The sequence below is a fragment of the Chiloscyllium plagiosum genome, unplaced genomic scaffold (assembly GCF_037043375.1).
Source record: "Chiloscyllium plagiosum isolate Xiang-an unplaced genomic scaffold, Cpla_swu_hap1 HiC_scaffold_13, whole genome shotgun sequence".
Lineage (NCBI taxonomy): Eukaryota > Metazoa > Chordata > Chondrichthyes > Orectolobiformes > Hemiscylliidae > Chiloscyllium > Chiloscyllium plagiosum.
In genome coordinates, this window is record NW_028270151.1 from 2,906,720 (window position 1) to 3,050,898 (window position 144,179).

Genomic DNA, 144,179 nt, shown 5'->3' on the forward strand with positions numbered 1-144,179 from the left:
GATAAGAGGATCATCATTACATTCTTAATTCCAGATTTTATTGAATTCAAACTCCATCATCTGCCATAGCAGGACTTGAACCTGAAGCTCCAGAACATTTGCTGGATCTTTGACTTAACAGTCCAGTGGTAAGACCACATGGCCATCACCTCCCCCATCAGGAAGTACTTTCACTGCAGCATTTCTTGCCTCAGACCTGCTTTTGTAGCCACTGTGCTTATGTGGTGAGTCCAATTGAGTTTCTGGTCAATGGTAACCACAAGGAGTTTGATATTGGGGGATTGATGATAACACCATTGAATTTCAAGGAACAGTGGTTAAATTGTCTCTTACTGGAAATGGCACAAGTGAGGACTGCAGATGCTGGAGGTTCGAGTTGAGAGTGTGGTGCTGGAAAAGCACAGGTCAGGCAGCATCCAAGGAGCAGGAGAACTAACGTTTTGGCCAAAAGCCCTTCATCAGGAATGAGGCTGTGAGCCAAGGGGGTGGTGAAATAAATGGGGGGGGGCTGGTAGCTGAGAGTGCAATAGGTCGATGGAGGTGGGGGTAATGGTGATAGATCGGAGATGAGGGTGGAGCAGATAGGTGGGAAGGAAGATGGACAGGTAGGACAGGTCATGAGGGCAGTGCGGAGTTGGAAGGTTGGAACTGGGATAACACTGGGGGGAGGAGAAATAAGGGAACTGTTGAAATCCACATTGATGCCGTGTGGTTGGAGGGTCCCATGCAGAAGATGAGGCATTCTTCCTCCAGGCGCTGAGTGGTTAGGGAGTGGCGATGGAGGAGGCTAGGACCTGCATGTCCTTGGCAGAGTGGGAGGGGGTGTTGAACCGATGCGGTCTCCTCTACATTGGAAAGACAGGATGCCTACTTGCAGAGCACTTCAAAGAAAATCTCCAGGACACCTGCACCAACCAACCCCACCGCCCCATGGCCAAACACTTCAACTCCCCCTCCCACTCCACCAAGGACATGCAGGTCCTTGGCCTCCTCCATCGTTGCTCCCTCACCACCCGACGTCTGAAAGAAGAACATCTCACCTTCTGCCTTGGGACCCTCCAACCACATGGCATCAATGTGAATTTCAACAGTTCCCTCATTTCCCCTCCCCCCACCATATCCCAGTTCCAACCTTCCAACTCCACACTGCCCTCATGACCTGTCTGACATGTCCATCTTCCTTCCCACCTATCTGCAACAACCTCCCCTTCAACCTGTCACCTTTGCCCCCACCTTCATCTACCTATCGTACTCTCAACTATCTTCCCCCTAGCCCCACCACCCCTCCCATTTATCTCTCCACCTCAGAGGCTCCCAGCCTCATTCTTGATGAAGGGCTTTTGCCCGAACTGTCAATTCTCCTGCTCCTTGTACGCTGCCTGACCTGCTGTCCTTTTCCAGCACCACGCTCTCGACTCTTACTGGAGATGGTCATGCCTGCCATTTGTGTGGCATAAACATTACTTGCAACTTTACTTTCATTATCTGAGGAGTCATGAATGGTGCTGAACATTGTGCAATCATCAGCAAACATCCCAACTTCAGACCTTATGATGGAGAGAAAGACATTGATGAAGCAGCTGAAGAGGGTTGAGTCTAGGACACTACCCTGAGGAGATGTCCTGGAATGGAAATGACTGACTCCAACTACAACAATCTTGCCCTGTGCCAGGTATGACTCCAAACAGTGAAGAGTTTGCCTCCTGCTACCCATTGATTCTAGTTTTATTTGGGATGTTTGATGCCACACTCAGTAAATGGCTGTCACTCTCACCTGACCAAGGAATCCAGCTCTTTTGTCCATGTTTGAACTGAGGCTGTAACAAGGTCAGGAGCTGAGTGACCCTGTTGTGCTGTGCATTTATCCTAATCTAAGATCATCCAAACCTACACAATGGTCAATTTATTGCCGTCCATGTGCTTGTCCAGCAGTCACTTAAATGTCCCTAATGTCTCTGACTCTACTCCCACCACTGGCAGTGCATTCCACACATCCATCGCTCTCTGCGTAAAGAACCTACCTCTGACATCTCCCCTATACCTTCGTCCAATCACCTTAAAATTATGACTTCTCCTGACAGCCATTTCTGCCCTGGGAAAAACTCTCTGGCTATCTACTTTATCGATGCCTCTCATTCCCTTGTACACCTCTATCAAGTCACCTCTCCTTTTTTCTCTCCAGTGTGAAAAGCCTGAGCTCACTCAACTTCTCTTCATAAGACATGCCCTCCAATCCAGGCAGCATCCTGGTAAATCTCCTCTGCACCCGCTCTAAAGCATCTACATCCTTCCGATAATGAGGCGACTAGAATTGGACGCAATATTCCAAGTGGGCGAAAGCGAGGACTGCAGATGCTGGAAATTAGTCAAGGTTAGAGTGGTGCTGGAAAAGCACAGCAGGTCAGGAAATTTCCTGAAGGGCTTTTGCCTGAAACGTTGATTTTCCTGCTCCTCAGATGCTGCCTGACCTGCTGTGCATTTCCAGCACCACTCTCATCTTGACAATATCCCAAGTATAGTCTAACCAGGGTTTTATAGAGTTGCAGCAAGACCTCGTGACTCTTAAACTCAATTCCCCTGTTAATTTAGGGTGTAGGTTTGCTTGCTGAGCTGTAGGTTTGATATCCAGACGTTTCATTGCCTGGCAAGGTAACATCATCAGTGGCGACCTCCAAGTGAAGCGAAGCTGTTGTCTCCTGCTTTCTATTTATATCTTTCTCCTGGATGGGGTTCCTGGGGTTTGTGGTGATGTCATTTCCTGTTCGTTTTCTGAGGAGTTGATAGATGGCATCTAGATCTATGTATTTGCTTATGGCGTTGTGGTTGGAGTGCCAGGCCTCTAGGAATTCTCTGGCATGTCTTTGCTTAGCCTGTCCCAGGATAGATGTGTTGTCCTCGTCGAAATGGTGGATTCTTTCCTCCGTGTGTAGGGCTACGACGGAGAGAGGGTCGTGTCTTTTTGTGGCTAGCTGGTGTTCGTGTATCCTGGTGGCTAACTTTCTTCCTGTTTGTCCTACGTAGTGTTTCTGGCAGTCCTTGCATGGGAATTTTGTAGACAACATTGGTTTTGTCCATGGGATATACTGGGTGCTAATGTAACCCTGTTAATGTAAGCCGAAACACCATATGCCTTCTTTACAACCCTATCAACTCGGGTGGCAAAATTGAGGGATCTATGCAAGTGGACCCCAAGATCCGGCTGTTCTCCCACACTGTCAAGAATCCTGTCTTTAACCCTGTATTCAGCATTCAAGTTCAACTTTCCAAAATGAATCATTTATCCAGGTTGAACTCCATCTGCCACTTCTCAGCCCAGCTCTGTATCCTGTCAGTATCTTGTTGTAGCCTGCCACAGCCCTCGACACTATCTACAACACCACCGATCGTTGTGTCATCGGCAAACTTACTGACCCACCCTTTCACTTCTTCATCCAAGTCATTTATAAAAATCACAAAGAGCAGAGGCCCAAGAACAATTGGGTGGCATGGTGGAACAGTGGTTAGCACTGCTGCCTCACACCACCAAAGACCCGGGTTCAATTCTCACCTCAGGTGACTGTGTGGAGTTTGCACATTCTCCCCGTGTCTGCATGAGATTCCTCCGGGTGCTCCGGTTTCTTCCCACAGTCCAAAAATGTGCAGGTTAGGTGAATTGGCCATGCTCAATTGCCCGTAGTGTTAGGTGAAGGGGTAAATGTAGGGGAATGGGTGGGTTGCGCTTCAACAGGTCAGTATGGATTTGTTGGGCTGAAGGGCCTGTTTCCACACTATAAGTAATCTAATCTAAACAGAGGCCTGCGGGACACCACTGGTCATTGACGTCCAGGGGAAATACTTTCCATCTATTATCACTTGCTGCCTTTTGGCCAGCCAATTCTGGATCCAGGGAGCCAAATCTCCCTGTATCCCATACCTCCTAACTTTCTGAATGAGCTTACCATGGGGAACCTTATCAAATGCCTTACTGAAATCCATTTACACCACATCCACTGCTTGACCTTTGTTAACTTGTCTTGTCACATCCTTAAAGAACTCAATAAGGCTCGTTAGGCATGACCTGCCCCTCACAAAGCCATGCTGACTATCTTTAATCAAACTATGTTTTTCCAAATAGTCATAAATCCTATCTCAGAATCCTTTCCAGTACCTTGCTTATCACAGACATAAGACTGACTGGTCTGTAATTCCCAGGGATTTTCATAATCCCTTTCTTGAACACCATTTGCCTCCCTCCAATCATCCGCTACTACTCCAGTGGAGAGTGAGAATGCAAAGATTATCGCCAGAGGCGCAGCAATCTCATTCCTTGCTTCCCGTAGTAACCTTGGATATATCTGGTCTGGCTCTAGGGACTTATCTATCTTGATGTTTCCCACAATTTCCAGCACATCCACTTTCTTAATATCAATCTGTTCAAGCCCATCAACCTGGTCCACAGTGTTCTCACTATCAACAAGGTCCCTCTCTCTTGTGAATACTGAAGCAAATAACTCATTTAGGGCCTCCCCTACCTCTTCAGACTCCAGGCACAATTCCTTCCACTATCCCTGATCGGCCATACCCTCTCTCTGACCATTCTTTTAGTCCTCATGTAAGTGTAGAACGCCTTTGCTTTTCCCTAATCCTTCTCACTAAAGCTTTTTCATGCACCTCCTCGCTGTCCTCAGCCCATTTTTGAGTTCTTTCCTAGCTATCCTATGATCCTCTAAAGCTGTGCCAGTTCCTTGCTTCCTCAACCTTAAGTAAGCTTCCTTCTTCCTCATCAAGAAGCTCCTCTTCTCTTGTCATCCAAGGCTCCTTCATCGTACCATTCCTTGCCTGTCTCAGTGGGATAAAGTTATCCAAAACTCGCAACAAGTGCTCCTTAAACAGCCTCCATATTTCTGTTGTGCATGTCCCTTAGAACAATTGTTTCCAGTTTATACTCCACAGCTCCGGTCTAACAGCACTATAACTTCCCCTCCCACAATTAAATACCTTCTCATACTGTCTGCTCCTATCCCTCTCTATGGCTATGGTAAAGATGAGGCAGTTGCGGTCAGTCACCAAAATGGTATCCCACCAAGAAATCTGACACCTTGCCTGGCACCAATTCCAATATGGCCTCCCCCCAGTCTCCTTTGATGCTGCCTGACCTGCTGCACTTTTCCAACAACACATTTTTAAGCTCCCCCCTAGTCAGCCTATCTGCATATTGAGTCAGGAAACCTTCCTGGATACAACTGACAAAATTGGCTCTATCCAGACCATCTGCACTAAGGAGGTTCCAATCAATATTGGGGAAGTTGAAGTCACCCATAACAACAACTGTTACATCTGCACCTTTCCAAGATCTGCTGTTCAATCTGTTCTTCCATCTCTCTGCTGCTACTGGGGGATCTGTAGAAAAGGCAAAAGTGAGGACTGCAGATGCTGGAAACCAGAGTTCAGATTAGTGTGGTGCTGGAAAAGCACAGCAAGTCAGGCAGCATCCGAGGAGCAGGAAAATCGACATTTTGGGCAAAACGCCCTTCATCAGGAATGGAGGCGGCTGGGGGGAAGCTGGGCAGAAGGTAGCAAAGAATACAATAGGTGAATGGGGGTGGGGATGGAGGTGATAGGTCAGAGAGGAGGGTGGAGTAGATATGTGGGAAGGGAGATTGGCAGGTAGGACAGTTCATGAGGACAGTGCTGCACTGGAAGATTGGAACTGGGGTAAGGTGGGGAGAGGGGAAATGAGGAAACTGGTAAAGTCCACTGTAGAAGTCCATACGTAGAAAACACCAAATAAAGTGACTGCTCCTTTCCTGTTACTGCCTTCCACCTATATTGATTCAGTCGACCAACCCTCCATTGTTGCATGCCATGTGATGACAAGGTCTGGTGTGAGGGGTTTGGGTAAAGAAATGGTTGGTGGTGTTCAGGCTGTAAAATTATTGAAGGCTCCAGGATCCCCAAATAGAAAAGGAGATGCTGTTCATCCAGCTTGTGTTGTGCTTCTCTGGAGCATTGCAGCAAGTCAGAATAGGTGATGGCTTAATGGTATTATTGCTCAGCTATTAATTCAGAAACTCAGCTAATGTTCTGGGGGTGTGCGTTCAAATCCTGCCACCGCAGATGGTGAAACTTGAATTCAATGTTTTTTTTAAAAGTCTGAACTTAAGAATCTACTAACAACCGTGAAATTATTGCCGATTGTTGGAAAAACTCATCTGGCTCACTAACATCCTTCAGGGAAGGAAATCTGCCATCCTCACCTGGTCTGTCCCGCATGTGACTCCAGACCCACAGCAATGGGGTTGACTCTCAGTTGCCCTCTGGAATGGCCTAGCAAGCTACTCAGTTGTACCCATCGCTATAAAGTCTCAAAGAAATGAAACCAGACAGATCATCTGGCATCGACCCAAGACTGTAAAAGACAATGGCAAAAACAGCCCTGTCCACCTGCAGGGTCCTCCTCACTAACATCTGGGGTTAGCGCCAACATTGGGAGAGCTAGCTCACAGACTAGTCAAGCAACAGCCTGACATAATCATACTCTCAGAATGTCCCAGACCTCACCATCCGCATCCCTGGATATGTCCTGTCCCACCAGCACGACAGACACGGCAGAGTTGGCAACACACTGTTATACAGTCAAGAGGGAATTGCCCTGGGAGTCTTCAACGTTGACCCCAGACCTTATGAAGACTCGTGACATGAGCAAGGAAACCAACTCCTGATTACCACGTACTGTCCTCCCTTCACTGATGAACCAGTACTCCTCCATGTTGAACAACACTTGGAGGAAGGTACTGAGGATGGCAAGAGTACAAAACGTATTTTGGGTGGGGGATTTCAATGTCCATGTTATAATGCAAAGGTGTTACATTTTGGTACAAGGACAGGACTTACAGTTAAAGGTAGGATCCTGGGGAGTGTTGTAGAACAGAGAGACACCTGGGGCTCAGGTATGTAGTTCACTGACAGTTGTGTCACAGGTAGATAGAATGGTAAAGACATTTGGCACGCTAGCCTTCATTGCTCAGACGACTGAGTATAGACGTTGGAACGTCATGTTGAAGTTGTGCAGGGTATTGGTGAGGCTACTTTTAGAATACTGTATACTGTTCTGGTTGAAAGTGAGTACTGCAGATACTGGTGATCAGAGTCAGTGTGGTGCTGGAAAACTACAGCAGGTCAGGCAGCATCTGAGGAGCAGGCGAATAGACGTTTCAGGCGAAAGCCCTTCATCAGGAATGAGGCTGGGAGTCTCGGGGATTGAAAGATAAATGGGAGAGGGGTGGGGCTGGGGGGGAAAGTAGCTAAGAGTGCCATTGGTGGATGAAGGTAGGGGTAATGGTGATAGGTCAGAGAGGAGGGTGGAGCGGATAGGTGGGAAGGAAGGTGGACAGATTGGACAGATCATGAGGGCGGTGCTGAGCTGGAAGGTTGGAATGGGGTTGGGGTGGGGGGAGAGGAGAAAATGAGGAAACTGGTGAAGTCCACACTGATGCCATGGGGTTGGAGGGTCCTGAGACAGAAGATGAGGCATTCTTCCTCCAGGCGTCGGGTGGTGAGGGAGCGGCAGTGGGGGAGGCCCAGGACCTACATGCCCTCGGCAGAGTGTGAGGGGGAGTTGAAGTGTTCGACCACGGGGCGGTGGGGTTGGTTCATGCAGGTCCTGGGCCTCCTCTACCGGCAAACCCTTACCACCTGACTTTCTTCCATCTTCCTTCCCACCTATCCACTTCACCCTCCTCTCCGACCTATCACCTTTACCCCCAACTCCATCCACCTATTGCACACTCAGCTACCTTCTCCCCAGCCCCACCCCCCTCCCATGTACCTCTCCACCCCAGAGGCTCCCAGCCTCATTCCTGATGAAGGGCTTTTGCCCGAAACGTCTATTTTCCTGCTCCTCGGATGTTGTCTGACCTGCTGTACCTTTCCAGCACCATACTGTTGTGATCGCCCTGCCATGGGAAGGATATTATTAAATTGGAGAGGATGCAGAAAAGATCTCCAAGGATGCTACCAGGACCAGAGGGCTGAGTTATAAGGAGATGCTGGATAAGCAAGGACCTTTCTCACTGAAGCATAGGAGGCCGAGGGGTGACTTTATAGAAGTTTATAAAATCATGAGGGGCATAGATAAGGTGAATACCAAAGAATCTTCCCCAAGGACTGGGGAGTTCAAAACTAGAGAGCATAACTTTAAGGTGATAGGAGAAAGATTTAAAAGGGATCTGAGGGGCAACATTTTTCACACAATGGGTTGTTCATTGGTGGAATGAAGTGCCAGAGGAAATGGTAGACGTGGATACAGTTACAACATTTAAAAGACATCGCACATGAATAGGAAAAGTTTAGAGGGATTTGGGCCAAATGCAGGCAAATGGGACTAGTTTGGGAACTTTGGTCAGCATGGATAAGTTCAACTCAAGGGTTGGTTTCTGTGCTGTACAACTCTGTGAGCACAACTGTTTATCTTAAATTGGTTAAGAGTAGCTAGTAGAACACTCAAAGGTGTTCAGCATGTGCAATCCAATTACATCTAACAGTTGATGTTTTGTTTTGAGCTTTGTAAGTGCAGGCTGGTGTTTTTTTTTCTCTTTCACTCTCTCTTCACAGAAAGAGCGGGAGCACCAGGGGAAAGTGACGACGACCAGAGGGGCAGCCGGGAAGGAAAGCAATGAGTATTTATACTCACCCTTCGAAGCCATCGGTCATTTCCAGTGCGAGCAGCAGCGAAGGTAAGACCGTCTGGTTTTAAAAGTACTTACCGGTAGCGGGCAGCGGTGTTTTTTTTTTCTCTTTCACTCTCTCTTCACAGAAAGAGCGGGAGCACCAGGGGGAAGTGACGACGACTAGAGGGGCAGCCGAGACCCGGAAGCAGTTAGTGTAAGCTTACCTGGGTAGGTTTTTCCCCCTTTAAAAGCGCGAAGGAGAGGAACCCGAGGCACTACACGGGTAGTGCCTCCCACCCGCCCTCCTCCTCTAACCTAATAATAACATCTGTTGTGGTAAGTAGGTAAGTGCTGAATTTTGCTTGTTGTATTCTTTAGACCCAGTTTTTTTTAAATAAAAGTTAGCTTTAGAGGGATGGCAGTGAAGGCAGTGCAATGTTCCTCCTGCAACATGTATGAGGTGAGGGATGCCATCGACGTCCCTGCCGATTACACTTGCAGGAAGTGCACCCATCTCCAGCTCCTCCAAGACCGTGTTAGGGAACTGGAGCTGGAGTTGGATGAACTTCGGATCATTCGGGAGGCAGAGGGGGTCATAGATCAGAGTTATAGGGAAGTAGTAACTCCAAAGATGGCAGATAGATGGGTGACAGTGAGGGGGACTGGGAGGAAGCAGCCAGTGCAGGGACCCCCTGCGGCCGTTCCCCTCAAGAACAAGTATACCGTTTTGGATACTTGTGGGGGGGATGACTTACCAGGGGTAAGTAACGGGGCTCAGGTCTCTGGCACGGAGCCTGTCCCCGTTACTCAGAAGGGAAGGGTGAAGAAGAGCAGAGTAGTAGTAATTGGGGACTCGATAGTTCGGGGCACAGATAGGCGGTTTTGTGGGAACGAGAGAGACTCACGTTTGGTATGTTGCCTCCCAGGTGCAAGGGTACGTGATGTCTCTGATCGTGTTTTCCGGGTCCTGGAGGGGGAGGGGGAGCAGCCCGAAGTTGTGGTCCATATTGGCACCAACGACATAGGTAGGAGGAGTGCCGAGGATGTTAGACAGGCTTTCAGGGAGCTAGGTTGGAAGCTCAGAGTTAGAACGAACAGAGTTGTTGTCTCTGGTTTGTTACCCGTGCCACGTGATAGAGATTCGAGGAATAGGGAAAGAGAACACTTAAATGCGTGGCTACAGGGATGGTGCAGGAGGGAGGGATTCCGGTATTTGGATAACTGGGGTTCTTTCTGGGGACGGTGGGACCTCTATAAACAGGATGGTCTACACCTGAACCTGAGGGGCACCAGTATCCTTGGGGGGAAGGTTTGCTAGTGCTCTTGGGGGGGGTTTAAACTAACTCTGCAGGGGCATGGGAACCCAGATTGTAGCTTCAGGGTGCAGGGCCTGGAGTGTAGGGAGGTTAGGAACATGGCATCAATTTCCAAGGAGGGTGCCTGTGAACAGGAAAGTGGCTTGAAGTGTGTATACTTCAATGCAAGAAGTATACGAAATAAGGTAGGTGAACTTGCAGCGTGGGTTGGTACCTGGGACTTCGATGTTGTGGCTATTACGGAGACATGGCTAGAACAGGGACAGGATTGGCTGTTACAGGTTCCAGGATTTAAATGTTTTAGTAGGGTCAGAGGTGGGGGTAAAAGAGGGGGAGGTGTGGCATTGCTTGTCAAAGATAGTATTACAGTGGTGGAAAGGACGATGGATGAGGACTTGCCATCTGAGGTAGTTTGGGCTGAGGTTAGGAATAGGAAAGGTGAGGTCACCCTGTTAGGAGTCTTTTACAGGCCTCCTAATAGTCCTAGAATCATTGAAGAAAGGATAGGGAAGGTGATTCAGGAGATGAGTGACAGTAATAGGGTGGTTGTTATGGGGGACTTTAACTTTCCTGATATTGATTGGGAAAGCTATAGCTCAAGTTCGTTAGATGGGTCAGTGTTTGTTCAATGTGTGCAGGAGAGTTTCCTGACACAATATGTAGACAGGCCAACAAGAGGTGAGGCCATACTGGATTTGGTTCTGGGTAACGAACCAGGCCAGGTGTTAGAATTAGAGGTAGGTGAGCACTTTGGGGATAGTGACCATAATTCGGTGAGTTTTACTCTCGTGATGGAGAGGGATAAGTGTGTACTACAGGGCAAGAGTTATAGCTGGGGTCAGGGAAATTATGATGCGGTGAGGCATGACTTAGGATGTGTGGCTTGGAAAAGTAGACTCCAAGGCAAGAGTGTAAATGATATGTGGAGCTTGTTCAAGGAGCAACTATTGAGTGTCCTTGATAATTATGTACCTGTCAGGCAGGGAGGAAAGGGTCGTGCGAGGGAGCCGTAGTTTAATAAGGAATTGGAATCCCTTGTTAAATGGAAGAGGGCGGCCTATCTCAAGATGAGACGTGAAGGTTCAATTGGGGCGATTGAGAGTTATAGGGTAGCCAGGAAGGACCTGAAGAGAGAGCTAAGAGCAGCAAGGAGGGGACATGAAAGGTCCTTAGTCAGTAGGATTAGGGAAAACCCTAAGGCTTTCTATAGGTATGTTAGGAATAAAAGAATGACTAGGGTAGGAATAGGTCCAGTCAAGGATAGTAGTGGGAAGTTGCGTGTGGAGGCGGAAGAGATTGGGGAGACACTGAATGAATACTTTTCTTCAGTATTTACTCAGGAACAGGGCATTGTCGTCGATGTGAATACTGAGTCACAAATAAGTAGAATGGATGGCTTTGAGGTATGTAGAGAAGAGGTGTTGGAAATCCTGGAAAAGGTGAAAATAGATAAGTCCCCTGGGCCTGATGGCATTTATCCTAGGATTCTCTGGGAAGCAAGGGAGGAGATTGCAGAGCCATTGGCCTTGATTTTTATGTCCTCGTTGTCTACAGGAGCAGTGCCAGAAGACTGGAGGATAGCAAATGTGGTTCCCTTGTTCAAAAAGGGGAGTAGGGATAACCCTAGTAACTATAGGCCGGTGAGTCTCACTTCTGTTGTGGGCAAAGTCTTAGAGAGAATTGTAAGGGATAGGATTTATGCACATCTGGATAGGAATAATGTGATCAAGGATAGTCAGCATGGTTTTGTGAAGGGCAGGTCGTGCCTCACAAACCTTATTGAATTCTTTGAAAAGGTGACGAAGGAGGTTGATGAGGGGAAAGCGGTAGATGTGGTATATATGGATTTTAGTAAGGCGCTTGATAAGGTTCCCCATGGTAGGCTACTGCAGAAAATACGGAGATATGGCATTGAGGGTGAGTTGGAGGTTTGGATTAGGAATTGGCTGAATGGAAGAAGACAGAGGGTAGTAGTTGATGGCAAAGTTTCTTCATGGAGTGCCATCACTAGCGGTGTTCCGCAAGGATCTGTTTTGGGACCATTGCTGTTTGTCATTTTTATAAATGACCTGGAAGAGGGGTTAGAAGGTTGGGTGAGCAAGTTTGCGGATGATACGAAAGTCGGAGGAGTTGTTGACAGTGAGGAAGGATGTGGCAGGTTACAGCAGGATATAGAGAAGCTGCAGAGCTGGGCAGAAAGGTGGCAAATGGAATTCAATGTAGCTAAGTGTGAGGTGATTCACTTTGGGAGGAATAACAAAAAGATGGGGTACTGGGCTAATGGTCGGATACTTGGTATTGTGGATGAGCAGAGGGATCTTGGTGTCCATGTACACAGATCTCTGAAAGTTGCCACCCAGGTAAATAGTGCGGTGAGGAAGGCATATGGCGTACTGGCTTTTATTGGTAGAGGAATTGAGTTCCGGAGTCCTGAGGTCATGATGCAGTTGTATAAGACTCTGGTGCGGCCGCATCTGGAATATTGTGTGCAGTTTTGGTCGCCATACTATAGGAAGGATGTGGAGGCACTGGAACGGGTGCAGAGGAGGTTTACCAGGATGTTGCCTGGTATGGAAGGAAGATCGTATGAGGAAAGACTGAGGCACTTGGGGCTGTTTTCATTAGAGAAAAGAAGGTTTAGGGGTGACTTGATTGAGGTGTACAAGATGATTAGGGGGTTAGATAGGGTTGACAGCGTGAACCTTTTCCCGCGTATGGAGTCGGGTATTACAAGGGGGCATAGCTTTAAATTAAGGGGGGGTAGATATAGGACTGAAGTTAGGGGTAGGTTCTTCACTCAGCGAGTCGTGAGTTCATGGAATGCCCTGCCAGTAGCAGTGGTGGACTCTCCCTCTTTATGGGCATTTAAGCGGGCATTGGATAGGTATATGGAGGATAGTGGGTTAGTATAGGTTAGGTGGGCTTGGATCGGCGCAACATCGAGGGCCAAAGGGCCTGTACTGCGCTGTATTCTTCTATGTTCTATGTTCTATGAATATGGTCTGCATCCTGCCTAGTATGAACAGCTGAAAGAATATGCTGCTTGATTTGATCAGCCAGTCATCGGGATATATAGCTTATGCACTTGGCATCACTCTGGCTCAATTTGTACATGACATTGCTCAATTGGTGGCAAGTCCTTTTGAGCTGATGTCAGCATCCTGTAAGTGGGGAGAAAAGACTGGCAGTCACTGCGTTGCAACAATAAAATCTTACTCTAATTCTAACAGCAAAAAATAGCTTGCTCAAAATATCTTCAAATGTTTTAGTTTTTTTTATTTCCAGAATAATTCAAAGACGGCTGGACAGCTTTTAGATTAAAGAAGTGATCATTGGCCCATTTCCACATGCCAATTTTATGCTTATAAGACAAATTTGAAAATCATCCCCATTATTTGATTAGAATAAAGTGAACTTTGTCCTGCAACTAAACAGGCACACCTACCCAATCTTAGTACCCAATTCAAATCCTGATGCACGAATTAGAAGCTTTTTTTTTGTCAGAACTTATTCCTCAGCCACATATTATTAACACAAGGCATGCTTCCTGATGCTGTTCCATCTCATTGTCGCTTGAATCAAATTGCTTACCTTAACCCTTTGCTGAAACTCCACTTCCACACATTTCAAATCCCAAATTACCACTGCTATTTGGAATGCATCTGAATGTTAATTCAGACATAAAAGTTAACAATCTTCAAATATATTTCCCTTTGTGCTACTGGAAGCAACTACGTTTTGTAACTTGTGACAAATTCATGAATAAGACTCCAAGGAGCATTTACGATGTCTAAGGAAATGCATTTTAGAGATCTAAAGATATAATCTATCATTTAATCAAACCACCAGTGGAACAAATACAATCATTTCCTAATTTATTACTTACAGGGATGAGGAGTCAGTCTCCAGAAATTACAACCACAATATTGTCCATTCTGGGGCAGGTTATGTAAGTATATGCTTATATATACACAAAGAAAAGGAAGACTAAATTTGATTGTTTTTGACAACGGTTTCAAATTCCATCGACATTCAAGTACCATGTACAGTAATGTCAGCATCTCCTTTCGGCAATGTATCTCACCTAGAGTGGAAAAGTATAAAATTATTGTTAAATCAACCCAAGACAAGAGGGCTGCATTACTAGTACAATAGCCATAATGATGAACAGAACCATTCACCAAAGCCTGCACTTCAGGATTATGCCATGTATAAACAGCTTTCATCCAAGAACAGAAATATAGTCCATTCATACTGCGTATATTCACAAGTTTTAAACAAAAAATTCCCTGTTTATAACAGAACTGGAAATTTATCTCAGACACATTAGTAATGCGTGTGCACCAGAAAAAAAATTACATTTCAGTTCAAAAAAGTATCAATATAAAGGAAGCAAAAATGTTAAATATTATTATGTATTTTCCAAACATTAGCAACTTTTAAAAATCAATACTTCTATACTTAATAATTTACAGTGAAAACCTTAAATGTTTCAGCAGCACGTGAAAGTCCAGGTTAAATGTTTGTGTATTCCAGTCCAGGTTAGGCATCTGAATTGCATTGATGGCAGTCTTTCCCATTTGCTTATAGAGATTGTTGAAGTAGAGTGTGCTGATGAAGGAACAGAGGCAGATTCGCTGTAGCACATGTGTGCACACACTGTGTGCTCCACAGACATATACATGGCGAACATGCAATCCAGTCAGAAAACTAATGTCCTGAGGTTTCTTGCAGCAAGTTGGAGTGATTGTGATTTGTTGTACCATTCTTTATGTGAAAGAGTGTGAGGTCCTGGTTGTACTGTACAAATTATTGAAACTCTAAGTGCTCATCAAGTCCATGAAAGGCTTGCTGAGGGTTAAGAAGATGTCATTCTGAAATAAAAACAGAAACACAATTCAAATTAGGATGTTTCCATAGCTTAAAATCATTAAACAATATGCAACACAGAAAAAGAATACATATATATAATATATATATATAAAAACGAAAGCAAAACACTGCATGTAATGGAAATAATTATAGAAAATGCTGAAATACTCAACAGCTCAGTCAACATCTGAGGAGAGCGAAATATTTCAGATCAACAGCCAATCATCTGATGCTGACTGATGTGCTGAGTATTTCCAGACTTCTTGCTTTTATATCTATGGACATTTGGCCCATCTTGTTTATGCTGATCCAAAAAACCAGTTGCTGTTTCTAATCCCATCTTCCTGCATATGGCCCACAGTCCTACACATTATAGCACTTAAGGTGTTAATAATATGTGGCTGAGGAATAAGTTCTGACAAAAAAATAGTTTCTAATTTGTGCATCAGGATGTGAATTGGGTACGGAGATTGGGTAGGTTTTCCTGTTTAGTTGCAGGACAAAGTTCACTTTATTTTAATTTATAAGGGGTTTAGGGTCTCTGCCACTGCCCTAAACTCAACTCAGGCGGCAAATTCCAAACACCCACCATCCCCTGTACAGAAATGTTTTTTCCTCAGATCCCCTCTAATCGTTCTGCTACTTAGCTTGAATCTATGACATCTGTTTCTGAAATCTTCTGCCAAGGATAACAGGATCCTTTTGGCTGCTCTATTTCTAGCTCTCATGGTTTTGTAAACTTCAATCATTAGATTAGATTACTTACAGTGTGGAAACAAGCCCTTTGGCCGAACAAGTTCACACCGACCTGCCGAAGTGCAACCCACCCATACATTTACCCCTTCACCTAACACCATAGGCAATTTAGCATGGCCAATTCACCTGAGCTGCACATCTTTGGACTGTGGGAGGAAACCCACACAGACAGGGGGAGAATGTGCAAACTCCACACAGTCAGTCGCCTGAGGCAGGAACTGAACCCGGGTCTCTGGCGCAGTGAGGCAGCAGTGCTAACCACTGTGCCACCGTGTCGCCCACATGTCACCCCTCAGCCATCTCTGTTCCAAGGTAAACAACCCCAACCTCTCCAATCCCTCCTCGGAGCTACAAGCCTCCAACCCTGGCAACATTCCAGTCAATCTTCCCTGCACTCTCTCCAGAGTAATTACATCTTCCCTATAATGTGCTAACCAGAACTGCACACAATGCTCCATTTGTGACCTCACCAGTGTCTTTTACAATTTTATCTTTATATCCCTACTTTGATACTCGATTCCTCTGCCAATGAAAAGCATTCCATATGCCTTCTTTACAACCTTATCGAAATGCTACCTTTAGGAACCTGTGCACTTGCACATTAAGATCTCTCACTTTATCTACTCCTCTCAGTATATTCCCATTTTTGTGTGTTCCTTTTCACTGTTTGACCTCCCTGAATGGATTCCCTCACTAGCCTTATCCATCATCCTTGTCACTTCTTCAAAGAATTCAATCAACTTTGTAAGGCATAATCCCGCTCCACCCCCACCCCCCACCTTAACAAAGCTGTGCTGTCTGTTCCTGACTAGTCCATGCCTTTGTTGGTGACAGTTTATTCGATTGCTCAGGACTGATTCTAACAATTTGCCCACCACCAAAGGAAGACAAACTGGCCTATAATTGTTTGGCATTTCTCTCTGTACTCCTTTTAAACAATGAAACCATATTTGCATTCCTGCAGCACCTCACCTGCATCTGGTGAAGGCTGGAAAATAATCCTCAGAGAATCTGCTGTTTCCTCCCTGATCCACCTCCAACATCCTAGGGAACAATCCATCTGGCCCAGGGACTTATCCACTTTCAAAAATTCCAACTCCTGTAACACTTCCTCTCTCGTTAGGATTATTTTGTCCACTATTTCACACTGCTCCTCTTGGATTACTATATCCACATCATCCCTTTCCTTGTGAATACAGAGACAAAGAATTCATTTAAAATTCTTCCCATACCCTCTGCATCTTCACATATGTTCCCTTCTTCATCTTAGATAGATCCCACTTTTTCCTTAGCTATTCTTTGCTCCATATATGCTGATTAAACATCTTTAGGTTTTCCTTTATCTTGCTTGCTAACATTTTTGATTTCTTCGATTTCCTTCGTTCTTTTTTAACTTGATCACTGCACTTTCCACACTCCTCTAGACTGTCTACAGTGTTAATTATTTTGTGAATATCACAAGTTTTCTTTCTCTGTTTCTGTGTAATCTTCCTCTGTATGTTTCTTGACAACCATGGGAGTCTAGATTTAGCAGTACCATTCTTATTTTCAGAGGGGACATATCTGACTTGTGCCATAAGGATCTCGCCTTTTCGCGCTTCCCACTGGTTTATCCTTTAGCAGTCCTGTCTGGTTGACCTCAGTTGAATCACTTGCATGCTATACAGACAGATCATATCATACAAAGTACATCAGGGTACATAGAGTGCTGAATATGTGTTACAACTGCAGACAGATCAGAATGAACATTTGACAGGTCAGTTGAAAAGTCTAATAACTGCAAGGAAGAAGCTGTTCTTGAATCTGTTCATACGTGTATTCAAACCTGTAAATTTTATGCCTGATGGAAAAGAGTGGACGAGAGTATAACCGGGTGCATGGGGTCCTTGATTACGTTAGTTGCTTTCCCGAAGCAGCGGGAAGTATAGATGGAGTCAATGGAAGAAAGGTTGGTTTACACGATGAACTGGATTGTTTTCACAATTCTGTAGTTTCTTGTGGTCTACAAGAATTACTTTTTATTTTTGCAAAATTTCCATTCCCCAATTTTAAACTTTTACTCCTGACTTATCTCTGCCCTTTTTCATAATAACACTAAATCTAACTGAATTATCACTATCCCTGACATGGTCACTCACTATCACTTAATCCATTTTCTAAAACTAATCTCAGAATTGCATCTCCTCTCACTGGGCTTGTCACACATTATTTAACAAACTTCTTCTGGACACAGTATCTGAATTTTTCATCCTTAATGCCTCTTATATTGTTTGAAATCCAGTTGATATTGAGATTATTACTATTATTGCCTTTTTATTCCTACAGGCAAAAATTTGTCTGCATATGTGTTCCTCTACCTTCCATGGTATTCTCATCATCACAGATGCTCCAGTGAGTCCATTCACAGCTCCCCCTCTAAAAAGCAATTAGCCAGTAGCTACAGCTCGACATACTTTGTGCACATCTAGTCGAAAGGGACGTGGGAAGCTTCCCTTAGTTCCCACATTGTGCAAGAAGAGCACACCATGGGTCTGAGGTCTCCTGTCATTACTACTCTCTAAATTAAACTAGTTCCTCTCCTTAAGAGAATTAATTAGGTAAGGCACCTTCCTTCATTTCCAACACTTTATTGTAATTGAAAGTCCCTACTTAAACAGTCAAACAATCATTGTAGACCACAGGAAACAACTTGACAAACAAAGAAAGATTACTGAATTTGCTTAGCACCTACATTTCATGCTTTTCTATATCCTCAATATATAAATCAATTCATTAACCCTTTTAGCTACAATGTGCTATACTTGCAAGAGGAGTTAACCTACATGCTTCTTTATCCCAAAAATGTGGGTTTCACTTAACGTACATTCTAAGTCAGTGCATGGGATTAAACAGGTGATACGGCCATGTTGTTAAGAAAATGCATGTCAATTTAAGGCAGATCAAGACAGCAGACTGTGTATGGCTTTGCAAATGCTGTGGCCACCAGGAAAACGAATAACAAAGAAGCTAATTTCAGGCGTGAAATTGTAACATTTGCTAACTAATCAAATAACTAATTCAGTGAGGAATTCAGTGACAGTGGGGAACTGATGTGAGAATGGAATTAGAAATCCTCCGTGAAAAAAACTCCTATGGCCAAATGTGTCACCATAACAGATAGTGTCAAAACGTGTGGTGCTGGAAACGTACAGTGTGTCAGGCAACATCAGAGGAACAGCAGAATTGACGTTTCGGGCATAAGCCCTGATCTTCAAGACTGTGCATCAGAACCATTAGAGCAGCACCAGATATCCCTTGTGTATGTAAACAGTTAAGTAGGCAAAACCAACCAAAGTCCAGCTAAAGTTTCACACTAACAGAAGAAGGGCTTATGCCCGAAACGTCAATTCTCCTGTTCCCTGGATGCTGCCTGACCTGCTGCGCTTTTCCAGCAACACGTTTTCAGCTTTCACACTAACAGCCAACTAATGCAGCTGTTTAATGAAATGAAAATGGCTAGAGTTGGGGCAGGAAATCAGAGAGGGGACCAAAAGACCTAGATCCCAAAATGTCCAATTTCCAGCAATTCAATGATATAAACATGAGTACCCATTAGTTCACATCAGAAACATGGATAAAACTCCCAGTGCTGGTGGTGGAAGCAGAGTTATTAGGGACATTTAAACAACTGCTGGGCATGCACATAGCAGTGTCTGGCAGCCAAAATGTGGAATGGATAGGTTCAAAAACATGACAGGACACAAGATTCACAATGGCCATGGCCTGCATTCATAATGGAATCAAATTAGAGCCCATGATAATTTTCAAACATCAAATAACAACAACCATCAAGTTTCAAGCAGGGAACTTTGTGATATCCATAACAACTGTTGGATGGGTGAAGGTGAAGTAAAGTTATGGATTGATCATGTTTGGAATAAATGCCCAGGTTAACGGCTCTTAAGTGTGCAACTGATGATACCGAGGGCTGGCTGCAATGCAATAATATGCATACTGAAATTATACAGGATGTCTAAAGTCTATAGTTCAACACGTGCCTCAACAAACCAAACCATCGCAGATCACTTTCACTTCACATTAATTGCCATGTGGGGAATGTTGGAGTGGGTGCACACGCGCACACAGCTTCCAAGGAATGTGTCCAAAGGGTGACATAAATGCCACAATCTGCAATATGTGTAATAATGGGTTGCAAAATGGATTTAATAAGTGCTGATTACAAACAGCGTAAACTGCAGACAGTCATCAACAAGTACCCTAAGCTACAGAATTGATCTGAGGAGTTATTTGCACTGGATCCCATCAGCCTAAACAAATGAAGTTCTCAACAAGGTAGAAAGTGTAGGCATTCTTTATTTCATGGCTCCAATATTTTGAATAATGTACCTGGATCTGGACCAAATGTGTTTGCTCACAAGAGGATGACGCAAACTCAGAGACAGGATCAGACCAAATGCACATCATGTTTCATTGAGCCACTGCAATGAACAGAGCCTGCACTACTTGGACACTTGTGTTACCCAAAGTGCTGACCTAAGTTGGGATCTTTCAACTGGTACAGTACTCAATGTTTTTGTGCGTAGTTCCTCCTTCCAGATTCACAAGAATCGCACTGAAGTGAGGAAATTAAGTTACTCCCACTTGAAAAATATTAGTGGTTGAAGAATACTCTCATGTGAGTTTTGTCAAAAGTGAAAAAGCTGGACCATCTTACCAACAACTAAACCAGAGTAAACCTTTGCCATCACTCCTTATTCTAAACAACATTACCTGGTTTAAGGATAAATGGTGGCGTTTATAAACACAGAACAGAAAAGTACAGCACAGAACAGGCCCTTCGACCCACGATGTTGTGCCGAGGATTATTCCTAATCTAAAATAAAATAACCTAACCTATGCACCCCTTAATTCACTGCTGTCCATGTGCATGTCCAGCAGTTGCTTAAATGTCCCCAATGATTCCACTTCCATCACCAGCACTGGCAACGCATTCCACGCATTCACAACTCTCTGTGTAAAGAACCTACCTCTGACTTCTCCTCTATACCTTCCTCCTAATATCTTAAAACTGTGACCCGTCATGCCAGTCAATCCTGCCCTGGGGAAAAGTGTCTGGCTATTTACTCTATCCATGCCTCTCGTTACCTTGTACACCTCGATCACCTCTCTTCCTCCTTCTCTCCAAGCTTAGTCAACCTTTCTTCATAAGACAAGCCCTCCTGTCCAAGCAGCATCCTGGTAAACCTTCTTTGCACCCTCTCCAAAGCCCCTGCATCTTTCCTATGGTAGGGCGACCAGAATTGGACACAATATTCCAAGTGTAGTCTCACCAGGGTCTTGTAGAGCTGCAGCAAAACCTCGCGGCTCTTAAACTCGATCCCTTGTTAAACACCATATGCTTTCTTAACAATCCCATCCACCTGCGTTGCAACTTTGAGGGATCTATGCACTTGAACACCAAGATCCCTCTGTCCCTCCACACTGCCAAGAATCCTGTCTTTAATCCTATAGTCAGCATTCAAGTTCAACCTTCCAAAATGCATCACTTTGCATTTATCCAGGTTGAACTCCATCTGCCATTTCTCAGCCCAGCTCTGCATCCTGTCTATGTCGCGCTGCAGCCTGCAGTAGCCCTTGATACTATCAACTGCACCTCCAACCTTTGTGTCATCGGCAAATTTACTAACCCGCCCCTCAACCTCCTCATCCAAATCATTTATAAAAACTACAAAGAGCAGAGGCCCAAGAACAGAGCCCTGTGGGACCCCACTCAACACTGACCTCCAGGCAGAATACTTTCCATCTGCAACCACTCTCTGCCTTCTGTCAGCCAGCCAATTCTGAATCCAGATAGCCAAATCTCCCTGTATCCCATACTTCCTGACTTTATGAATGAACCTACCACAGGTAACCTTATCAAATGCCTTGCTGAAGTCCACATACACCACATCCACTGCTCGACCTTCGTTGACCTGTCTTGTCACCTCCTCGAAGAACTCAGTAAGATTTGTGAGGCATGACTTGCCCCTCACAAAGCCAAGCTGACGGCCTTTAATCACGCTATGCTTTGCCAAATAGTCATAAATCCTATCCCTCAGAACTCTTTCGAAAACTTTGCTGACCACAGACATAAGACTGACTGGTCTGTAATTGCCAGGGATTTCCCTATTCCCAGTCTTGAAAAGAGGAACAATATTTGCTTCCCTCCAATCTGCCAGTATGACTCCTGTGGAGAGTGAGGAAGCAAAGATCTTCGCCAGCGGCCTAGCAACCTCCTTTCTCTTGGGGGTCTACTCGAGACTGATTTATACATTCTATGCATGTGTTGTTTCAAAAATTGTCAAGGTGTCTACATTGTACTATGAAATGGTTTATCAAATAAATCAGAAATGATTACAAAATATCTGCAATATGTGAGCATGTATGCAGAATGCAAGATTTTATTTTACAGGAAAAGCCAAAAGAACTGATGCTGTAAATCAGAAACAAAAATAGAAGTTGCTGGAAAAGCTCAGCAGGGGTCCGGCAGTATCTGTGAAGAGAAATCAAAGTTAACATTTCAGCTGCAGTGACCCTTCCTCAGAACAGGACCCTGAGGTAGGGTCAAAGAACCTGAAACGTTAACATTATTGCCAGACTTGCTGGACTTTTCCAGCAACTTCTGTTTTTGTACATTTTAAAGAAAGCTGCAGCACCACAGTTTGCAACCATTATAGGCTGGCCAGCACAAGGAGGTCATATTGTTTAAGTAACATTTCTCACTCAAACCTGAAAAGAGAACAAAGTTTTAATAAGCTCAGTGGGAATAAATTTCCTCAGGTGTCTAAAGCTCTGCCACTGCAGGTTTGGAAAAACATGCAAAACCGGAGTTCCCATCAAAACTATAGTGGCACAAGGGAAGAGGTCGAGAACAAATTTAGCCTTTTGCTTTCATCCCATGTTAAAAATGAGATATTTTTAACATCTAATTGCAATTAACTCTTCTCTGGATGCATTAACTGAACAAGCACTCTTTAGAGACGATTAACTCCTAAATCGGCTTATTGAATCGGTGTATTAATTTACAAATTCTTGTTTGTGTTAATGTGTCTGATCAAAAAACAACCTTGATCTTCGCAGACCATAAAGAAAGTTTATTGTATACTGTACACTCATTTCAATTTAATGAGGGAACAGCCATTCTCTGGTTCATTGCTCAGAGTACTGCCTCTGCTAGAGTAAACCTGTCTGTTTTAAATTCCAGGTCGGCTTAGCAACTAACTGTCAGTCATCATCCTAGTAGTGCATTCTCTATGACAACCAGCTGACAGATCAGAGTCCATCACCCACCAACCAACACCCTCTCCTCATGCAGCCAAAATGTGGTTCGATTTACATTGGTATTTTTGTCTGGTTTCAGCAATGTTTTGAACAGTGAAATTACTAATTAACACCTTTGTTACTGTATACAAGTCAACTCGCACCTGGAGGAAATCCCCGTGTCTGCGTGGGATTCCTCCGGGTGCTCCGGTTTCCTCCCACAATCCAAAGGTGTGCAGGTTAGGTGAATTGGCCATGCTAAATTGCCCATAGTGTTAGGTGAAGGGGGTAAATGTAGGAGAATGGGTCTGGGTGGGTTGCGCTTCGGCGGGTCAGTGTGGACTTGTTGGGCCGAAGGGCCTGTTTCCACACTAAGTAATCTAATCTAATCTGAAATCTGAAACTCCATTTTCTGGTTTGAAAAAACAAAATATTCAACAGTGAATTTAAACACACACACACACACACACACACAATGAATTTAAATCAATTGCTAAATGTTGATAATGTTTGATTCATGAATTCCTAGTGCTAGAAATTATGGAGATAATGAAAGGAAAGTGAAAATTTCTTCTGTGGCTTAGCTGATCACACTTCCATTTGAGAGTCAGAAGGACATGGGTTCAAGTTCCATTCCAGGAAATGAGCACACTAACAAGGCACCCACTCCAGTGCGATACCATGGGAGTGTTACACTGTCAAAATGCAGTCTTTGCAACAGAATCAAAAACAGAAACTGCTCAAAAAACTCAGCACGTCTGGCAGTAACTGTGGGGAGAAAGCAGAGTTAACGTTATGAGTCCAGTGACTCTTCTTCTGACAAGGTTGGAGGATGGCACGGGGAGACAGAGGTTGAGCAGCCAGGTGGAGATCGAGCTTGGAAGCATGGGTGGGGGATGAGGAAGGAAGCACACATGTGGTGAGTGGGTGGGGGGGGTGGGGGGAGAAGAGCATGGAGACAGTACGCAAAGGCGAGGGGGCAGGCACAAATGGAGGTGGGGGAGGGAGAGACGGGGGAGAGGAGAGAGTGAGTTGTGGTGTAAGAGAGGCACGAAGGGGGGTGGAGTGAAGGGGGTAGAGAGAGTGGGGGATGGAGTGGGGTGAGGGATGGGTGGAGAGAGGGGGAGAGAGGGGTGGAGAGGCGAGCAGGGTTTGGGAGGGTGGGGGGGGAAAGGGTGAAGAGACAGAGAGGCGGGGAGAGAGAGGGGGGAGCAGATATCTAGTCCATGCCAATTAGATATCCTAAACTGATTTTGTCCCCGATTGTCAGCATTTGGCCCAAATCCCTCTAAATCCTTTCTATTCAGTATCTATCCATTTGCTTTTTAAATGCTGTAATTGTACCAGCCTCCACCGATTCCTCTGGCAGCTCATTCCACCTTCTGGTGTAAAAAAGTTGCCCATCAGGTCCCTTTTAAATCTTTTCCCTACCTTAAACCAATGCTCTCAAGTTTAGATTCCCCTACTCTATCCATGTCCCCCATGATTTTATAAATCTCTAGAAGATCACCCCTCAGACACTGATACTCCAGCCCCATCTTACTCAGCATTTCCCTATAGCTCAAAGGCTCCAACCCTGGCAACGTTCTTGCAATGTTTTTCTGAACTCATTCAAGTTTAACATCTTTCCTGTAACAAAGAGACAGGATTGAATGCAGTATTTGCTAAGTGGCCTCACCAATGTCCTGTACAGTCGCAACATGATATCCTAACTTCTACACTCAATGCATTGACCAATAAAGACAAGCGTGCCAAATGCCTTCTTCACCTCCCTGTATACTCGCGCCCCCACTTTCAAGTAACAATGCATCTGTACCCCTTGATCTCTTCGTTTAGCAACATTCCCCAGGCTCTACCATTAACTGTATAAAGTCCTGCCTTAATTTGCCTTACAAAAACACTTCAGAAAATCAGATCACAGTGCTGTGTTCCTCCTCCCAGTTTACAAGCAGAGCTGAAACAGGAGGATTAGATTTGATTAGATTAGATTATTTACAGTGTGGAAACAGGCCCTTCGGCCCAACCAGTCCACACCAACCCTCCGAAGAGCAACCCACCCAGATCCATTCCCTTACATTTACCCCTTCACCTAACACTATGAGCAATTTAGCATGGCCAATTCACCTGACCTGCACATTTTTGGACTGTGGGAGGAAACCGGAGCTCCCAGAGGGGACCCACGCAGACACTGGGAGAATGTGCTAACTCCACACAGACAATTGCCTGAGGCCGGAATTGAACCCGGGTCTCTGGCGCTGTGAGGCAGCAGTGCTAACCACTTTTAAAGCCTACTGCATCTGGTATTCCCAGGTGGTCTCCCATCCAAGTACTAACCAGGCCTGAGTCTGCTTAGCTTCCGAGATCAGACCAGATCGGGCGTTTTCAGACTGGTATGGCTGTAGGCTGATCTTTGATGAAAATAAATACAATGCTGGTTCAAGGCAGCAGAAGACTATCTCGGACTGCTTGAAATCGGTGGACTGGACCATATTCAAATACTCAGTGGAAAATCCAGATGAGTATACCACCATAGTCAGGGATTTCATTTGCAAATGTATGGAGGGCTGTGCACCAAGTCAATCCTGGTGTTCGCCAACAGGAAACCTTGGAAGAACCAGGAAATCCACTCCTTACTGAAGGCCAGGGAGCATTCAAATCAGACGACCCAGACCTATTCAGAAAATCCAGATATGACCTCCGCAAAGCCAGTAGGGATGCTAAGAGGCAGTAATGGACCAAGTTAGGGCCCCAAACCAACCATACAGACATCTGCCGACTGTGGCAAGGTCTGAGTAATTTAATGGGATGCAAAATGAAGCAGAGCAAGATAACGAACAAAGACTCATCCCTCCCTGACACACTCAATGCTTTGTATGTTCAGTTGGAGCAGAATGCCAGCGGTGCGGCGCCACCTGCCCCCTCGGTCACCGTTGCAGATGCCAGGTCCGTCTTCCTGGGAGCAAGGCCAAGGAAAACGCTGGGCCAGGACAGAGTCCCAGCCAAACACTCAGACCTTGCACGGACCAAGTGGCAGAGATATCCACCCACCTCTTCAATCTCTCCCCCCAACAAGCTGAAGTCCCCACCTGCTTCAAGACGACCACCATCATTCCCGTACCAAAGAAAAAGCATGCAACATGTGCCTTACTGACAATCGCCCAGTGGCTCAGTCCTCCATAATCATGCAGTGCTTTGAGAGGCTGCACACGGCCATGTTTGTGGATTTTGGGGAGAAAGTTGAAGCACAATGGGGTTGAGGGATAATGAGTGGGGAGGCTATGAGGAAGGAGACACTAGATGAGATGAGGTTGATGACAGTCATGGACACAATGGCTTAATGCTTGTCAGTGGGACAATAGGAAGAGGTGTCCGAGAGCTGGCACTCAGCCTCAGCAATGTAAAGGTGAGTCTGGCAGGCAGCAGCAGCATCATTTTTGTCAGCAGGCTTGATGACAAGATCAGGATTGAATCTCAGAGCACAGAGTGCATTCAGTTCAGCGGGAGATAGGTCTGAATGGGTGAGATGGGGCCAGAGAAATTCATGCAACTGATATCACATCACCAGTTCTCAACGAAATTAAAGCACTGTTTTAATAAGCAGGCCTCAACTGGGACTTTGGATTCATGTCACACTACAGGTGACCCCATTACACTATACACCGTCTCTCTCTCTCTCTCACACACACATACAGACCCATGAGCGCACTTTTTCACAGGTATATATGCATAGAATCATAGAGATGTACAGCACGGAGACAGACCCTCTTGTCCAACTCATCCATGCTGACCAAATATCCCAAACTAATCAAGTCTCATTTGCCAGCACCCAGCCCATATCCCTCCAAACCCTTTCTACATGCACCCATCCAGATATCTTTTAAATGTTGCAACTGTACTAGTCTCCACTACTTCCTCTGGCAGCTCATTCCACACCCACACCACACTGTGTGGGAAAAAGTTGCCCCTTAGGTCCCCCGTTTATATCTTTCCCCTCTCACCCTAAATCTATGCCCTCTATTTATCCTATCCATGCCCCTCATGATATTGTAAACCTCTATTAGGTCACCCCTCATCCTCTGACTCTCCAGGGAAAACAGCCCCAGCCTGTTCAGCCTCTCCCTATAGCTCAAATCCTCCAATCCTGGTAACATCCTTGTGAATCTTTTCTGAACTCTTTCAAGTTTCACAACATAATTCTGATAGGAAGGAGATGAGAATTGCACACAATATTCCAACAGTGGCCTGACCAATGTCCTGTACAGCCGCAACATGACCTCCCAACTCCTGTACTCAATACTCTGACCAATAAAGGAATGCATACTAAATGCCTTCTTCACTATCCTATCTACCTGCAACTCCACTTTCAAGAAGCTATGAACCTGCACTCCAAGGTGTCTTTGTTCAGCAACATTTTCTAGGACCTTACCATTAAGTGTACTCTATGACACTCACGCACAGTGTCTATTAAGCATAGACTCTCTCTCTCCTCTCACATGCATATGCACGTAAGTGGGGGTGAATTTGCATTTGCAGATACATTCTAGTTTCTTCAAAAAGCATACAATCTGTAGGAAGTTAGTATATTTTATATTCCATGTGATATTTTATAAATTACTACTTTGGAAATAGAACCAATCTGGCTCAAGATTGGAATAGAGACAGACTCTAACCTCACATCTTTAATGCATTGACTGAGCTGAGATGCCACTTTCTAAAAAGTTATCTCTAGAATGCGATTTGAAAGAAGTTTTGCGATTTACATATTAATAAATCGAAACCTGCAACCCATTCTAAAATATGGAAGACTTAACAGCAATCTACATTTGTTTAATATATCATATCGGTTGTATGACACTATGATCTTTTACTCTAAATTCTGTGTCCTATGATTCTAATCTACTAGCTGCCTGATGAAGGAGCAGTGCTCCAAAGGCTTGTACAGTACGTCCAAATAAACCTGTTGGACTATAATCTGGTGTTGTGCGATTTCTAAACTTTGTCCACCCCAGGCAACACCGGCACCTCCACATCATTGATAAACAGGTCAATCATTTCCCGGTGTCTTAGCCAATATTTATGAATCAGCATTATAACAACATCCTCAGGTAATTACAATATTATTGTTTGATGAAGCTTATGTACACTATGGATACAGTCTCTTTTACATTAAACTTCTATACATCAAACTTCTTAATTAAGTGCAAAGGTCTTTGATACCATTGATGGTTATGAAAGGCTGTAGACACAAAAATCTGTTTAATCTGACTACAACTTCAAGACTTACTCCACAGCTGCTGTTCCTATACCTAACAGCATGGAACTGGCTAAATATAGTGGAAGTTGTTTTTGTGTTTTTGTATAGTGGTAGAAATACCTGGCAGAATCACAAAAGTTAACAATTTTACAAAAGCATGTGAAATGTCCCAAATTTTCTGTCTTTTACACCAAGGTTGGCAAACAGGAAAGACTATTTAATACAAATAAATACATTCTGGCTACAGGTAAACAATTGTAAACTGCTGACATTAGTTAAAACTCTAACCCAATTATAAAATTCCCCTACACATACACACAGACTGACACCCAAAAAACATGAGTTTAAAGGGTGTAAAAAAAATAGTGGGAATGGTCTCTGTCCATAGAATCCAGCGAGATGATCCCTTTGGCTTGTCAGGATCTGCTGATGCTCGGTTTTTCTTCTCCAAATACTTTCACTTGCTTGCAGGGAGCACTGCTTCATACTTAAAAAGCAAAAGACTATCGGTTAACAGTCACAGATTATGACAAATGAAGAAAAGAAATAAAAGAGACTTTTCTTGGGCTTGAGGTGTATCTTTTACTGCAGAGCGTAGAACACTCCTTTCTTTCTTTGTGGAAGGCTGATCGTTCCTGCCTAATCAATCACAGCCAAAAGCTATTCAGCCATTTGGGAGCTAACCACATTGCTGTTGGCTGGCAGAAAGCCTTTATTATCGACAACTGGTCACCATTCCCCACACCAGTCAGCTACTTGTTGCCAACTGAACCTCCATTCAAACAGATTGTCCACAACTAGACTTTCCTTACTGTTCAAACAGCCCTGTATGCCTCATTTACAATAGCTGTCAGGTTGCTTGCTTTTAAAAAGATACTACAGGGTTATTAAGTTACGCTAAAACTATTTCACAAAGGAAATGGTCCAACAGGCTTAATTGGAAGCACTAGCTTTCAGAGCGCTGCTCCTTCATCAGGTGGTTGTAAAGGAGCAGTGCTTCCAATTAAACCTGTTGGACTATAACCTGATGTGTGATTTTTAACTTTGTACACCCCAGTCCAATACTGGCACCCTCATATCATGGCAAAGGAAATGCAAAGACTTCAAGATGTTAGAAAAAAATTTAGGTGGAGGCAGTCGCGAACTTTCCTGCCCCGTTTTTAATTCTGTTTTTCTATTTCATACACGTTTACTATTGGGTTAGTTGTACCAGCAGGCGGTGAAACTCAAAGTGCAGAGCCCCTCTCAAAGCTTACTCTGTAATATAAACGAGCCTGTAGAATGAAAGAGTTTAACCAGAGTCAATAGTCTTTTTAGCAACAAAATCAGGTTGTGTCATTTTAATAATGTACCCAATTACATGTAATTATAGTACTCAGGAAGGAAAGCAAATTAAATGGCAGTCAGATGCAATTTCTCAGGACGACCCAAGGCAGTGTATTTACTCAAGTCTGCATTTCCAGAAGCACCTGACAACCATTATGTTTCACTGTAGCAACAGTTTTTTCAATATACAAACTGTCAAATACATTAGAAATAATGAGGAGAAAATAGACATGGACATCTCCATGAGGCCAAACAACATATATGCTGTCTCTTGCTAATATTGAACAAATCGTCCTTTTTCCACCACAGCAACTTTATAATAAATTCAAAATAGTTAATGACACAAAGGAACAATTGGACAATTGAAGTGGTTTACACAAAGAAATTGAAGCAAAAAAACTAGAAAGAGATCACCAAGTGAGCCACAATGCTATTTAAACTGGTAAGAACAGAGTGTACTATTTTGACACTAGAAATTTAAAGATAAGAAGGAATAAATTAGATTACTTACAGTGTGGAAACAGGCCCTTCGGCTCAACAAGTCCACACCGACCTGCCGAAGCGCACCCAATCAGACCCATCCCCCTACATTTACCCCTTCACCTAGCACTACGGACAATTTAGCATGGTCAATTCACCTTACTTGCACATTTTTGGACTATGGGAGGAAATCGGAGCACCCGGAGGAAACCCACGCAGACATGGGGAGAACGTGCAAACTCCACACAGTCGCCTGAGGCGGGAATTGAACCCGGGTCTCTGGCGCTGTGAGGCGTGGCACTGTGCCACCGTGCCACCCACTAATAAATCAATCATGTGAATAAATCAATAATACTGTATGGTGCTACCCTGATGATTAGATGTGCTTTATAAGCTTTTCCTCAAAACACTATGTACTTAATTTGTATAAACGTTAGTACAATTCCTCTTAATTCTCCGAGGCAACCCCTTGGGATCGAGAATGACTTGCTTCTACTCTGGTGTTGTGGATCCTGAGGTGACTGAGTAGTCCAATATCATATCTGCATACCCAGCCACAGGTGGGTGGAGCAGGCCACATTTGCTGAACCAGTGAGTGGAATGATCAGGTTTTTGTGTGCTCCTTCCAATTTGTGCATATGCTTGTCTAACTTGCCACAGGAGAACTATGCAGATCCAATGAACTGAGACTTTTAACATAGTAATGCTCTACATCGACACTACATGCAACTATGCCCAAACAATACCACGTAAACTTGGTTCATAGAGATTTTTGCTTTTAGGCACAATGAGAAACAATGCACTGGAGGGACTAATGTTCCTGAAAGAAGATAAATCACAAGGACAGGATTAATTGTAGGCTGCTCCAGGAAGCCAGAGAAGAGCAAATGCTCTAAGAATCCCCACTAGATACAGGTGAGGTACCAGAGGATCAGAGGTCTGTAAATGTTGTAAGCGTAATCAATAAGTGTGTAAGGGATAAGCCAAATAATTACAGGTTTTCAAAATGCTTGCTGAAAACTACATAAATTTAAAAATGTATACTTACAATTATTCCATGATGTCTAATTATGGTTGCCAACCGTCTAGAATTGCTGGAAATTTACTGGAATTGGCATCAATCACCCAGTAGTCAAAGAAAGCAGTCCCGAAGATTTTGTAAACAATATCTTAAGCGTACCTGTCACATAATTCATACTGCTGAGCCACAGCTGGACCAACCAATTATCAGAGCAACATCTCCCATTACTTGCTGGGCGAGAGGAAGGTTTGTGGCAATGGTCCACAGGAGTTGGTACCAGGATCCTTTCTTTTCCAGATGTACATTAATGAAATATAGCTTGTTGTGTGCTTGCAGAAGATTGAAAATTTGCAAACAAAAGACAAAGAACTATAGATGCTGGAAATCTGAAACAAAACCACAAATCAGATAAACTCAACATGTCTGACAGAAAGCAGAGGCAATATTTCAGGTCCAGTGCTCTTTATCAGACTCCTCTTCTTCAGTGTTGCAAGCTGTCTTTAAAGTACTCAAAGAGTTAGATGTGCTAAAGGGGCCATAAGATGTCTTTGGCAAACAGAATTAAAGGAAATTCCATGGTGCATATATACGGTAGTAAAGGAAAGAGTAGGGAAGAGGACCATTCAAGGACAAAGGAGGGAATTTTTGCAGAGAGCGAAGGAAGTGGCAGTGGTCCTTAATGAATATGCTCTATGTTCATGTACTTCGCATCAATCTTCACAAAGGACAAAGACACGGTGGTGATGATGGGTATGTTGACATTCTGGGTGTGTCCATATAAAACAAGTTTGTCAGGTTGGGATTTTGAAAATCATTAAGGTAGACAGGTCCCCAGAACCTGATGTGATCTAATCCAGAATGCTTAAGGGGGTGAGTGAGGAAATTTCTGGAGTCTTGTACAAAATCTTGGTATCCTTTCAGTCACAGGAGATGTCCCAGAGGACTGGAGAAATAGCCAACATTGTCCTTTGGTTTAAGAAGGACAACAGAGATGATCTGGGAAATTACAGGCTGGTGAGCCTTGCATCTGTGGTAGGGAAATTATTGGAGAAGATTATTAGGGACTGGATTTACTCATGTGGGAAAATATGGGCTTATTAGCTGTAGGCAGCATAGCTTTGTGCAGGGTCGATCATGTCTCTCAAAATTGATTGGAGTTTTTTAGGAAGTGACAAAGATGATTGAGGAGGGCAGAGCAACGGACATTGTCTATATGGACTTTAGCAAAGTTTTTGACATGCTGGTGTAAAAGGTGAAGTCACATGGGATTTGCAGTGATCTGATAAGATGGATACAGGGCTGGTTTGGTCTTAGAAGACAGAGTAACAGCGGAAGGATGTTTTTCTGACTGGAAATCTGTGACCAATAGTGTTCCACAGGGATCAGTGCTGGAATCCCTGTTGTTTTAATATGTACATAAATGATTTGGTGGGGAATGTAAGTAGGCTGATTAATAAGTGTGTAAATGACACAACAACTGCGGGAGCTGTGGATACGAGGAGGATTACCAAAGGATACAGGCGGATATAGATAGGTTAGAGACTTGGGCGGAGCCATAACAGATAGAACTGAAACTGGACAAATGCGAGGTGATGAATCTTTGAAGGGCTAGAACAGGAGGAATGCATACTGTAAATGACATTAGCATCAATATACAGAAGGATCTAGGTGTACAGGTCCACAGGCCCCTCAAAGTGGCAACACAAGTGGATAAAGTGGTTAAGACAGTGTACGGCATTGACTTCATTGGTTGGAGCACAGTACATTAGAGTACATTAATTTGCAAGTTATACTGCAGCTGTACAGAATTTCAGTTAGGCCACATTTGGTATACAGTGTACAGTTCTGGTTGTCACACTACCAAAAGGATGTCAAGGCTTTTGAGAGGGTACAGAAAAGGTTTATTAAGATGTCACTTGACTTGGAGGGCATTAACTATGAGCAGCAACTGGATAAACTTGGTTTATTTTCACTTGAATTTCAGAGGCTGAGGGGCAACCAGATACAAGTTTGCAAAATTATGAGAGGCATGGTAGAAACGTCAATTACTAGAGGGATAGAGGGTTACGGTAAAAGGGGGTAAGTTTAAAGGTGATGAGAGAGGCAGATTTTGTTTTTACACAGAGAGTGGTAAGTGCCTGGAATGTACTGACAGAGGTGGTGGTGGAGGGGGATACAATAGCAACATTTAAGAGGCATCCTAATAGATACATAAATAGGCAGGGAATAGAAGCATACTGATTACATTGAATGAATTTATTGTCACGTGTACTGAGGCACAGTGAAAAGTTTTGTCTTGCGAGCAATACAGGCAGATCACAGAGTTAAATAGCATAGATAAGTAAGTAATAGGTAAATAGCGGCAAAACAAAAACACAGGTACAGGCTAGAGACAAAAGGTTTTTCCCCTAGAAAGGTGACATGTGTCAGCACAGGCCTGCTCCTGTGCTGTACTGTTCTTTGTTCTCTAATTGCTCTTTGTCAAGTCCCTCTCTAGGTATGGAGGTAAAGATAACCCAGCAGGGAACCTGAGAGCCTCACATTCAGCAGAGACAGGGGTGTATTAGGTCCAGGGTGGAAATGAAGGGGGTAGAGAGAGGTGAAGTTCAGGACAGCACCAGGACATCTCAGGAACTGGGGAGGGTCACTGGACCTGAAATGTTATCTTTGATTTCTCTTCGCAGATGCTGCCAGACCTGCTGAGCTTTTCCAACAATTTCTGTTTTCTTTCTGATTTACAGCATCTGTAGGTCTTTTGGTTGCTATTCCCATAGAATCTGCTGTGCCTGGAATCCCACAAGATCCTGATGTGCAACTTCAGATAGTTATTCGGATGACAATCTGGGATATCTCGGCACAAGTGCCTAATAATAATCATTTTATGAAAACATTTGTTTCCCAGAGATACAGCTTGTAACAGTATGTCTTGAACCACTGACAAAAGTAGTGAAATTAAGAACACATTAATGCATAACAGTGACCAATCCCATCAATTTTTTTTAAAATTCACTAATGGAATGGCGACTGCTGTTCACCAAGACAGCAATTATTGCCTGTCTCTGGCTGCCCGTGAGAAGGTAGTGATTAATGAACTGTCTAGTCCATTTGTTTTCAGTAGACTCACTTGGGGAGGGATTTCCAGGATTTTGACCCAAAAACAGTGAAGGAATGGCAATATATTTCCAAGTCAGGACGGTGAGTAGCTTGTAGGGGATCTTGCAGGTGGCCGTTTTCTCATCTATCTGCTGCTCTTGTTCTTCTAGATGAAAATGGTCATGGATTTGGAAGATGCCATCTAAGGATTCTTGGCAAATTTATGCAATGTATCTTAGTCCATAGCAGTACAACACTAGGTTATAATCCAACAGGTTTATTTGGAAGCACTAGCTTTTGAAGTGCTGTTGATTGAAGGACAATAAACCTGTTGGACTATAACCTGTTGTTATGTGATTTTTAACTTTGTACACCCCAGTCCAACACTGGCACCTCCAAATCGTGTGTACGATCTAGACTGTGTTAGTGATGGAGGGAATGGATGCTTGTGGATGCGATGGCAATCGAGAAGGCTGCTTGGTCCTGGATGGTGTCAAACTTCTTGAGTGTTGCTGGAGCGGACCCATCCAGGCAAGTGGGGAGTACTCTGATTTGGGCCTTGTAGATGATAGAGAGGCTTTGGGGAGTCAGGTGGTGAATCTGGTATTCCTAGCTGCTGGTATGTTCTTGTAGCCACTATATTTATAATGGCTAGTCCTGTTCAGTTTCTGGTCAGTGGTAACTCCCAGGATGTTGATAGCTATGGATTCAGCTATGGTAATGCCTGGCATTTAAATGGAGCGAATGTTAGTTGTCATGAATGAGGAACTCAGTCAGCAATAACTGTAGTTAGAAGAAGGACTATTTATCATATTTACATCTGACAGTATCTTCTAAATCGGAGACTCTACCAGACCACCAGACTTTCATCGCAGGCCAGAAAGTTTGACCTCGGTGGTGGCCAATCACCAGAATCAATATGAAGAGAAAAAGATTAAATGGAGTCATTGATTAATCAAGATAGTCGGCATGGTTTAGTTACATGAATGTCATATCTTATGAAACTAAGCAGGTCTGGCAGCATCTGTGGAAAGAAAGCAGAATTAATGTTTTGGGTCCAGTGACCCTTTCTCAGACTCTGCTTTCTCTTGGCATGTCACAAGGTCCCATCTAACAAAGGGTTTAAAAAAATTAAAGCCCATAAAATGTAAAGTTACCATAATCCATAGGGGTGTTCTCTCATTAGAAACACAGAGGATGGGTGGTGGTTTAACCTGAGGGTCACTACACCTCAGGTGAGGAGCAAGGCTGAAAAAGCAATGTATTCATGGTAACCTCACCTGCGCCAGTACAGAAATTGAACCCATAGTGTTGGCAAACGAGCCATCCAGCTAACTGAACTCATGATGATTGAGGCAGAAACCATCAACTAATTAGAATTAGAATATAACATTAGAATTAGGTTTATTATTCAGGTGTACTCAAATACAAGAATACAGTAAAAAGTTTACAATGTCACCCCACAAAGCTTCCACAAAGTAGCTGGGCACAAACCTTTGACACAAAACAGAGAAATAAAGGAAAAAAGAAGTTACATTCATAGTATGAGTTAGAACAAAAAGAAATAAAGTTAAAAAGATAAAAAAGTCTTTCTATAAAGGACCTGGAATAGATCACCACAGGGGGCTTCCATACATGGTTTGACTGGGCTGGCAAGCTGCTGCCTGCCCTCACTGGTCCCAGTCCAACAACCTTTCCCGTTCCACTTGGGCCTCCTGCCACTGGCTGTTCCAACCTGGACCTGTACCAGGCACAGTGAAACCTGCAAGGTTACAGATCACATGCTGGAAAGTTTTACTTAGAATGGGCAAAGAGTCTACTCAACCAGCACTGTCATCATGGGCTGAATGGTCTCTTTCTGTGCTAGAACATTTTTTTATGGTGTGGTGGTAATTTTCCTTGTTGAAACTTTTGAAATTGTGGCTCAATCAATAAATAATTATGAAATACCAAGTTCTTAAAAATATGCATTATACTAGGGAAAACCCGTTAAGAATCAGGATTTCTACAATTCTCTGATTACAAACTATACATACATTCCTCTAAACTGTTGTTAAAGGATTAAAGATTTTGGTGATGGAATAAGACCAAGGGAAAATGGGACTAGTTTTGAACAGTAAGATATAGTTTGTGGAAGCTTAGAAAGAAGACTTTGAAGACTGGAGGTGACAAAATCATATGAAATGACTGCTAGGATCATTTTGGCTTCAACTTTAAAAATTATGGAAGCAGGAAGGTGCATTTGGGTGGAAAGAATTTAAATATCTTGTGGGACCTCAGATGTGCATTTTTGTTTGCTTTGAATCGTCAAGTTCTCTTGCTTTTCCTGTACTGGATTCACGAAAAACATATGACCAAGTTGACCACTGTGGAATATTTAAAACACAATAGCTATTGGAATATTTCGGCCCATATGTCTAATACTAATGCTTTTATGAAAACATATGTTTCCCAGAAATACAGTATTCTATATCCTTACAACAGTATGTCTTGAATCATGGACAAAGCCAATGAATACAAAAACAGATGAATGTAGAATCCTAACAATTAGGAACTCATTCAGTCAGCAATATGTGCAGTTAAAACCAGACTATTTGTCATATTTACATCTGTTGTAAACATAGAATATCTTTTTAAATCAATAAAATACACTGAGACTACTGGAATTTCATAGAAAAAGAACAGGTCAGCAAGCTTGTGCCTATATTAGTACTCTTAACAGAACATCATCTTTAATCTGATTTCCTATGTCTTTTAGCCTCTTCAAGTATTTAATTATAACTGCAGTCCAGTGACTTGTCACATCCTATACTAGTTTTCACCATCTCTGGGAAATGCAATGGCTGGACTGTTATTTCCGAGGAGCTCCCTGACTGAATGTTTAAAAGACAATGCCAGTTAAACAAAACAATGATGTCAGTGCAAATATAATTTTCTATTTGTACACAGCAACAGAAACAAAACATTCTAATTGGTCAGCAAACACATGCAAGTACAATATTCCAATGAGAAGCTAACAGTAACTTATGTTTTTAGTCACCTCTTGAATGTGGGGCAGATGCAGAAGCTGCAGGAGAAACTCAGCAGGTCTGACAGCATTAGGGAGAGAAAGCAAAGTCAACATTTTGGATCCAGTGGCTCGTCAACAGAATGCAATCCAATAAAGGGTCACTGGACTCAAAGATGTCAGACCTGCTGAGTTTCTCCTGCAATATCTGTTTTCTTTTCAGATTTCTAAGCATCCACAATTTTTTGTTTTATTCTTGAATGCAGGAATTGATTTGAAAACTTATGAACTACCACAGGCCTCTACACCCATCTACAGTTTTTATTCAAAGAGATTTTCATAGTTTCTAAATGTTAAAAATGTAATTCTAAAAGAAAACCATGAGGTTGTTCTCTACTGCTGAAATAATGATGAGACAAAGAATGCAGACAATATTTTCACAAACAAGGGAACCTTAATGAAGTTAGATTTAACAGCGAGGCCCTGCCTCCAAGCCGGAACCTCCCAGTTCAAGTACCCCTCGTGGAAAGGGTTCCTAATGTGGGCACTTGTAAATCCCTCCAGTATGTCTATAAACAGCATATCATGCCTCCTGCATTCCTCTTTCCAAGAAGCAATTTCCTTTCAGAATCTAATATACAGCATTCTTATATACACAAGAGTTAAAAGACAATAAATTAAGATAGTGCTTTGCAGAATACAATCTAAATTCAAGCTTTAAAGTGGTTTATATAGAAAATGTGTAAAATTATCATTATGGAATACTTTGAATTGCACTTAAAATAGAAAGGGGAGAAATTGCTCGTAAACTTTTAGCTCACGAATAAAAACGAGTACTTATGATGCTGGAGCAATAACTATTATGTTTACATGTAAAAATCCTTCTCAACTTTAAGAAAGCTGACAGTAAAATAAGTAACTCGCGAAGACTTGCATCTGTAATGCAATTTACTTGACTTTCAAACAGTAAGACTGACATTTTTACATGTCATTAACTCGCGGTATGTATGTCACATATGGTTGACAGCACAGTATATAGGATATTTCCCAGCCTCCTCACAATGTAAACCTACACTTTGCTGCCATGTTTGTACAAAAACATGACATTACTTGATAGAAGCAAGCAGGATATACTGAGCCAAATCACCATCTACTGATTGAATTCTGCTGCCTTGTTTTCACCAAAATATGGATTTAGAAAGGAAACTTTTTCCTTAAGAACACAGGTTCACAATATTCTTTGATTGAGCCTTCCTTCCCTGAATCATGCCTCACACACCCCTCTTTCTAAGAAACAGCTGTCTTTCATAATTAATGTTAGCGTCAAAACAACTGATACTTCAGCAGTTTTGTCACTTTAGCTGCTTTAATTCTGTTCACTTCCATTGTTAGGCTTTAAGCCCATTCACAGGATTAGAACTCATTAGCTGACAGATTCCTCAGATCTGTTGCTGCTTTGCTATGATTATTTTATTGGAAGTGCAGAATAAACCTTGTTTATGCCGAAGGAAAACAACTCTTTTGATCAACCAAATTAATTACATTTAAACTGAAAATAACTACGCTTCAAATGTTTATAAATTTTGAAGACAGCAGTGAGGGAACAGCCTCAGAATTGAGTCCACCTATAGCAATAATGCAAATTGTTGGCATTTACTGTTAAGTCAGTTAAAGTTGATGTCACCCTCGCACTCGTTAATCACCTTACTGCAGTGGAAATGATGCCCAGGAATTAAGATGCCTACTGGTCATCAAAAAGTTACAATTAAACCCTATTTAAAATAAGTGCTGTAATGTGTCAGCATTTGAAATTTTCATTTGCACAGAAGTATGATTTGGAATTCTTCCCAATACTATTTGTGTGCACTTATTACTTCTGAAAGCGAGCCTGTGCTTATGAACTAAACCATTTTAATTTGCTTTTAAATCTACTTTTCAATACTGAAGGAGGACTTGTTTGCAGATGCTGGAATCTGCACTGAAAATAACACATGTTGGAGATCACAGAAAGTCAGGCAGCATACACGAACAGAGAGCAAACTAACGTTGAGACTAGATGACTCTTCATCAGAGCTGACAAAGAGTCATCTAACCTCAAACCACCTGAAGAAAATCACAGAACACCAGATTATAGTTCAACAGGTTTATTTGCTTCCAAATTTTGTCCAGATTTTTAAACTTTGTCCACTCCAGTCCAACACCAGCTCCTCCAAAACCTGAGAAAGAAGCAGCGGTCCGAAAGCTAGTGATTCCAAATAAACCTGTTGGACTATAACCTGGTGTTGTGAGATTTTTAACTATGGAAAATGCTCAGCAGGTCTGGCAGCATCTGTGAAGAGAAATCAGAATTAACATTTCAGATCAGGGTCACCGGTCTGGAAATATTAACTCCGATTTCTCTTCATAGATGCTGCAGACCGACTAAGCTTTCCCAGCCACTTCTGTTTTTGTTCCTTTTACCAAGCAGCTGATTACAGAGCTGTTAAGCAAAATCAGGTGTTAATATTGATCACATTATTCAGCACTGACATTCAGTGCCTGGGATATCAAACAAATGTGAGTGCGAACAGACTATGCAACTACTTATATAAACATGGTACCCCTTATCTGATTAATCATCAAATCAAACAAATGTGGTCTGCTCTCTAACAGCCTGCCAGACTCTGTTCTCAGCTGGTGGTCTCCAAAGAACAGTCTTCATTTCATTCCTTCAAGTGTCGGAGACAAGATAAAAGTAATCATGTGTATCAGGCTGCTGAGCCAACTGTTCCAGCATTAAGGTATACTTCAGAAATAGCATACTCAATGTAATGTGTCTAAAAGTATCTCCAAACTGGAAGAAAACAACATTTTTACCCATTCATATGGCTTTGTAAAATGATTGTCCACTTCATCATGCAAGGTAAAATACACAAAGAAAAAAAATCATTTGATGCTAACAGTAATCCAATTTTTCAGTTTTAATTTGCTTTTAAAGCTACTTTTCAATACGGACCCTTTTAGCTGAATGGCCTACTCCTGCACCTATTGTCTACTGACTGCAGATCATTGTTTTTCAAGAGACTTGTTCTCCAAGGGCTAAGAAATGTTACAGAATGAATAAAGTTAAAAATCACACAACACCAGGTTATAGCCCAACAAGTTTATTTGAAAGCACTAGCTTTCAGAAAGCCGCTCCACACAACCACCTGATGAAGGAGCAGAGCTACGAAAGCTAGTGCTTCCAAATAAACCTTATGGACTATAACCTGGTGTTGTGTGATCTTTAACTTTGTCCACCCCAGTTCAACACCGGCTCCTCCACAGAATGAATAAAAGTATTCATTTTCACTATTACCAAATTGCTGATTGCAGAGCTGTTAATCAAAATCAAGTATTAACATTGATCAGGTTATTCACCAATGACAGTCAGTACCTAGGATATCTAGCAAATGCTAATGCGAACAGAGTATACAGATACCAGTATAAGCACCACCTTATCTGATCAATCATCAAATTAAACAACGTGGGTTTGCACTCTGACAGACTGCTAGACTTTATCCTCAGCTGGCAGTCTCCAAAAAACAGTGTTCATTTCAATCCTTCAAGGGTCAAGAGCAAAATATAGAATCACAGATGATGATAAAACGATGCCATGAATCATTCAATGTGGGATGTAATGAATGACTGAAGTTGCTGAAGCATATTGGAATTCTGAACAAGTCCAGATGCATGAACATCCCGGTACTTATGTGCGACATCTGATTGCCGGCTTTACCTTATTCATAATTGTTACGCGAATCAGAGTCAAAAAATTATACAGCATGGAAACAGACTCTTCAGTTCAACTAGCCCATGTTGACAATGTTCCCAAAACAAACTAGTCCTGCTTGCCCGCTTTTGGTCCATCTCCCTCTAAACCTATCCTATTCATGTATTTATCCAAAATGTCTTTTAAACATTATAACTGTACTTGTATCCACCACTTCCTCTGGCAATTCATGCCACATATTAACCACAGTGTTAAAAAAAAAGTCACCTTTCTTGCCCTTTTTAAATCCTTTTCCTCTCTCCTTAAAAATATGCTCCCTAGTTTTGAACTCCCCACCCCAGGGAAAAGATCTTCGCTATTCACCTTATCTATGCCTGTCATGATTTTATAAACCTCTGAAAGGTCACCTCTCAGCATCCTACACTCCAGTGAAAGAAGACCCAGCCAATTCAACCTCTCTTTATAACTCAAATTCCCCATTCCTGGCAACAACCTGGTAAATCTCTTCTGAAGCTTCTCCAGTTTAATAGTATTCTTCCTATCGCAGGGCAACAGTACTGTACAGGAGACCTCACCAATACCCTGTACAACCTCAACCTTTCGCCCAACTTCTATATTCAAAGGACTGAGCGATAAAGGCAAGCATGCTGAATGCACTGCCTTCAACAGTTTAAGGGCATTTAAATGGTCATTGGATAAACATATGGATGAAAATAGAACAGTGTAGGATAGATAGGCTTCAGATTGGTTTTATAGGTCAGTCCGACATCGAGGGCTGAAGGGCCTGCATTGCACCGTAATGTTCTATGTTCTAAATGCCTACCTAATCTCCCTGTCTACCTGTGATGCAGATATCAAAAGAATTATGTACCTGAATCTCAGGTCTCTCTGCCCTACAACTAACTGCATAAGTCCCACAATAGTGGGATCAGATAGCTAAAGCCACCAAGATTTGCACTGCTTGCACAATATTAACCATGGCTTTTTACAAGGATTTAATTAAGGACTCTACATTAACAGCTGTTAACCCTGTTCAAAAGCACAAGTTGTAAGTCAGCTGGAGTGTTCATCCCCTCTCACCTTGTCAATGTTCTTACCTCCTGGCAAGTAATATTATCTCTGCGCTCACCCAACCTCCACCAACAATGTTCATGCCCTCCCAGCTTAAATTTGAATCCCCCTCCACCACCCTCCAGACAAGCATTCAACCTTCATCACGAAGCTGCTACACCTAACTGACGGACCTTCTGGAATCTCCAGTATAGTTAACATCAGAAGAGTCAGGCATTGTTTGGAACTGGTGAGGGGTGGTAAGCTTGGAAATATTCAGGGAGACAGATGGGGTTGGATCTTTAAGGGTTAGGAGAATGGGGGATAAGAAAGATGTCACTACCAACAGTGGGGCTCAAGGGAGATGGATGAGCCTTGGTGGGGCTCAGGAAAGGATTGCGAGCTGTGGGAAGTGAAGCCATGGGGGAACCTTGGCATGGATTGAGGGACAATGGTAAGGTCAGTGAGACTCGAGACAGGAGTTTGAGCCCTGATGGGACTCGTGGGGTAGGTGAGTCTTGACAGGGCTTGGGTTATGAGGTGGGTGAGGTTAAGTCTTGGCAGGACTTGAGGGAGGATGGAGTCCTTGGTGGGGCTCAATACAGGAATTGGGGGCATCCTTGGCAGGGCTTGAAGGAGGGGTTAGCTTTGGTGGGCCCTGACTGAAGAGGGAGCATTGAGAGAGGTGAGAAAGTAGGTGAGTATTAATTGTGTAGAGGAGGGGTGAATGTTCTCGGGGCTGAGCATAGTTAGAGGGTGAGGTTGTCCAGTCTTTGTTCAAAACTTCGTACAAAGTGAAATAAGTTAATAGACTTATTCACGGGCTCAATTTAAGCCTTGGATAACTGACCATGTGGAGTTTGCACATTCTCCCCGTGTCTGCGTGGGTTTCCTCCAGGTGCTCCGGTTTCTTCCCACAGTCCAAAGCTGTGCAGGTTAGGTGGATTGGCCACACTAAAGTATGGGGACAGGTTTGGGGAGTTGGATGCTCTTCAGAGGGTCAGTGCAGACTCAATGGGCTGATCGGCCTCTTTCTGCACTGTATGGATTCTTTGATTTTAAGTTGACGATAAAAACAAAAGGAATATGGTTTCACAAATTACACTCACCACTTGGTCTCTTGATACTGGTCATCCTTACATCCCTAACACAGCTGGAAGATCTGAGCCTCAGAATTTCTACTAAAAGACAATGACTGGATCTTGGGATCACTAACAAACATCATCCTGCGAACAAAATAAATTATTCAGACCCAGAATAGGAAACTATAGTAGACTCAAGTTCACTTTAGTCTGTTTTAACAGGCACTGCTCACCAAAGATGAGTGTGATACATCGTCTCAGATTTAAAACATCCCATGACAAGTTTTGTGTGAACAACAAACTTGAAATAAAGTTCTGACTACAATTTAATTCTGATTCTAATTTTATGACTGATTCACAGTTATGTAAAATTTCAACACTCTTAAAAGGTGGAGCCTGCAAACTCTATGGAGACTTACTCAATTTTCTCCAGAATCCCTAAAATGAGGAAGCAAGCATAACAAAGAATCTAAGTGAAACTGTATAACATACCTTTTCATAGTTAACAAATCATGACACCATCAAGGACAAAACGGCTTACATGAGTGGAACCCCATTTACTAATTTCCACATCCATTCCCTTCATCAATGGATGAGCAGTGACAGAACAGTGTACACTCCCTACAGAATACTGTGCAAGAACTCACCAAGACTGCTTCGACAACACCGTCCAAATCCATGATCATTACTACCTAGAAGGAGAAGGGCAGCTCATGTATGGGAATATCACATTTGCAAGTTACCTCCAAGCCACACACCATCTTGACTTTGAATTGCAATGTCATTACTTCATTGTTGCTGAATCAAAATTTGGGAACTCTTCCTAAACGCAGTGTGGGTACATTTACATAGCAAGGACTGCAGCATTTCAGGCAGGTGGTTCATCATCACCATCCCAAGGGCATTTAGGGATTGGCAATAAATGCTGGCTTTGCCAGCGATGCCCACATCCCATGAATAAATATAGTAAAAGGACAATGCAAGTGATTGCAATTACTCCAGTGAAACTGCAGCAGTTTGAGCAATATTTCCAGTTGACATCAATCAGCAAGTCAAAGTGACCACATCATCATATTAAGATTTCTGCAGATGTCAAGGCAGCCTTGAAAATTCACTTTTATGCGGTCTAGGGAATACTCTACAACAGTCTGCTTTCACAAATCTTTTTGCAGATTCAAAAGAACTATTCAGAATATGGGAGTTTCATATACTGCCACCTTTAAATGATACAGAAGTATTACATGTATCTCCTCTCCTCAATCATCAGGATGCAAAATTTACAAATAGGGGTAGAGATTATTGCACAATGTCATAACACTCAAAATTCCTGAACCCGAGGATAAAAACTTTCAAAATTCAATCCATCCTGAATCTGACACAGAGATTGGAAGTGAAGAGAAAATATGCCTAGTAATTCTACATGGCAATCAACTTTAAACCAAGATCTTTCACCATATGTAGTAATAAAATAAAAGCAATCTCTTCACAGGGGATCCAATAAGGTGTCAAGCTACATGTGAATTCACTGTCTATTAACTAGATGTAAAACATGTCAAATTTAAATGTATCCCCATCTTTTACCCAAAAAGTATACAGCACTGGAAAATTGACAGAAATGGGCATGTGGATTTCATTTAATATCAGATGTTATCTTGTATTGATCAGATGAAAAAAGTCCATAGCATAGACTATTTATCATCTGACACACTGTATTTGTGACAGTGAAGGGTTTATTTCCAAAATGTGCAATGAGGTTACTGAATTAAACTGTAGTGTTGCAGTAAAAAATGTGTCCTTTTTTTTCAGTATGGTATCTACAACACAAACTGTTCTCTTGAAGGACTTCATTCAAGAAAAAAGCAATAAAACCTGATTAAGACTACTGCAAATATTAGAAACACAAATTGCCTCCAACTTAATTGAAGGCTAAAATTAGACTACTTCAATTTTCATATTATCAGAGAGCCCCTAAATTACTATACAACTTGTTTAAATGCAGAAACACAGAACATTACAGCGCAGTACAGGCCCATCGGCCCTCGATGTTGTGCCACCCTGTCATACTAATCTGAAGCCCATCCCATCTACACTATTCCATGTACGTCCATATGCCTGTCCAATGACGACTTAAATGCACTTAAGCTTGGTGAATCTACTACCGTTGCAGGTAAAGCATTCCATGCCCTTACTACTCTCTGAGGAAAGAAACTACCTCTGACATCTGTCTTACACCTATCACCCCTCACTTTAAAGTTGTGTCCCCTCGTGTTTGCCGTTCCCATACTTGGAAAAAGGCTGTCCCTGTCCACCCTATCTAACCCTCTGATTATCTTGTATGTTTCTATTAAGTCACCTCTCAACCTTCTTCTCTCGAACGAGAACAACCTCAAGGCCCTCAGCCTTTCCTCATAAGACATTCCTTCCATACCAGGCAACATCCTAGGAAACCTCCTCTGCACCCTTTCCAAAGCTTCCACATCCTTCTTATAATGCAGTGACCAGAACTGTACACAATACTCCAAGTGAGCCCGTACCAGAACTTTGTACAGCTGCAGCATAACCTCCTGGTTCCGGAACTCAATCCCTCTATTAATAAAGGCCAAAACACTGTATATGCCTTCTTAACAACCCTGTCAATCTGGGTGGCAACGTTCAGGGATCTGTGTACATGGACACAGAGATCTCTCTGCTCATCTGCACTCCCAAGAATCTTACCATTAGCCCAGTACTTTGCATTCTGATTACTCCGTCCAAAGTGTATCACCTCACACTTGTCCACATTAAACTCCATTTGCCACCTCTCAGCCCATCCTATGTATGTCTCTCTGCAACCTACTACATCCTTCGTCACTATCCACAACTCTACCGACCTTAGTGTCGTCTGCAAATTTACTAACCCACCCTTCTAAGCCCTCATCCAGGTCATTTATAAAAATGACAAACAGCAGTGGACCCAACACCAACCCTTGCGGTACGCCGCTAGCAACTGGACACCAAGATGAACATGTTCCATCAACTACAACCCTCCATTTTCGTTCAGCAAGCCAATTACTGATCCAAACTGCTATGTCTCCCACAATCCCATTCTTCCGCATTTTGTATAATAACCTACTGTGAGGGACCTTATCGAATGCCTTGTTGAAATCCATATACACCACATCAAACGGTTTACTCTCATCTACCTGTTTGGTCACTTTGTCAAAAAACTCAATGAGATTTGTTAGGCACGACCTACCCTTCACAAAACCGTGCTGACTGTCCCTGATCAGATTATTCTTTTCCAGATGATTATAAATCCTATTTCTTATAACCTTTTCCAACAACTGAAGTGAGACTCACTGGTCTGTAATTACCAGGGTTGTCTCCACTACCCTTTTTGAACAAGGGAACCACATTTACTACCCTCCAGTCCTCAGGCACTATTCCTGTAAACAATGATGATTTGAAGATCAATGGCCAAAGGCTCGGCAATCTCTTCCCTTGCTTCCCAGAGGATCCTAGGATAGATCCCATCCAGCCCAGACTTATCTATTTTCACACTCTGCAGTATTTCTAATACCTCTTCCTTGTGAACCTCAATCTCTTCTAGTCTAGATGCAAGTATCTCTGTATCTTCCTCGCCAACATTTTCATTTTCTATAGTGAACACTATAGGAGCAACAGTACAAATGGATTCAATTCTACTTTATCGCATGGCAATCCAGATGATGAAAGACTTCCAGACCCAACCTTAAAAGAGTCAGAGCATATTCAAAATACTAATATAAACCAGCAGACCAGAAAGCAACTGAGAAGTGTACGAGGTAACAAGTGAAGAAATAATTCACTAAATATGGGAGAACAAACAAGCACATATTTGAGATACATTGCAATATACTTAAAGTAAATGACGTCATATCAATCCTAAAAAGTTCTCAAATTTGTTTTACAGTGCATTTGTGTCTTTTTTAACTTCAATACAATGAGCAACTCAAATCCACACCAGAAATGCACTGGCAAAGAGTCACTGGACTGAAATGTTAACTGATTTCTCTCCACAGATCCTGCCAGACCTGCTGAGTTTTACCAGCAATTTCTGTTTTTGTTCCAGAAATGAATGTATTAACCTATACTCAACTGTGTCTCTGCTACAGAGGTTGTACAGATATCCTTAGAAATAAGACAAAAATTAGCCAGAGCTCTTTTCATCGCAGTCCAAAGACTCTTCCTGGAATTGGATTTTTAGAGGGGGAAGAGTGTACCAAGCCTAGCCGTGATGCATAATGTGGCACAATTGCAGGGACAATCAATACTACAATTCACACAGGAACGGATAGAGTTAACCATCTGTAACAAGTAACAACATTAATGCCATAAATATTTTGTGAATGAGAATTAATAATCAGCAATAATGGACAGAAATGTTGGACTTTGATACCATCATGTTGATTATTCTGGAAAATCAGTCATTTGAACAGAAAGCTAGGGGTGATGGTGGGTGGGGTGTAAATCAATGATCTATTAAAACATATACAGAAAATGTCCCAGAAAAAAAAGTGCACGTGCTCGCACAAGCGGCTACATGCATGTGTGTCAGCACTGATGTGGGGAGGCATATTGATTTTTTTTAAGTGGATTGGTTGGGCTGTGAGTACACACACATACACAATATACATGAGTTGGCCCATGCACATGTCAGTGATTTTCTGGTTAGTGGCACTGCACCAGGTTTTTCAGTAGAACCTCCTGGTCACATTAAAAAGAACCACATGACAAACTGCAAAAGTCAAAAATGTTCACTGTAAAATAAGCATATTCATAATTTAGAAATAATTTTGACTTTACAACACTAATTAATCAATTGAAGAAAGTATTAAACTTTGGAACGTACAGTTAAAAATCTAATGTTACAAGATTGAATTTAGTCAGCACAGATGGAACATAGATTAGTCTTTACCGTGACTTAGAAAGATTTACTTTCCCATGATGTTTGTGAAGATAGAATCTTCTGTTCTTTCGTTGACTGGGTAATTGAGCAGCTTGGGGGCTGGCTAAATGGAGGTGGTGTTTATTTGCATTTTGCCAATGCCACCCCCCAACCCCCACCCCACATGATCAGGACTTGGGACTAATCTTAGTACTCCAGCCCGATTTCTGAACCAGAGAAGTTTTTACCAGTTAGTCATTCAGGTTGCTTTTTTTTTCCATTCAGATTTAATAAATTAAAACTTCACCATCTCTCAGGGTGGGAACTGAACCTATGACAGCACAGATTTAACCTGGGTCTCAGGTTTACTAGTCCCAATGACATTACCACAATGCATCATCTCCCTTCTGCTCACTGCTGCTTCGCATTCTTTAATTGTGGAGAAAGTGCAACTGCAGATGCTGGAGATCAGAGTCAACAGTGTGTTGCTGAAAAAGCACAGCAGGTCAGGCAGCATCCGAGGAGCAGGAGAATCGACGTTTGGAGCATATGCCCTTCATCAGGAATGAGGGTAGTGGTGGGGGGGCCTGAGAGAGAAATGCGAGGGGGTGGTATCTGGGAATGCAATAGGTGGATGAAGGTGGGGGTGGCGATGATGATAGGTCGGAGTGGAGGGTGGAGTGGAGGGTGGTGTGGATAGGCGGGAAGGAAGATGGACAAGTAGGAAATCAAGAGGGTGCTGCCGAGTTAGAGGGTTGGATTTGGGATAAGGGAAATGAGGAAACTGCTGAAATCAACATTGATCGTGTGTGGTTGGAGGGTCCCAAGATGGAAGATGAGGCGTTCTTCCTCCAGGCATCAGTTGGCTTACGTTTGGCGGTTGAGGAGGCCCAGGACTTGCATGTCCTTGGTGAAGAGGGAGGGGGTGTTAAAGTGTTCAATCACAGTGCAGTGGATTTGATTGATGCATGTGTCCCAGAGATGTTCTCTGAAACATTCCGCAAGTTGGTGTCCTGTCTCCCCAATGTAGAGGAGACCACATGAAGAGCATCAGTCACAGTAGATGATGTGTGTGGAGGTACAGGTAAATCTCTGTCGGATGTGGAAGGATCTTTTGGGGCCTTGGACGGACGTGAGGTGGGGGGGGGGGGGGGGTGAGTATGGGTGCAGGGTTCGCACTTCCTGCAGTGGCAGGGGAAGCTGCCAGGAGTGAGTTGAGGGCTGGTGGAGGGCATGGATATGACAAGGGAGTCGCGGAGGGAATGGTCTCTGTGGAACACAGATCCTTTAATGATCACTTTTAAAATTAATTTCAGCACTCACTTAAATTATCTTTTTTTTGTATTGGATATTTTCTCCTGAAGTTTATGTTTACTGTCATGGGAACCTGATTGTTCTCAAATTTGCTCCGCCCCATTTCCCCAAACGAACTAAACATCTGGACCATCCTTTAACCTGATGTAAAAAGGGCTGGACAATGCTATAGACAAACAGCCGTGCAGACCACAATTAAATCTCATTTAAACCACATTAACAATATAAAATTGCTCAATTCTAGTCTGAAATCACAATACACAAGACTTCAGTTATCTCAATTTTAGCAAGGAACCCAATATAAAGCTTTCTTCTCACAAGTGGATTCCCCAAGCTTAAATGGCATTTTCACATTGGAAGGTGTCAACCCCAATTTCATTACACTAGTTATCGACATGTTGTTTATATCTTGACAGACATCATTCTCAATGTAATACAAAATACAATGCTGAAATCCATCTAAAGTTATTTGCAGAAGCTTTGTTGAAGATAAAAGATTTTGGCTGTTAAAATTTATTAATTTAACCAGCTCTATTACAATCCTGACAGTTCTCTGTCTGGTAGGTATATCTGATTCACCTACACTAAAACAATTCCTAAAGAAACTGCTACTATAGCATATAGCTAACAGCAAGGTAGCATGCAACATCATTCACCAGTGTTATTCTGTTATGCCAACGTGGTTGTCACCAGCCAATTCCTCTAGTGTGCAAGTGGTTTGAGACATCTGTCTACTTTAGGTAGTCTCAAGAAATTGCATCACTGCATGTTACTGTCTGCTTATCCCTGTTGGACGGCAGCGTGAGAGTATATTAGGAGCTATGAAGTGACAACGTAGTTCTTGCGGATGAATGACATTCCAGTCAGCACTGATGATTCACTAATGTCCTTTAGGGAAGGATCCTGCCTTCCTTACCTGGTCTGGCTGACATGCAACTTCAGACCACAGCAATGTGATTGACTCTTAACTACCTTCTAGTTTATCAGAGCCATTTCACTCAGGTGAAGGAATAATAGGGATGGGCAATAAATGCTGGATCACCCTGACACACCCACATCCCATATATGAATAATAAAAGTACCATGGATGTTGGAGACTTGAAATAGAAACAAAATGCTGGAGAAACTCAATAGTCTGGCAAAATCTATGGAGTCAGAAATTAAGTTAACATTCTGTCTCTGGTATCGAAGTTGAAATGCCAAATGTTTTTCTCCACACATGCTGATCTAAGACTTGAAGTGTTCACTTTGCTACTGTCTATACAGATGGTATTGGACCTGCTGAGTTTCTCCAGCACTTGGTTGTTAAATCATGCAGCAATAATTATTCCTCCCTTAACTCCAATGAAAAACCTTCCATCAAAATCTCTTCTTTACAATAAAATACATAAAGTAATGAAAAAAAATTAAAGGTGTGAAAACTGGAACATGTTAGGTCAATAAATCACAAACCTACACTATAACACAAACATCAGCCTCTGATTTAATATCCATAGTTTCAGTTACTCTGAATGAGGTAGGCGTTACCTCAATTCTTACGGATTCAATATTTTAAGTCTCCAGTGTCAAGTAGACTGTACAGATTTTGTATAAATAAAAGTATTCAATATTCAACTCTAATCATCTAATGGTTATACCAGAGACCTTTCAAAGACTGAAAATGATTTTAAAAAGAATACTGACCCAAACTGGGTGCTGTGATCACGTGCCGACATATTGGGGCAAGTCTAAGGAACCTGTACGGAATATACAAAACCAGATGCATTAAATTAACATTTTTTTCAAGACAGATGTTAAATCGGTGAGGTGTTAAGAAATTTAGATCTGGCTTTACTCTTTAACTCTCAAATGTATGATTGTTTTTCAATATGACCTGACTGAGGAACATACATACATGTTAAAAAATCAACATAGAGCATAACCGCACAGCACAGGTCCTTCAGCCCTCAATGTTGTGCCGACCTGTGGAACCAATGTGAAACCTATCTAACCTACAGTATTCCATTTTCATCCATATGTCTATTCAATAACCATTTAAATGCCCTTAAAGTTGGTGAGTCTATTATGTTGCAGGCAGTGCGTTCCAAGCCCTATCACTCTCTGCATAAAGAACCTGCCTCTGACTTCTGTCTTAAATCTACCACCCCTCAATTTGTAGTTATGCCTCCTCGTACATGCTGACGTCATCATCCTAGGAAAAAGACTTTCACTGTCTACCCTATCTAATTCTCTGATCATCTTGTATGTCTCTATCAAATCCCCTCTTCGCCACCTTCTTTCGTATGTCCCCTCATGCTAGCCATCACCATCCAAGGAAAAAGGCTCTCACTGTCCACCCTATCTAACCCTCTGATTATCTTATATGTGTCAATTAAGTCACCTCTCAACCTTCATCTAACGAAAACAGCCTCACGTCCCTCAGCCTTTCCTCATAAGGCCTTCCCTCCACATCAGGCAACATCCTGGTAAATCTCCTCTGAACCATCTCCAAAGCTTCCACATCCTTCTTATAATGTGGTGGCCAGAACTGTACACAATACTCCAAGTGCGATCGCACCAGAGTTTTGTACAGCTGCAGCATGACCTGACACCAAAACCTGATCCCTCTACCAATAAAAGCAAACACACCGTATGCCTTCTTAACAACCTTACCAACCTGGATAGCAACTTTCAGGGATCTATGCACATGGACACAGATCTCTCTGCTCATCTACACTGCCAAGAATCTTACCATTAACCCAGTACTCTGCATTCGCGGTACTCCTATCAAAGTGGATCACCTCACACTTTTCCGCATTAAACTCCATTTGCCACCTCTCAGCCCAGCTCTGCAGCTTATCCATGTCCCTCTGTAACCTACAACATCCTTCAGCATTACCTACAACTCCACCGATCTTAGTGTCAACCATATATTTACTAACACATCCTTCTACGCCCTCATCCAGGTCATTTATGAAAATGACAAACAGCAGTGGCCCCAAAACAGATCCTTGCGGTACCCCACTCGTAACTGAACTCCAGGATGAATATTTCCCATCAACCACCACTCTCTATCTTCTTACATCTTGCCAATTTGTGATCCAAACTGCTAAATCACGCTCAATCCCATGCCTCAGTATTTTGTGCAATAGTCTACTGTGGGGAACCTTATCAAACGCCTTACTGAAATCCACAGTTCAACAGTTTCTCAGCAGCAGTAGAAGTGGTTAAAACGTAAGTGGAAAAACTTAGAAGACGTTCTGTATTTCTCTCAACCTCAAAAACCAGGGTCTGTTGAAAAAGCAACTTGGGACAATAACCATCCACTAAAAACAAAACTTATAAACTTGTCATTGCTCAAGAAATAAGACAAAAGCTATAAAGAGTCAGAATTTGGGTTTAAAGTCTAACATTTCAAGGACTCTCCCCTACTATCGTGCCAGTATCGATACCATACACCCACCTTTTTAAGCTTATTTCCTCTGATTGTTTGTGCCTGCTGTCTGTTTTAGGGTTGGAAATAAAATTCTTTTTTTCACACAAGAAAATGTTTCATTAGTCTTTTTCATTTTTATCTGGTTAATTAGGTTTTAATTGAAGTGTATAGCTACATGCTTAAATATATTTACTGCAACAGACCAAAAGAGGATTCAAGTGAAAGGATCCTAACCTACTTCCTCATTCAGTTGTTACAATAATTACTTTATCACATTAAGAGACTTGGGAGGCAAAAATATACCTTGAAGTTTTTGCTATGGTTAGAAAAAAAATGGTGCCTGGGGGTATCATGGCAGAGGAGAAAGTGAGGACTGCAGATACTGGAGATCAGAGTCGAGAGTGTGTTGCTAGGAAAGCACAGCAGATCAGGCAGCATCCGAGAAGCAGGAAATCGACGTTTCAGGTATAAGCCCTTCATCAGGAAGGGGGCACATACAATACCAGTCAGGGCAGCAGTCAATCTATCTTGGTTACTCTATAACAGATGAGGCACATTAATTTGTCTGATCAGTATATTGTTCAAACTTGTATTAAGTTTTGAAAATATCTGATAGAAATTTCTCCCTTTGTTGTGCTTGGTAGTCATACAACGTTGGATAGCTAAATTAACTTCCAGTTGATGTTTGGTTTAATTTAATGACAACTTGTCAACAGTAACACAACTCAAAGTGCCGACAGACGCAGTTACTTTTGAAAGCCAGCACTAACTGAACAAAAATACGTGAAAATAGCAAGAAGTGAATTCAGCAAAAAAGAATTAATATGCTAATTTTGTCCCTATTTGACTTACAGAAAGGATTATTAATGAGTCACTTACACAGAGAAAAACAAATCTGAAAAGCCATTATGAATTATTTCAAGAAATATTGCAGGAGAGTTAAGAGAAAATCAATCACATAAAAATGTTTTAAATGTAAACACTATGCAAGTTGCTAAACACAGAACATGCCAAAAATCTAAATTTCAATAATTTCGAGTCAGCATTGTTTTATTTGCGTGTGTAAACAAGAACTAGGTCTGAAGGCCACAATTTAACACTTTACGTTGTTTTACTTTAGTCTTTTAGTTGTCAAATCGTTGGTCTGTCTGTAAATTAACCAGAAGATGGACGACATTCTGAAGGTGGGCTTCCCACACCCCAAGGATATATGGTGGAGCCAGCTTACCCTGTTATAAACTTTCAGGTGATACATCTTTTAATTTGTATTAAGTGAGACTTCCAAGTGGAAGTCAAATTCAAGAGCTGTCAGACAACTAGGTGCTGGAGTTCTGTACAGCAGGAACAACAGGATTTATGTCCATTGTTGGTAATACAGGTTGGCCAAGAAAGTGGTCTTCAGCAATGGACCCAATTAGATTCTGGGAGTCTGATGGGAATTAGTTCTGTTCAAAAACCATAACTTAAATTCCTATCTTACTCTACTAATACTCAAGTTTTTTGGTAAGTGTTAAAGTCTGTCAACATGACAAAGTAAGTAGATTTCAAAGAATCACAGAGGATCATCTGGGGTCTCCCTCAATCCAAAGCAACATAAATGCAAAATTAGTTAATCCAACACAAATCAAATTTATTTTCTAGAAAATGTCACAGCTATTTACCTGACACACGTAATTTTATGAAATTAACCTTTGTCCAGTGCTCCTCAGTAAGATTCTACAGCTTAAAACTGTCAAGCCCACTACGACATTTTCAGTCAAGATAAGCTGACCCAAGAGTTATGTGAGATATTTTCTAATTAACCGAATCAGAGATGCTATCATATCTCCAGAGAGATGGGAGCTGAATCCTCCAGGTATGGATCCTACAACAGCCCATCCAAGAATGTGTTACACTACTTATCTACTGGAGAGTCCTGTGACAGTATTAGATGCATCAACATTATCAGCACTAGCTTTCCTCGCATGGAGAAATAGTTGGAACTTTGTTTCAGTAATAAAGTTTAGAAACAAAATTAGAGTTAAAAAAAAGTTAATGAGGAGCTCACTGGAGGACTGCATTTTTGAAAAGTTTCAAGTTGAATGTATAAAGCACATGGAGGCATTTTTCTGCACTAAGTCTGTACAATGGCCTTAATTTGCATGCATACCGTACTCTCTACCCTGCAACTGCCAACATTTCACCTCCAATCTTTATCCTCCTTGTCCCTAATTGACACAGAAACATATACCATCACATTTATCAGTATGGTAGAAGAATAATATGACTTCCAAAAACAGGTACATGGAAGAACTTCCATAGATTATGGCATGGTTATCAATGAAACATTTGATCCACTGGAGGTACAGTTGAATGACTGTTAACTATGTCAAGTTCAATGGATATTAAATGTGCCCATGAAAAAAACAATGACAAAATTATCAGGTCCCTCTTCAACATACCACACTTTTTTTCTTTAAGCCTATGTTATATGGACTCTTGAATTTTTTTAAGGCAGTTTTGTATTCTGTTGTGCAATTGATATTAAATTGATCATTTATAAACTTGACTCAAATGTTTATCATCCACAAAGTAACTTACCAGCAGCTTCTCCTTTTCAATATCTATCCTCAAACTGAATATTGGTACACCTGTAGTTTCCACTCTGAGCTATTTGCCACTTCAGAGAACTGAATCATAAGCTAAACTATAGAATTAACTCATGCACACATACCACTTTAAATTTCCTAATCTTCAGAAAAGACAAACAGCTGAAGTAGAAATGGGTCTTGTTTGGTTATATTAGAACAAAGGAAAACAGTGCAAAGGTTGTCTGGATTTAATAGATATATTCAAAGGCAGCTACAGTTGGCACAATTAATTTTTATGCTTCTCTATAAAAGGGTGATTAACAGCATTACCAATAAAATCTTTTTACATTACAGAAAATCTTTTTTGCTTTTAAAGGCGAGGGAAGTAGAGAAGTTGCAAACTTCAAGGCTTATTACTGCAGCAAGGGAAACCCCAGAAGATTTTTTTTCTGATTGCTGGTGGCAGTCCCAGAAGGAAAACCACCTGAATAGTTGGGAAAGTATTGAAAGACTACACAAAAAAAACCTAAATAAAAATGATGGCTTGAATTTACTTCATAGAATCTTAGAACTGTGTTCCAACTCTAATTGTGTTGCACTTCACTCACTGCTATAAATTTGGGATCAGTTTATCATAAGCATAAGGTTCAATGAACAGTAGTGCTAAGTTAGACTTCATGCTGTGTCAGACAGAAGGGTCAGATATAGCAAGCAACCACTACCATGGTGCATGAACTGAATGAGTGCTGAAATAATGTTACACCATCTCCTCACCACTGGGTTATTTGCAGTGAAAGATCATGAAAACAGAGACATTAAAATTGGCAGGAACCAAAGAAAACAAACATACCAATAGCGATAAGATTGTATTTCTAAAAAGTACAAGATGCTATATAGAAAATTTCTCGATTCCACACCAAAAATTATATGTTTATTTAATGCAGCAAATAGTTCAACAAACAGCAACAAACTATCAACTTAAAGCAAAAATAATATTGGGGCATGTAATTGAACTTATATATTCACAGATAATTATATCAACAAGTTATTTTTAAACAAAGTTTCAATTTGACAGGTTAAAATTCAGGGGCATGGACATGTTGAAGTAAATTTTCAACTTACTGTCAACACCAGCTAAGATTGAACTGTGGTACTAGCCTGATGAAGTGGATACGTGCATTGAAACCGAAATAGCATGCTATAGGCAGAGCTAAGCAATCTGTGGGGACTCTGCCATTTCACCAATGTCACTAGACAAGCAATCCAGAACATTTGCAAAATATTCTGGGGACATGGGTTTAAATCCCTCCAAGGCAAATGGTGACATTTCAATTCAGTTAAAAAAAAAACTTAGAATTAAAAAGCTCACTTAAAGGTGAATACGTAACCACTAGATTGTTGTGAAAAGCCCATCTAGTTCATTTCATTTCGGGAAAGAACTGTGTAATCCTTACCCGGCCTGGCCTACTTGTGACCCCAGCCACACAACCATATTGTGCCATTGGGGATCAGCAATAAATGCAGCAAAGTCCTCATCGCCTAAAACGAGCAAAAAAGAAAATTCAGAGCTAAGCTCTGTGGTCCTACCACATGCACTCCTGAAAGGTGATTGATAAATAAAAAAACAGGGGTTGCTTTAGAAACATGGCAACTCTGAACACTGGTGAAACATACAGTTGTGCAGACACTTCAGCTTCGTCTGAAGTGATCTTCCAGCAGAACAGCTGAATGGATGGTACACCTCAGCCTGTTCCTGAGGTCTCCACCACCATAAATGCCAGTCTTCAACCATTGCTATTCACACCACATGCTGTCAAGAAGCAGTTAAGCACACTGGACATAGCAAAGGATTGTAGGGCCCGACAGCTATAACACGGAGGACTCGTGCTCCATGTCTCTAGTAACCATGCCTTCAGCCATGTGACACCAGCAGAGCTATGACAATGTCATCTATCCAACAATGTAGAAAACAACTCTGTCCTGTCAGGATTCAAAATACACGGGAGCAGTGGGCAAAAGCTGCAAAGCTAAGAAAATTCAATCAAGGGAACAACCAACCAGAGAAGGAGTGCCCCGCAGGAATCAGTAAAGAGCTGCACACACCTTAAAGCAGTGGTGGATTCTTTCTGCATTTGCTGTGGATAGGATCACAGTGCTACAAAGGGGAAAGAAGGGCTGCAAAAAGGTGTGACTCATTTTAAACCTTTCAACAAAGGAATACTCAGCCAGCTGAGAACTAGAAAAACAAAAGACACTGCGTTGATGAATTTTCGCCAACTAAATGTGGTGGAGTACAGTTTAAAGGCAGCAAAAATACAGCAGCTATGCAATTCAAGAAGATTGCTTACCATCACTTTCCCAAGGACAATTAGGGATAGCAATAAATTCCAGTGTTGCCAGTAACACCCACATTACTTGAACAAACCAATACATATACGCAAATATATTTACAATAATTTTTCCCTCAACCAATTTCTTTCTGACCATAATTAAAGCAAAAGGCAATGTTTAGTGGATGTGCTCTAAACAAGCCATACCTCCATGTTACAGCCAAAGGGGTGTAGACAGTGGGTGTTAAGATGATAGAAATGGCGTTTGGTTTTAGTCTTAACAAAGGGGGCATTACCAGTATGCATGAGGTCTTCTGGAAAAAAATGCATCATGAAATATTTTATGGAGTTATTATACACTCACTGCTTGATGAGAATAATAGTTTCTGCTGTCAGGAAACTATGAAGAACATGAATTTGAAACAAAGATATTTTATGGCCATAACTACAAGCAGATTTTAAACCAATTCATGTCTTCTATAACTGACTTTCCACTACAGAACTGGATCAGTATGGAGTGTCAACTTTAAAGTATGCCACATAGACTACAATTACAAAGTAAAGACAAATGCTTTGATGCAAACAAAATACTTTTAACTTAGAGTATGAACCCAAGAAGTAGTCTAATAACCTCCATTTTCTCCCCTAAAACTGAACAAATCTGAGAGGTCTGCAGAAATGCTAAAATGTAAAAGATTAGTTCAAAAAAAGTTTATTCTTACCTCGGCTTATTGTGCCCTCATGACATCTCAAGGTGCTTCAAATTAGGTTAAACAGAAATGGCTATTCAGAGGGCCATGTAACATCTCTCCCTCAAGTATTTAGAACATTTAAGGGTGGTTATGCCAGAAACAATGTTGAGGACAGTGCAGAAGTAAATGAGAGCATGTTAAGTGGTAACCCGCAGTGTCGGTATTCCAAGTACTAGGGCAGGCAAGAGCATGGCAGAAAGCAGAGCAAGTCTGGGTTAAACTGCAATTTATTTCCATGTAAGATTTAAGGTAAATGAACTCAGGGCATGGATGGGTACATGGGACTGAGTTATTACAGCTAATACAGAAACATGGCTGAGGGAGGGCCAGGACTGACAGCTCAACGCTCCAGAGTACAGGTGCTATAAGGAAGGAGAGAAAGCCAGTCAAGGTGGCTGGGGGGGGGGGCATCGAAGCTGTCCTGAGAGAGGACATTCTTGAGGCTTCATTCACTGCATCTATATGGATAGAACTGAGAAATAAAAAGGGGTGATCACTTTATTAGCACTGTACTACAGGCCCCCAGTAATAGTCAGTGAGAGATTAAGGGAGCAAATATAAAAGGAAATCACTGACAGCTGCAAGCTTAATGGGGTTGTAATAGTCAGAGATTTTAACTTTTCTAACATCAACTGGGACTGCTTTGGTATTCAGGGCTTAGATGGAGAGAAGTTTGTTCAGTGTTTCAGGAAGCATTTCTAATGCTGAATGTAGATGACTCTACTAGAAGGGCAAAACTTGTCTTCCTCTTGGGAGATAATGCAGGGCAAGGGACGGAAGTGGGGGGTGGGCATTTTGCAACCAGTGACAATTCCAATACTTTTAAAATAGCTATGGAAAAGAACAGATCTGACCCAGAAATTAAAGCTCTCAATTGAGGCAAGGCTAATTTTGATGGTCTTACACAGGAACTTTCAAAAGTTGATTGGAGGAGGCTGCTTGCTTGCAGGCAAAGAAATGTCTGGTAAGTGGGAGGCTTTCAAAACAGAGTTAATGAGGGTTCAGGGCTAGAATGTTCCTGTTAGAGTGAAGGGAAAGGTTGGCAGGAGTAGGGAACCCTGGATGACTAGAGTTATGGAGGCCCTGATCAACAAACAGAAAGAGGCACAGGACATTTATTGGCAGCTGGGATCAAGTGAACTCCTTGAGGAGTATAGAGTATGTCAGAGTACACCATAAGAGAGAAATCAGGAGGGCTAAAAGGGGACACGAGATGGCTTTGGCAGATGAGGTAAAGAAGAATCCAAAAGGACTCTACAAGTATATGAAGGGCAAAAGAGTAATTAGGGAGAGAATAGGGCCCCTTAAAGATGAACATGGTCGTCTATGTGCAGAGCCACAAGAGATGCGCGAGATCCTAAATGAATATTTCTTTGTCAGTATTTACTGTTGAGAAAGGCATGGATGCTAGGAAACTTGGGGAAATAAATAACAATGTCTTCAGGAAAGTCCATGTTACAAAAGAGGAGCTGCTGGAAATCTTAAAATACATTAAGGTAGGTAAATCTCCAGGATCTGATAAAAGCGGATCCCAGGACTTTGTGGGAAGTGAGTGCGGAAATTGAAGAGTCCCAAGCAGAAATATTTGTATTATCAACAGCCATAGGTGAATTGCCCAAAGACTAAAAGGGTGGCTAATATTATGCCATTATGTAAAAATGGCTGCAGGGAAATGTCTGCGAACTACAGACAGGTGAGCCTAACGTCTGTGATGCATAAGTTGTTACAGGGGATTCTGACAGACAGGATCTACAGGTATTTGGAGAGGCAAGGACTCATTTGGGATAGTCAGCATGGCTTTGCGTGTGGGAAATATGTCTCTCAAATCTGATTGAGGTTTTTGAAATGGTGACCAAGAAAGTAGATGAAGGCAGTGCGGCAGCTTTTTACATAGATTATAGTAAAGCCTTTGACAAGATACCGCAAGGTGGATTGTTGAGTAAGATTAAACATCATGGCATGCAGGGAAAGCTGGCAAATTGGATACAAAATTGGCTTAATGGTAGTAAAGAGAGTGGCTTTTCAAACTGGAGGCCTGTGAGCAGCGGTGCGCCATAGGGATCAGTGCTGCATCCACTGTTATTCATCATTTATATAAATAATTTTAAAGTCAGCACAGTTTTGTGTGGGGTAGACCATGTCTTACTAACTAATGTTTCAAGGTGGTGATAAAGGTGATCGATGAGGGTAGAGCAGTGAATATTGTCTACATGGATTTTAGTTAGGCTTTTGGCAAGGTCTCTCATGGTAGCCTCATTCAGAAGATTAAGATGCATGGAATCCATGGTGACTTGGCCACGTGGATTCAGAATTGACTTGCCCATAGAAAGTAGAGGATGCTTTTCGGGCTGGAAGTCTATAACTAGTGGTGTTCTGCAGGGACCTGTACCGCTGCTCGTGACAAGATATAAAAAAGATGGGTGCGTTATTAAGTTTGCAGACTGCACAAAGATCAGTGAAGTTGTGGATAGTGCAGCAGGCTGTCAAAAGATACATCAGGGTATAGATCAGTTGCAGATATGGGCAGCGAAATGGCAGATAGAGTCTAACCCATGTAAGTGTGAGGTGCTGCACTTTAGATCAAATGTTGAGGAAACGTATACAGTTAATGGCAGGACCCTGAACAGCATTGATATACGGAGGGATCTTGAGGTTCAGGATGCTGCCTGGATTAGAGAGTATGAAGTATAACAAGAGGCTAGGAAAACTTGGGTTATTTTCTCCGGATCTGCAGAGGCCGAGGGGAAACTTGATAGAAGTCTATATAATTATGAGATGCATACAGTCAGAATTGTTTTTCTCAGATTTGTAATGTTTCATACTCAGGAGCATGCATTTAAGGTGAGAAGGGCAAGTGTTTTTTCACAGAGTGTACGAGTCTGGAAGGTGCTGCCAGAAGTGGTTGTGGAGGGAGACACGATTAGGGGCATTTAAGGACCTTTTAGATAAGCACACAAATTTGCAAGGAATAGAGGGATATGAACCAAGGGCAGGTAGAAGGTCTTCCTTTAATTTTACGTTATGTTTAGCACAACATTGTGGGCCGATGGGCCCGTTCCTGTGCTGTACAGTTCTATGTTCTATGATTTGAATGAGAATTTAAGAGGTATGGTTAGTAAGTTTGCAGATGACACCAAGATTGGTGGCATAGTGCAAGTGAAGATGATTATCTGGGAACACAGCGAGATCTTGATCAACAGAGCCAGTGGGCTGAAGAAGGCAGATCGAGTTTAATTTAGATACATGCAAGGTGTTGCGTCTTGGTAGGTTAAACCAGGGCAGGACTTACACAGTCAATGACAGGGCCATGGGGAGTCATAGAGATGTACAGCATGGAAACAGACCCTTCGGTCCAACTCGTCCATACCAACCTGATATCCTAATGGCACAGTGGTTAGCACTGCTGCCTCACAGCGCCAGAGACCCGGGTTCAATTCCCACCTCGGGCAACTGACTGTGTGGAGTTTGCACATTCTCCGTGTCTGCGTGGGTTTCCTCCGGGTGCTCAGGTTTCCTCCCACAGTCCAAAAATGTGCAGGTCAGGTGAATTGGCCATGCTAAATTGCCCATAGTGTTAGGTGCAGGGGTAAATGTAGGGGAATGGGTCTGGGTGGGTTGCGCTTCGGCGGGTCAGTGTGGACTTATTGGGCCGAAGGACCTGTTTCCACACTGTAAGTAATATAATCTAATCTAGTCCCATTTGTGTTACAAAACAAAGATCTTGGGTACACATTCATAGCCCCTTGAAAGTGGAGTCACAGGTTGATAGGATGGTGAAGGTGGCATTCGGCATGATTGCTTTAATTGGTCAGAGCATGCAGTGTAAGAGTCAAGACATCTTGTTACAGTTGTACAAGCCACATTTGCAGTACTGCATGCAGTTTTGGTTGCCCTGCTACAGAAACAGTATTACACTAAACTAGGCTGGGACATGCTTTCCTGGAGTGTAGGAGACTGAAGGGTGACCTAACAGATATACAAAATCATATAGCAAAAGCAAGGACTACAGACACTGGAAACCAGAGTTTAGATCACAGTGGTGCTGGAAAAGCACAGCAGATCAGGAGCATCCGAGGAGCTGGAAAATCGACATTTCGGGCAAAAGCACTTTATCAGGTTCCTGATGAAGGGCTTTTGCCCGAAACGTTGATTTTCCTGCTCGTCGGATGCTGCCTGACTTGCTGTGCTTTTCCAGCACCACTCTGATCTAAACTATACAAAATCATGACAGACATAGATAATGTAAATAGCCAACAGCTTTTCCCAATGGTAGGAGAGGCTAAAACTAGAGGACATATGTTCAAGGGGAGGGGGGGGGGGGGGGGGGGGGGGGGGGGGGGGGGGGGGAGAAGAGACACAAAACAGTCCAGAGGGGCAATTTTTCACACAGAGAGTGGTGAGTGTCTGGAACAGACTATCAGAGGTAGTGGTGGAGGCAAGTTTTTTTTTGTCAGTTAAGAAACATTTGGCAGGTACATATTTGGGATAGGGATGGAGGGATATGAACCAACCACAGACAAATGGGACTAGATACATTGTGAAAACAGGGTGGCATTGACAAGTTTGGCCAAAGGGTCCGTTTCCATGTTGTAAACCTCTATTAATTAATATGATGAAGCTCTAGAAAAGACAATTTGAGAAATATATTTCATTCATTTATTAGTGTCTGTGCGTTATATCTTAAACGTTCCCAATGCACTCTGCGGATGTGAAGCCACAGAAATTTTGCAGAAGAAATTTCTTCAACGTTAGGTATTAGAAAAACTAAGTTCTATGTTGGGCCATTTTAACCGCATTAGCTTTAACTAAGGCACTGTTTTGCTCATGACAAATGACGTGTGGAAGGGGAAGGTGCCAGGAGGGGAGGGGAGGCTAGGTTGGTGGGGGGCATGAACCTGACAAGAGAGTCACAGTGGGAATGGTCTTTCCAGAAGCCACCGCAAGAATTGCAAAACCTGCGCCACAACTCCCCACTCACCTCCGTCCAAGGCCCCAAAGGAGCCTTCCACATCCATCACAGATTTACCTGCATTTCCACACATCATTTACTGTATCCGTTACTCCCGAAGCAGTCTCCTCTACACTGGGGAGACAGGAAGCCTACTTGCAGAATGCTTCAGAGTACATCTCAGGGACACAGGCACAAAGTAACCCCACCACCCCATGGTCGAATATTTTAACTCCCACTCTGCCAAGAACATGCAGGTCCTGGGCCTCCTCCATCGCCAAATCCCCACCACTCGACGTCTGGAGGAGGAATGCCTCATCTACTGCCTTGGGCCCCTTCAACCCCATGGCATCAATGTGGGCTTCAACAGTTTCCTCATTTCCCCTCCCCCCATCCGCTCCACCCTCCCCTTCGACCTATCACCATTACCCCCATCTTCCTCTACTTATCGCACTCTCAGCTACTTTACACCCCCATTTATCTCTCTATCCTCTCAGCTCACAAGCCTCATTCCTGATGAAGGACTTATGCCCGAAAAGTCAATTCTCCTGCTCCTCGGATGCTACCTGACCTGCTGTGCTTTTCCAGCACCACACTCTTGAGTTTAAAGTATGCCCCAGGATACTGAAAGCCAATTGAGTTTGAATTTATTGTTTTTGCCAACCTTGAACCAATGAGAAGATCTGATATAGAGGGTATTAAAAAAAAGCAGGCATTTTGAAAGTCAGAGTAACTGCCATTCAAAAAACACTCTCTATCAAAGGTTTTTTTTCATATGAAACACCTTCACAGTAAAAAAGAAAGACAATGACCCAGAGAGATCTTCAGCTGAAAGAAGGAAGATACCAGAGACTACAGCCGCTGTATGGTTTTGAAATTAAGCTGATGTAATTTTAATAACCTTTTTTATTGAAACATATATTGTTATAGATTTGGAGGCAGATAATAAGCTGTTAAGCGAAAGGAGGCTTAGAGTTGTAAATAGTTGTTGTTTAATGTTCACTTTTAGAGTTAGGAGAATAATTATTTTCTTTAAATAGTGGAATTCGGGAGTTCTCAGTCACTCATTTTAACAGATTATGAGATGAGGGGAGGTGAGCTTTTCTGGGTGTGCAGTTTAATTAAGACAAGGGTCACCACCGTATCATAACAATACAATGATCCTCTGAGCTGCATATGGACACAATTGGAGTTGTTATCTTTCACAACAGAAGCCAATAACTTGAGAGAAATTTTTCCCAATGATCAAGATAAGGGACACACAAGATTTCACTTTCAGACTTTTATTGCAATAAACAAACGAAAATAAATATTGATTCAACATTACTTAGACAAACAATAAATTAAACTATAGAAAAAAATTTCATATTTAAATTACCACTATGCAAGACCTATGCCATGTTTGTAATTGTACAGGCAGTCCCAGATTGCAAACAGGTTCCATCCTTGAGTCTGTTCGCAAGTTGGAATATAATGCAGAATAATATAAACTAGCCACTCTTAAATGCAGGAAATGTTCATATGTCCATGTTTAAAATTAAGCACTGCTAGGAGTGCATTTGTCAGCACAAGGGTTCGTAAATTGGTTATTCATAAAGCGATGTACCAGTCTCCATTGATTGTAGTCTCCTCCTATAACAGGATGCAGGTCATTTTGCTATAATATGCATTTTGTTAATACGAATTTGCTGTAACACGATTGATAAATTGGGAACACTGCTTCTAAAGCATGAACTTTTTAAAACGTGTGTTAATTATAATGCAATTACATTGCCAACACTAAGTGCTGTTTCTAAAGCACAGTTTTTCTATAATATGGGGTTGCACAAGAACACAACTCCAGTGTAGAAGAACTACCTGTATCTTCCTCCTGCTGTAGCAGGATGAATGCTTCAGTGTCTTTCTAAACAAAAGACATTTGCTTTCAGTGTCTTTTTAAACAAATGGTATTTATTTAACCCTTTGAGCATATTCAAGTGGACTTAGAACATTGAAAAATACAGCACAGAACAGGCCCTTTGGCCCATGATGTTGTGCCGAGGTTTAATCCTAATGTGGAATACAGTAACTGAACCTACGCACCCGTCAACTCACTGCTATCCATGTGCATGTGCAGCAGTCACTAAAGCGTCCCCAATGAACCCAGATTGTAGCTTCAGGGTGCAGGGCCTGGAGTGTAAGGAGGTTAGGAACATGGCATCAATTTGCAAGGAGGGTGCCTGTGAACAGGAAAGTGGCTTGAAGTGTGTATACTTCAATGCAAGAAGTATACGAAATAAGGTAGGTGAACTTGCAGCGTGGGTTGGTACCTGGGACTTCGATGTTGTGGCTATTACAGAGACATGGCTAGAACAGGGACAGGATTGGCTGTTGCAGGTTCCAGGATTTAAATGTTTTAGTAGGGTCAGAGGTGGGGGTAAAAGAGGGGGAGGTGTGGCATTGCTTGTCAAAGATAGTATTACAGTGGTGGAAAGGACGATGGATGAGGACTTGCCATCTGAGGTAGTTTGGGCTGAGGTTAGGAATAGGAAAGGTGAGGTCACCCTTTTAGGAGTCTTTTACAGGCCTCCTAATAGTCCTAGAATCATTGAAGAAAGGATAGGGAAGGTGATTCAGGAGATGAGTGACAGTAATAGGGTGGTTGTTATGGGGGACTTTAAACTTTCCTGATATTGATTGGGAAAGCTATAGCTCAAGTTCGTTAGATGGGTCAGTGTTTGTTCAATGTGTGCAGGAGAGTTTCCTGACACAATATGTAGACAGGCCAACAAGAGGTGAGGCCATACTGGATTTGGTTCTGGGTAACGAACCAGGCCAGGTGTTAGAATTAGAGGTAGGTGAGCACTTTGGGGATAGTGACCATAATTCGGTGATTTTAACTCTCGTGATGGAGAGGGATAAGTGTGTACTACAGGGCAAGAGTTATAGCTGGGGTCAGGGAAATTATGATGCGGTGAGGCATGACTTAGGATGTGTGGCTTGGAAAAGTAGACTCCAAGGCAAGAGTGTAAATGATATGTGGAGCTTGTTCAAGGAGCAACTATTGAGTGTCCTTGATAATTATGTACCTGTCAGGCAGGGAGGAAAGGGTCGTGCGAGGGAGCCGTGGTTTAATAAGGAATTGGAATCCCTTGTTAAATGTAAGAGGGCGGCCTATCTTAAGATGAGACGTGAAGGTTCAATTGGGGCGATTGAGAGTTATAGGGTAGCCAGGAAGGACCTGAAGAGAGAGCTAAGAGCAGCAAGGAGGGGACATGAAAGGTCCTTAGTCGGTAGGATTAGGGAAAACCCTAAGGCTTTCTATAGGTATGTTAGGAATAAAAGAATGACTAGGGTAGGAATAGGTCCAGTCAAGGATAGTAGTGGGAAGTTGCGTGTGGAGGCGGAAGAGATTGGGGAGACACTGAATGAATACTTTTCTTCAGTATTTACTCAGGAACAGGGCATTGTCGTTGATGCGAATACTGAGTCACAAATAAGTAGAATGGATGGCTTTGAGGTATGTAGAGAAGAGGTGTTGGAAATCCTGGAAAAGGTGAAAATAGATAAGTCCCCTGGGCCTGATGGCATTTATCCTAGGATTCTCTGGGAAGCAAGGGAGGAGATTGCAGAGCCATTGGCCTTGATTTTTATGTCCTCTTTGTCTACAGGAGTAGTGCCAGAAGACTGGAGGATAGCAAATGTGGTTCCCTTGTTCAAAAAGGGGAGTAGGGATAACCCTAGTAACTATAGGCCGGTGAGTCTCACTTCTGTTGTGGGCAAAGTCTTAGAGAGAATTGTAAGGGATAGGATTTATGCACATCTGGATAGGAATAATGTGATCAAGGATAGTCAGCATGGTTTTGTGAAGGGCAGGTCGTGCCTCACAAACCTTATTGAATTCTTTGAAAAGGTGACGAAGGAGGTTGATGAGGGGAAAGCGGTAGATGTGGTATATATGGATTTTAGTAAGGCGTTTGATAAGGTTCCCCATGGTAGGCTACTGCAGAAAATACGGAGATATGGCATTGAGGGTGAGTTGGAGGTTTGGATTAGGAATTGGCTGGGTGGAAGAAGACAGAGGGTAGTAGTTGATGGCAAAGTTTCTTCATGGAGTGCTGTCACTAGCGGTGTTCCGCAAGGATCTGTTTTGGGACCATTGCTGTTTGTCATTTTTATAAATGACCTGGAAGAGGGGTTAGAAGGTTGGGTGAGCAAGTTTGCGGATGATACGAAAGTCGGAGGAGTTGTTGACAGTGAGGAAGGATGTGGCAGGTTACAGCAGGATATAGAGAAGCTGCAGAGCTGGGCAGAAAGGTGGCAAATGGAATTCAATGTAGCTAAGTGTGAGGTGATTCACTTTGGGAAGAATAACAAAAAGATGGGGTACTGGGCTAATGGTCGGATACTTGGTAGTGTGGATGAGCAGAGGGATCTTGGTGTCCATGTACACAGATCTCTGAAAGTTGCCACCCAGGTAAATAGTGCGGTGAGGAAGGCATATGGCCTACTGGCTTTTATTGGTAGAGGAATTGAGTTCCGGAGTCCTGAGGTCATGATGCAGTTGTATAAGACTCTGGTGCGGCCGCATCTGGAATATTGTGTGCAGTTTTGGTCGCCATACTATAGGAAGGACGTGGAGGCACTGGAACGGGTGCAGAGGAGGTTTACCAGGATGTTGCCTGGTATGGAAGGAAGATCGTATGAGGAAAGACTGAGACACTTGGGGCTGTTTTCATTAGAGAAAAGAAGGTTTAGGGGTGACTTGATTGAGGTGTACAAGATGATTAGGGGGTTAGATAGGGTTGACAGTGTGAACCTTTTCCCGCGTATGGAGTCGGGTATTACAAGGGGGCATAGCTTTAAATTAAGGGGGGGTAGATATAGGACTGAAGTTAGGGGTAGGTTCTTCACTCAGCGAGTCGTAAGTTCATGGAATGCCCTGCCAGTAGCAGTGGTGCACTCTCCCTCTTTATGGGCATTTAAGCGGGCATTGGATAGGTATATGGAGGATAGTGGGTTAGTATAGGTTAGGTGGGCTTGGATCGGCGCAACATCGAGGGCCAAAGGGCCTGTACTGCGCTGTATTCTTCTATGTTCTATGACTCTGCTTCCACCACCACAGCTGGCAACGCATTCCATTAATTCACAACTTTGTGCGTAAAGAACCTACCTCTGATGTCTCCTTTATACCTTCCTCCTAATATCTTCAAACTATTACTCCTCATACCAGTCAATCCTGCCCTGGAGAAATGTCTCTGGCCATTGACTCTATCTATTCCACTCATTACCTTGTATACCTCGATCTAGTCTCCTCTCATCCTCCTTCTCTCCAGAGAGAAAAGTCCAAGCTTATTCAACCTTTCTTCATAAGGCAAGCCCTCCAGTCCAGGGAGCATCCTGGTAAACCTTCTTTGCACCCTCTCCAAAGCCTCTGTATCTTTCCTATAGTAGGGTGACCAGAACTGGACACAGTATTCCAAGTGTGGTCTCACCAGGGACTTGTAGAGCTGCAGCAAAACCTCACAGCTCTTAAACTCGATCCCCCTGCTAATGAAAGCCAAAACACCCATAAGCTTTCTTAACAACCCATCCACTTGAGTGGCAACTTTGAGGGATCTATGTACTTACATACCCAGATCCCTCTGTTCCTCCACACTGCCAAGAATCCTGTCTTTAATCCTATATTCAGCATTCGCGTTTGACCTTCCAAAATGCATCACTTCGTATTTATCCAGGTTGAACTCCATCTGCCATTTCTCAGCCCAGCTTTGCATCCTGTCTATATCACGCTGCAGCCTGCAATAGCCTCTATACTATTGACGACACCTCCAACATTTGTGTCATCTGCAAATTTACTAACCCACCCCTCAACCTCCGCATCCAAGTCATTTATAAAAACTTCTAGTTGCAAGGTATCCTCTGATAAATCCTTTATCTTTAACTCTCAACAAATCTGTTTTTTGAGCCAGACAGCGATCCATTCTGGGTGGTAAACCCAAAAACTGTCTTCTACTTTTCTACTTCTGCCTGTGTAACGGACAAGATGCACCCCCACCCCCCCACCCAAATTATTGTAAGGAGATAGTCTAGATCCTAACTTCTATATTTATCTAAAGGCATGTGTAAGGTGCTGTGTTCCAGATGTCATTTGATTGGTCTACCAGTAGACTTTAATAAAAAAACACACTATTCTTACAACAGTTAAAATACAAAAGAAAAATTGGCAGAATTTTAAATCTATTGAAATACATAACAAGATAATCTATTACTTAACCATTAATCATCAACTGTTTCAATGTCAGCAGCATCCCACACACACTTAGGCAAAAATGCAATTCAGTAAATATTATGGGTTCTCATGAACTTTCTCTCCCCAATCTAGAAGAAAGATTCTGCACCTTTTGATTTTTTAAGAGGAAGCCTCACTGTCTAACAGTTCACCTTAGCAGCCAGAAACTCAAGGTTTTAGCTCAGCAGTCTGTAGAAATCCTATCAACTAAGTGAAAGCAGAACTAAAAGCTTTCCTGGGTCTGTGTAAACCCTGACCCCAACCACTCATGATTCTTTTGTTTCTTAAAATAAACACCCAGGTATAAATCTAAGCTGCTTGCTAACTGCCTGTCTACAGGAGACAGTTCAGAACCAGTGTCAATACCTCCCTGCAAGAGTAATAGCACAGAACACATCTCTTAAAAGGCACAGTAGCATCACACCCAGCATACCAGCACTTCCTGTGGGTCTCTTTCCCCCCAAATGTCTATTTGACTAACTCAAGAAATTTGTATGCAGCAGGTCCAGCTTTCTTCTCCTTTGTGTCATGGTGTTAAAATTTTTAACCTTACTTTAAGCTTTGATTGGTGTTTCTATCTCCAAATCACACAGATCACAAAGTTACACATACTCCAACAACTTAAGAATTCAGATACCCTTCCGGATCCTCTTTCTTATCCTGTTCCTTCCAACCCCATCCCTTCCTGCAATCTCACCTTTTGGCTGTATCCTTTGACTTTCTGAACAGTGAGGAAGCATGTGGCAGGTTACAGCAGGATACAGAGAAGCTGCAGAGCTGGGCAGAAAGGTGGCAGATGGAATTCAATGTAGCTAAGTGCGAGGTGATTCACTTTGGGAAGAATAACAAAAAGATGGGGTACTGGGCTAATGGTCGGATACTTGGTAGTGTGGATGAGCAGAGGGATCTTGGTGTCCATGTACACAGATCTCTGAAAGTTGCCACCCAGGTAAATAGTGCGGTGAGGAAGGCATATGGCGTACTGGCTTTTATTGGTAGAGGAATTGAGTTCCGGAGTCCTGAGGTCATGATGCAGTTGTATAAGACTCTGGTACGGCCGCATCTGGAATATTGTGTGCAGTTTTGGTCGCCATACTATAGGAAGGATGTGGAGGCATTGGAACGGGTGCAGAGGAGGTTTACCAGGATGTTGCCTGGTATGGAAGGAAAATCGTATGAGGAAAGACTGAGGCACTTGGGGCTGTTTTCACTAGAGAAAAGAAGGTTTAGGGGTGACTTGATTGAGGTGTACAAGATGATTAGGGGGTTAGATAGGGTCGACAGTATGAACCTTTTCCCGCGTATTGAGTCGGGTATTACAAGGGGGCATAGCTTTAAATTAAGGGGGGCTAGATATCGGACTGATGTTAGGGGAAGGTTCTTCACTCAGCGAGTCGTTAGTTCATGGAATGCCCTGCCAGTAACAGTGGTGGACTCTCCCTCTTTATGGGCATTTAAGCGGGCATTGGATAGGTATATGGAGGATAGTGGGTTAGTGTAGTTTAGGTGGGCTTGGATCGGCGCAACATCGAGGGCCCAAGGGCCTGTACTGCGCTGTATTCTTCTATGTTCTATGTTCTATGAACTACAATGAATGATTTGTATGCAGTAAAGGACTCTGTTTTACCTTTTCCTCCCTCACTTTAATAAATTGAGGTAAGGATGATGCTGAACTCTTCTTTCATCACCTTGTTTCTGTGCCATATCTTAGGGCAGGAATCCTCTCCCCAGTCCACAGAGTCTCCTAGTAGTCTCCAATACTTTTCCTCAACCTGGAAGCCTCCCTGACCTTTTCGTCACTTGAGCTTTTCATCAAGAATTGCTAGCATGCCACTGACCACCTCCATTTCTCTGCTCCCCCAACCCCTGAAATTTATCTTCCTTTGAAACTGCTGCACACTATTCTCAGGTTTAATCTGAACTTAGTTATGAATCATTTCTCAAAAAAGTGCTGTTCTCATCCATTGCCCAATTTCTATCTTGCAGAGATAGCAAAAGCAATGCCTTTGTCGACTTTTGGAAATATATCTCTGTTCCTTCACTGTCACTGGATCAAAATCCTGAATGTCCTCCCTAAAGGTATTTTGGTCCATCAACAGCATGTGGATGACAGCAGTTCAAGAAAGCACCTCACCATCACTGAAGCATAGGTGATAAAATGCTGGCCAGCCAGTAATGTCCATATCCCATGAGCGAATTAAAAAAAGGGTGCTAACTCTCAGACATTGCTTCTTATCTTCCCCTGACATGATCATCCACTAAATATCAAGCCATTGTTTAAAGGACTGTCACTGGCCTTATCTCCTCTGGACAGCTTCCCACCTTCTAGCTTACCAACCTGTTTAGTCCACTTCTATCTCCTTCCCAAAATCTACAAACAGGACGACCCCTGCAGACCCATCAGTTCAGCCTGTTCCTACCCAACTGAATTAATTTGTTTCGATCTTGATTCTATTTTCTTCCCCTTATCCAATTTTCCCACCTACATTCACAATTCATCTCAAGTCTTAGAGTATTTCAATCATTTCCAGTTACCTGATCCTAACAGCCTCCCTGTCACTATGGATGTCCAATCCCTCTTCATCCCCACCAGGATGGGGCAAGATGTCTCTGCTTCTGCACTGAATAGAGCACTAACCAGTACAATCCATCATCATGCTCCTCCACCAGGCTGAACTTGTTATTTCACTGAACAATTTCTTCTTTAACTTGACTAACTTCCCTCAAACATCAGATGCTGCCATGGGTACCTGTATGCCCTTTGAGATGTTTGGGAAAGTTCCTTGCTCCAATCAGATCCAGACCCCTTCCAGTACATGGACAATTAGATTAGATTACTTACAGTGTGGAAACAGGCCCTTTGGTCCAACAAGTCCACACCTACTCACCGAAGCACAACCCACCCATACATCTACATTTACCCCTTCATCTAACACTACGGGCAATTTAGCATGGCCAATTCACCTGACCTGCATATCTTTGGACTGTGGGAGGAAACCGGAGCACCCGGAGGAAACCCACGCTGACACGGGGAGAATATGCAAACTCCACACAGTCAGTCGCCTGAGGCGAGAATTGAACCCAGGTGTCTGGCGCTGTGAGGCAGCAGTGCTAACCACTGTGCCGCCCACTGTATGTGTCCTTTCCTGCTCTTTGACAGAGCTAAAATCATTAATAAATTTTGCTTCTAGTTTCAACCTCTCTCCCACCTTTATCCACTACATCTCCCTTTCCAAGACTTCTCTGCTCTATTTCTGAGGTTAGATTGTCCAATAATATTCGTTACAAACCCAAGTATTCCCACAGAAATCTTCACTGAACTTTCTCAAATTCTCTAATGATTCCATTCTGTTGTCATAGTTTCTCCATTTATAGTCCACCAATTCTGATGATGCCAACTTCCTTAGGGATATTTCCAAGATAAGTTCTGTTTCCTCAACCAAAGACAAAGATACTCACCCACTGTGGTGCACAAGACCTTAACTGTGTCCGACACACTTCCCCACACTTCATTGTCACACTACTTCCTTCATCCCAGAAGCACACCAGGGTTCCCCTTGTCCTTACATTCCATCCCACGAGCCTCAGCATTCAAAGCACTAGCTTTTGCCATTTCCACCAGCTTCAAAATTATGACTCCATCAAACATATTACACTCCCTTTATATCAGCATTCAAAATGGTCTCAATAGAGTTCTAACAAAAGGTCACTAGCCTTGAAACATTAACTTGGTTCTTCTCTTTACCAGGCTTGCTGTCTTTCTACAGCACCATCTGCTTTTGTTTCAAAAGGGTCAGTTCCCTCTGTGACACTATGGCCCACTTCTATCAACCCAACATCTCATCCTCCTCCCATGGCAATTGCAAAGAGTCTATCATTTGTCCTACAACCTCTTCCCTTATCAGTGTCCAAGAATGAAGCTATTTAATTGCACTTCTTTCAATCTAGGTTATTACATTTGTTCCTAACAAATACAGTCTCCTCTATATTAGGGTAACCAAATGCAAATTGGACAATCATTTTGCACAACACCTTCTTCCAGTCACTTGCCATTTTCATTCACCACCTTGTTCTAATACTCAGATTTCAATATAGCTTGAAGAATAATACCTCATTTTCGATGTAGACACTTTACAGCCTTCTGGCCTCCAATCAAGTTCAACAACTTCAGACCATGAACTAGGTCCACCATTTTGTCTCCCCTGCACTGTTTTCAGTGTCTTCTGCCATACAAAATGGAACCACTGTTGACCACATCTTCCGATGGCCCATCAGTTTTACATTTAAAAGGAGTATTTTTATTTACCAAACTTGTTTGTACAGTCTTGCTTACTTAGAGGCAAAAAACCCCCTGCAGATACTGGAATCCAAAAGTAGGTAAGCAGGAGGTTGGAAGAACACAGCAAGCCAGGCTACATCAGGAGGAGGAGAAGTCAATGTTTCGGGTGGAAACCTTCAGACACTTTCGGATGTAACGTTTCGACTTGTCCACCTTCTGATACTGCCTGGCTTTCTGTGTTCTTCCAGCCTCCTGCCTGTCAGCCAGTCTTGTTTACTGGCACGTTGAACATTATTGGCACTTCATCCATATTTTCAATGCAACACAACTGATATGCATTTTTCTCTCAACACTGGATAATAATTAGTGGAATTTGATGATCGTATCATCATGCTCATGTCCCAGCAAAAGTTTTGTTTCCAGACAAGGTACCAAATTGTTCTTTTCCATGAATCTTTTGCACAACCTGGCACCAGCCTTGAAGTCTGAAATATTGTTTCTTCACTGAGGCACAGAATCAGCTGGGGAGGTGGTAGTACTATGACCAGACAAATAATCCAAGAAGCTAGGTTAATGTTCTGGGGAGAGGGTAAATAGACAAGGTCTTTTCCCTGGGGTGGGGGAGTCCAGAACCAGAGGGCATAGGTTTACAGTGAGAAGAGAAACGTTTAAAAGGGACCGAAGGGGCAGCTTTTCCATGCCATAAAGAGAGAGAGTGTGTGTGTGTGTGTGCATGCGCGTGTGGCTGGGCTGGTCTGGTCTGATCCATTACAACTCAAAAATTCCATCAGAAGTTTTCTAAGCTCTAAATCTCTTGTACCCTTTGCTCTGTAGTAGATTCACTGACTGAAGACTGCACGCATAACCTCACCTAGATAAATTTGATATTGCTAATAAGTTGAAAAGCACAATTAAAACAAATCATATCCAATTTAAGCATACAGAACAACCTCGATTATCCAAACGAGACGGGCGAGGTGTATTTTGCTCGGATAACAGATAATGTTTTTATGTGATCTTGTTCGGATAATCTGAAATTCGGATAATTGATGTTTGAATAATCAAGGTTGTTCTGTATTTGAAGATTTGATAACTAGGCATGAATAACAAACAATTTATCAAGCTTCAGGAAATCAACACATTCTGACTCTGCTTTATGTCAACTTAGCAAGCCCAAAAATGATTGGTGTGCATTTACATTTTGGTCAGCAATCAGCTTCAAACAGATTATTAACTGCTGAAAAACAGTTCCTGCTGAGTACAGGAGTTGGAAGGTCATGTTGCGGCTGTACAGGACATTGGTTAGGCCACTGTTGGAATATTGCATGCAATTCTAGTCTCCTTCCTATCAGAAGGATGTTGTGAAACTTGAAAGGGTGCAGAAAAGATTTACAAGGATGTTGCCAGGGTTGGAGGATTTGAGTTACAGGGAGAGGTTGAACAGGCTGGGGCTGTTTGAGGAGCGTTGGAGGCAGAGGGGTGATCTCATGGAGATATATCAAATCATGAGGGGCATGGGTAGGCTAAATAGACAAAGTCTCTCTCTGGGGTGGGGGAGTCCAGAACTAGAGGGCATAGGTTTAGGATGAGAGGGGAAAGATATAAAAGAGACCTAAGGGGCAATTTTTTCACGCAGAGAATAGTACGTGTATGAAATGAGCTGCCAGAGGAAGTGGTGGAGGCTGGTACAATTGCAACATTTAAAAGACATCTGGATGGGTATAGGAATAGAAAGGGTTTGGAGGGATATGGGCCAAGAGCTGGCAAGTGGGACTAGATTAGGTTGGGATATCTGGTCAGCATGGACAAGTTGGACTGAAGGGTCGGTTTCCGTACCGTACAACTGTATGACTGTATGACTCTATTTCCCTTGCCAAGATACAAACAAATCACACAAATCATGTGAAAAACTTCTATTTCAAGACTTCAAAGGGCTTAGAGCCACCTACAGATGACACCATTGCATCAACATAACAACGCTGTATGCTCCCTATACAATAAGGGATAAAAAGGCTCAAGTTCAAATACAGTGTGCAACCACGGAGATTGCGAAATAATAATATCTGACTTGCAGAATCATCTTTTGCTAGAGAAATATTTGATTAAAAAGCTCTAAATAGAAAAAAAACCACTTCATTACAAATACTAAGTTAAATAATATGAAAGGTTTCTGAAAGAACTGATAACAGGAAGGATTCTTTGCGTCAAGAACTGGAGTTATCATCTTGGGAGTCTGCAGTTGAACTTACGTCACTGTGCTAACATGGAAGACAGTTCAGCACGTGGTCAGTTCAGTCAAGTCCAACAAGAAGGCATTAAGTGAGAACTGGCATAAAGTGTCATAATGATGTAAGCAGTTTGTCTTCCCATTAGAGCAAGGCTATTGCTCAGAATTATCATTCTCTGATAAAAATAGGTTATTTGAGGCCGTACAACACCCAAATAGTACATGGTATTTTAATACACAAATCATTTCATTTAGCATTATTATACCATTGCACACAGACTAAAAATGGAAATAAGTGTAGGTGTTTCTTTAAAAAAATCCCAGCTGTTATAAAATCCATGACCTCGATTTTAAGGACATTACATTCTAGTCATAATGGCCCACAGCCACTATACCTATACAAGCCAAACACATGTGATCCAGAAGGTTATTTACAGATAAAACACAAGGACTGAGGTTCTGTGAAACCAATTATCATTGAGTAGGGCAATTCTTCAAAGAATAAAGATAGAATTACTTAAAGAACTCCAAAATTGCTTTGTTTGTTTAAATATATGATTTTAAAGTGTTTCTCTGTTCTGTATTTTATATTCATTATAATTTTACCAGACAATGCAGCCGACAGCAGCCCTTTGTTAGGGAACAATTGACTAACCAGATGATAAAAAAGGTACCATTGGTTGTTATTTATTTAAGTCAAATTAAAATAGGAGGAAAATGCCTTGTTAATGAGTGTTGTACAAGGATGAGTACTTTAGTTGTTGAGACCAACAGGAATCTTCTAAAAGCAGGGTTACCTTTTGATGTTCCCAATGTATCAGATTTTTTTTTCATTCTCACTAATTTCTAAGATGATGCAGTTACGCAGTAACATTATCTTTTGTATTTGTTGATTTTTTAAAATGTCTTTTTCCCTTAGAGAGAAAACATTGCTCAAATACCAAATAATATATACCCACATACATATTATTACATTTTATAATTTGAAATGTAAGAACAGGATGTTTTCGGTTAAATTAAAATAAACCTCTGATCATTTATTTCTGAACTGGGACCATGGAAAAAGCTGAACCAATGCAATTGATGTTGAAAGATTCAAATTTAGAATGATGAAGTAAAACATAAACTTGTAATTGAGAATCTGAAGTAATTAGGGACTGAAATGAATTACAAACATTTCCTCTGGTAAAATACCAATTACAGTGCTTTCAGCTTCACACAGACCAATTGCACACCTCCCAAAACCAATAAACACACCTATTCCTCTTCCAAATCCCCCTCCCCAAAATCAGCAGCGATATGATCCTCTCCACTGACCACATGTGCAGTCACTGGCTGATACCTGGGATTCAGCAGCATCCCACTGGATAGAAGTGGGTACTGCAGATGCTGGAGATTAGAGTGGTGCTGGAGAAGCACAGCAGGTCAGGCATTTGCCCGAATTGACATTTCGGGCAAAAACCCTTCATCCGGAATAAGACAGGGGGCCTCGGGGGAGGAGAGATAAGTGAGGGAGTTGGGGAGGGGGGTAGGGCTGGGGAGAGGGTAGCTGAGAGTGCAATAGGTGGATGAAGGTGATAGGTTGGAGGGGAGGGTGCAACGGATAGGTGGGAAGGAAAATTGACAGGTGGGATAGGCCATGACGATGGTGCTGAGCTGGAAGGTTGGAACTGGGGGGGGGGGGGGGATGAGGAAACTGGTGAAATCCACATTGATGCCATAGGGTTGAAGTGTCCCAAGGCAGAAGAGGAGGCGTTCTTCCTCCAGCGTCAGGTGGTGAGGAAGCGGCAGTGGAGGAGGCCCAGGACCTGCATGTCCTCGGCAGAGTGGGAGGGGGAGTTGAAATGTTCAGCCACGGGGCGGTGGGGTTGATTGGTGCGGGTGTCTCGGAGATGTTCCCTAAAGTGCTCTGCGAGAAGGTGTCCGGTCTCCCCAATGTAAAGGGGACCGCTTGAGGAGCAACGGTACATAAATGACGTGTGTGGAAGTGCAGGTGAAACTCTGAGGGATGTGGAAGGCTACTTTGGGCCTTGATGGAGGTGAGAGGGGAGGTGTGGGCACAGGTTTTGCAATTTTTGCGGTGGCAGAGGAAGATGCCAGGAGAGGATGGTGGGTTGTTGGGGGCGTGGACTTGACTAGGTAGCCATGGAGGGAACAATCTTTACGGAAAGTGGATTGGGGTGGGGAGGGAAATATATCCCTGGTGGTCCGTTTGTAGGTGGCGGAAATGGCAGAGGATGATGCGGTTTATGCGAAGGTTGGTGGGATGGAAGGTGAGGACTGGGGGGTTCTGTCCTTGTTGTGGTTGGAGGGGTGGGGTTCAGGGCAGAGGTGCAGGACGTGGATGAGATGCGTTGGAGGGCATCTTCAACCACGTGGAAAGGGAAATTTTGGTCTTTAAGGAAGGCCATCTGGTGTGTTCTGTGGAACTGGTCCTCCTGGGAGTAGATACGGCGGAGGAATTAGGAATAAGGAATGGCATTTTTGCAGGAGGCAGGTTGGAAGGAGGTGTAATCCAGGTAGCTGTGGGGAGTCGGTGGGTTTGTAAAAAATGTCAGTGTTGAGTCGGTCATCGTTGTTGGAGATGGAGAAGTCCAGGAAGAGGAGGGAGGTGTTAGAGATTGTCCAAGTGAACTAAGGGTCAGGGTGGAATGTGTTGGTGCAGTTGATGAACTGTTCAACCTCCTCGTGAGAGTACGAGGTGGCGCTGATGCAGTCATCAATGTAGCGGAGGAAGAGGTGGGGATAGTGCCAGTGTAACTCTGGAAGATGGGTGAATCACAACACCATCACTCCCAGACCAGCCAAATGTTGGGCCCTGCACGGTATTCCTGGCTGAGATTCAAACCTAGCGAACCGCACCCTGAACGTGGGCTTGGCCCCAAATGGCAGACATCTTGCTCAAGGTAAGTGATGGCTGCCCTGGTCAATTACGGCCTACAAGTTGCCAACATACTACCCTGAATAGCTCCTCCAATCTCAGTACCCAGACTGCCACCAACAGTCCTCCAAATCAGCAATTTTTGTCTCTTGAGCAGGAAGAGGAGAGAGGGAACCCATGACTGGACAGTATCGGTTAATAAGAATCTGATTCCAGATGCTGCTCCTTATAGGTTCTGTCTCCTACACGTTATGGTCATTCCAGTGATTAAATTTTCCACCTGTGTTTTGGGAGCTTTTGAGGGTGAAATTGTATTGCCTACATAGTTCTGAGCATTCCTGTCACAACACGTCTTAGCATACAGCATTAAAGAGCACCTGGTTTCATCAGTAACCAGTATTGAATGGTAACCCGATTAATGTGTATCTCATCCATTCTTTTTGGGAGTTGCAAAAAATTGTTTCATTACAAAATTACAGCGTGATCACCACTTTTGTGATCAGAAATAATACTTTTGATGATATTAGATTTAAAATGACATTCACACTTATTTCTAGCAATTTAAAAAAATTTAAAAATGCAGAAATATGTCAAATGTAGTGATATGAAAGCTAATATGGAGCTTCTTGAAACAAATGAACCAATTTCTCACTAATATGCAAAATTAAAAATCTCTGGGCAGTTAGAAAGACAGCTGTTAGAACAGTTACTGAATATAGTAACAAGCTATTGATTCACCAGTGAGTATTTGGGGAAAAATATAAAATGAAAGATGCAAATTTAACTTGCAGAAATCTTCACATATCATTCACACCATTTAAACAATATACTCTAGACACTCAGAATTCTAAACAACTGCAGGTTTCATTTTGTTGTCATGGAAGTTTCGCTTTCTGGTTTACTTTGAACCAAATGAGAAATTTCTCTTGCCTCAACAGTTGATTTTCCACATAGTTTCAACAAATGGTGCTACTTGACTTTTTCCACTTGCCTCATAATCCACCTACATTCTCCAATCGTTTTCTCCTACTGCATCACATACTAACCCACCCCTCCAAGTCCCCAGTGTGTTTGTACTGGCCAGATACCAGCACTTAATTCACTGCCAAGCAAGGCTGGGAATCAAGTTGAAACAAGGACAGCAGCAACTGACTCCAGCAAGAGCTCTGTGAAATCAGCAGATCCTGCGTTCGAAGAGTTTCAAACCAATGGCTAGTGCAACAAACAAAAAAATCGAAAATGTGGTTTGAATTAATCAGATGTAATTTGTTTCTACACAACGTCTTTTTGACTCCAGAATCCTGCATTCACGTACAATTTGAAATGCTATTATGTACAGAACTCTGATCTGTTTTGAATTCTGGGGTGGCGGAAAGAAAATAAAAACAGGAAAAGAACAGAAACAGTGAGGAGGATTTTCAGCAACGAACATCTTTGGCAAGTTTACTTCCCACTGAGCCCCAGACACTGTAGGAGGGCGCACAAATTTTAACAGCTAGACTTCAATTAAAAGCCATCAGACCACTTCCTGCATGTGAAGAGGGTGCAGTATGGCTGCTAGCCGGAAGTCTTCAGCAATCCTCAGCTATTTGCTAACTTCCAGGCTAATGATGGGAAAGAGGTGGTGGTTTTGGAATCAGTTTCCAAAATAGGCAAGTTCAAATTCTCTTTGGAGAGACCAAGAACACACCAACTCCTCCAGCCACAAAAAACATTTGAAACTTAATGGAAGAGCCACCTCAGTCTTCAGAACAACTTCAAAACAACTCTACCAAGCCGAAATGTCCAGGCAGCATATTACCAGCCCCAACCACTTCCATGCTCAAATCCTGATACTTATTAGCATAAAAGCTTCACATCTGATTAGATTAGATTCCCTACAGTGTGGAAACAGGCCCCTAAGCCCAACCAGTCCACACCGACCCGCCGAAGAGTAACTCACCCAGACCCATTTCCCTCTGACTAATGCACCTAACACTGTGGGCAATTTAGCATGGCCAATTCACCTGACCTGCATATCTTTGGACTGTGGGAGGAAATCAGAGCACCCGGAGGAAACCCACGCAGACACAGGGAGAATGTGCAAACTCCACAGAGACAGTGGCCCAAGGCTGGAATCGAACCTGGGACCCTGTTGCTGTGAGGCAGCAGTGCTAACCACTGAACCACCGTACCACCCCCAAAGATTAGATTCCCTACAGTGTGGAAACAGGCCCTTCGGTCCACCAAGTACACACCGACCCTCCAAAGAGTAACCCACCCAGACCCATTCCCCTACCCTATATTTGCCTTTGACTAATGCACCGAACACTATGGGCAATTTAGCATGGCCAATTCACCTAACCTGCACATCTTTGGTCTGTGGGAGGAAACACACACAGACATGGGGAGAATGTGCAAACTCCACACAGACAATAACCCGAGGCAGGGATCGAACCTCGGTCTCTGGCGCTGTGAGGCTGCAGTGCTAACCACTGAGCCACCATGCCTCAAGTGTCCCAATCAAGGAGCCAGTCGAGCCCCACCTGCTCCAGAGGTGTGTCATAGCATCTTTTAACAGGTTGATTAGAAAATAGTTTAACAGCCTATTTTCTGATTCCCACCAGGCAGGTAAGGTGACAATTAATCTTGCAGGGTGAGCAACTGCAAGTTGCTACACAAAAGCAAGAACGCATGGCCATTAGAAAATCCTTACAAATACTTCAATCAATTATAATAACAGGCGGCCAAACAGCCAGGCAAGTAAGCTGACAGTGAGCAAAATCTATTGATTCCACACAGGAATGCCATCAAAAAAGTATCCACTGCTTTTCTTCTCACACTCACTAACGTAGATTTTGAAACAGTTATTCAGATACAATTCGACATTGCATTGCTGGACAGACCAATTAAAGTCTGTCACTTTAGATGGTGACTCTTCCCTTGCATCCTTACTACCACCATGCAGAAAAATCTCAAATTCCTTGGGAGGGTCTGAAATGCATTGGATGAAAGTATCTCATTTCTGTATACAACCCACACAATTTTTAAGATGAAATAGCACACATTAGAGACTCTAAGTACATCTGCACAGTAACAAATGCAAGTAAGTTCATTTGTACTTCTTTTACAAATCAAACATTTTTTTAAACTCTTCATACATTCACCAAGGTGTCTCTGAAACATTAACATAGTTTCTATTCCTGTTTAGCACCACTTGGGATTTTTTTCCTCTCTCCAAAACTGTACCACCTTAAAATCCCAATTAAAAGAACAAGGGAGAAAACACACAAAATGAGATGCCAACATTTGTCATCAGGAGTATTGACAAACAAAAAGATGGACAAGTTATGGAAATAAATTTGTATCAGAATTAGGCGAACTGTTAGCAAATTACAAACACACCTTATTTGCTAATAAAGGTTTCATTCATGAAAGCCAATTTATGCACTGCCTCAGTACAGATAGTGACATTAAAAGTAAACAATATTTAATAGAACTTTGAATGAATAACACAAAATAAAGATTTACACCAATCTTAACTGTATATCTGGTTAATTGATCAGGAGTTCTAATGCAGGCATAAAACATTCAAATTGTCAATCCATACATAGAAATTTCTTCTGCAGAAATTCTGAAACAAGCATCTGTATGCATTCTTACAAGTTTACAGTCTTGCAATGTTAAAACTTCAAATGTCCTGCTTTACACATTTTACTGGGTATTGCAATACTAGGCACTAACTCCCCACATACGTTCAGCACACCACCCACGCCCTTCACCTCCTCCAAGACTTCCGTTTCCCTGGCCCCCAACGCCTCATCTTTACCATGGATATCTAATCCCTCTACACCTCCATCCGCCATGACCAGGGCCTCCAAGCCCTCCGTTTTTTCCTCTCCAGACGTCCCCAACAGTACCCTTCCACAGACACTCTCATTCATTTGGCCGAACTGGTCCTCACCCTTAACAATTTCTCTTTCAATTCCTCCCACTTCCTCCAGACCAAAGGGGTAGCCATGGGCACCCGCATGGGCCCCATCTATGCATGTCTCTTTGTTGGCTACGTAGAACAGTCCATCTTCCGTAATTACACCGGCACCACTCCCCACCTCTTCCTCCGCTACATTGATGACTGCATTGGCACCACCTCGTGCTCCCGTGAGGAGGTTGAGCAATTCATCAACTTCACCAACACATTCCACCCTGACCTTAAATTTACCTGGACCATTTCAGACACATCCCTCCCCTTCCTGGACCTCTCCATCTCCATTAATGACGACCGACTTGACACTGACATTTTTTACAAACCCACCGACTCCCACAGCTACCAGGATTACACGTCTTCCCACCCTATCTCTTGCAAAAATGCCATCCCGTATTCCCAATTCCTCCGCCTCCGCCGTATCTGCTCCCAGGAGGACCAGTTCCACCATAGAACACACCAGATGGCCTCCTTCTTTAGAGACCGCAATTTCCCTTCCCACGTGGTTAAAGATGCCCTCCAACGCATCTCGTCCACATTCCGCACCTCCGCCCTCAGACCCCACCCCTCCAACCGTAACAAGGACAGAACGCCCCTGGTGCTCACCTTCCACCCTACAAACCTCCGCATAAACCAAATCATCCGCCGACATTTCCGCCACCTCCAAACAGACCCCACCACCAGGGATATATTTCCCTCCCCACCCCTTTCCGCCTTCCGCAAAGACCGTTCCCTCCGTGACTACCTGGTCAGGTCCACGCCCCCCTACAACCCACCCTCCCATCCTGGCACCCTCCCCTGCCACCGCAGCAACTGTAAAACCTGTGCCCACACCTCCTCCCTCACCTCTATCCAAGGCCCTAAAGGAGCCTTCCACATCCAAAGTTTTACCTGCACATCCACTAATATCATTTATTGTATCCGTTGCTCCCGATGCGGTCTCCTCTACATTGGGGAGACTGGGCGCCTCCTCGCAGAGCGCTTTAGGCAACATCTCTGAGACACCCGCACCAATCAACCAAACCGCCCCGTGGCCCAACATTTCAACTCCCCCTCCCACTCTGTCGAGGACATGGAGGTCCTGGGCCTCCTTCACCGCCACTCCCTCACCATCAGACGCCTGGAGGAAGAATGCCTCATCTTCCGCCTCGGAACACTTCAACCCCAGGGCATCTATGTGGACTTCAACAGCTTCCTCATTTCCCCTTCCCCCACCTCATCCTAGTTTCAAACTCCCAGCTCCGCACTGTCCCCTTGACTTATCCAGACTTGTCCGACCTGCCTAGCTCCTTTTCCACCTATCCACTCCACCCTCTCCTCCCTGACCTATCACCTTCATTCCTCCCCCACTCACCCATTGTACTCTGTGCTACTCTCTCCCCACCCCCACCCTCCCCTAGCTTGTCTCTCCACGCTTCAGGCTCTCTGCCTTTATTTCTGATGAAGGGCTTTTGCCTGAAACGTCGATTTCGCTGCTCGTTGGATGCTGCCTGAACTGCTGTGCTCTTCCAGCACCACTGATCCAGAATCTGGTTTCCAGCATCTGCAGTTATTGTTTTTAACTCCTGCAAAGAGTCTGAGTTTACAATACCAGGTTGCATGAATAGGGCGAAGTATCCCTGGGGTGGTGAGTCCAGAACTAGAGGGCATACGTTTAGGGTGAGAGGAGAAAGATTTAAAGGTGACCTAAGGGGCAACTTTTTCACGCAGAAGGTGGTGAGTATCTGGAATTAGCTGCCAGAGGAAGTGGAGGAGGCTGGTACATTTACATCATTTAAAAGCCATCTGGATGGATATATGAATAGGATGGGTTTAGAGGGATATGGTTAAAAACAAGGACTGCAGATGCTGGAAACCAGACTCTAGATTAGAGTGGTGCTGGAAAAGCACAGCAGGTCAGACAGCCTCCGAGGAGCAGAAAAATCAGGAAGAGAGGCAGTGTGCCTGCAGAGTGGAGAAATAAATGAGAGGGGGGGTGGGGGTGGGGATAAAGTAGCAGAGAGAAAAAAAAAGTGAATGGCGGGGGGGGGGGGGAAGATAGCAAAGAGTACAATGGGTGAATGGGGGTGGGGATGAAAGTGATAGGTCAGAGAGGAGGGTGGAGTGGATAGGTGGAAAGGAAGATAGGCAGGTAGGACAGGTCATGAGGGCAGTGCTGAGCTGGAAGGTTGGAGCTGGGGTGAGGTGGGGGAAGGGGAAATGTGGAAACTGTTGAAGTCCACATTGATGCCCTGGGGTTGAAGTGTTCCGAGGTGGAAGATGAGGCGTTCTTCCTCCAGGCGTCTGGTGGTGAGGGAGCGGCGGTGGAGGCGGCCCAGGACCTCCATGTTCTTGGCAGAGTGGGAGGGGGAGTTGAAATGTTGGGCCATAGGGCGGTGGGGTTGATTCGTGCGGGTGTCCCAGAGATGTTCCCTAAAGCGCTCTGCTAGGAAGTGTCCAATCTGCCCAATGTAGAGGAGACTGCATCGGGAGCAACGGATACAATAAATGATATTGGTGGATGTGCAGGTAAAACTTTGATGGATATGGAAGACTCATGTGGGGCCTTGGATGGAGGTGAGGGAGGTGGTGTGGGCACAGGTTTTGCAATTCTTGTGGTAGCAGGGGAGGGTGCCAGGATGGGAAGGTGAGTTGTTGGGGGGCGTGGACCTGACCAGGTAGTCACGGAGGGAATGGTCTTTGCGGAAGGCGGAAAGGGGTGGGGAGGGAAATATATCCCTGGTGGTGGGGTCTGTTTGGAGGTGGCGGATATGTTGTCGGATGATGTGGTTTATGCGAAGATTAGTAGGGTGAAAGGTGAGTAGCAGGGGGCTTCTGTCCTTGTTACGGTTGGAGGGGTGGGGTTTGAGGGTGGAGGGGCGGGATGTAGACAAGATGCATTGGAGGGCATCTTTAACCACATGGGAAGGGAAATTGCGGTCTCTAAAGAAGGAGGCCATCTGGTGTGTTCTGTGGTGGAACTAGTCCTCCTGGGAGCAGATACGGCGGAGGCGGAGGAATTGGGAATACGGGATGGCATTTTTGCAGGAGGTAGGATGGGAAGAGGTGTAATCCAGGTAGCTGTGGGAGTCGGTGGGTTTGTAAAAAATGTCAGTGTCAAGTCAGTCGTCATTAATGGAGATGGAGAGGTCCAGGAAGGGGAGGGAGGTGTCAGTGATGGTCCAAGTGAATTTAAGGTCAGGGTGGAATGTGTTGGTGAATTGCTCAACCTCCTCGCAAGAGCACAAGGTGGCGCCAATGCAGTCATCAATGTAGCGGAGGAAGAGGTGGGGAGTGGTGCCGGTGTAATTACGGAAGATGGACTGTTCTACGTAGCCAACAAAGAGACATGCATAGATGGGGCCCATGCGGGTGCCCATGGCTACCCCTTTGGTCTGGAGGAAGTGGGAGGATTTGAAAGAGAAATTGTTAAGGGTGAGGACCAGTTCAGCCAAACGAATGAGTATGTCGGTGGAAGGGTACTGTTGGGGACGTCGGGAGAGGAAGAAACGGAGGGCTTGGAGGCCCTGGTCATAGCGGATGGAGGTGTAGAGGGATTGGATATCCATGGTGAAGATGAGGCGTTGGGGGCCGGGGAAACGGAAGTCTTGGAGGAGGTGGAGGATATCTGGTGTCTCGAACATATGTGGGGAGTTCCTGGACTAGGGGGGATAGGACAGTGTCAAGGTAGGTGGAGATGTGTTCGGTGGGGCAGGAGCATGCTGAGGCAATGGGTCGGCCAGGGTGGTCAGGCTTCTGGATCTTGGGAAGGAGGTAGAACCGGGCAGTGCGGGGTTCCCGGACTATGAGGTTGGAAGATCTCCTGAGGTGATGAGGTTCTAGGAGATGACGGTATGGTGATGGGGGGGTGGGGACATGTTCAAGGGGGCGGTAGTAGGAGGTGTCTTCAAGTTGGTGCCTGGCTTCAGCGGTGTAGAGGTCAGTGCGCCAGACTACCACTGCGCCTCCTTTATCCGCTGGCTTGATGATGAGGTTGGAATTGGAGCAAAGGGATTGGAGAGCTGCGCGTTATGAGGGTGAGAGGTTGGAGTGGGGGAGGGGGGTAGACAGGTTGAGGCGGTTAATGTCTCAGCAGCAGTTGGAAATGAAGAGGTCGAGGGCAGGTAATAGGCCAGACGGGGTGTCCAGGTGGATGGAATGTGTTGGAGGTGGGCAAAAGGGTCTTCGGAAGGTGGGCGGGAGTCCTGATTGTGAAAGTAAGCTCGGAGGCGGAGGCGGCGGAAGTAGTGTTCAATGTCACAGCGTGTATTAAATTCATTGATGCGTAGACGGAGGGGGATAAAGGTGAGGCCTTTGCTAAGGACTGATCGTTCGTCCTCAGTGAGGGGGAGGTCAGGGGGAAATGGTGAAAACTCGGCAGGGCTGGGAGCTAGGACCTGGTGTAGGTATGGAGCTGGGAGTGGGGGTGGAGCCTGTAACTGGCTCTTAGAGGGATATGGGCCAAGTGCTGGCAAATGGGGCTAGATTAATTTAGGATATCTGGTTAGCATGGACGAGTTAGACTGAAGGATGTGTTTTCATGCTGTACATCTCCATGACTCTAGCACCTCTAACCTACAAAAATGACTCAAAGTACACAGAGTGTAGTAAAATTAAATGTTTACAGACCAAAGAAAAGCTTTCAAGTAGTGGGCATTAGGGGGGAGGGGATTATAAAGAAAGATGTACAGCACATGATTAAATTTTCCAGAGCAGGAGCTCAATTCATGAGGCAATTATGCTGCAATGGTCAAGTACAGGGAGGCTAAAAGAAGAAGGGCTTATGCCCGAAACGTCGATTCTCCTGTTCCCTGGATGCTGCCTGACCTGCTGCGCTGTTCCAGCAACACATTTTCAGCTAAAATGCACAGAATGCCAAGGTCAGAATTATGAACAGTTTTGGGGAGATTAACAAGCTGGAGGTGGTGAGAGAGAGTGGGAGGACTAAAGCAAAAAGACAATTTAAAAATGAGGATGAGAATTTTAAGGCATTGGTGGACAATTACAGAAACATGGGAACTTAGAAAACAGAAGTAGTAGGCCATTCAGCCCTTTGAGCCTGCTCTGCCATTCAGTGTGATCATGGTTGAAAATCCACCTCAATAACCTGTTCACACTTTCTCCCACATCCTTACATCTTTGTGGTTCTAAGTGCTACATCTAATTCCTTCTTGAATACAATGTTTTGGCCTTAACTTCTTTGTGGTAGCAAGTTCCACAGGCTCACCACTCTGGGTGAAGAAATTTCTCCTCAATAGTCCTAAAGGTTTATTCCATATCCTCATACTGTGACTCCTGGTTCTAGACTCCCTAGTTATCAGGTACATCCTTCCTCTGTACAGTTCTGTTATAATATTATAGGTTTCTAAAAGATCCACACTCATTCTTCTGAACGCCAACAAATATAATCCTAACCAATTCAACTTCTCCTTATATGTGAGCCCTGGCATCCCAGGAATCAGTCGAGTTATCCTTCCCTCTAGAGGCAGAACATCCTACCTTAGGATGAGGAGACCAAAATTACACACAATATTCTAGGTCTCACAAGGCCCTGTATAACTGCAACAAGATATTCCTGCCTCTCAACTTGAATCCTCTCGCTATGAAAGGCCAAGATATCACTTGCCTTCTTTATCACCTGCTGCGTCTGCATCTTTACTTTCAATGACTGGTGTATGAGGACACCCAGGGCACATTGTGCAATCCCCTCTCAATCTATCACCATTCACACAATAATCTACCTTCCTTTTTTTTGCTACCAAAGTGGATAACCTCACATTTATTCACATTATACCGCATCTGCCATGCATTTGCCTAATCTCACATTATGGCCAAATCACAAAGCTTCGCTGCATTCTCCTCATGGCTCACCCTCCTACTGGCCAGCTTTGTGTCCCCTGCAAACTGGGAGATATTACATTTCGTTCTCTCATCTAAATCATTAATACATATTGTGATTAGCTGGGGTCCTAGCACTGGTCCCTGCAAAACCCATTCGGAAAAAAAAGATGCACATTGAAGTACAGGGACGTAGATTACATTCTAAATGAGGAAAGGCTTCAGAAATCTGAAGCACAAAGGAACTTGGGAGTCCTGGTTCAGGATTCTCTTAAGGTTAACATGCAGAAAGCTGTGGAGATGAAATCACTGGTATATTTCACATAGAGATACATAGGCTCTTCCTCAGTAGGGTAATCAAATCTTATGGGAGAAGATAGGAGAATGGGATTATCAAACAAAGTCATGATCAGATGGCAGAGTAGACTCAATGGGCTGAATGGCCCAATTCTTCTCCTACAGACCCTTTTTTCCTGCTCATTGTTTCCTATCTGTCAGTCAATGTTCTATCCATTTCAATACACTACTCTTATCCCAAGTGCTTTAAGCTTATACATCAATCTCTGACTGATCTGTACTCTGTAATTATCTGTCCTCTTCGGTTCAAGATAATTTTATAACCTACGAATAAAACAATAACCAAATAGAGATTTGAAATTAACTGAGCCAGAATTTACTGCATCTTGTGGGACAGAGTTCCATATTTTGCATAAAGAAGCAGTACTGAACTTTTCTCCTGAATGGCGTGGTTCCAATTTTCCTCTTTTGTTCTGGACGTCCCATACCAACAGACTAAGTTTTCTTCTATCAAGTCTATCAATTCTTTTCAAAGTCGTAAAAGCCTCAAACAACGAATCTAGAATTTGAAGTGCAGTACATTGACCTCACTCTCCTGAAAGAGTATGCAATGCCAAGCATAAAGTGAAGATTGCCTCACTGCAAAACTACATTAACCACCTTAATCTATAACAAAGCTCAAAATACAAAAGATGGTTACATTAATTCTCAAGATGTATAGAATTAATCTATGACATTCACAAAAAACACTCAAACAGAAAATTAATTCAAACTAGCTATATGTGTTGACCTGTGCAGTCCATGGATCAGGTACCATAACACTGAATCAATAGTGACTGACTTTGGATCAAAAACAGATGTAAAATACCAACTTAAACCAAACATTTCCAGAGCTCTCAGGAATTACAGTACTGAAAATTCTCTCTTGATGCTTTACATAATCAAAAAAAGCATTACAAAGTTATTCTTTACAATATTAATTTGGACATTGATACATATATGGATGTGTCAGAGACGTAAACACACAGGTCTATTTCCTAAGCTTTCCTCATTTCACAATAAAAAACCAAGGATAAACATTAAGTCACTTGATCCCAGGAATGCGTGCCCTGATCACATTGTGCAGCCCAGTTTCTACTACAGAATCCATCATCAACATTTAAAAACTACTCCTTAGTCAATACTCCTCTCAAATACTTTTTTTGATCTCAATTTGGTGGTCAGAGGATATGGAATAAGGTGGCCCTTCACCTCCAGGTTAAGCAAAGAATTATCTGATCAGATCAGGATGGGCAGGCAGCCACCGTTAATGAAGGGTACCCCACAGGGGCCCTACCTCATAAACACATGTGCAAAACCTGCTTTAGAAGACACAATAACATTCCTCCCAGCCAGTTTCAGACCCTCAGGCTAAAAGCAGCAAACAATCATTCAGTTTCTTCTCCCCAGACACATTCCTGATCCAGTTCAAAGGCTCCATGAGTCACTTCCCCCATCACATACAATGAAGCACCTGCTTCAAGAAAAAGACCTTCCTGCAGATACATGCTTGCTGTCAAGATTTTGATGTTGGAAAAATGTTTGAAACCAACTGCAAAAAGTCCCAGCATTATCAACAAACTTCTCTCCTGCACCATTCTCAACTGTAAACTTCTTTCTGACAATCTACTCCAAGAATTCCATGGAGAAACTACTCGAAACAGGCTTTGGGACAAAAAAAAGCTATTAATGAAAACAGCTGCTTTGTTTGAATGAGGCCAGAATAAGGTCTTGTAAAATGAAAAAAAATGGCTGGAACTCAACAGACAAATACTATGTACAGTGAAGATATCACCCCAAGATTTTTCAGTTTAAAAGGTTATTAATTTTCTTATCTCTGTTCAACAGTTATACAGGTTCCCCATCATGGCACCTCCTGAAAAACCGTGTTGCTCTTTAACTTTGGGGTTGCTGCATGTAAAACTGACGGTATAGGCAAGATAAGGAAGCATAAATTCAAGGAAACGGCAAACAGAAAATACAGTGAATTAAGCCAAGTGCTAACCTAAAGACAAATAACAATAGAACAGCTACCTGATGAAAGCGCAGCGCTCCGAAATCTAGTATTTCAAATAAACCAGTTAGACTATAACATGGTGTTGTGTGATTCTTAACTTTGCCCACCCCTGTGCAACACCGGCACCTCCACATCAAGTCTGGAATTCTAATTGCTCAGCAAATGCTGTGGTGCCAGTTCAACCCCCTTCCACCCCACATTGAAAATTTTCATTCCATTGTCAAAGTGACTTTTCAGAAGTGCTCAGGACTGATTTCTTCGGTTCTCAACATAAGATGCAAGTTTTTCAGAAGGTTATTCAGTTAAAAATCAAGATGCTCTAGTTACACTTTACAGGTTGTCAAAACTTGCTAGTCAGGAACTGATCTGTTGCAAGTTTGAATATTTTCAGAAATTTAGTTGGCAGTAGAACATTGGAATTTCCAACTCACAGCCTTATCAACTTCTACTGGAATAACTTCCTTGCTGTAAGTCTTCACTGAATACGCCTTTCCTTTCCAGCCCTGTCTCCATTTTTGGATAGATACATTTTTCTTCCTGTAACACCTAACTGTATGCCTTTTCATTCAAATCCAAATGATGTAGAGGCCTTTTTTCCACTTTTAGAACTTTTACAAGCATATATCTTTTCATAAAATATTTATTGGTTTTGGGGACAATTTAAGTAAGGGCCTAAATGAAAACAGAAGTAAATGTCTGAAGTTTTTTCTGAAACAGCATCTGGAAGCAGATTCATCTCCCTCCCTGACAAAAATGTCTAATTAATCCCTGACCCTCGCAATGTTCATTTATTGTGGAACAAAGAAAAAATAGGCTGATGTAACACAGCTGGAAACATTTTTCTACAAAAGGAAATGCCAGTTAAAGATCCTTTGGAGAGCAGAATATAGAAAAAAAATTCTCTGACAGCTACATTTCACACCCTTTATATTCTTCTTCAAGCATCTTCAAATGGACTTCGAATTTCCCTCTTCCCATTTAGTTCACAATTTCCCACAGTCTTGATGGTTTTGTTATTTAGATGATGACCTTGATTACTGCTGGAATCTCAATTTAAATTATTTAGGTCAAGCTCGACACAATTTACGAACAAAACGGCAGTCCCCTGTGTTACAGTGAATGCTTTCTCAATACAGGACTCCATAAAAAAAACATTACAAATAAGCAAATCAATTTCAACAGCAAACATGCACAGTGTACAGTTACTAACACATCACAAAAGATGCAATTACGTTAATCTTGAAAAGTTTAAAATTTATTTTACGATGGTTCATTGTTTAGCAGTACTGACTCACAGCACTACGGACCCAGGTTTGATTCCACCGTCTGGTGACTGTATGGAGTTTGCACATTCTCCCCACATCTGCATGGTTTTTCTCCAGGTGCTCTGATTTCCTCCCACAGTCCAAAGGTGTGCAAGTTAGGGGGATGAATTGGCCATGCTAAAATTGCCCATGGTGTCCAGATATATGTAGGCTAGATGGATTAGCCATGGGAAATGCTGGGTTACAGGGATAGGGTAGGGGAAGTGTGTCTGGTTGGGCTGCTCTTCAGAGAGTTGATATGGACTTGATGGGACAAATGGCTTGCTCCACACTGTTGGAATTCTACGAATTGGAAAGCTGTGTGTTTACACTTGTACAGAGATTTAAGCAACTAAACATTATCGTCAAGTATAATCTTATTTGCCAAAAAAAATTTAATACATATTTAGAAGTTGTGAACTTTGTGTTTTGGGGGGGGTTGCTGGTGGAACAGAGGAGGAAGGAAGACAGGAATTAAAAAAGACCACTATTGTGAAGATACTATACTATTACACAAAGAGTACTCCTGTTACATGCAGTAACCACTCCTTAAATTCAACTCCCTCCTTCAAATTAAAGTCACGTCCTCAAAGAATTTGGATAATTTTAGGAATGCAGATTTGCCTATCAAATAGCATACTTTGGTTTGTTAAGATAAAATATCCAAGGAACAATAATAACGAAAGGGGGAAAAAAAGTCTAACAAAGACATTTTCCTCATCTAAAAATATTTTGTGAACAAAACAAAATTATATCCTAGTGCTCCATGAAGATAGAAGATGGAGATTTGACAAGACAGATGTTAGCAGACTTATAACAACAAACAAGCACACACATGTGCACAAACACACATTATGTATAGAAACATGAGATTTCTTTATTAACAAAATGGAGGAGCATGCTGCTTTTGCAATTAAGGACGACAACTTCCTCCAGCATGAAGCAAAGACCACATGTTAAAAGGGAAGTACGGACCAGCAATGCAACGGGTAGGGCACAGGCAATATCAGTGAAAGAAGCTCTTTGGAATGTTATAGCGCATACCAGTATGTAAAATACACTGACTTCAATAAATAAAAGTTCTGTGAACAAAACAGATGTTCTTTAAACAACTAGTTTTCAGGTTGATATTAATAGGTAAGAATAAATAAGAGTTATTTTCCTTTTAAATTTTCTAACAATAAATTGCTATCGCTGTCAACCTCATTGTGGTTTTAAACAAGCTATCAATGAGCTACACACTTATAGGATGGTGTAATCTCATCAGAACTGAAGCTTTACTCAACATTATAACTAATTCTGAGAAGGCTGCTAATTCCTGGAATATTTGAAAATACCCAAAACCCTCATACTGGTACCTTGCTCGATTCTGTCAAAAATAATCAGTTGTAATGAGGTGGTATTCTTTACAGAAATGACTTAATTCACATGGTCTTTAACCTAGAACACATATTAAAAACAAAAACTATACAGTAGTCACACATCTGACCTTAAAAGAAACTCAAAGAGCAATATGTGGGGTCCTCTGTTTCAGTTACTCAATTCTTCATTATGTGAATCTAGTTACATTACCTATCTAGTTTGAATGTTTGAAAAATTCTTCCACACACAGTATTTCCCTTCTAAAACTGGTACATATTAATTAAAGCTTATATATATTTATGCCTCTCACCCCAAAGATCATTTAAGATTTTGATTATACTCAATGTCTTCCGAATGTCGAAACTTATGAATAAAGCTGTGGAAAAAACAATAAATTCTGTGTCCTATAATCCTGCCCCACGAGCTACCTGATGAAGGTGCAGCACTCCGAAAACTTGTACTTCCAAATAAACCTGTTGGACTATAACCTGGTGTTGTGTAATTTTGAGGGGCTTTTGCCCGAAACGTTGATTTTCCTGCTCCTCAGAAACTGCCTGACCTACTGTGCTTTTCCAGCACTACTCTAATCTAGACTCTGATCTCCAGCATCTGCAGTCCTCACTTTTGCCTAATTTTTAAACTTTGTCTACCCCACATCATTCTGTGATGCAAAGCAATCACAGTTTCCATATTTAATGGTGCTGGTCTGTTCATTTACATTGGGCTCTTACACAGACTACATATTAAATGCGTTATATTCCTTCCCTTATAAACCCTAAAAAAACTTGAGTTTTTACCTGCTCTAGGGATAAGATATTATGGAATATCTCAAACCTATTCTTCTTTCAGCAAACCGATTATGCACTCAAACTGCACTGTCTGAGCAGAATGGTTGAAGAAAATCCATAGTTTCTGTCCTTAACAGACAAAATGCTGAGCAACTGACTGGATAACATGAACTATTCATATACAGCAAACCTTTACAATATGATATACACTTGGAGGGATTATCCCCAATCTGAAAAGTCATATTATTATATTTGTAAGAGACTATTTCCTGCTTATTACCTCAGATGAAATAGGATACCAATGGATTGAAATTTACTGATTTGCTCCTCCCTGCAATTTTGCCTTATCAAGAGTTCCATACACACAAAACTGATTCCCTCGTACAAAGCTTCCATTCAATTCTGTCTGTACATAACAAACATGCACTAAGCAGTTCACTCTTTCTCCCCAGCATCTCTTCACACTGGCTGCATGACCATGTGCTGAAAATTTCCTCCAGATCTTCTTTTTCACAAATGTCAATCTCCCTCATTAAAAAGTCTGTAATTCACATATTACCAGAGTTGCATTTTGATTCCAAAACCATCTTTTGAAATGTTTCCAAAAGATATGGTTTACTCTGCAAAAACTTCAACTTCAACTGTGTCCCGATTCAGGCTTTCAATGATACATTCTTGAAGGGTCTCATCCTTCACATCGTTGCATCAGAGAAATGCATGGTTCAGGAAACTTTCCTTAATTCACATTTGCTGAGCAAACAAACGATTTATTTTGCTACAGTGCTGTTGCTTCAGTTGTCAAAAAGGTTAAGTGACGTGTGTTTGTGGTGAAGTAACAGTCTGCCAAGCCATGAAGGCAGCTCAGTGGCTCCACAGATTTCTTCGAAATATTCAATAAATGTTACAGACATTTCACTATTTTTATAAGCATGATAGAAGGAAATCTACAAGGCTCCACTGTGTTCTTGCCAAGTCACAGGGAGTGACGATTGGAACTACCAGATCTTAGCTCCTCACAAACTCTGTAGTGCTGATCATTGTAGCTGAAATGATAAGCCGAGCACATTGGCCCTTCACGTAATTCTCTGCCCCTTTATGTGAGGGGCTCGAAAACAGCACCTTTCATTTGAACTGACCAATTCAAAATCAACTTTGCTGAGTACAAAGAATTCCACGAACAGACTGAATTTGAAAATGCAGATTTACAATTGCAAAACAATTCCTGCAACCAAAACATCCAATTCAGGAAGCTCAAATTTCTCTTACTTAATTCAGAAGGCACAAATTGCACCATTAACAAAAGTTCAAATCTTAACTCTTGCAAGCGATGTATGCTACAGCATTGACATATATAGAATCACTGTATTGTTCATTCATATGAACAAAGCCCAACATAATACAAAAAGTAAACAATCTTCAAGAGCAATTTTCTTTCGATAGACCATGTATTTATATAATGCAAATATGATCCAACAGTTAGTTTCATGCCTGTGAAACAAAGATGACAAACATCCATCAAGGAAGCAACCTTTCATCTGTGCTGTCTGCAGCCCATTTTGGGCATTTCATGGAAGGGCAAAATCACAAATATGGCAACATTCTTAAAGGCAAAACTTCCAAGTATGTTAGCACTTGTTAAGCAGATGCAACTTTGATGACTCAGGCATATCTGCAGTATGGAAAACTGTTTCATACCAAAGGATTTTCTGTACTGCAGAGTAGTCACAACCTGAAACTCTGCTTCAAGTATGACATGAAAGCACTAAACATCAAATCTTGCACCAGAGAGACAAATGTTGATAACAGAGGAAAACAGTGACATCAGTTGTGGACTGACACACCACAATGATAATCAATGGCTAAAACAGCTTGCCATCAACACTGAAATAAAATCCAAGATACCCAATAACCATTTCACTTGGAGAACATGTGAAGAAACTGCCTCTCACTGATTGGACTATTCAGACGTAAGCAAAAGTGCACCACATGAAGCTAACCAATTCCCAAAGCATTTAATTTGTTGCATATCCATTCATCTTACATAGATGGAAGGATGCCGATGGCAACGATGGAACGTAACCCACAAATGAGCTAGCCCATTTAGAGGAACAGCTGATATGTCGATTTTCAGAGGGGTTGGACAAGGGATAGTGTTAAAGGGTAAACTTACTGAATTTGTAAATAAAGTTTCAAGTTTAGATGTAACTAACTATATGAAAATTCACTTCACATATTCTTCAATGAAGATCCTGAATTCAAATTGAAAGACTTTTCTAAAATAAAGAAGCTAAAATTCTATTGTAAACCTTTGCTTTCAGCCCTTAGGTTAAGAGTACAGAAATGCATTTCAAAACATGATATTTTGAACACCAGGCAAAGCATTTTAAAAATTGCTCACAAAGCAAAATGTCAGCATTTAGTGCTGTGCCCTTACCTTCCCTTTCTGTTGGCTTCACAATTTCATCAGGTTTCTGGAAAGTGATGCTTGCATATGAATTCAGATCATCACCACCACCAGAGGTATTTCCATGAGGTTGATGAGGGGTTACATGCTGAGAGGAGGTCCAACCTTTGTTTTTAAAATCGTTTACCAAGTCCAAATCAATGTAATTCATAACATTTTCACAATCATTCTGCACTGTGGCATCATTTGGTTGCTCTTTGGCACCTGCAACAAGGGAATCACCTGGCTTGTTAAGCCACACATTTTCAAAGGACACTGAACTATGGCGTTTAACGTGATCAACATAAGATAGGGTCATGCCAGTCACATTGGCTGTGGAAGTAAAAGTCTCCGAACTGTGTCGTCTTCTTCCTTGGGGATCAACACGGATAACTTTGGCACCTTGGTTTCGATTAGGGACAAGATTAAGCACAGTGAAGGCACTCCTCCCGGAAATCTGATCCATCGTAGGACCAGCCACGACATCAGAAACAGTGGTCAATGAGCTCTCTTCTCCCCGAGGTAGAACGGAAATGGAAGATGTTATACCTCCACCAACTGTCATCTCTTTATAGTTACTCACTGCTGATTCCAGCAAGTCTGTACAGGTGTTAACTAGCTGCATACTAACATAATCACAGCTTGCCTGCCCTCTATCTTTTCTGCAAGTGCTGGTTGTGCAGGCAGTTGCAGAGTTGGTGATATCCACTGTGGGTTTTGATACATAACCAAACTTGGATGAGTCCATTCTTGAATTCATATTCATGTATTCAGACACAGGTGGTCTTTGTCGAACAGAATGCATGCCTCCAACTGAAGAGGGCTCAACAAGTGACAATGAACTAGAAGAAAAGGTTTTGTCACTAAATTCAATATTTACATACTCGCCTGGGCTTTTTGGCTCTGGAGGAAGGGGATGCTCACGTGTTCTGGGCAATGTACTTGCCTTAGTGTTATCAAGTGACAGTCTAGTGGGTCGTACAAGTTTACCTTTCATCGGTACATACAATTCCTTTTTAGTAGAGCTAACTGTGTGATGTCCACCATCTTGACCTCCTAAACTGTCGCTGCTCGTAGATGAGGAAGAATCCTCGCAATACAAAAGACGGCCTGAATTGACAGCAATCCGTAAAGGGGACTCATCATTCTTTCTATGTACATGTTTAAAGGAACGAGGCAGTGAGAAGTAAGAACAGACAGGTTTATGAGGTTCTTCAACTGGATTGAAGAAGCAGTCTGGTGGAGTGCTTGTTGTTGAGCAACTTGCAGGAGACATATTTATGTAATCACTGCATGATAATTTCCCATCGTTACTCTCAACAGAAAGCTTAGAGTTGCCCCCATTAGTCCATATTTTCCCATAGTTCACATTTTCTGGTGAGCAACTGCCACTCGGTGACATCATCATGTAACCATCTTTACGAGAATGTTGACGTGGATTGATGATTTGCTGTGGGGCAGAAACACTTTTTGGGCTCATTGGCATGTAGTCATTTTTATTGGGTACAGGTGCTACTCCAGGTGACATTGGCATATAACCATCATCCATTTGGCTGTAACGTCTACCTTCTCCTAACTGGAGATCCAAACATTCCTCGGGGTACGAGTGAGTAGGCACAAAAGCAGAATTTTTACTGGATGACAAACGACCACCGGGGTAAGATGGTGTCATCTCTGTGTACTCCGCAAAGGAGGTGGTGGAAGTTTGAGAAGAGGTCTTTTGGTGCATCACTGTAGGTGGTGAAGTACCTGATGAATGTGCCCGTTTCCTAAACCCTTTGTCGGAGTCTGCATCCTCAGCTTTTGTTGGAGTCCACCTTTGACCACCCCTGTTTTGGCAACTTGGACCAAGGCTCGAATGTTTCCCCATGTAAATGTAGTTGTTTAACTCCTGCTCCTCCCTTGCAGGAGGAGTGTGCCCCAAGGAATCGGGGGTGACACTCCTGAAGGAATTCCTGAAATCACATGGGCTGGATCCATACTCATCGGAGGAAATGAAGCCCCCATCGCTGGGCGAGCCCGAGATGGAGGCACTGGATCGTCTCGGGAAGAGGCTGTCCGAGGTGGACCCGTGGCCACTGGTGCTGCTGGAGGACAAGCTGACGGGGCTGGTGGCCGAAGGGGAGCAGTGGGCGGACGGCATGGGGATGGACCTGCTGTGGTTGAGAGGGGGGTGCAGCCTGCAGCCACCCCGGTGTCGGTGAGAGTGCGTCCGCCCGGTGCTCGGGCTGACCGGGCTGCCGTCCACTGACGCCGGCCTGGACATGGTGCCCTCGCCGTCGCTGGAGGCTCGCACCCGGAACGAGCTGTGCTTGCCGGCCGGCGAGGTGGCGGAGGCGGTGACGCTCTCGGTCCGGGAGCGGCGGCTCAGGCCCACCTGGCTGGGCGGTGGGTTATTGAGGTGCCGCCGGAGGGGCACCGAGATGGGGTTGGAGCTGGACGCCGACTGGCTCTTGCTGCGCGGCCGGAACTCCTCGCTCATGGCCTTCATGGCCTCCAGGATGGTCTCGTGCATGTTCTGGGCCACCACCGAGTCATCGACCTGCATCCAGAACTCTCCGGGCCCGGTCACCGCCGACCTGCCCACCTCAATGAAGAAGAAATTCTCCGAGTGCCCGCACCGCCTGATGTTCATCAGCTGCAGCACCACGGCGGCTGCCTCCGAGTTGAGTTTGACCAGGCTGATGGTCTTGTTGGTCAGGCACAGCCGGTATATACCCACCAGGTTCTTACTGTGACCCAGACCTTTGGGCTTCAGCACCACCTGCCAGACCTCCTTAAAGGCGGGCCCTGGGCTCGCTTCCCCGGTACCGTCCTCAGGAGATACCGGGGCCCCGGCGGTGTCCCTGTCAGCCCGCTCCTCAGGGACCTTGGCCCGGTTATGGAGCTCCAGCAGGGCCCGGTACCAGCTCTCCTGGTCACCCTCACAGTCGGCGGCCACCGCGAAGTACTCGTCCCGGGTGTACAGGGCGACCAGGTACTTGTTCTTGGAGTCCGCCCTCTTGTTGATGTTGAAGCAGCTCTCCAGCTGCACGGAGCGTTTCGGCGCGCCCGCCTTCTGCCTCCATTTCTTCTCGTTCTCGTAGTACTCGAGGCGGGCCGGGCCCAGCTCGCTGGCCGCCCTCAGCACGAAGAAGCGCCGGTGCATGCTCTTGGGTTTCCTCAGGTAACCCGCCTTCCTCACATCGGACAGCGGCTCCGCGGGCGGGCCGGCCGCCTCGGGCACGGGCACCGACACCGGCACCGGCGGCGTCGCCATCGTGTCAGGGCCGCCCGCTCACCCCCGGGTCACCCTCACCCCCGGACCCCCCTCACCCGCCCGCTCACCCCGGGTCACCCCCGAGCCTCCGCCCGCTCACCTCCGGACCCCCCTCACCCCCGGACCCCCCTCACCCGCCCGCTCACCCCCGGGTCACCCCCGGACCCCCCCTCACCCGCCCGCTCACCCCCGGACCCCCCCTCACCCGCCCGCTCACCCCCGGGTCACCCCCGGACCCCCCTCACCCGCCCGCTCACCCCCGGGTCACCCCCGAGCCTCCGCCCGGGACTAAAACAGAAATAGCTGATTATTTATTTAAAGGCGGCAGCTGGCTCCCCCCCCCTTTAATATTAAAGACCAAACACAAACCCCCCTCCCCCCCGGGGTCTGGTCTGGGGGGGGTGGTGAGGGTGAGAGGGGGGGTTGGGGAGGGGGTGTTGGGGGTGAGAGGTGAGGGGGTGGGGGTGACTGTCCCCGAGTTCCCCTCCCCACTATTATTAATTATTTCTCGGTGTGAAAATCCGCACGTTCCCCCCCCCCCGCGCGCGCCGCCGGGAACCGGGAGACGGGGAGCGCGCGGTGTTTCAGGATAAAACTCACACACTCCCCCCACCCTCACCCTCACCGCCCCTATCCCCCACCCCCCTTATCCCCCACCCCCCTTATCCCCCACCCCCCTCAGCCCCTATCCCCCCTCTCTCCCTCTCCCCTCACTCACTCCCTCCCTCTGTCCCTCCGCCTTCTCCTCTCCACCTTCCACACTCACTCACTCCCTCCCTCTGCACGGGGCGCGCTCCCGAGACCGCCGCCGCCCCCGCGGACCGACGGCCCGCTCCCTTCTCCGCGCTCCCGGGACTGGTGTCGGAGGGTGTGCCCGCGCTCCCTCTGTCCTCCAGCCCGCGCGCACGTCCCCTTGGCGAGCGCGCGCGCCGGACCCGTTCCCCGTCCCCGGGCCGGTCATTGGCCGAGGAGTCGCTTGTTTACGTTCTATTTCGGAATGCAGTCCCCTCCCCCCCCACATGCACGCGCGCCCCCCCCCCCCCCCCCCCAGGGCTGAGGTGTCAATCCTTCCCCACCCCCCCAGCCTCACCCCCCAGCCCCAGCCCCAGCCGTGGCCCCTCCTGATGGTATAAAGGGTGAGGGAGGTGCAGCCGCCACTCCTCATGACTCAGGGACCCAGGGACACGACAGCTCTCTGCTGTTGGACTTTCATTTCTCTTCAACACATCTCCTTCCAAATGCATCCCTTGCAAATAAACCATATGTAGCCGAACAGCGACAATCACTGTCACAACATGCCTAACATTTAAAAAGGATAGGTCTGCGCGGCTTCTGTGTGTAATGAATAGGTGGTTACAGCTTTCCTGGGTGTAGCGGAATGTTTAAGATCACACTGCAGTTTGAATTGATGCAGTTTCAGCTCCTCACTGCTGTCACTGTACTTCTGATAATGTGTCCACTGAGACTGCTTCAGGAAAGCAGCGGTGCAACTCTGTGATGCAGAACTGCGGGTTTAACATTCAAATCCCAACCTCCGCATTTTTCTCTGCATTGCACGTACCCCAGGTGTCATCACGATGTTCCTGCCAGTTGCAAAGGAAAACAACACGTTACCTGTATTAAACAATTCCGCACATTTCACACGCTCAGGTGTCAGTGCAGCAGTTGGATGGAACGGGAAGCCGTAAGGAAAGGCAATGTGTGGTGTGGGGTAGGGGGGCTTCCACGTTTACAACTCATTACATTCCAACACTTCCCTTGCTTGGGGGAGGAAACTGAATTGCACAAAATAATTTATTCAGAGCTGCGTTACAATCGAAAAACATGAACAGATTGATGTAGGAAGCAGCGACCTCAGCACGTTCAGTCAATCCGTGAATCATTGCAAGCAACATTTGTGCTTAAAGGCAGGAGTCCCTGGATTATTCCGTTTGATTGCCAGTGAGTGGAGGAACCTTGCTTACCTCTAGCCGGAAAGCAGAAAAGTAAGCCTGATATGTTAAACTTTCTGAAATATTGATGCAAATTGTCTGTTTTAGATCAGTAGCTTTCCAATCCCCGCCTTCAACCCCACACCCCGCCCGCCGCCGCCACCACCATATCATTCCAATCAAATCCAGATTCAACACTAAAACAATGAGTAGAAAGTAATAAATTGTAAGCGAGTTTCTATGTGGCTTCTTTGAAAGTGATGCAGCCGTGTTGCAGCGTCTGAGGTGGAACATTACCACTGTTCTACTGCCACCTGCTGTGTGGCCCTCCAGACCCAGAAGGAGACAGGCTCCGAATACCTTTCAATGTGTCAAATGTTACGGTTAAAATATCCTGACTTATGAAAATATTTCTATTCGATTCGAATTCACCACTTTCTCCGAATGACTGCTCGTCGAAAAATAAAGTCTTGTTAGTACACTACGTATGGGCTTCAATTCCTCAAGTCCTAACATTACTTTTGTTTGAATTGTTTAAACAGTTGAGTATTTCGCAATGGAAGGGCATGTGCGCAGAAAATTCTATCGGGTCGCTTTAAAATTTCAGTGACACTCGTTACATTCGTAACAGAAGGTTCTCCGTTCCCCCCCCCCCCTGCCTCGGATGGCACATAATGGCTGCTGCAGCCCGATAATGGATCAAAGTCACTCTCTGAGCAATTTTCATATCATATCTAAAACAAAAACAGAGATTGTTGGAAAAGCTCAGCAGGTCTGGGAACATCTGTGGAGAGAAATCAGACCCAAAACATCAACTATGATTTCTCTCCACAGATGCTGCCAGGCCTGCTGAGCTTTTCCAGCAAGTTCTGTTTTTGTTTCTGATTTACAGCGTCTGCTGGTCTTTCGGTTTTTATTTAGTATTAACATCATTTCTAACCTGATTTTAAACTCCAATTCCACCAGCTTTGTACTTGAATGCTACAATATCATATTTTGAAAAATAATTCCTCCTGGTGCCCCGGTTTCCTCCCACAATCCAAAATGTACAGGTCAGGTGAATTTACCATGCTAAATTGCCCATAGTGTTAGGTGCATTAGTCAGAGGGAAATGGGTCTGGGTGGGTTACTCTTCGGAGGGTCGATATGAACTGGTTGGGCTGAAGGGCCTGTCTCCACACTGTAGGGAATCTTAAAAAAAACTGAAATGCCCTCCAACTGTTGTTGGAAATTACCCTACACATATAAAACTGTCTAAAAGGGAAAAAAATACTTCAGAGTGAATGTCATATCATCAACTTCACAAAACTCAATTTAAAAGATTATATTTCAACAAAAATCATTTTAAAATCAGTGTCATTTCATTGTTTTTTCCCCCATCTATGATGTTAAAAGTGACCATAATGCTGAAACTTTAATAATAGCAGGTAATTTTAGTTTAAAACACTAAATCTTGTTTACTGAACAATCCAGCTCTGAATTCAATTAAGCTGGAATTTTCCCGACGACCAACAGAACTACAAAACAAAATTTCAGCAAAGGAAAAAGTTATGCTTTGGTAATTAACTCACCTAAAAGGAACAGATTGAATTTTTTTTACTGATTAGGTTAAGCACAAACGATAAATTAAGGTGGACAATGAGTATATGTTACTCTGACCATGAATATCACTGGAACAATGCAATAATGTGGAGATGCCGGTGTTGGACTGGGGTGGACAAATTAAAAATCACACAACACCAGGTTAGAGTCCAACAGGTTTATTTACAAGTACTAGCTTTCGGAGCATTGCTCCTTCATCAGGTAGCTGTGGAGCAGGATCATAAGACACAAAATTTATAGGAAAAGTTCTCAGTATCATACAACTGAAATGATACATTGAACAAATCTAGATTGCTGTTAAGTCTTTCATCTTTTAGAATGGGTTGCAGGTTTTGGTTCATTAATATGTAAATCCTAGAACTTCTTTCCAGTCATATTCTCAAGATAACTTAAGGTTTTATAAAAAAAGTGACATCTCAACTCAGACAATAGATTAAAGGTGTGAGGTTAGAGTCTGTCTGTATCCCAATCTTGAGTCAGACTGGTTCTGTTTCCAAAGTAGGGAATTTATAAAATGTTACATGGATTGACTGCTTACATTGATTGCCTGCAGATTGTGTGCTTTTTGAACAAAATAGAATGTATCTGCAATTATAATTCTGCAAATTCAAATTCAGTGCAATAGGTCAGATCAGGTTGTAAATTTGGAATAATATTTAGAATTTTACTCCATTATATATGGTCATTAAAAGGAAACTTCAGTTTATTTGTGGTATAAGGTTGTTTACCTGGAGTGAAAGGGCAGATTATATTGGAAAGCAAATTGTAAACGCTTCATGAAGTTGTTTATTTGGAATGAATTAACTTTCTTTAAATCCTTACATTTAGCAATCTTCCACAAACCAGGCAGTTTTAGTCACATTTTGAATGGCTACTCCTTATTTTATTGCATTTGTTTCCTTGCTTAATGGAAACTAACGCAGTTGCAAAAGGTCTTTTAGATGCGTTGAAATGTTGAAAGATGCAATATAATGCAAGTCTTTACTTTTATTAGTTTACAAATGTGTCAAAATGATTCAGAGAAACTTCAATACAAATATAGTAATAGATTTGTTACATAAACCACTGATAGTAATTTCAACCTTCCCACAGTGAATAAGATTGTCAATAGAATATAAAAACAAAGAAACATACACTCCAGGGATAAATTTGATTCTGATGCAATTGCTCCTCTAGCCCATGTTTGATAAAGAAAAGCATTTACGGGAATTTGTGATTAAATATATTCTTTTGGTCTGAAAAATGCCAGCAACTATTATTAATCAGTCTGAGCTGTTCACCATCATGATGAGACCAGTTAGTAGCAATCAGCTCATTATCATCCTTTTGAAGCAGTACAAACATTAGATCATTTATTTGCAGTTTCTTATGTTTTCTGTATCTATGTTCTGCACACATCTTCCCCAGGCTTTGGAGATCGTAGTGAAATTGAATAGTCAACATTTGCCACTTTAGAACAACTGTTTCAGAATTCAGTACAACTACCTATATAATGTCCATTCACTTATCAACAAAATTGTCCCACAGTGTCAATGTGGTCACTTCTATAATAGCAGAATTGGAAATCCTTTCAAGAACCATTTGCAGGAGAATGATCAAAAGAAGCTCATCTCGTTTTCCATGTTGTATATTTCATGTTAACTCAATCTAATTAAAGTTTCAAATTTCCTAAGTTGTCGGACTCACTACTGAGAAATAGGAACACGTAAACAGAAAGAGGCCTTTCAGTCCCTGTATCGAACCTGTTCCACCTGGACTGAGGTCTCACCATAAGAATTGAGTAGATAGTCTGGACTGACACTCAAAACTGGAAGAGTGTATTACTATTCATTGTATTGACTTTTAAATAGAGCCACAGAGTTATGCAGCCTGAAAATAAACCCTTCTGTCCAGATTGTCCATGCCACCAGATATCCTAAACTGATCTAGTCCCATTTGCCAGCATTTGGCCCATATCCCTCCAAACCCTGACTATTCATGTACCCATCTAGATGCCTTTTAAATGTTGTAATTGTACCTGCTTCTACCACTTCCTCTGACAGCTTATTCCATACATAAACCATCCTCTGCATGAAAATGTTTCCCTTCAGATCCCTTTTATATCTTTCCCCTCTCACCTTAAACCCATGCTGTCTAGTTTTAAACTCCTCTACCCTGGGAAAAAGACCTTGGCTATTAAGTAGAACATAGAACATTACAGCACAGTACAGCCCCTTCAGCGCCACCCTGTGAAATCAATCTGAAGCCCATCTAACCTACACTATTCCATTCTCGTCCACTGGCCTAGCCGATAACTATTTAAATGCCCTTAAAGTTGGCGAGTCTACAACTATTACAGACAGTGTGTTCCATGCCCCTGCTGCTGAGTAAAGAAACTACCTCTGATACCTGCCCTATATCTACCACCGCTCAGTTTAAAGCTGTGCCCCCTCGTGCTAGCCGTCACCATCTGAGGAAAAGGGCTCTCACTGTCCACCCTATCTAACTTTCTGATTATCTTAAATGTCTCTATTAAGTCACCTCTAAACCTTCTTCTAACAAAAACAGCCTCAAGTTCCTCAACCTTTCCTCGTAAGACTTTCCCTCCAAACCAGGCAACATCCTAGTAAATCTCCTCTGAACCCTTTCCAATGCTTCCACATCCTTCCTATAATGCGGTGACCAGAACTGCACGCAATACTCCAAGTGCGGTCGCACCAGAGTTTTGTACAGCTGCATCATGACCTTAAGGTTTCTGAAACTAGATCCCTCTACCAATAAAAGCAAACACACCGTATGTCTTCTTAACAGCCCTATCAAACTGAGTGGTAACTTTGAGGGATCTATGTACATGGACACAGAGATCTCTCTGCTCATCCGCACTACCAAGAATCTTACCATAAGCCCAGTATTCTGCATTCCTGTTGCTCCTTCCAAAGTGAATCAACTCACGCTTTTCCATATTAAACTCCATTTGCCACCTCTCAGCCCAGCTCTGCAGCTTATCTATGTCCCTCTGTAACCTACAACATCCTTCGGCACGATCCACAACTCCACCTACCTTAGTGCATTCACAAATTTACTAACCCACCCTCTACGCCCTCATCTACATTATTTATAAAAATGACAAACAGCAGTGAACCTAAAACAGATCCTTATGGTACCCCACTAGTAACTGAACTCCAGCATGAACATTTCCCATCAACCACCACCCTCTGTCTTCTTTCAGCTAGCCAATTTCTGATCCAACTACTAAATCACCCTCAATCCCATGCCTCCGTATTTTGGGGAACCTTATTAAATGTCTTACTGAAGTCCATATACACCACATCAACCACTTTACACTCATCCACCTGTTTGGTCACCTTCTCAAAGAACTCTATAAGGTTTGCGAGGCGCAACCTACCCTTCACAAAACCATGTTGACTATCCCTAATCAAGTTATTCCTATTGAGACTATTATAAATCCAATCTCTTTTAACATTTTCCAACACTTTACCCACAAGCGAAGTAAGGCTCACTGGTCTGTAATTCCCAGGATTGTCTCTACTCCCCTTCTTGAACAAGGGAACAACATTTGCTACCCTCCAGTCTTCTGGCACTATTCCTGTAGACAATGACGACATAAAGATCAAAGCCGAAGGCTCTGCAATCTCCTCCTTGATTTCCCAGAGAATCCTAGGATGAATCCCGTCCGGCCCAGAGGACTTATCTATTTTCACACTTTCCAGAATTGCTAACACCTCCTCCTTGTGAACCTCAATCCCATCTCGTCTCATAGTCTGTATCTCAGAATTCTCCTCAACAACATTGTCTTTTACCAGTGTGAATACTGACGAAAAATATTTATTTAGCTCTTCCCCATCTCCTCGGACTCCACGCACAACTTCCCAGTACTGTCCTTGATTGGCCCTAACCTTACTCTAGTCATTCTTTTATCCCTTAAATACCTATAGAAAGCTTTAAGGTTTCCCCTGATCCTATACACTAACAACTTCTCATGTTCCCATCTCGCTCATCTTAGCTCTCGCTTTCCTGGCTACTTTCAAGCGCCCTAATTGAGCCTTTACATCTCATCCTAACATAAGCTTTCTTCTTCTGCTTGACAAGAGATTCAACTTCCTTAGTAAACAAAGGCTCTTCTGTTCGACAAATTCCTCCCTGCCTGACAGGTACAAACTTATCAATGACACACAGTAGCTTGAATAAGATCCACATTTCTATTGTGCCCATCCCCTGCAGTTTCCTTCCCCATCCTATGCATCCTAAATCTTGTCTAATTGCATCATAATTGCTTTTCCCTCAGCTATAACTCTTACCCTGCATTATATACCTATCCCTTTCCATCGCTAAAGTAAACGTAATTGAATTATGGTCACTATCACCAAAGTGCTCACCTACCTCAAAATCTAACACCCTAGTTCATTACCCAGTACAAATCTGATGTGGCCTTGCCCCATGTTGGCTTGTCTACATACTATGTTAGAAAACCCTCCTGCACACAATGAACAATAGGATTGGGAAGTTGAAGTCCCCCATAACAATAACCCTGTCACCCTTGCTCCTATCAAAATCATCTTTGCTCTTCTTTCCGTTAAAACTCTGGAACTATTCGGAGGCCGAGAGAAAACTTCCAATCGGGTGACCTCTCCTTTCCTGTTTCTAATCTCAGCCCATACTACCTCAGTCGACGAGTCCTCAAATGTCCTTTCTCCCAGCGTATTACTGTCCTTGATTAACAATGCCACACCTCCACCTCTTTTCCCATAATCTCTGTTCTTACTGAAACATCTAAATCCCAGAAGCTGCAATAACTGTTCATGTCTCTGAAATGGCCTCAACATTGAAATCCCAGGTACCAACCCATGCTGCAAGTTCACTCACCTTATTCTGGATGCTCCTGGCATTGAGATAAATATACATGAAACCAACGTTTTGCTTGCTAGAACCCTCTTGCAACTCTGAAACCTTATTTTGGATGACTCTACTGTCAACTTCCTCTATACTCGAAATACAACTTAGGTTCCCATCTCCCTGCTGAATTCAACCCTCCCGAAGAGCATTAGCAAATCTCCCCCCAGGATATTGGTACCCCTGTGGTTCAGGTGAATACCATCCTGTTTGTAGAGGTCCCACCTACCCCAGTATGATTTCCAATTATCCAGGAATCCAAAACCCTCACTCCTGCACCATCCCTGTAGCCACATGTTCAAGTCATCTCTTTCCCTATTCCTTGCCTCGCTAGTACATGGCACAGGCAACAAACCAGACATGACAACTCTGTTTGCTCTAGCTCTAAGCTTCCACCCTAGCTCCCTGAATTTCTGCCTTAAATCTCCATCCCATTTCCTCCCTATGTGGTTGGTGTCTATGTGGACCATGACTTGCGGCTGCCCCCCCGTCCCCCATAAGGATCCCGAAAACATGATCAGAGACATCATAAACCCTGGCACCTGGGAGGCAACACACCAACCGTGAGTCTCTCTCATTCCTACAGAACCTCCTATCTGTCCCCCTAACTATAGAGTCCCCAATGACTAATGCTCTTCCCCCTTCCCTTCTGAGCAACAGGGACAGACTCTGTGCCAGAGACCTGCGCCCCATGACTTTCCCCTGGCAAGTTGCCTCAGCCCCCACCCCCACAACCGTATCCAAAACGGTATACTTGCTGTTGAGGGGAATGACCACAGGGGATCCCTGCACTGCCTGCTGGTTCCCTTTCTATCCCCTAACGGTAAACCATCTACCTTCTTGTACCTAAGGTGTAACTACCTCCTTGTAACGTCTCTCAATAACCCCCTCTGCTTCCCGAATGATCCGAAGTTCATCCAGCTCCAGCTCCAGTGCCCTCACGTGGTTTTCGAGGAGCTGGAGTTGGGTGTGCTTCCACAGATGCAGTCAGCAGGGACACTAGTGGTGACCGTTACTTCCCGCATTCTGGAAGGGGAACATTCAACTGCCCGAACCTCCATTCCCACTATTCTAAATTCCCAACGAGTCTACTGAAAACAAAAAGAGAGGGAAGAAAAAGACTAGTCACCTTATCAATCCAGTGCACAGTACCTTTTCTTTTAGTTAGAGGAGGAGGGTGGGTGGGAGACTACCTGAGTAGTGTTTCGGGTGAAGCAACCGCTCAAACATAAGGCCTTACTTCCCCAGCAGTCCCATGTCCACTCCTGCTCAGCGTGTGCTTTGCCAATACATGAGGTAAGTTTTTAAACTTGACTCCTGCCTTCCCATCAGGCCTCTGGTCCTCACTGTCACTCCTCCCATTGCAACTGCCTCTTAGAACATAGGATACAGTGCAGGACAGGCCCTTTGGTCCTCGATGTTGCATCAACCTGTGAACTAATCTAAGCCCATCCCCCTACACTATCCCATCATCATCATCCATGTGCTTATCCAAGGATTTTTTAAATCTCCCTAATGTGGCTGAGTTAACTACATTGGCAGGCAGGGCATTCCACGCCCTTACCACTCTCTGAGTAAAGAACCTGCCTCTGACATCTGTCTTAAATCTATCACCCCTCAATTTGTAGCTATGCCCTCTCTAGAGAAAATGAAATATTCATCATATTCATGCCCCTCATGATTTTATAAACAGCTGTACGGTTACCACTCAGCTTCCAACACTCCAGGGAAAACAGCCCCAGTCTGTTCAGCTCCTCCCTATAGCTCAAACACTGCAATCCCAGCAACGTCTTTGTAAATCCTTTCCAAACCCTTTCAAGTTTAACATCCTTCCTATACCAGGGAGACCAGAATTGAATGCAGTATTCTAAAAGCGGCCTAACCAATGTCCAGTCCCAACATGACCTCTCAACTCCAATATTGAATGCTCCAACCAATGAAGGAAAGTGTGTCACATGCCTTCTTCACTACCCTATCTACCTATGACTCCACTTTTAAAGAATTTTGCATCTGCACCCCTAGGTGCCTTTATTCAACAATGCTTCCCAGGGCCTGACCATTAACTATATTAGTCCTGCCCTGACTTGCCTTACCAAAATGCAACACATCACATTTAACTGAATTAAGCTCCATCTGTCAGTCTCCCACCCATCTGAGGAAAACTTCTTCACTGTCCATTACACCTCCAATTTTGGTGTCATCTGCAAACTTACTAACTTTACCTCCTGTATTCACATCCAAATCATTTATGTAATAATTATTTACCTCATGGAATGAGCGGTGTCCATTTTCAGCAGCAGCGGGACCAGTGAGTGTGAGGACTGGAGCTGCTGGGAAGGTAAGTTTCCTATTTAAATACTTACCTCATCAATAGGTGGAAGGAAGGCTCAATAGGGGGTGCACGCAGCCACAGGGATTGCTGGGCACGTGAACTGATACATTTGGGCTGTGGCTAAACCCGAGACACTGCATGTGTAGTGGCTAAACCCGAGACATGTGTAGTGTCTCTCACCCATCCTCCTCCTCTCCCCAACACAAAACCATGTGGAGGCTTGATGAGGTAAGGATTTTGTTGTTTTTTTTAACTTATTTAATCTCTCTTGGTAATTCAGAGCAGAGAGGATGGAGGCTACAGCAGTTGCATGCTCCCCTTGCAGAATGTGGGAGGTAAGGGGCACTACTGGTGTCCCTTGCTACGGACTAAACCAGACCACCCAAAACATTCTTAAGCAGGCAGCTCAGACCATAACTTTCCAATTTGTTTCAGTAAGTGTACAGTGAAAATTACCCGGAATTAATTAGCTACGTTGACAACTAGATTTTAAAACAGACAAAAATATATTCACAAAGTTACACAATGAAACACAAAGAACAGAATAAAGAACCCCTACAGAACTCAGCCTATCCAACTTGACTTGATTATGCTGTTCCGAATATACACAACAGTCCCAATAAGCAAACTCCCTTTAAAACCAGTATCAATGGAACACAGGCTTACAGGTTGACGTTGAAGGGCAGGAAAAAGAGTTTCCACACAGCTCGCTGTTGAGCTCCTTACCAGTTCAAGACTGAACTAAAACTGCTCAGCTCAGCTCGAGAGCTGACCACTCCCCTTTTCATTATACAGGTCACTTCTAAAACCTGACCACTTTGGCCTCAAGTCTCATCTGTTTACATATAAACAAAAGGCCTCTCAAAATCCTTTTCATTTCTGCACCAAACCAGACTGATTGGAGCCTGGCCCGGTTTATTGTCCCTCTGAAAAAAATCAAGGACAATCTCTTTGAGCCAAGGAACAACTTTAAGAAATAACAAGGGACTAGCTTTGTGACACCTCTCCCTTTAAAAAAAAAGAACCATCAATACCAAAAGATGGCTTCATTTTAACCCTTCAAAACCTGGTGAGTAGTCTCAATACACACATACTCTATACTAACTATAAGCATGTAAACATGCTCAATCCCATGCAAATGCAGGCCGCAGTACACCCACACCGAATGCCTCTGTATCTCATACGAGTCTCAATAACACATCACATTTGCAGACTAAACAGTCGGCATTTTTGTCATTTAAGTTTTCCAATAATGTCAATGGGTTAAGATCAGTGTATACGATTTATCTCAGATGCATTGCTGGGAATATAAACACTGAAATGTTGGAATGCCAATGGAGAAAATATTCCTGTTAATGAGTGTTCAACTTCCCGGAAAAATACCCAATGGGTCTTACTATTCCCTCATCATCCTCCTGCAGGAGCACCGCACTGACACCCACATCACTGGCATCGATAGACACCTTGAATGGTTTTGTGTAATCCATTGTGCCTAATACTGGGGCAGTGGTTCACACAGTGTTTAGGCTGTCAGATGCCCTTTGACAGTCCTCTGTCCACTGAAACTTCTTGCCCTTTTTTAACAATTCGGTGAGTGGAGCAGCCACACTGCTAAAGTTCGGCACAAACTTTCGGTAAACTCCACTCAAACCCAGGAACTGCACTAGTGCCATTTTTGTCGACAGTGTGGGAAATTCCCCAATTACTTTCCGTTTTGCATCTCGTGGGGCCATTTGTCCATGTCCAATAACATGGCCCAGGAAGGTGACTTGGACTTTGGCAAATTAACTTTTATCTAGGTTTACCACCAAGCCTGCCTTCCGAAGCCGATCGAACAAATCCAATAAATGCTGTAAATGTTCTTTCCATGAATGACTAAAAATCACCAGGTCACAGATATACACCACACAGTTGGATAAACTTATTAGTCAGTCTATGAAATGTGACTGGAGCATTTTTCATACCAAATGGCATGATTTTGAACTGATAAAGTCCACTTGGCTTTACAAAAGTCGAAATTGCCTTTGCTCTCTCTGACAGAGCTACTTGTCAGTCGCCTCCGAACAAGTCCAACTTAGACATCTAAGTTGCTAGTCCCACTTTTTCAACACAATCCACCAACCATGGAATTGGATATGCATCAGTCTTTGTAATGGTGTTGACTTTGCGATAGTCCACACATAACCATTGGGTACCATCTAGCTTTGGCACCATTACAACAAGTAAGTTCCAGTCACTGTTATGCCATCTTGGAGCATGCTCTCTATCTCCTTCTGAACCTGTGCCAACTTTAGAGAGTTCTGCCTATAAGGATGTTGCTTAATCGGAACAGCATCTCCTATATCTACATCATGCACAATTAGGTTAGTATTTCTCAGTTTATTTTCGCATATCTCCCCATGTGATAGTAATAACTCTTTCTGGTCATTTTGATTTTCTTGTGGAAGGTTACTCAATGATTTATCCCAATTTTTGCCAACTTCTTCATTATCCAATTTGATTTGAGGAATGTCCAATTCAGAAATTGGTTCTTCCTTCTGTACTGTAATCATTAACACCTTCTCCTCTTGCTTTCCTTCCTGATCAAAATACCTTTTGAGCATATTCACATGACACACTGTGAGATTTCTTCCTGTCTGGAGTCCTTATCAAGTAGTTCGCCTCACTCAATTTCCTCTCAATTTGATAAGGTCCACTAAACCTTGCTTTAAAAGGCTAAAGTAACACCAATACCTTATCTCCAATTGCAAAACTGCAAATTTGTGATTTCTTATCCACTTCCTGTTTTATTGTATGTCTCTGATACTTTTAAATGCTGTTCAGCCAACTCTCCAGCTCTATTTAATTGTTCTCTAAAATTTGACACATAGTCCAAATGGGTGGTCTCTGAATTTTGACTTTTTAATTTCTCCTTAATCAATGTTAATGGTCCTCTTACGTCATGCCCAAAAATTAATTCAAATGGACTGAATTTAGTCAATTCATCTCTGATCACAAAAAGTACAAATGAACCTCCCTTATCCCAATCATCTGGATAATCCTGACCATAAGCCCTCAACATGGTCTTCAGTGTTTGATGTCATCTCTCTAGTGCTCCCTGCAATTCCGGATGGTACTCAGTAGCTGTGAATTGTTTTATTCCCAAGTTATCCATAACCACCTTGAATAGTTTGGATGTGAAGTTTGATCCTTGATCTGACTGGATCTCTATTGGCAGTCCATATCTAGTAAAACAATTTAAGCTATTCTTCTACAACCCTTTTAGCTGTGATGTTGCTTAATAGCCTCTGGAAATCTAGTCGACACATCCATGATTATTAATAAATACTTATTCCCTCTCTTTGTTTGAGGTAGGGGACCTACACAATCAATCAAGACTCTTGTGAAAGGTTCCTCAAATGCTGGAATAGGTATTAAAGGTGCAGGTTTTACTATTGGCATGGGTGACATGTCTGGCAAAATTCAACTACATCTCTGTATAGTCCAGGCTAGTAAAAATGTCTTTGTATTTCAGCCTGTGTTTTCCTCACCCCTAAATGACCTCCAAGTGGTAACTCATGCACCACTCGCAGCACCTCCTTTCTATACCCTATTGGCAAAACAATTTGATGAACCTCTGCCCATTTCTCATCTGCTTGAATATGTGATCGTCTCCATTTCTTCATTAAGACATCATTTGTTAAGTAAATACACACAGGAAGGCATTCACTCTCCTTCTCTGTAAATGCCTTTTGATATAACTATTTTAACTCCACATCTTTCTGCTGTAGTTCAATCAGCTTAGCAGAGCTAAAGATACTGACATGTTTACCTATTTGTTCCTTCTCTGTTCCACTTATCTGATCAAAGAAGGTTTCGGATAACCGCATGTCAGATTCCTTATCTCTGCCTTTGGATCTTTCCTGTTTCTGCTTGTGATCACACAATCTGGCAAAATTCCTGGATAAACACCCTTCGTTTCTTCATTTCCCGGAACTCCACTGATTTTTCAATTAGAGTAGGCAGCACGCATACCGATGAATCAGCGATATCATTTGCAAGGACAAATTGTATTCCTGGAGCTGACAGTGTGTTCAGTACTCCTACCACAAATTCTCCACTCTTCTCTGGACTCTAGCCTCACTTTACATAACTGAGCACTTTTTGTCTCACCATGAATTCCTGTTACCATTACCTTTTCTGGCAGTAGTCCCTCAGGAATACATATCTCCTCATCCTTCAGCATTACAGACTGAGAGCATCCTGTGTCTCTTAATATTGTAACCTCCTTACCTCGTACTCCCAGCCTATGTGAATAAACTTTACCCTTGCATGTATATTTTTTAAGCTGATCTGGCACTTCCTCCTTAACCAACCTCTGATCATCTTGTACACTCTGAGACAGTTGTCTAACTTCCCTTGTGCTTTTTGTTAGTTCAAAAAAAACTTCCAGGCTTGTTTGGTTTTCCTACATCTGGCTTTCTCCTTGCCCACCAACACTGTAATTTTGTCTGGCCCACTTTATTACAATGAAAACACCGGAGCCTTTTAACTTCTTTGTCTCCCACAAGGGTTTCTTTTTTACCCTGTGATAAGTTCTCCTTACGATCTTCACTGAGATCTACCTTTTCCTTTCCACGTGAGGATTTCTCTTTGCCCCAGTTTCTATCCCTCATGAACTGAAATTGATTCTGGAAGCCAAACCGTGTTTTATGGACCAGCTCATAATCATCAGCCACTTCAGCTGCTAACCTCGCTGTTTTAACTCTCTGCTCTTCCACATGAGTTTGCACTACTTCCTCACTAAGCCTACCTTCAGTCTTTATCTCCAGCCTTTTAAGCTGACTTTCCTTTTTAAGTGTCAGTTTTTGAAGTTCTTTCTCTGCTCTCTCTCTTTCCCTCCCTTCTGCTGATAATCGCAACTCAAACTGTTTCATTTATGCTGCCCTTACCTTATCTCTCGCCTCTAACTCAAGCTGCTTCATTTGCAATTGAATTCTTGCCATCTCTATAGATTCTGATGGTTTCTCCAGCAAGTTTAAATGCTGAGCTACTGCTATAATCATCTCTCCTTTCCTCTCAGGAACAGGCAGTTCCAATTCCTCCAGCTTCTCTACTCACTCTTGTAATTTGGTCTTATTCGCTTTTTGCAAAATTTCCAAAGTCATCGCATCCACATCCAGGAAACACTTGGTGACTGAAAGGGCCATTCCAATCCCAAACTTTGTCTACCCAACCAAACCAACACCTGAAATAAAGACACTAGCACCAACCACTCACTATTTAAAATCCCGCAAAGAGCCCTGAATCTGTTATGGACTAGGCCAGACCACTCAAAACATTCTTAAACAGGCAGCCCCAGACCATAACTTTGTAACTTGTTTCAGTAAGTGTGCAGTGAAAATTACCCGGAGTAAGTTAGCTAGGTTGTCCACTAAATTTTAAAACAGACAAAAAATTAATTCACAAAATTACACAATGAAACACAAAGAACAGAATAAAGAAGCCCAACAGAACTCAGCCTATCCAACTGGACTTAATTATGCTGTTCTGAATATACACAACAGAACCACGGTGGGTGGCACGGTGGCACAGTGGTTAGCACTGCTGCCTCACAGCGCCAGAGACCCAGGTTCAATTCCCGCCTCAGGTGACTGACTGTGTGGAGTTTGCACATTCCCCCTGTGTCTGTGTGGGTTTCATCCGGGTCCTCCGGTTTCCTCCCACAGTCCAAAGATGTGCAGGTCAGGTGAATTGGCCATACTAAATTGCCAGTAGTGTTTGGTGCAGGAGTAAATGTAGGGGAATGGGTCTGGGTGGGTTGCGCTTCGGCGGGTCGGTGTGGATTTGTTGGGCCGAAGGGTCTGTTTCCACACTGTAATTAATCTAATCTAAACCAATAAGTAAACTCCCTTTAAAACCCAGTATAAATGGAACACATGCTTACAGGTTGAAGTTGAAGGGCAGAAAAGAGAGAGAGAGTTTCCACACAGCTCCCTGTTGAACTTCCAACCAGGTCAACACTGAACTAAAACTGCTCAACTCAGCTCGAGAGCTGACCACTCCCCTTTCACTATACAGGTCACTTCTAAAACCTGACCACTTTGGCCTGACACCTCATCTGTTTACATATAAACAAAAAGGGGCTCAAAATCGTTTCCATATCTGTACCAAACCAGACTGATCAGAGCCCGGCCTGGTTTATTACCCTTCTGAAAAAAATCAAGGACAGAGTCTCCTTGAGCCAAGGAACAGCTTTTAGGAAAAAAAGGGACCAGCTTTATGACACCCTGCTGATGTCACCTGTAGTAAGTGCGCTGAACTTCAGCTCCTCCCAGACCGCGTTAGGGAACTGGAGCTGGAGCTGGACAAACTTCAGATCATTTGGGAGGCTGAGGGGGTGATAGAGAGGAGTTATAGGGAGGTAGTCACACCTAAGATACAAGATAAAGGTAGGTGGGTGACCATCAACAGAGGGAAAGGGAATAGGCAGACAGTGCAGGGACCCCCTGTGGCCATTCCCCTCAATAATAAGTAAACCACTTTGGGTACTGTTGGGGGGGGGCGGAAAGACCTACCAGTTGGAGAACCTCAGCAGCCAGGTTTCTGGCACTGAGCCTGGCTCTGTGGCTCAGGAGGGAAGGGGGAAGAATAGGAGAGTGATAGTGACAGGAGATTCAATGGTGAGAGGGACAGACAGGAGATCCTGTGGTCACGAGAGATACTCCTGGATGGTATGTTGCCTCTCGGGTGACAGGGTCAGGGATGTCTCGGATCAAGTCTACAAGATTCTTAAGGGAGAGGGAGAGCAGCCGGATGTTGTGGTACACATTGGTACCAATGACAACAGTAGGGAAAGGGAGGAGGACCTGAAAAGAGAATATAGGGAGTTAGATTGGAAGCTAGAAGGCAGGAGGAGCAGAGTAGTAATCTCAGGATTGTTACCAGTGCCACGGGCTAGTGAGGGTTGGAACAGAGAGCAAGTGCAGATGAACATGTAGCTGCAGGGCTGGTGGGCTTCAGAATAGTGTAGGATAGATAAGGTTCAGATTGGTTGCACAGGTCGGTGCAACATCGAGGGCCGAAGGGTCTGTACTGTGCTGTAATGTTCTATGTTCTGTGTTCTATGTGGATCTTTGGGATACCTTTTTGGGAAGGTGGGACCTGTACAAGAAGGACAGGTTGCACCTGAACTGAAGGGGCACCAATAGCCTGGACGGGAGGTTTGCTAGAGCTCTTCAGGAGGGTTTAAACTAGATTGGCAGGAGGGTGGGACCCAGAGCTATGGATCAGAGGATGGATTAGGTAGTGAACAGCCAGATATAGCGTGCAGAGAGTCTGTGAGAAGGGATAGGCACTTGACAGGGCAAAGTTGCAGTCAGTGTGATGGATTTAAGTGTGTCTATTTTAAAGCAAGAAGTATCAGGAATAAGGGTGATGAACTCAGAGCATGGATCAGTACTTGGAACTATGGTGTTGTGGCCATTATGGAGACTTGAATATCACAGGGGCAGGAAATATTGTTGGATATTCCAAGGTTTTGATGTTTCATAAGGAATGGGGGGGGAGGTGGGGAGGTAAAAGAGGTGGGGGTAACATTACTAATCAGGGATAGTATCACAGCAGCAGAAAGGGAGGTCATCGAGGAGGGTTTGTCTACAGAGTCAGTATGGGTGGAAGTCAGGAACAGGAAAGGAGCAGTCACTTCATTGGGAATTTTCCATAGGCCCCCCCCAACAGCAACAGAGACACGGAGGACCAGATTGGGAGGCAGATATTGGAAAGATTAGATTACTTACAGTGTGGAAACAGGCCCTTCGGCCCTACATGTCCACACCGCCCTGCCGAAGCGCAACCCACCCATACCCCTACCTGTACCCCTTACCCCTTACCTAACACTATGGGCAATTTAGCATGGCCAATTCACCTGACCTGCACATCTTTGGACTGTGGGAGGAAACCGGAGCACCCAGAGGAAACCCATGCAGACACGAGGAAAATGTGCAAACTCCACACAGTCAGTCGCCTGAGGCGGGAATTGAACCCGGGTCTCTGGAGCTGTGAGGCAGCAGTGCTAACTGCTGTGCCACCGTGTTGTGTGAGTGTAGAAGTAACAGGGTTGTTTTCATGGGTGACTTTAATTTCCCCAATATTGATTGGAACCTACTTAGTTCAAATAGTTTGGATGGAGCAGTTTTTGTCGGGTGTGTCCAGGAAGGGTTTTTGACACAATATGTAGATAGGCCGACTAGACGGGAGACCAGATTAGATTTGGTGCTTGCCAATGAATCAAGCCAGGAGTCACATCTCTGGGTGGGAGAGCATTTTGGCGTATTATGAAGGTGTAATGGGTACTGTACCTTTAAGAGAGTTGAATGACTTACCAAGCACACACACTGTTGGAGAATTTACAAAGTTACATTTGGTCCAGCAGTTAGTAATACCTGGGTTGTTATGAGACAAAAAATAAATTCAAAGTCGGCCAAACAGTTTAAATTATGCCCCAAAATACTGGTTTGAATTTAGTATTTTGACAATATTAAAACCAATGAAACAATTCAATGCTTTGGGATAAAGGACCAGGGGAAAATTGAACAGTTGGGGGAAAACTGCCAAGTCACCAACGTATGCAGACTGCCCTCAAAATAGCTCTCTTAAAGGTACCTTTATCTGTCAATGACATGTGAAACAGAAATGCTGAAGAAGAAAAGAAGACAGAGGAAGACACAAAGAAGATTCAACACCTGGCTGGTTTTAAATTTGAATTTTTTGGTAAATCTTGTTCGGGAGGTTTATCAAAGAACAAAGAACATTGCAGCACAGGAACAGGCCCTTCGGCCCTCCAAGACTGCACCGATCCAGATCCTCTATCTAAACTTGTCACCTATTTTCTAAGAATCTGGATCCCTCTGCTGCCTGCCCATTCATGTATCTGTCCATGTACATCTTAAATGATGCTATCATTCCAGCCCCTACCACCTCCGCTGGCAACGTGTTCTAGGCACCTACCACCCTCTGCGTGAAGAACTTTCCACATATATCTCCCCTAAAACGTTCCCATCGCACTTTGAACTCTTGACAGCTAGTAATTGAGTCCCCTGCTCTGGCAAAAAGTTTCTTGCTATCTGCCCTGTCTATACCTCTCATGATTTTGTAGACCTCAATCAGGTCCCCTCTCAACCTCCATCTTTCTAATGAAAATAATCCTAATCTACTCAACCTCTCCTCAAAGCTGGCACCCTCCACACCAGGTGACATCCTGGTGAACCTCCTCTGCACCCTCTCCAAAGCATCCACATCCTTTCGGTAATGTGGCGACCAGAACTGTATGTAGTATTCCAAATGTGGCTGAACCAAAGTCCTATACAACTGTAATATGACCTGCCAACTCTTGTACTCGATACCTCGCCCGATGAAGGAAAGCATGCCGTATGCCTTCTTGCCCACTCCACTGACCTGCATTGCCAGCTTCAGGGAAAACGGACCTGAATACCCAGATCTCTCTGTATGTCAATTTTCCCCAGGACTTTTCCATTTACTGTATAGTTTGCTCTTGAATTACATCTTACAAATTGCATCACCTCGTATTTTCCCAGATTGAACTCTGCCATTTCTCTGCCCATCTCTCCAATCTATCTATATTCTGCTGTATTCTCTGACAGTCCCCTTCACTATCTGCTACTCCATCAATCTCAGGAGAATCCCTGCTCTCGGATGCTGCCTGGCCTGCTGTGTTTATCCAGCACCACATTTTTCAACTCTGGTCTCCAGCATCTGCAGTCCTCACTTTCTCCAAATTTGCTAATGAGGTAACTGATAGTTTCCTCCAAATCATTTATATATATATCAAAAACAACAGTGGTCCCAGCACGGATCACTGTGGAACACCACTGGTCACAGGTCTTCATTTTGAGAAGCTCCCTTCCACTACTACTCGGTCTCCTGTTTCCCAGCCAGTTCTCTATCCATCTAGCTAGAACACCGTGGACCCATGTGACTTCACCTTCTCCAACAGTCTACCATGGGAATGAAGAAATGGCAGTGGAATTAAACTGATCGTTTACATCAGTCTTTACAATGAAAGATATTTTGAACATCCCAGCCATATTAAAGAATACAGGGAGGAATTAAGTTCCTTCACCATCACTGAATAAGTAGTAATAGACAAACTAATGGGGCTAAAAGCAGATAAATCCTTTGGCTTACACCCTAGGATCCTAAAAGAGATAGGTAGAGGGATAGCAGGTGCATTGGTTAGAATTTTCCAAAACTGCCAATGTCATACCCCTACTCAAAAAGGGAAGGAGGCAAAAAGCAAGAAACTGATTACTCTAACATCTACTATTAGAAAAGTATTGGAATCAATTTTTAAGAAAGTAATAGCAATACATGAAAATCATAGCAGAGTCAACGCAGCTTTGTGAAAGGGAAATCGTTTTTCAAGGAAGTCTCAAGAGTGAATAGAGGTGAGCCAGTGGATGTGTTTGGATTTCCAGAAAGCATTTGATACAAAAGGTTAAGTTGTAAGAGCCCATGGTGCTGGAGGTCGTATATATTGGCATGGATAGAGAATTGGCTAATGTGCAGGTAAGACCTAACGGGGATAAGGTCTTCTTTTTCAGGTTGGTGACCTGTGACCAGGGGGATTCCACAGAGATCAGTGCTGGGGCTACTATTGTTTACAATAAATGTTTATGATTTGGAAGAAGGAAGCATATCTACTCGAAACAAATTTGCAAAAATAGGTGAAAACGTGGCTGGATGATGGACCCAAACAGTTTCCAGAGATATATTCATAAGTGGGCAAAAAGTTGGCAAATGGAGTATAATGTGGAAAAATCTAAAGTTGTTCATTCTGTAAGGGAGAATAAAAGAACAGAGTACTATTTAATGGAGAAATGGGGACTTGGGGGAACTTGTGCATGAAACATATAAAGCTAGCACAGGTGCAGCAGGTAATCAGGAAGGCTAATAGAATGTTAACCCTTATTACAACAAAGTTGATGTATAAGAGCAGGGAAGATGGCACAGTGGTTAGCACTGTTGAATCACAATGTCAGGGATCCCGCTTTGATTTATGTGGAGTTTGCATGTTCGCCCCATGTCTATGTGCATTTCCTCTAGTGCTCTGGTTTCCTCCCACAGTCCGAAGGTGTGCAGATTAGTTGGATTGACCATGGAAAATTTCCCACAGTATCCATGGAATGCAGGCTAGCGATTGGAGTTATGGAGTTGGGGTTGAGGGGTAAATCTGGGTGGGATGCTCTTTACAGGGTCAGTGCAGACTCAGTTGGCTGAATGGCCTCCTCTGCACTGTAGAGATTGTAAGTCTTACTGCAACTGCACAAGTTGCTGGTGAGACTACCTCTGGAATACTGTGAGAGGTTTGATCCCCTTATTTAAGATATTATTTCATTGGAGTCAGTTGAGAGAAGGTTCACTAGGATAATCTGCTTGCAGTGCTCCAAGTGGGGACTAACCAAGGTTTTGTATAACTGCAGCATAACTCCCGCATCCTTGCACTCCAGCCCTCTCGATATAAAGGCCAGCACTCCAGGAGCCTACCTGATTATTTTCTGCATCTGTTTGTAACAGCTTAAACATCTGTTCACCTGATCCCCCAAGTCTCCTTGGACATTCACTGTATTTAACTTTACACCATCTAGAAAGTACCCTGATCTATTCTTGTTTCAGTCCAAAATGGAAAACCTTACATTTGCTTACATGGATCTCCATCTACTTCATTTGCACCTATTCAGTGATTCTATCAATATTCATTTTTAATTTTGTGCTGTCATCTACCCTTTCTACAATGTCCCCTAACTCTATATTATAATTTGGAGATATGACTTGCCATGCAATTATTCAACTTGTTCATGAAGTAATGTGAATAACTGAGGCTCTAACCACAGATCCTTGTGGGAAAACATCCTGACTTGGAAATATATGGTTATTCCTTTCAGTCTACTGGAATTCCCCCCTAAGGGCATTGTGAATCTACCAACAGCCCATGGACTGCAGTGGTTCAAGAAAGCAGCTCTCACCATCTGCTTGAGGGGAATTATGGATTGGCAAGAAACACTGACTCAGCCAACAACAGGCACATCGTGAATGAATTTACAAAAAAAGTAGAATTTAGATATCATGTCAAATTCATTAAAATTTAAGTATGGAATAAAATAATATGGAATCCCTAAGGCTTATGCTCTGTGATGGCCGAGAGGAAAAGTCTGTATTCTCTTCTAGTCATGCCCCTTCCCATGTGCTGGGAAGTATTTTGAAAAGGGTGAAATGTTTGCCTGATTATGACATCATTAAAGCCCCAAGAAATGTCCATGTGACTTGGGGTTGACATAGAGATAAACAGTTAAGGTACAAATGGTAAATAGAAAGCAAATTGTATTAGGATTGGATCTTAGCCAGTGTTTGCTGTTTCAGTTTTACAGTTTAACTCTCTCAGAATGGAACACTTTTCAGTTTGGCCTTCTTCAAATAGACCCTGATGGTAAAGAGGCCACTGAGAATATGGTAGAGATTGTATTACTTTGAATGTTATACAGTTGTAAGGTACAGGGCACTAAGACAGGAAGAGTGAGGTATTGTACGTTGAACAATACCTATTGCTGCTGTCAAAACAATATCAGAGCCTACCAAACTCAGGTACAGTTAATTTGAGGGGATTCAGAAGTGAGTCTCTGGGGATTCTTTGCCATCAGAACATGTCATGACTTGTGAGGAAATCTGCTTTGCAAATGGTAGCTATGCCTGACAACTTTGTACAGAATATGGTACTGGTGAAAACACATCAAACACCAAAACAATTGGATGGGAATTGGTAGAATCAGAGGTAAAGATATTACAGCTGATTAAATGAACTACAGAGCATGAGGGAGGAGCTGGGTAGAATTGACTGGGAGTGGAGCCTAGCAGGAAAGACAGTGGAACAGCTATGGGAGGAGTTTCTGGGAGTAATTCAGGAGACACAGCAGAGATTCATCCCGAGGAAAAGGAAGCATGGTACAGGGAGGATGGGGCAACCGTGGCTGACCAGGGAAGGCAGAGATAGGATAAAAGCAAAAGAGAAAGCATATAATGTGGCAAAGGGCAGTGGGAAACCAGAGGATTGGGAAGCTCACAAAGGCCAACAGAGGGCAACAAAAAAGAAATAAGGAGGGAGAAGATTAAATATGAGGGTAAGCTGGCCAGTAAAGTAAAGGAAGATGTGAGAGTTTCTTTAGATATATAAACAGCAAGGGAGAGGCAAAAGAGGACATTGGGCCGCTAGAAAATGAGGTTGGAGAGATCATAGTGGGGAACAAGGAAATGGCTGAGGAACTGAATAATTACTTCGTGTCAGCCTTCACAGTGGAAGACATGAGTAATATCCCAAAAGTTCAAAAGAATGAAGGGACAGAGCTGAGTATGGTGGACATCACCAAGAAGAAGGTGCTAGAAAAACGGAAGGCCTGAAGGTGGATAAATCACCTGGACCAGATGGACTACACCCCAGAGTTCTAAGGGAGATAGCTGAAGAGAGTGTGGAGGCATTAGTGGTGATCTATCAGGAATCGCTAGAACCCAGGAGGGTCCCAGAGGACTGGAAAATTGCTAACGTGACACCCCTGTTTGAAAAGGGAGTAAGGCAAAAGACAGAAAATCACAGACCGATTAGCCTAACCTTGGTTGTGGGTAAGATCCTGGAATCCATTGTGAAGGATGAGATTCCTGAATACTTGGAGGTGTATGGTAAAATAGAGCAAAGTCAGCATGGTTCCATCCAGGGGAGGTCATACCTGACAAATCTGCTAGAATTCTTTGAGAAAATAATGAGCAGGTTAGACCAAGGAGAGCTAATGGATGTTATCTACCTGGACTTACAGAAGGCCGTTAACAAGGTGCCGCACAGGAGGCTACTGAGTAAGGTAAGGACACGTGGTCTCAGAGGCAAGGTGCTAGCATGGATAGAAGCAGATGGTGGGAATAAAAGGGTCCTTCTCAGGATGGCAGCCGGTGACAAGTGGTGTTCCTCAAGGCTCAGTGTTGAGACCACAACTTTTCACTTTATACATTAATGATGTGGATGAAGGAACTGAGAGCATTCTGGCTAAGCTTGCAGGTGGTATAAAGATAGGTAGCATTGAGGAGACAGGGAGGCTGCAGAAGATTTGGACAGGTTAGGAGAGTGGGCAAAGAAGTGGCAGATGGAGTACATTGTGGAAAAGTGTGAGGTCATGCACTTTGGTCGGAAGAATAGGGTATTGGGCTATTTTCTAAATGGGGAGAAAATTCAGAAATCTGGAGTGCAAAGAGATTTGGGAGTTCTAGTCCAGGATTCTTTCAAGTTAAACTTGCAGGTTGAGTCATTAGTTAGGAAGGAAAATGCAATTATGGCATTTATTTCAACAACCTTGAATATAAAAGCTGGGATGTATTTCTGAGGCTCTTTCAGGCTCTGGTTAGGACACAGTTGAAATATTATACACAGTTTTGGGGCCCCATATCTCAGGAAGAATGTACTGGCCCTGGAGTGTGTTCAGAGGAGGTTCCCGAGGATAGACCCAAGAATGAAAAGCTTAACATAGAGGAACGATTGAGGGTCTGGTTCTATACTCGATAGAGTTTAGAAGAATGAGGGGGGACCTAATTGAAACTTATAGAATACTGAATGGTCAGGACAGAGTGGATGTTGGGTAGAGGTTTCCATTAGTAGAAGAGACTGGGACGCGAGGGCACAGCCTTAGAGTAAAAGGAAGACCTTTTAGTACGGAGATAAGGAGAAGCTTCTTTAGCCAGAGAGTGGGGAATCTGTGGAATTCACTGCCACAGAAGGCTATGGAGGCCAGGTCATTGAATATATTTAAGACGGAGATAGATAGGTTCTTGAGTATCAACGGGATCATGGTTTACAGGGAGAATGGGGGTGAGAAACTTATTAGCCATGATTGAATACCGGAGCAAACTCGATAGGCTGAATGGCCTAATTTCTGCTCCTATGTCTTACGGTCTTATGGAGTCAGATTGCATATGATGTTATGTGTGTCATGTATAATGTTGTGAAGTAGTGAGAGTGCTTGTAACTATGTAAGGTGTAGCTTTAAGTCGTCAATACAACAAATAAAATAATTTACCTCTTCATTTGAAACATCCTTCGCCTGTTAAGTAATGTTTAAATTATGCTGATTTTCTTTATTTTGTTACAGTAAATGTTTTAAGAAGTGAAATGTTATCAAGCAGTTTTCTTTCTGTTAGCATTTTGGATTTTTGTTTCCTTTTAAAAACAGGATCATAACACATGCAAGTGATTATTTAAACTATAGACCTTTATAAGCTCTTTCTGATTACAGGAGGAAATTCTGACATTCGCTCATCGATAATGAAGATTCTCCACCATATTAATACAGCATTTTGTGCCCAAACTGTAATATTTCAGACAAGGTGTCCCATGATGTGAACAAACCTGCACATAGTATCCAATCATTGATGCCTATGATTATTCCTCTAACTTTCAACAGCAAATGTTAGGGGCCACAGCAAGGCCAGCAGGTGAAATCAGAACATTGGACAGGAGGAGACTACTGCAAGCAAGTTGACAGCGGGCTCCCAGGAACTCAGAGAGTCATTTTGCAAAGGTCTAAATGGGGGACAGAGAGAGAGAGAGAGAGAAGCCTGTTTGTAGAAGTCGTCTAAGGTGGGCACTGGAGGAGTATGTCTCAACAACATGGCTGACTCACAATTTGGTCTGAGTTATGAACAGGTCACACGTTTTGAGGAAAAATACAGTATGCAGATCCTGATGTGATCTACATGTTCAGGGGTTATCTTCCAGTTCTGCTGAATGCATTGAGTGCAGAAAAATCCAAACAAAATGTGTCTTTCTGCTACTGCCTTTCACATGGAAATATCAAACGGAATCCTTAGCTGCCTCTTATCTGGCAGCATCTCATGCTGCTATACAGAAGAAAAGCAGGGTTTCCCAAAGTGTCCTGACCAACATTTATCCCTCATCAACATCACTAAAACAGATTCTCTGCTCAGTATTACATTATTGTTTGTGGGATTTTGCTCTGTGCAAAATAGTTGCCATCTCTTCCATGGTATAACATTGTTTACACATCAAAAATACATGTTTGGTTGTTAAATGCTTCAGAATGTCATAAGGTTTCAAAAAATGCTACATAAATGTAGGTCTTTGTTTTTTTTCCTACATCTTAATGTGTCATATCATGATTGTATTGTACAGGTTGTTCGGCGATAATACTTGTTCCATTAACGCAAATTTCCTGTAATGGAATTGACAAATTGGGGACGTTGTTTCTAAAGCGCGAACTTTTAAAATGTGTTTTGGCCATAACATGATTATGATTATAGCGCCAACACTTTAAGTGCTGTTTCTAATGCGTGAGTTTTCTATAATACAGGGTTGCACAAGAACACAGCCATCACATTATAGAAGAACTACCTGTATGATACTTTAGTTCAACAGGCTTGTTAGACCCTGAACTTAGTGCTCATTCTACCCTGACACGAAAGTGAGAGCTGAAAGGTATGGCAATAGAACAGCACAGCAGGTAAGGCACCATCTGAGGAGCAGGAGAGTTGATGTTTCGGGACTAAACCCTTCATTAGGAATGAAGTGAAAGTGACCCAAATAAACACGGCAGAGATTGTTTTAAGATAGGATATGGTGGATAGTCTTGCTTCAATACATGCTCACAATTCGGAAAAAAATTAATGTAAAGTTACAACACACTAACAACCAAAGGAGTCAAAACTACACAAGAAATCAGATCAGCAAAATTCTTTCCCTCATCTCTGCACAATTCGAGTTCCCTGAGCAATTAATACACATCAGTGTAGTACACATCTGCCATTGCATTTCCCATAGTTTTGCAAAATGTTTCATTCATTTTCTCTCCATGTTATCTACTCCCAAGCTTTTGCTAGTACCATGTAAGCATCTGCAAACAGAGTAAGATTGAACGAGACGATAGGAAGGAACAGGTGTCTATCTCAGTATCACCCCATCTGTGGGAAAGTGCTGAGCTTATACTTATCACCTCCTTTTGACAAAACAACCAAAGATTGAAACTCCATGCAGGTAACTGAGCCTCTGACACAGCATGTAGGAATTTCTAAACAATGTGCTGTTATGCTGGCTTTACTTACTGAATTCCCATCTTTGTGCAACTTTTATAAACATCTAAACGTTTATCTACTCTTTGGTGCACTTTATGATCACAAAGATAAGGAACTATTCACAGTAAGGATCCAGATTTTTCTCTTCACTGACAGGCAAGTTAAAGCTTTGCAGGCAAAAACGGCTTACAATTATCCAGCCTTTGGAATAAAATGTATAAGCTTCATCCTCACTCAATGGATTCAAGCAAATATTGTAGGCTGACACCTCATTGCCCTACAGAGAGTGTTTCACATTGACAGAGGTTTGATTTTTCAGATCAGTCATGAAATTAAATGCTGTCTACTTGCTCAGATAAATGAGAAAGATCATATGGTAGTATTTGAAGAGGTGCTGGCCAACGCATTTCACAGCTAACATTTCAAAAAACATTTCCAAATTTTGAAAATACAACTTAAAAAAATTTCAAGCTAAAGAGGTCTTCTAACCTTGATGTATGCAAACTATGCCTGCACAAAAATTTCATAATGTCAAAAAGATATCCACCAAAATCTCACGAAAGCTGGCCACCACTTTGGAGAGCTACCCATTTTGTCAGACAAATGCATGTAAGTGCAGGTATGATCAGCAGATCCTTCAAAGGAGCTTTTCCAAATAAATCTTTCATACTCTTGTTGAGAATTGAGTGAGAGATGTGCGAGTCATTGTGACTACATAATTTTACCTCTGCAATCTAATTGGCTGCTGACCCTACCTCAGTCAAAAATCTTATCCAAGCTTTAGTCACCTTTTCTTTCCAATCTTTTGATAAGGACTTCCATTCCTTTTTAGTGTTGAAAAGAAACATTAAGCTCAAGGAGGGGCTAACACTTCTGAAGTGACTGGAAGCATCAACTACGTTTTTGTCCGGCCTTGAATGTATTCAATGTACCATAACACTTTTGTCTATTCTCGTTTTAGCAATCATTTCTATCTCAGATAATACATGGATTATATGCAAGATAAAGCTCCCTCAACCATGTTTGGAGAAGACACCTTAATGCAACTTCAACAGTGCATCGACCTGACTAGTGCAGCAATTCCATTTTCTGTATCATCACTGCTGTTAAACCAATGGCAAAACTGCACCAGTGAAATACAAATTCTTTTCACAATCTGGAATTGAAGCAGGTTTTTGGGACAGAGTGAAGGGCAGTTTATTCCACAATCAAATTAATCTATACTGACCAAAAGTTACTGGATTTTGATATTAAAAAATCTCTCAGACGACTGAGAGTTTTTGTAATTCCCTTCCTCAAAAGGGAGTGAATGCAGAATCTTTAAATATTTTTAAGGAAAAGGTAGATAGATTCTTGGTTATCAAGGAGGTGAAAGGTTATCAGGGACATGCAGGAATACAGAGTTGTGCTTAAAATTTGCTCAGCCATGATTTTATTGAATGGCAGAGTCGGTTTGAAGAGCTACATGGCAACATCTTGTTCCTTCTTCATTTGTTCCTCTGAAATTCTCTAGTTATGGACTAAGACCACATTTTCTGACGAGGAGACTATTGTGATATTTATCAGTGTTTTGGAACTGTATTCTTACATTTGGTGTAAATAAAGGCAGGGACATGATTTTACAGTAATCTGCCTGGCAACAAGCTTGTCTAGTTTGATTGCTAGTGATGAACTAGTGCTTAGATTGTTTTAATGTGAGTGAAGAAGGTGAAAGTCAATTACATTTGGAGACAATGATAATCGTTTCTAAGTCCGCAATAAACACGCTCTGAGTCTCCCAATGTTCCAGAGAAATGTTGCACATTCTGGCTTGCCAACAGTTGTGCCGTAGTTATTTTTAATGTCTGGTTCCAACATGCTTTGCAGCAGGTGGGACATGAACCAAGACCTCCTGACCCAGATGTGGGGACATTACCATGGTGGCATAAAAGCTTCTGTGGTAATGCAGTAAACTGACTTCTTACTCAAAGATGAAAGAGAGTCGGGGTCAAAAATAGCCAATTAACTGTAAAATCAAGACTAATACACCCTACTTCAATAGAAAGTTAATCTGTTTCACATCTTGTGGAAGAATGTAGAGGAAGCCATGTTTGAGATTTGCAGTTTTATGTGGTCAACACAGAGGAAACCGGTCTGGTTTTGCAAGATAACACATGCAGATTTGGTCTCTCATCAAAGATACACATCCTGCAACCATCTAAGCACTCTAGAGATTCATATTGACATGGTCAAGACAGGATTCACTGGACCTGGCTTTGTTGCTGTTGGTAAATTGAAGAAACTATTGGGAAACTAAAGAAAACACCTAAAAATGACCTCTCAGAGTGACTACTTGGTGACCTGGGGATCAGGAACTTCATGGACCAGCCATGGTCTGTTTGTTATAAAGGCTATAATAAAGGCTATGGAAGGTACCATGCGAGATGGAAATGTGTTGCTGGAAAAACGCAGCAGGTCAGGCAGCATCTAGGGAACAGGAGAATCGACGTTTCGGGCATTAGCCCTTCCTGAAGAAGGGCTAATGCCCGAAACGTCGATTCTCCTGTTCCCTAGATGCTGCCTGACCTGCTGCGTTTTTCCAGCAACACATTTCCATCTCTGATCTCCAGCATCTGCAGACCTCACTTTCTCCTCAAAGGTACCATGCGAGCCAAGTATATGAGATGGTGTTCCTTCCTGTAGGTTACCATGTAAGTTTCCAACAGAAAGAAAGCTAACACACCATATGCCTTCTTAACAAGCCTATCAACCTGGGTGGCAACTTTCAGGGATCTATGTACATGGACACCAAGATCCCTCTGCTCATCTATACTGCCAAGATTCTTTTTATTAGCCCAGTACTCTGTATTCCTGTTGCTCCTTCCAAAGTGAATCACCTCACACTTTTCCACATTAAACACCATTTGCCACCTCTCAGCCCAGCTCTGCAGCTTATCTATGTCCCTCTGTAATCTGCAACATCCTTCAGCACTATCCACAACTCCACTGACCTTAGTGTCATCCACAAATTTACTAACCCATCCTTCTATGCTCTCATCCAGGTCATTTATAAACATGACAAACAGCAGTGGCCCTGAAACAGATCCTTGCAGTTAGACCATAAGACCATAAGACATGGGAGTGGAAGTAAGGCCATTCGGCCAATTCAGTCCACTCCGCCATTTAATCATGGCTGATGAGCATTTCAACTCCACTTACCTACACTCTCCCCGTAGCCCTTAATTCCTTGCGAGATCAAGAATTTATCAATCTCAGCCTTGAAGACATTTAACATCCCGGCCTCCACTGCGCTCCGTGGCAGTGAATTCCACAGGCTCACCACTTTCTGGCTAAAGAAATGTCTCCTCATTTCCGTTCTAAATTGACCCTCTCTAATTCTAAGTCTGTGCACATGGGTCCTAGTCTCCTGACCAACAGAAATAACTTTCCAGCATCCACTCTTTCCAAGCCATACATTATCTTGTAAGTTTCTATTAGATCTACCCTCGACCTTCTAAACTCTAATGAATACAATCCCATGATCCTCAGCCATTCATCGTATGTTAGACCTACCATTCCAGGGATCATCTGTATGAATCCCTGCTAGACATGCTCCAGTGCCAGTATGTCCTTCCTGAGGTGAGGGCCCCAAAACTGGACACAGTACTCCAAATGGGGCCTAACTAGAGCATTATAAAGTCTCAGAAGCACATTGCTGCTTTTATATTCCAACCCTCTTGAGATAAATGACAACATTACATTCACTTTCTTAATCACGGACTCAACCTGCATGTTTACCTTTAGAGAATCCTCGACTAGCACTCCCAGATCCCTCTGTACTTTGGCTTTATGAATTTTCTCAACATTTAGAAAGTAGTCCATGCTTGTATTCTTTTTTCCAAAGTGCAAGACCTCGCATTTGCTCACATTGAATTCCATCAGCCATTTCCTGGACCACTCTCCTAAACTGTTTAAATCTTTCTGCAGCCTCCCCACCTCCTCAGTACTACCTGCCTGTCCACCTAACTTCATATCATCAGCAAACTTCACCAGAATGCCCCCAGTCCCTTCGTCCAGATTATTAATATATAAAGTGAACAGCTGCGGCCCCAACACTGAACCCTGCAGGACACCGCTTGTCATCAGCTGCCATTCCAAAAAAGAACCTTTTATGCCAACTCTCTGCCTTCTGTCAGACAGCCAATCCTCAATCCATGCCAATAGCTCACCTCAAACACCATGGCCCCTCACCTTACCCAGCAGCCTCCTGTGAGGAACCTTATCAAAGGCCTTTTGGAAGTCTAGATAGATAACATCCACTGGGTTTCCCTGGTCTAACCTACTTGTTACCTCTTCAAAGAATTCTAACAGGTTTGTCAGGCACAACCTCCCCTTACTAAATCCACGTTGACTTGTTCTAATCTGACCCTGCACTTCCAAGAATTTAGAAACCTAATCCTTAACTTGGATTCCAGAATTTTACCAACAATCGAGGTTAGGCTAATGGGTCTATATTTATCCATCTTTTATCTTGATCCTTTCTTGAACAAGGGGGTTACAACAGTGATTTTCCAATCATCTGGGACTTTCTCTGACTCCAGTGACTTTTGAAAGAGCACAGTCAGCGCTTCCGTTATTTCTTCAGTCACCTCCCTCAGAACGCTAGGATGTAGCCCATCCAGGCCAGGAGATTTATCAAGTTTTAGACCTTATGGCTTTTCTAGCACTTTCTCTTTTGTAATGGCTACCATACTCAACTCTGCCCTCTGACTCTCCATAATTGTTGGGATATTACTCCTGTCTTCCACTGTGAAGACTGATACAAAGTATTTATTAAATTCTTCAGCTATTTCCTTATCTCCCATCACTAGCCTTCCAGCATCAATTTGGAGCAGCCCAATGTCTACTTTGACCTCTTGTTTGTTTCTTATGTATTGAAAGAAACTTTAACTATCATTTCTAATATTACTGGCTAGCCTACCTTCATATTTGGTCCTCTCCTTCCTTATTTCTCTCTTTGTTATCCTCTGTCTGTTTTTGTAGCCTTCCCAGTGATTTCCCAGTGCTCTTGGCTACTTTATAGGCTCTCTCTCTCTCTCTCTCTCTCTCTCTTTTTCTTTGGATCCACCAACAACATTATTCACCCAGTCCACCTGCATATTGAAGTCCCCCATGATCACCGTGACCTTGCCTTTCTGACACGCTCTATCTATTTCCCAATACATCTTGCATCCCTAGTCCTGACCTCTGCTGGGTAGTCTGTACAAAACTCCCATTATTTTTTTTTGTCTTTGTGGTTCCTCAACTCCATCCAAACAGACTCTACATCCTCTGACCTTATGTCATTCAGTGCCATAGATTTAATGTCATTTTTAACTAACGGGGCAACCCTGCCCCCTCCGTCCACCTCCTTGCCTTTTCAATAAGTTGTAAATCCTTGAACCCTATGCAACCACGTCTCTGTGATGCCTACCACATCATAATCATTCACGACTACTAGTAGTACCCCACTAGTAACTGAACTCCAGAATGAACATTTCCCATCAACTACCACCCTCTGTCTTCTTTCAGCTAGCTAATTTCTGATCCAACCACTAAATCGCCCTCAATCCCATGCCTCCGTGTTTTCTGCAATAGCCTACCGTAGGGAACCTTATCAAACTCCTTAATGAGACCCATATACACCACATCAACCGCTTTACCCTCATCCACCTGCTTGGTCACCATCTCAAAGAACTCAGTAAGGTTTGTGAGGCACGACCTACCCTTCACAAAACCGTGCTGACTATCCCTAATCAACTTATTCCTTTCTAGATAATTATAAATCCTATCTCTCACAACCTTTTCCAACACTTTACCCACAGTCAAAATAAAGCTCACTGGTCTATAATTACCAGGGTTGTCTCTCCTCTCCTTCTTGAACAAAGGGACAACATTTGCGATCTTCCAGTCTTCTGGGCACAATTCCTGGAGACAATGACAACAGAAAGATCAAAGCCAAAGGCTCTGCAATCTCCTCCCAGATAATTGCTAACCACCTCCTCCTTGTGTACCTCAATCCTGTCTAGTCTAGTAACCTGTATCTCAGTATTCTCCCTGACAACATTGTTTCTTTTCCAGTGTGAATACTGACAAAAAATATTCATTTAGTGCTTCTCCTATCTCCTCGGACTCCACGCACAACTTCCCACTACTGTCCTGATTGGCCCTAATCTTTCTCTAGTCATTCTTTTATCCTGACAGGGAGGTTTGCTGGTGCCACTTGGGAGAGTTTAAACTAGAGTGGCAGGGATGGGGTTGGGGGGAACCAGAGCAGTAGGTCATCAAGAAAAATCACCGATGAGGAGTCACAGTCTAAGGACAGTAAGGGTAAGAGAAAGAACAGACAGGGAGAGGTTACTGAGCACAGCCGGACAGACAGTCTGAGGTGTGTGTTTTAATGTGAGGAGTAGGACAGGAAAGGCAGATGAACATAGAGGTCGGATTAATATGTATAACTGTGATGTTGTAGCTATTACAGAGAGTTGGTTGAGAGAGGGACCAGTCTGGCAGCTTAACATTCTGGGATTGAGCTGTTTCAGGGGAGATACAGAGGGATGTAAACAAGGTGGGGAGTGGTGTTACTGATTGGGGGAGTATCACAGCTGTACTAAGGGAGACACTTTGAAGGGCCCATCCAGTGAGGGCGTATGGAGATAGATCAGGAATAGGAAGGGTGCAATCACTTTGATGGGATTGTACTACAGGCCTCCCAACAGCCAGTGAGTAATCGAAGAAATAGACATGTGGATAGATCATGGAAAATGGGAAAACAACAGAGGTGTTGTAGTCAGTGATTTTAACTTGTCCTAAATTGACTGGGACTCACTTAGTGGCAGGGGCTTGTTTGGGAGGAGTTTGTTAGGTGTGTCCAGGATAATACTTTGAAATAATATGTAAACAGTCCAACGAGGGAAGGGGCCATACAAGGCCTGGTATTGGAGACTGAGCATGGCCAGGTTATTGAAGTTTCAGTAGGGGAGCATTTCGGGAATAGTGACCATAATTGTTCAGATTTGAAGTTACTTTTGGATAAAGATAACCATAGACCTCGGGTGGAAGTATGAAACTGGGGGAAGGTTAACTACCACAATATTAGGCAGGAATGGGGGAAGGCAGATTGGGGGCAGCTGTTTGAGGGTAAATCGACATCTGGCAGTTGGGAATCTTTTAAAGGCCAGTTGATTCGAGTTCAGGACCAGCTGTTCCTGTGAGGATGCAGGATAGGGATGGCAAGATTTGAGAACTTTGGATGACAAGACTTTAGCCAAAAGGTAAGGGAAGCATACCTAAGGTTTAGAACATAGAACATAGAGAACATAGAACATCGAAAAGTACAGCACAGAACAGACCCTTTGGCCCACGATGTTGTGCCGAGGTTTAATCCTAACGTGGAATATAGTAACAACCTACACACCCCTCAACTCACTGCTATCCATGTGCATGTCCAGCAGTCACTTAAATGTCCCCAATGACTCTGCTTCCACCACCACCGCTGGCAACGCATTCCATGCATTCACAACTCTCTGCGTAAAGAACCTACCTCTGACGTCTCCTTTATACCTTCCTCCTAATATCTTCAAACTATGACTCCTCGTACCAGTCAATCCTGCCCTGGGGAAAAGTCTCTGGCTATTGACTCTATCTATTCCTCTCATTATCTTGTACACCACGATCAGGTCTCCTCTCTTCCTCCTTCTCTCCAGAGAGAAAAGTCCGAGCTTATTCAACCTTTCTTCATAAGGCAAGCCCTCCCGTCCAGGCAGCATCCTGGTAAACCTTCTATGTACCCTCTCCAAAGTCTCTGTATATTTCCTATAGTAGGGCGACCAGAACTGGACACAGTATTCCAAGTGTGGTCTCACCAGGGACTTGTAGAACTGCAGCAAAACCTCTCAGGCTCTTAAACTTGATCCCCCTGTTGATGAAAGCAAAAACACTATATGCTTTCTTAATAACGCTATCTACTTGGGTGGCAACTTTGAGAGATCTATGTACTTGCACACCCAGATCCCTCTGTTCCTCCACACTGCCAAGAATCCTGTCTTTAATCCTATATTCAGCATTCGGGTTCGACCTTCCAAAATGTATCACTTTGCATTTATCCAGGTTGAACTCCATCTGCCATTTCTCAGCCCAGCTCTACATCCTGTCTATGTCACACTGCAGCCTGCAGTAGCCTGGACACTATCAACGACACCTCTAACCTTTGTGTCATCTGCAAATTTACTAACCCACCCCTCAACCTCCTTATCCAAGTCATTTATAAAAACTACAAAGAGCAGAGGCCCAAGAACAGAGCCCTGTGGGACCCCACTCAACACTGACCTCCAGGTAGAATACTTTCCATCCACAACCACTCTCTGCCTTCTGTCACCCAGCCAATTCTGAATCCAGATAGCCAAATCTCCCTGTATCCCATACTTTCTGACTTTATGAATGAGCCTACCATGGGGAACCCCTTATCAAATGCCTTGCCGAAGTCCATATGCACCACATCCACTGCTCAACCATTGTCGATCTGTCTTTACACCTCCTCAAAGAACTCAATAAGATTTGTGAGGCATGACCTGCCCCTCACAAAGCCATACTGACTGCCTTTTATCACACTATGCTTTGCCAAATTGTTATAAATCCTATCCCTCAGAATTCTTTCCAAAACTTTGCTGACCACAGACGTAAGACTGACTGGTCTGTAATTGCCAGGGATTTCCCTATTACCCTTCTTGAAAAGAGGAACAGCATTTGCCTCCTTCCAATCCTCCGGTACGACTCCTGTGGAGAGTGACGAGGTAAATATCCTCGCCAGTGGCTTAGCAACCTCCTTTCTCGCTTCCCGGAGCAGTCTGGGATAAATCTGGTCTGGCCCTAATGACTTATCAATCTTAATGTTTTCCAAAATTTCCAACATACCAACTTCATCAACCTTGATCTGGTCAAGACTGTATCCCAGCTCCTCAAACCGAAGCAAAAATCTAATTTAGGGCTTCCCCTATCTGCTCAGACTCCAGGTACAAGTTCCCTCCGCTATCCATGACCGGCCCTACCTTCTCCCTGATCATTCTCTTATTCCTCACGTATGAGTAAAACACCTTTGGGTTCTCCCTAATCCTTCCTGCCAAGCCTTTTTCATGCCCCCTCCTGGCTCTCCTCAGTCCATTTCTGAGCTCCTTTCTAGCAAGCCTGTAATCCTCTAAAGCTGTGCTAGATCCTTGCTTCCTCCACCTTACATAAGCTGCCTTCTTCCTTTTGACAAGAAGTTCCTCTTTCTCGTCATCCAAGGTTCCTTAATCTTTCCCCTTCTTACCTGCCTCAGAGGAACAAATCTGTGCATCACTCACAACAACTGCCCCTTACACAGTCTCCACATGTCTGCTGTGCCCTTTCTGTGGAACAATTGCTCCCAGTCTGAACTTCCCAACTCCTGTCTGATAGTGTCATAATTTCCTTTTCCCCAATTAAATATCTTCCCTCTGTAAATGCTCCTTTCACTGTCCAAGGCTATGGTAAATGTGAGGCAGTTGTGATCACTGTCCCCAAAGTGCTCTCCCACCATGAGATCTGACACCTGTCCTGGCTCGTTGCTGAGCACCAAATCCAAAATGGCCTCTCCCCTCTTCGGTCTGTCTACATACTGAGTAAGGAAACCCTCCTGAACACACCAGACAAAATTGGCTCCATCCAAACTATCTACACTTAGGAGGTTCCAGTCGATATTGGGAAAGTTGAAATCACCCATAACAACAACCCTACCACTTAAAAACCGAAGACCTAAAAACTGAAGACAGACCGAGCCATTGAAAACTACAATGGTAGCAGGAAAGAACTCAGACAAGGAATTAGGAGGGCAAAAAGGGGCCATGAAAAGTTTGCCAAAGGATTATGGAAAATCCCACAGTGTTTCATACGTATTTGATGAGGAAGAGGTCAGCTGGCGAAAGGACAGGTCCACACAAGGACAAAGGAGGGAATTTATGCAGAAGCCAGAGGAAGGGTGGGTAAGGTCCTGAATGAATACTTTGCATCAGAATTCACCAAGGAGAAGGACACCTGAATTCTAAGCCATGCTGGATTACACCATGATTCCAGACTCTCTGACCTTGAAAACCCTTCAAAAATGCAACCAACACCCACATGCCACTATTTTAGAATCCAAAGTCCAAACATTATCTTAATATTTACATGGATGACATACCTTTCATCATACACTAACCCAAGCAGCAAAAAAATGCATGTTTCAACATGCAATGGCCTACTCGTATTATCACCAGGCTATTAACCTAGAGACCTGGGTTTGAATCCTGCCCTGGCAGATGGTGGAATTTGAATTCAATGATAATCTGGAATTCAGAATCTAATGATGACCACGAAACCATTACTGATTGTCAGGAAAATCCCATCTGATTCATTAATGTCCCTTAGGGATGGAAATCTGCCAATTACCTGGTCTGGCCTACCTATGAGTCCTGACCCATAGCAATGTGGTTGACTCTTTACAGCCCCCTGGGCAATTAGGGATGAGCAATAAAATCCCATTGATGCCCAAATCCCATGAATGAATTTAAAAAACACAACCTGTGACCACTTACAGAACAACTCTCCATGAAATTTTAATCATGGCTTGAATCATATGATATTGTGTCTGAGTGTCAGTTTTTTTCTGTTTCAGATTGGAGCTGCCTTGCCCAATCTGGGTGTGGCCACAGTCAGTTTCACCTCATTACACATGTGTTACTTATAGTACAATAGAAGGCAACAGCAGACACTTCTCAAGTAGAGTCTCAGGCTCCATCTTGGTGAATTCCCAAATCATAAACATGCCCTTCCTGTTAGCCCATCTCTGTCCACTTCATAGGCTCGGTACTTCCCCAAGTCCCCACCCAAACTACGTTATCAAGTCAACGTGAACTCCTTTACACTGGGGAGACAGGATGCCTATTTGCGGAATGTTTTAGAGAGCATCTCTAGGACACACACACATGCAAGTCCTTGGCCTCCTCCACCACACGGGATCAGTGTTGATTTCACCAGTTTCCTCATTTCCCCTGGCCCCACTTCATCCCAGATCCAATCTTCTCACCACCCTCATGACCTGTCCTACCTGTTCATCTTCCTTCCCACCTATCCGCTCCACCCTCCTCTCTGACTTACCACCTCCCCCACCTTCATCACATTCCCAGCTACTTTCCCCCCAGGGTCCCCCTCCCATTTATCTCTCAGCCCCCTTGTACCACCTCCTCATTCCTGATGAACAGCTTACGCTTAAAACATCGATTCTCCTGCTCCTCGGATGCTGCCTGACCTGCTGTGCTTTTCCAGCACCACACTCTCGACTCTAATCTCCAGCATCTGCAGTCCTCACTTTCTCCTGAGCTTCTTTTACCTACCATGACTGCTCAGCTACACAAGTTTCGATTAGCATGCCCAGGTCTAGTAGTTAATTGTACTGCTCTGGGTATTGCTGAGCACTAACATCCTTCCTCCTCCCATATGATCCCTCCATGCCTGATCACCTCCTCCACATGTGGTTTGGAATTGTGTTGTAATCATGTCTACAGCTCAGCATTCTGACACCAAACCTCACACATAAGTTCCCCAGTCTCTGTCACATAGCAGTGGCCTCAAAAACACCACCTTGATCTTTAATGGACAGATTTCCCTCCCATTAGCTGGATAGCCCTGAAGGAGGAGTGACCAGACCCTTGACTGAAATCTGGGTAGCTCCCTGACTGCATTCCTGCCATTCCTGCAATGGACTCACAGTGCGGACCATGACCCCTCCTCTGACCATCGCACTGTGCCCAAGCCCCTGGACTGATAAAAGGAGACTGTCCTTGACTTACAGTGCCCGACCCCCAGCCTGAATGGTATGTCCTCAGACTTGACAGAGGAGTACTTTGCTCAGAGTTTGTGACATGGCTGTTTTATTGCAGCATGTGCAGTGTATTTGCCATATACATGGCTGGCACATGATGCAGGTGCAGTTTGTTGCAGCAGTGTAACTGAAAGCAACGTGTCCCCTCTCTTGACTGCTCATGGGAGAGACTGGTGACGCTGAATCCAAAGAATATTTAGCAAAACTCATTTAAAACTCAAACAGATAGCAGCATCCAACATTCTCTTCAATCATTCTCAGGAGTAGGATTCCTGTGGATAAACTCCCAGTTCTCCAGAGTTTCTCTCCTTGATATCATCAATCATTACATTTACGAATAAGCCTTTATTTCCTTGGGATTTCACAAACCTGGAATCACAAAGTATTTATCCTTAAATCTAATTAATATTCAAAATCTTTGTTCCATCTGCATTGAATGCATGTGGTCGAATTTATAATCTTACATTTACCTATTTGAATTACAAACCTGAATACAGCAATTTTACTCTGATTTATAATATAATAATCAACACTATCCTATTGCAAAAATATTTTTGAACAAAATATGTGACACAAATCTGAAAATATGGAGCGAATATTTTACAAATTAGTTCCCCAATTTCCAAGGAATTGTAATCTGCTTGGTCTCATTATTTCTAGAACCATTTGATCAACTAATGTTTATAGTGGCCTTCTAAACTTATAACATACACTTTGAGCTCTTCTGTTTCAGTGGTACTGTCCTATGGACTAGGAAGCCCAGTTTCAACTCCCATCTGCTCCAAAAGTCTGTCATAACAGCTCTGAACAAGTTGATCAGAAAAATGTCTACAGCATGCACTTTCCACTTGAAAGTTCAGTAGAGATTGTTCTTTTTCTCAAATGAAATGCTACGTCCATAAGACCACAAAACCCTAACCCCATTGCAGGTCACTGGAACATTGAGCATTGAGTCGTAGTCAGTCATTTGTATCTCCGAAGAGACCTGTATAGATTTTCTTTCCAAGATTTCACTACTTTTCAGAATTTAGCCAAAGAGTTAATTCAAGGCATCTCCTTTTGATGAAAGTACGTCTGATTTGCTCTTAAGAACCTTTTGGACAGATCAGCAAAAAAACAACGTGTGATTTTCCCACCAAAGGCAGCTGGAAGAGGATTGGAACGGTTCTTGCTAACTAGGTCACTGAAAAAGAATAGTCATTCTTTATGTTTTTGTATTTGGCTGTCAAACATTTTATGATCGAAATATACTGAGGTCAATTTTAACCCTACCCAGTGATGAGCAGGCAGACAGCAAAAGGAAGCGAATTAGAAACTGCATTCGAACTGGACCATTTCCAATAAGATGTGTAAGGTTCTGCAGGCACATGGGACAATCTCCAAAATTAAAGCAGAGCTGCTCAAATTCATGAAACTGAGGCCCAGTTACATCAATAAATGTTCCTTTATTCTGTATAACAATGTCTCCTAGTTGGAGATTTCATCCACTAGTGCAAACAGCTTCTTGACATTCCCTCTGTCAAGCCCAACTGAACCTTGTATGTTTCAATAAGATCACCCCTCATTGTTTGAAATTCTAATGAGCAAAGGCCTAACCTGTTTAAGTCATTCTCATTAAGTCAACCCCATTAACCCTGGAGCAGCCTTGAATCTCTTTTTATTACTTCCAAAGCCACTATATCTTTTCTTAAATAGGGAGACCAAATCTGTGCACAGATCTCTCCCAGTGCAGCCTCACAACATCCTGTACATCTGTAACAAGACTTCCTTATTTTTAAACTCTAATTCCTGAGCAATAAAGCCAAAATCCCATGTGCCTTCTTAATTACTTGCTACAACTGCATACTTTGTGTTTCATTCACAAGAATGCCCACATCTCTGTGTTGCAGTTTTTTGGAATCTCTTTTCAATTAAATATTCATCTGCCTTTTGAATCTTATCACCAAAGTGTTTGACCTCACAATTTATTTATATTAAAGCTCCAACTGCCACACAGATGGCCAATCACTCAACCTACACACATCCCCGTGCAGATTCCTTACATCTTCATCACAACATGTCCTCACACCAATTTTTGTATCATCAGAAAACGTGGATATATTTCACTCTGTCCCTTTCTCCAATTTGTTAAAATAGATAATAAATCATTCAGGACTAACTACTGATCATGTGGCAATCCATTGGTTCCCATCTGAAAATTCCTGGAGTGTTTATGGGATAGTTTTCCGGATCAATGCATTGAGGAATCAAGATGGAGAGTGAGGTAGCTGATTCTGAGACTAGGACGCCAGATCTAAAAAAAAGGAAAGTGTGATATTTTGAGGCTTGAGCTGAATATAATAAGTTGTGGAGTGTAATTTAAAGGGATAATGGTGGCTAGACAATGGCAAACATTTAATGAGTGTAGAGAGGAACTGCAACAATTATCATTCCTGTATGACACAAAACTAAAATGAGAAAGGTTGACCCTGACTAACAGGGGAAATTAGGGATAGCGTTAGATCCAAGGTAAGGGCAGATCTGAAGATTGGGAGCAGTTTACACTTCAGCAAAGGAGGGAAAACAAGTTGATTAAGAGGGAAAGTAGAGAGTAAGCTGGAAGGAAACATACAAATTAATTGTAAAAGCTTCTGTAAATTTGCAAAGAGAAAAAGGTTAGTGAAGACAAATATAGGGCCCCTACAGTCAGAAAGAACTAGAGGTGGTGAAATTGATGGAGATAAAAACTGATCAACACCCCAGAGCCCAATAATCTATGTCACAGAGTATTTATGGAAGTCGCCCTAGAAAAGTGGTTGCATGAATGGTCATCTTTCAAGATTCTACAGACTCTGGAACAATTCCTATGGATTGGAGGAGAGCTAATGTAATCCTTCTATTTGAAATGGGAGGCAGAGAAAAAAAAAAGCGGAACTACAGACCAGTTAGCCTGAAGTTGGTAAAATAGGAGAGTCATTATAAAAGACTTAATACCAGAGTATTTAGAAATCAGAGACAGTAGTGGACAGAGTCAGAATTGATGACAAATCGACTGGAAGTTTTTGAAGATGTAACTAATAGAGTTGATGAAGGGGAGCCAGTGAATACATAAGGACATAAGAACATGAGGGGTGACACGATGGCTCAGTGGTTAGCACTGCTGCCTCACAGCGCCAGGGTCCCAGGTTTGATTCCAGCCTCGGGCAACTGTCTGTGTGGAGTTTGCACATTCTCCCCGTGTCTGCGTGGGTTTCCTCCAGGTGCTCTGGTTTCCTCCCACAGTCCAAAGATGTGCAGGTCAGGTGAATTGGCCATGCTAAATTGCCCATAGTGTTAGGTGCATTAGTCAGAGGGAAATGGGTCTGGGAAGGTTACTCTTCGGAGGGTCGGTGTGGACTGGTTGGGCCGAAAGGCCTGTTTCCACACTGTAGGGAATCTCATCTAATCTAAACTAGGAGTAGGCCGTCCAGCCCTTCGAGCCTGCCCCATCATTGCTGACCTTTCATGGCCTCAGCTCCACCTCCCCACCCTCTCACCACAACCTTTAATTCCTTAATTGTTCAAAAAAAAAGCTACCTTAGCTTTAAAAACATTTACTGAAGTAGCGTCAACTTCTTCACTGGGCAGAGAGTTCCACAGATTAACAACCCTCTGGGTGAAGAAGTTCCTTCTCAATTCAGTCCCTAAATCTGCTCCCCCTGATCTTGAGGCTATGCCCTCTTATCCTAGTTTCACCTGCCATTGGAAATATACTCTCTACTTCTATCAATTCCCTTTATAATTTTATATGTTTCTATAAAATCTCCTATCATTCTTCTAAATTCTAATGAATATAATCCCAGTCTACTTAGTCTCTCCTCATAAGCCAAGTCCCTCAACTCCAGAATCAACCTAGCAAACCTCCTCTTCACCCCGCCGAGTGCCAGTACGTCCTTTCTCAAGTAAGGAGAGCAAAACTGCACACAGTACTCCAGGTGTGGCCTCACCAGCACCCTATACAGCTGCAACATAACCTCTCCATTAAACTCAATCCCTTTAGCAATGAAGGACAAAATTCCATTTGCCTTCCAAATTACCTGTTATACTTGCAGACCAACCCTCTGTGATTCGTGTATAAGGACATCCAGGTCCCTCTGCATAGCAGCATGTTGCAACTTCTTACCATTCAAGTATCAATCCTTTTTACTGTTACTCCAACCAAAATGGATGACTCCACATTGATTAACATTGTGGACCATCTGCCAGACCTTTGCCCACTCTGTCATGGACTAAGCCAGACCATTCAAAACATTCTTGAGC

General features: G+C 43.1%; 1 protein-coding gene and 2 pseudogenes across 2 annotated transcripts; 1 reads left to right on the forward strand and 2 right to left on the reverse strand.

The window, feature by feature from the left end:
* Positions 1-13,223: 13,223 nt before the first annotated feature.
* irs1 (insulin receptor substrate 1) lies at positions 13,224-100,176 on the reverse strand. 2 transcript variants are annotated; one of them, XM_043702864.2, is made up of 3 exons: positions 96,871-100,176; positions 50,859-50,911; positions 13,224-14,838 (listed from the first exon to the last, which is right to left on the reverse strand). In XM_043702864.2, the coding sequence occupies exons 1-2, from the start codon at positions 100,136-100,138 to the stop codon at positions 50,877-50,879; spliced, it is 3,303 nt and encodes a 1,100-aa protein (XP_043558799.2). In that variant the 5' UTR covers positions 100,139-100,176; the 3' UTR covers positions 13,224-14,838; positions 50,859-50,876. The 2 variants fall into 2 exon arrangements, with proteins under 2 accessions (XP_043558799.2, XP_043558801.2); XM_043702866.2 differs by lacking the exon at positions 50,859-50,911 and having other exon boundaries at positions 13,823-14,838.
* On the forward strand, positions 19,777-20,254 carry LOC148148226 (dual specificity protein phosphatase 12 pseudogene; annotated as a pseudogene).
* Positions 25,177-25,295, reverse strand: LOC122556413 (5S ribosomal RNA; annotated as a pseudogene).
* Positions 100,177-144,179: the final 44,003 nt, after the last annotated feature.

Excerpts from the sequence above, each read along its gene's own strand:
- irs1 (XM_043702864.2), bottom strand. The coding sequence starts at position 100,138 with ATGGCGACGCCGCCGGTGCCGGTGTCGGTGCCCGTGCCCGAGGCGGCC. Across the intron at positions 50,912-96,870 it reads GAAGCCAACAGAAAGGGAAG|GTTCCTTAGACTTGCCCCAA; the intron begins GTAAGGGCACAG and ends TATTCCGTACAG.